The sequence below is a fragment of the Tamandua tetradactyla genome, chromosome 2 (assembly GCF_023851605.1).
Source record: "Tamandua tetradactyla isolate mTamTet1 chromosome 2, mTamTet1.pri, whole genome shotgun sequence".
NCBI lineage: Eukaryota > Metazoa > Chordata > Mammalia > Pilosa > Myrmecophagidae > Tamandua > Tamandua tetradactyla.
In genome coordinates, this window is record NC_135328.1 from 39,471,738 (window position 1) to 39,615,916 (window position 144,179).

General features: G+C 37.7%; 1 long non-coding RNA gene across 1 annotated transcript; it reads right to left on the reverse strand.

Annotated features, from left to right (window-relative positions):
- Positions 1-22,297: 22,297 nt before the first annotated feature.
- On the reverse strand, positions 22,298-98,882 carry LOC143668970 (uncharacterized). Its single transcript, XR_013168641.1, has 2 exons — positions 98,649-98,882; positions 22,298-22,653 (listed from the first exon to the last, which is right to left on the reverse strand). It is a non-coding gene; the product is annotated as an uncharacterized LOC143668970 (long non-coding RNA).
- Positions 98,883-144,179: the final 45,297 nt, after the last annotated feature.

Genomic DNA, 144,179 nt, shown 5'->3' on the forward strand with positions numbered 1-144,179 from the left:
ATATTACAGGCAGCATCTGTGGCATATGTTTGCATAAGTGATATATTAGTCCCTACTCTTCTCATGCAGATTCAATAAACAGCAGTGCCCATTGACTTAAAATGCAAAGAGATAAGATCTAGAAGACAAAAGATAAATTGAGATTAAGGACTAAAAAAAGGCTGATAGGAATGAGGTATTTTTTAGCAGAATTTGCATATGTTAGTTTATCAAGAAAAGGAAAGGCAGAATTAGAGAAAAGCTCCAGAAAGCGTAAGTGTTCTTAGTCAGCTTGAGAGGCATCCTCATGTCTTGGAGGCATGGAGGTGGTCCAAAGGAAGAAAGAGTGAGATGTCCTGAACACTGCCCTTTCTCCCCACCCCCCCAAAATGATCACAGAAAAATTCTGGGGCAAGATGTCCAACAGGAGATTATAAATACGGCTGTGAAAAGCAGATTCCCTTTGAGGCATCTCTGGATTCCAGGTTATGAAATCATGGGAAGACTTCCTTGGGATTTCAAAAGCACTGGAGCATGGAAGATAGAACATTGGACTTAAAATCTTAGAATATTAGTCTCTAGTCCCAATTTTGCCACTAGTTTCCACTGTGGCTTGACTTGTAACTATACTTCCTTATCTCTTCAACAAAGATATCACATGGAGAATTTTGTTAAGTTCCTTACTAGAAAATTTGATTTTCATCTGTGATTTCCCATACAACTCTACAGTTGCATTTCTCTATTTTGTATGAAAGGACCAGCCTATTGGATATAGAAATTATTTTTAGGATGAAAACTGTGTAAACTAATTCCAATTCTATTCATTTAAAACTTGACAATGTTCTTTTATAAATAGGTGGCATCTGTTTTCAAGATCATGATGGAGAATTGGCAGAGTTGGATTATGATTTTTGTATTCCCCAAAGATCTCTAACCTCATTCATAAGTTTCAAAAGGTTGGAACATTTCCTCAGGAATGAACTGTTTTAAAACATTCTTTGCCAGAAGGGACAATTTATCTGTGGCCTGTGGTACTGTGTATAGGCTCTTGAATAAGAATCTACTCACAGTTATCTTCTCAGGAAGTAGGCATGGCTGACTCCTCATTTAGAGTACTGTATTGACTGAAAGAACTCTGATTTATTAGTTTACCATTTTCTAGAGAATTAAGTACAGTGAAAATTGTTTTATATTAAAACATAATCCTGTATTGATAAAACATGTTTAAGCAATACAAAAATATATACAAAAAGAATATGGCATTTAAGTATAAGGAAATAATCATTGTCCTGTCCTGTCACTGTCAGATTGTTATTATATCATTATGTCTAGCTTTTAATGACTGCATCCTTAGAAGGATGAGGACTAATAGGAGAAGGTCAGAGGAGTGTATGTGACCTGAAGAATGGGAAAGAAATTGTATAAAAAGAGCTGAAGAGATTTTAGGTGTCTGCCTACAAGAGAGACTTAGGAATGATTTGTCTCTGGATTCCATGAATAAGAAAAACATAAGAAAAAAATAAAAGCATAAGAGAAGAATATATTTGTATGTGTGTATATATGTGTAGGTATATATATGAATGAGATGGAAGTAATACTTTAGGTCTTTGAGGAAACAATAAGAGGGCTCTAAACATTTATTTAATATATACTAAGCAAAGTTGTTTTGTTTTGTTTTGTTTTTAGTTGAAAAGAAGCAATACAAGACCCAACTTCAAGTCACTCATTATTTTGAGAGAGAGAGAGAAGCTCATAAATTTAGTAGTCATATCTTTAAGCTCCAATGAAGAAATAGGCTTAAAAACCTTTTTTTTAAATGAAGATTTATTTTAAGGTTATGAAAAGAAAGAAAACAAATCAAATGAGATATCCTAGATATCATCCCCTTGCAGTATATAAAGACTGGATCCAAGATTAGAATTACAGTAATTCTCATGCGAAGTTTAGGAATAGCTTATTATTTTGGGATAGAGCCTGGACTTGGAGGACCCCTTTTCCTCTGTCTACCTGGTGCGTATCACAACTGCAGAGAGAATCTCATTAGATTAGTTTGCCACATCTCACTGGAAGTGCCATCGTTGGGCACAGTTTCATAACATGTCATCCCAAGTGCATTTTTCCTCTTTTATGTGCAGTCTATATTTCATTAGGATGGTGATTTCTTCGACAGTTAAGTTGTGAGCAGGACAACAGAGTTGATTTCATTAGACACAACAGGCTGCTTCCACATAATTCAAGGATATCCTGTGTCCATTATCAAGAGGGAGAATAGTTTGCCTCCTCTTCCAATGGCAGGCCCGCGTCCTCTCACTTCTTTCTTATACTCATGTAAGGGAAGAGACATTGTCCATTCTTCTTAGTATGAGTCTAGGTTATCTATTGAACTATCCTTTATTTTCAGGCAGATTTGTTCTTCCTTAAATGAAAAGTCCCTGTTTCCCTTTATTATATATATCTCTGTCTAGGACTTTGGCATGGTCTGGTTCTGGGCGAGGTTGCTTATCTCACATCTTTCCCTTTCCTGGCAATGATCTGCTGGTTTAAGTGGGCTAAGAGGTTCTGTCTTCTCACAGGCATTAATGAGCAAGGTATTCCTAAGGTTTAGATTTTGAGGGTAGAGCAAAGGACCTGATTTGATCTTGGGCATAACTAGAACTGCTCTAAGGATTACTGAGCCCTAACAGAACAATTAATGAAGAAATTTCTTTGTTAATTTTTGTATTGTATCTTCTGTCTGTGGCATCTTCCAGAACCCTTTGGGGAGGGTAAGACCTGAGAATTTGAGTCCCCTATAACATCACCATTATAGGATCTTACCTATATATCTCTCCTCAAAGAACAAATTTGACATATTTTGATAAGTCTTAGAACAGAGTACAAAGTATATTTTGCAGGAAAACTAGGGGAGACATGTTGATTCATATTAGATGTATCTGAGATAAGATTTGGGCATGCCTCATTAAGTTTGTCTGGTAACAAGGTCTTTTTTGTGGAGCAAACCTGATAAGGGTTTAATAAATCTTTTAATATAATCTTGACTACGATTTACTATCTTTTCTTTAATATCAAACTTAATACTATGGTCACTACTACTACTACTACTAATAGTTTTGCTAGCTACAAATGTTAAGAACTATTAGCTAGGTGGTTGTGCTGGTTTGAAACTGTAATGTGCCCCAGAAAAGCCATGTTCTTTTAATCCAGTCATGTGGGGTCAGACCTCTTGTGGGGTGTGACATTTCGATTTGGGTTGTTTCCATGGAGATGTGACCCATTCAAGGTGGGTCTTAGTTTACTGGAGTCCTTAACAGAGCTCTTCTTAAAAGAGCTCACAGAGAGAGAAAGAGAACTCAGAGCCAAAACAGAGGACAGAGATATGAAACCAGAAGACAGAGACATTTGGAGATGCAGCAATAGGATGGCTTGGGAGATGCCAGAACCTGAGAGAGACATTTGAAACCAGAAGTCAGAGAGAAGGACATCAGACTTCACCATGTGCCTTCCCAGGTAACAGAGAAACCCTAGACATAATCAGCCTTTCTTGAATGAAGTTATCCACTTATTGATGCCTTAATTGGAACATTTTCATGGCCTTTAAACTATACATGTGCAACCTAATAAATCCCTTTTGTAAAAGCCAATCCATTTCTGGTACATTGCATTCTGGCAGCATTAACAAACTGAAACAGCAGTATTCTTAAAAAATTAATGCATTTTCTCAATTAATACTTATAAAAACCCTCACTGGGTAGATATGATTATAATGAAACTTGAAGCTTAGCTAATTGCCCATGATCACACAGATATAGTACCAGTTATCTTGCTGCATATTCAACCATTCCAAACTCAGTGACATAAAACAAGAACATTCATTAGTATCACTCATAGTGATAGGGGTTGACCGGGCTCAGCCAGAAGGATGTCATCTGAGGTTTTGTATGCAGTTAAAAGTCAGACATTGGCTGACTCTTAGGCCATCTTCACTCATGAGTCAGACCCCTTGGCTGGGAAGATACAATCACGTGGAGACTGGAACAAACGGGACTCCAGGGGCAGTTCTCTCTCTGTTCTTATGTGATCTCTCCAGGATGGTTGCTTCTGTGAGCCATATTTCTGAAATGGGCTCATGGCTTCAGAGGTGCATGCTCTCAGAGAGAGAATTGGGAGGAAACTGCATGACCTTCTGTGACATACCTCAGAAGTCATCCAATGTCAATTTCATCATAATCTCTTTACTGGAAGACAGTAATTAAAACCAGCCCATAAGAAGCAAATTAGACTTCACCTCTTGATGAAAGAAGAGTTAAAGAAGCAAGCATTAAACCTTTCATATGAACTCAGTGATTTTCTGAGTCCAATATCTCTACTCTTAGCTCCACTGGCTATACTTCATAAGTTCCTCTGAGGATTTTCTAAAGAATACTCATCAACTTGACTTGTATGGTTGTTGTGCCAGTTTGAAAGGATTACATGCCCTAGAAAAGCCATGTTTTAATCCTGATCCATCTCATGGAGACAGCCATTTCTTTTCATCTCTATTCAGTACTGTAGTTTGGAAATTTGATTAGATTATCTCCATAGAGCTATGATACACCAAATTGTGGGTATTAACATTTCATTAGAGGGAGGTGTGACTTTACTCATTACAAGTGATTAGTTTACTAGACTCCTTTAAAAAAGGAAACGTTTTGGAAAAGGCTTCAAGCCACAGAAACCACACAGCCAGAGACCTTTGGAGATGAAGAAGTAATGCACCCCCAGGGAGGGTGGGTGCAGGGGACTTCATGAAACAAAAAGCCTGGACACAAAACTAGCAGACATGGCCATGTTCGCCATATGCCTTTCCAGTTGAGAGAGAAACTCTGAACTTCATTGGCCTTCTTGAACCAAGCTATCTTTCCCTGGATCCTTTAGATTGGAAATTTTTTAGTCTTGCTTTAATTTGGATGTTTTCATAGCCTTAGAACATGCAAACTTGCAACTTAATAAATTTCCCTTTTTAAAAGCTATTCCATTTCTGGTATGTCTCATTCCAGCAGCTTGCAAACAAGAACAGTTATACACACTATTTGAAGTTAGAGGTCTAATATTAATGACCTCTTAAGGACTCCAACACTAATTTGAATGCTCAATGAATACTTTTAAATCCTAGAATCCCTAGGAATTGCATTTTTGTTGAAAGGCATAAAAATAATTCAACACCAGACACACTGCCTTAGACTGAATGAAAACAAAATGCTCATTTCTTAATACATTCCTTGATTTGATTATTTCTTTCTCTTTTTTCCCTTCCTGCTTTTTTAGCTTTTTCTCCCTCTCTTTCTTTATTCCTCTGTTTTTAATCACACAAAAATTGTGGTTTATCATTGTGACCTACACCTTCTTGAAAGATATAATCAAGACAACTGAAATTAATTTTTCATGTAAAATTCCCAATGGATATAGTTTCTTAGAGGCCAAGACGTATTACATCATCACCACTCCTTCTGACAACTAATCTTCTAATTCTATCAAAATAGCAATCAAGTTTCCCCTGAATGATTTATTCTCTATAGAACCAGACTGCTTATGGCTCATGTTTCTGTGATCACTGAAGCACTAGAAGATTTCCTGATTCTTGATACTTGTTGTGGTACTTTGCTAAATGTGAATTTCTTTTAAAGGTTAAATGGTGATTGGATTTCTTTTGGATTTGGAACTTCTCAGTTTCCATAGCTAGTCTATGGCTTTGCATACATTTCCACAAGTCTCTTCAAATTTCCATCCAAGTAAAAATAAATAAAAACAAAGCAGAACAATAAAACCATAAATTAAATAGATCAGTGCCTTTTGTCTTTTCCATAAGAACTAATAAACTGGATGAATTCTGTCTTTCCCAACTTTCCTAACATCCACAAATGCTCTCCTCTCATGCTGTTTGTACACTGGTACTGTCTAGGTCTCAGTATTTTACATTATTACATTATTTTTCCAGCAAGACTTTCTGTGAAGTCTTCCTAACAGAGTCCATGCCACCCATGCCATAAGTGTGGGGGATTTGGCTTAGAGCCCTGGCTTGGGTAAATTCTCATATGCCACTTAATCTTTGTGCATAGTCATTGCTCTATCAGGAAAAAGGGGAGAATCATTTCTCATAGCCTAATTTTGAATGAATCAATGTTTCCTAAGCTTTGTTACATCCCTTCTTTGATTGGATGAATGTAAGAATTTCATAGGTTCATAAATGTTATTGAAATACTGAAAATATGTTACATAGTATGATATAAAAGAACATGTGTGTACATATGTGTGTGTTTGATATTATTTTCCTCTAGGGATTTTGGTGTACCACTTTCTCTTTAGAATAACAGCTAAAGTTTTCAAAAGTGTGTTTTGGATCAATAAGTGACCTATAAAATACAAGCTTTCAGACTCACCAGACTTCCAGGACAAGATGGTGGCTTAACAATGTGCACATTTTAGCTCGTCCTCCAGAACAACTACTAAATAACCAGACACAGCATAGAACAGCTCCTGGGTCCACGTCAGTGACCAGACACACAGTGTATCCCACTCTGGACCATCTGGACCGGCTGCAAGCCCCCCCAGAACCGTGAGATCCCCAAGCCACGGTGGTTGGTTCCCCTCCCCCACAGGCTGCTTCCCAGAGGGGAAAGGAAAGAGACTTTACCAGCAGCAGGGTCTGAGCCCAACCAAACACCAATTGTGAAATTAATTAACAAATTGTGACTACTAAAAATAGGCCCCCAGCTCAGGTGAACCTGGTCCAAGCGGAGGTCGCTCATTTTTGCTCTGGCACCAAGGGGGCAGGGCTGACAGAAAAGGGAAAGAAAAAGAAGGAAACGGAGGTTTTTGTGGCTGTGTTTCTACAAAGGCTTGACTGCCTTTGGATTCAGTGGCAGGGCTCCTCAGGCTGAACTTCCCAGGCATAGGCAGAAACAAACTCATTTTGAGGGCTTGTCTGGAGCCTGTGCCTTCCCCAGGGGAGGGGTGAAGCCCAACTCAGGTGGAATCCCTCTCTCAAGGAATTCAGACACCAGGGCTTGGCAATTTGAAGCCATTAAAAACAGCCTACAACCTCTCCTCTGTCTCCATCATGCCCCCAGCCAAAGTTAAAGGTACTGCATCATCTTATGCTGGTGGGACCTGCAGGCAGACAAGCACCACATACTGGGCAGGATAAGAAAAACAGAGTCCAGAGACTTCACAAGAAAGTCTTTCAATCTGCTGGGTCTCACCCTTGGAGAAAGCCGATGCAGGTGACTCTTTCCTCCTAATAGGAGGCCAGTTTGGTCCGGGAAAATCAGGCTGTAGTCTATAATACCTACGTAGACCCTCCTAAGGGTGGGGGGAAAAAGGCACCATACAAGCAGGGCAAGAAACAAGAAAACAAGAACTGAAAAATTCCCCTCTGTTAAACAAAACTTAAGCTAGAGGTCCAGATAAAGCTGAACTGAAAGTCAAAGAACAGATAGACAACAAATTCACCCAGCAAGAAAACCCTAGGTAAAAGAAATGCAAGCAATCTTCAGAATAAACTAGTTAAGGTAATTAAATGCCTAGATGCCAGCAAAAAATAACAAATCACACTAGGAAAATCAAAGATATGGCCCAGTCAAAGGAGCAAACCAACAATTCAAATGAGATACAGGAGCTGAAACATTTAATTCAGAATATACGAACAAACATAGAAAACCTCATCAAAAACCAAATCAATGAATTGAGGGAGGATATAAAGAAGGCAAGGAATGAACAAAAAGAAGAAATGGAAAGTCTGAAAAAACAAATCACAGAACTTATGGGAATGAGAGAGGCATGGTAGAAGAGATGAAAAAAAGCAATGGAAACCTACAATGGTAGATTTTGAAAGACAAAACATGGGATTTCTGAACTGGAGGATGGAACATCTGAAATCCAACAAGAAAAAATATATATAGGGAAAAAAATGGAAAAATATGAGTAGAGAGGGACTCAGGGAATTGAAGGAAATATGAAGTGCATGAATATACATATTGTGGATGTTCCAGAAGGAGAAGAGAAGGGAAAAGGAGGAGAAAAACTAATGGAGGAAATTATCACTGAAAATTTCCCAACTCTTATGAAAGACTTGAAATTACAGATCCAAGAAGTGCAGCGTACCCCAAAGAGAACAGATCCAAATAGACATACTCCAAGACACTTACTAATCACAAAGTCAGAGGTCAAAGAGAAAGAGAGAATCTTGAAAGCAACAAGAGAAAAGCAATCCATTACATACAAGGGGAGCCTGATAAGACTATATGTAGATTTCTCAGCAGAAACCATGGAGGCAAGAAGACAGTGGGATGATATATATAAATTATTAAAAGAGAAAAACTACCAACTAAGAATTCTATATTCAGTAAAATTGTCCTTCAAAAATGAGGGAGATATTAAAACATTTTCAGACAAAATATCACTGAGAGAATTTGTGACCAAGAGACCAGCTCTGCAAGAAATACTAAAGGGAGCACTACAGACAGATACAAAGGCAGAAGAGAGAGGTGTGGAGAAGAGTGTAGAAAGGAAGACCATGAGTAAAGGTAAAAAGAAGGAAAATTAGATATGATAGATAAAATCCAAAAGGCAAAATGATAGAAGAAAGTACTACCCATGCAGTAATAACACTAAATGTTAATGGATTAAACTCTCCCATCAAGAGACATAGACTGGCAGAATGGATTAAAAAACAAGACCCATCTATATGCTGTCTCTACTCAAAGGACATGAGACCAAGGACACAAACGGACATTTGCACACCAATGTTTATAGCAGCATTATTTACAATTACCAAGAGATGGAAACAGCCAAAATGTCCATCAACGGACAGGTGGCTAAACAAACTGTGGCGTATACATATGATGGAATATTATGCAGCTCTAAGACAGAATAAAGTTATGAAGTATGTAACAACATGAATGGAACTTAAGAACATTATGCTGAGTGTGATTAATAAAAACCTAAGGACAAATACTGTATGGTCTCACTGATATGAACTGACATTAGGGAATAAACTTGGAATATTTCATTGGTAACAGAGACCATCAGAACATAGAAATAGGGTAAGATATTGGGTAACTAGAGCTGAAGGGATACAGATTATAAAACAGGACTGAATATAAAAACTCAGAAACGGTCAGCACAACACTACCTATCTGTAATACAATTATGTTAGAGCACTGAATGAAGCTGAATGTGAGAATGATAGAGGGAGGAGGGCTGGGGGCATAAATGAAATCACAAAGAAAGATAGATGATAAAAATTGAGATGGCACAATTTAGGAATGCCTAGAGTGTATAATGATAATGACTAAATGTACAAATTTTAAAACATTTTTGCATGAGGAAGAACAAAGGAATGTCATTACTACAGAGTGCTGAAAATAGATGGTAATATTTTAAAATTTCAACTTATGTGTGAGACTAAATAAAAAAAATGTCTATTTGGTACAAAATTTATATTTTGACTAGCGCGTTTCCTAATATAACTTATGTAGATAGTAGGTTGAACAACATAAGTTCATGGAACCTTGGGTAGGACGTTAGACTTTATTGGTTTGTCCAGAGTGAAGCCCTGATGAATTCCAGAGTGATTTGATCGGTGAGTGGAAAAGTATTTGCAAAGTCCCCTTCAGGGAATGGTGAGAGCAGAGGAAAATTCAACCTCCCCAAGTTGAATTGTTGATATTCTCACAAGCAGTGCGGACAACCAAAGCTATAGGCTGAGCCCCCAGTCTTGGGGTTTGTTCACATGAAACTTAACCCCACAAAGGATAGGTCAAGTGTACTTAAAATTAGGCCAAAAAGTCAGCCCCAAGAGAACCTCTTTTGTTGCTCAGATGTGGCCTCTCTCTCCAGCTAACACAACAAGCAAACTCACCACCCTCCCCCACCTACATGGGACATGACTCCCAGGGGTGTGGACCTTCCTGGCAATGTGGGACAGAAATCCTAGAATGAGCTGAGACTCAGCATCAAGGGATTGAGAAAAACTCCTGAATGAGCTGAGACCCAGCATCAAGGGATTGAGAAAACCCTCTCGACCAACAGGGGGAAGAGTGAAATGAGACAAAGTGTCAATGGCTGAGAGATTCCAAACAGAGTTGAGAGGTTATCCTGGAGGTTATTCTTACACATTAAGTGGATATCACTTTGTTATCCAAGATGTAATGGAGAGGCTGGAGGGAAATACCTGAAAATGTAGAGCTGTGTTCCAGTAGCCATATTTCTTGATGATGATTGTATAATGATATAGCTTTCACAATGTGACTGTGTGACTGTGAAAACCTTGTGTCTGATGCTCCTTTTATCTACCTTGTCAACAGATGAGTAAAACATATGGAATAAAAATAAATAATAGGGGGAACAAATGTTAAAATAAATTCAGTTTGAAATGCTAGTGATCAATGAAAAGGAGGGGTAAGGGGTATGGTATATAAAATTCTTTTTTTCTTTTTCTGATTTTGTTTTATTTTTCTGTTGTCTTTTTATTTCTTTTTTGGAATTGATGCAAATATTCTAAGAAATGATCATGATGATAAATATGCAACTATGTGATGATATTGTGAATTACTGATTATATATATAGAACGGAATGAGCATATATTAAGGATGTTTGCATTTCTTTATTGTATTTTTTTAATTAATAAAAAATTATTTAAAAATACAAACTTTCAAATATATAATATAATCATAAAAACTTTGTGAAGCAATTATTACCCCTATTTTATAGTTAGGAAATTCAAGATCACACTATAATAAGTAGTAGAGCTGGTAATCAAACCCACTGTCTTGATCTTAAATTTAATATTATTCCTAGTTCTTCTAAGAATACTTAGCATCATTAGTCTGAACCTACTACACAGAACCTCAAGGCTGATCGTGAATTCCTGATTTGTCTCATCATTTTTTCCTGGAGAGTAAAACTCATCTCCTCAGATTGTAAACTTTTTGAAAGGAGAACACATCTCTGTATTCTTCAGAACTAGTTCCCACTTGGTGCTGAGTAAGGAGTTTTTCTTCAATCTTCCATTTTCTTCTTTAATATGTGTTGGACCTAGTTTCCCTTCCATCACACTCCTATACTCACACTTACCTGCCTGAGTTATCCATCCTTACTGATGTACATTTAGACACATGTACGTCATTTAAAGATAGGCCTATCTTTAAAGGCCAAGTTTCACAGCGTGGACAGGGCAGATAATCAAACTCTGTAGAAAGTCCACACAGACCACAATGATCCTTGAGTAGTGGGTAAGATATTTCAGGCCAAGGCAATGTGGCTTTAAACCCCTAGTGCAGGAAGAAACAACACTTTGGTGTATCTAGAAGATGGGAACTTCATGAGCACTGACAGGTTTGAAAAAAAAAAGAAGAGTTCCATAGAACCATAACGCAATTCTTTTTTTTCACATGGGCAGGCACCTTTTCTGTTTGTTGTTTGTTTGTTTTTTTCATAATGCAATTTTTAGTTCTCTCAGCCTTCATTTCTTGTTCAAACATTAAAGAAGTCATCCATTCTCATCTCTTCCTCACATCTTAAAGCCATTGTGGATATTTCATTCGTTCCTATTTCCCTGGCAAAGTAAGAATGAGGAATAGCTTTCTGCAGCCTTCCAGTGTTATCCCAACATTTTAAAAGGAAAATTTGTGTTGATGAGGTGTAGGTAGCTTTCAAATGATTCTCAAATTAAATTTCAACCAAGAAAAATATAATTATAACACTTTTACCTTTACATTGATGAAGTATTATTCATTTTACAATGTCCTTTCAAATAGATTATTCCTCTTTGATTTTAAGAACTAAATGAATCCAGTGAGGTTAACAAGTACCAATATTCTTATCCTATGGTAAGAATACCAAGTTGTAAATAAATAGAATAGATTGACACAACTCCTGATGTTGTAAATGAGAAATCCAGGGCATAACTCTCAGCAGTGTGGAAGGTAATATTTGACTAGTACATATTTCATGACAAATAACTCTGGATAGATACCTAATATATGTTATTTCATTTAAGTCTATAATTCTGACCCACAATAGCACTGCTCTCTCAAAACTACTCAGTAGCTCCATTTACCTGATACCAATATGACCAAAATATATACATGGCATGTATGAACATTATTTCAGACCACGGATTAATAACAGCAAAAATTGCAAACATTTGAAACAATTGGAAGTTTCCCTAAATGTGGGTATGGGAGTCACCCCAGAAATGGGATGTGCAATGCCTTTGTAATGTGACAGCTTTGTCAGGCTCAATTACATTTCCCATAATTGTCTTAGGTTTTAGGTCAGCGTATACTGCAAGAGACATTTCCACTGGAAATTTGAAGAGCAGAAGAGAAGCAGCAGCATTTTGTCATTTATGCTTTAAAGAGAAAGCACATGCTTTACATGTTGTCACTTATTTAGGGGTTCACCTTATTGGTGTGGGCAACAGCCAGGCCTGCAACTGCTCCACCTTCTCCTGGATCCTCCTTCCCTTCTCCCACTTCGAAGCTAGGTGAGCCTTTAGCTCTGTAACAAAGGGTAACAGCTTCTTTCATAAGACACCCAGGGCATCATGAGGCAGTGGGAATTTTAGTCAAGGGTTGAAGTTCATTCTTGTGGATTACAAGGATTCTGACTTGTCCTTGCTCTCCTCTCCTGCTCCCAAATGATGTCTATTTTCTCAGCCTGAGACAGCCTTACAGACTATTTAACCAGTCCCACAATTGGATAAGGTCAAATCCCTAAAGCAAATATATCTCAGTAGTCTCACTTCTCTGAATGAACCCTAAATGACAGAGAATTTGGTTCCAACAGGTGTGCTAATGGAATAAGTAGCCTAAGGATGGGTTCTTTATACTGGTTCTGGGTTATCTGGTTTGTTCTGATCTGATTAGATTTGAAAGCTCTAATCACTGCATTTCCAGTGGTAAAGAATACACTGGTAATCCATGTTCTGCAAGGGCAAAACAGTTATATAAATTATCATCTGCAGATAACTGTAATAAGATTCTTACAGAAAACAAAGCTCTGGGTTACTGTTTACTGCCATAGAATATTTTAGTCAAAATAAGGAGCATAATTGGGTTGGTTGGTTGCTTCTGTGTTGGAGAATTTAGGGAAAGAAAATGATGAACGCAGGGCTTTAACCTCCCAGCTGAAGTTGGCATAACAGACCTGAAATCTATGTTTGCCCTAAAAGAAACTGTTATTTCTTGTGGCCCTAGGGTTGGCATTTCTAAAAACCAAACCCAAAGTCTAATTCTACGGGTGGCTGAATTACAATGCAAATGGAATGCCTAATATCCTGGAGTCTCCATTATAAAGTCAGGACATTAACTGGGAAGCAATAAGTCCTAGAATTTGTAATGGGGCATATAGGCATATTACAGTGAAGTTGGGGACTTTGAACGCTTAAATTCTGTTCAGGCTTCTCTGGAAATAGAAGCAGTCCTTCCGTTCCTGCTTTAAGAGATTAGTTTCCCCTCGTCTGAAGGGAAATAATGATTTCCCCTTTTCCATAAAAAGAGAGAGAATGATTAACCCTTTTCCATGAAAAGGACCACTGATACCACTCAGGAATTGCCCCTACCACCTCTCCTTGTTCTGAAAGATTTATGACTATGCTAAAGTCCCAGCAGACCCCAGAGAGTGAGATACAAAGTATGACCCTTCGAGAAGGTATGTTATAATAAATCACCGATATTGCCATCAGTGATTCCATTGAACTGGAAGTCGAGGTTATCTTCTGGCCACTTTGGGCTTCTCATGCCAATGAAACAACAGGCAAAGAAAGAGGTAACTGTACTGGATAGAGTGATTGAGCGTGACTTCTGGAGGAGAAATAAGGTTGCTACTATGTATTGCAGGTCTGAGGGAGTATGCTTCCTAAGGAAATATGTAATTGGTAGTGGAAGAAGGTACACAAATACCAATAAGACCATGTAACCAGTTACAAAAATGAGAGCTGTGATAGTCATGAATATCCCTTCCTTACTTTGATATGAATATGGATGTGTATGTGGATATATAAATATTTTATATGAATATATATAAACACACACATATATGTGTATATTATGAGTGTAATATTTTTATTTTCTTTCTCTTTCTCATTCCTCTAAAATCTAATATAGGATATGTTATATCTCATTATTCTCATTATTTGTATTGCAGGATATCAAAGGAAGGGTATGAATCAGTTGAAGAACAATGAACATCACCCAAAGAGTAAGAGTGATTTTGTAACCTCTTTGGGGAAAGTGTTAATATAAGGGATACTTCTCTAATGTTAGACAGCAGCATGACTTTATAATGGTGTTTATTTGGTAGTGTGCATTAAAGAGATTCTTGTAGGTACTGATTTGACAAGGAGTAGACTGTGGTAGTTCTGCAATGTATCAATTTGACTAGGTGTAACTGTTTCCCAGAATTTTCTTCTTTGTATATTTTCAGTTAGGATGAGCCAAAGAGACATTTCATGCAAGGTTTAGAGGGCAGAAATGAAGCAGCTGCCATTTTAATTTTCTAAGATGGTGTTCTAGTTTGCTAGCTGCTGGAATGCAACACACCAGACATGAATTGGCTTTTAATAAAAGGGTATTTATTTCATTAGTTCTTCAGAGGAAAGGCAGCTAGCTTTCATCTGAGGTTCTTTCTTACATGGGAAGTCTCAGGATCATCTCTGCTGGCCTTCTCTTCAGGCCTCTGGGTTCCAACAACTTTCCCCAGGGTGATTCCTTTCTGTAACTCCAAAGGCCTGGGCTGAACTGTGAGTGCTGAGATGAGGTATGCTGAGTTGCTTAGGCTGTGCTATGTTGCGCTCTCTCATTTAAGCACCAGCCAACTGAGTCAAACATCATTCATTGCAGCAAGCACGCCTCCTAGCCGACTGCAGATGTAATTAGCAACAGATGAGGTTCACGTACCAATTGGCTCATGTCGGCAGCAACAAAACTAGGTGCCTTCACCTGACCTAGCTGACAACTGAATCTAACTACCACAGACGGGAAGTTGGGGGCAGATACTTTTAGAGTTCACATACTGTGCTGTTTTATCACTGGCTCACTCCTTTAGCATCTGACAACAACTTCTCCAACTTCCGCTCTAAACTCTTCCAGCTTCTCTGACTCCTAGGTCAGAGGATATTTAGCTCCATGATGAAGGGTGCCAGTTTCTTGTGCAGAACAACCACTTTATCGAGTTTAGAGACTGGGTGAACTGACAGTAGGTTCTAGTATACCCTCGTGGGTCCTAGCTCATGCTTGTGGGCTCCAACTCATATCATGGATTCCAGCTCATTTTTCTATGTTCCAGCTTGAATTTGCTCTCCCTAAATTTATATCTTTTCCTCCCAATTTTCTGTCTTGCAGACTTCAAATGCCTGCATCTGACATGAAGACTATAACTTTGATGGACTATTTAAACTTCTCCCTAAATTATATAAGTTCTCCTCACTATAAAGAAATCCTTAATATTTGTTCTGCTTCACATACTGAACCTTAACTGATGTAGGCCTTCTAGTTGAACTTTATTCATATCCTTTGTTGCTGTGTTCCTCATGTAATACTTTAGCAATAATACTACATTTATTACTAACATTAAAAGATTAGTTAATAGTTATATAATAATTACTCTAATTCCCAGCATCCAATTCTGACAAGTGAAGATAATTTTAATGATTTTAAGCACCCAAAGTCAGCAAGATAAAATTAAATATAAAATTAATTGCACACAATAAGTGCTCAAGGATAGTTGTCATCATTATGAATGACATTAACATCTGTTTAATAATTTAAAATTTTTTAAAGGATCTTACCATATACCTTTTTTTAAATTAAAGAAGATGTAGATTTGCAAAAAAATCATGCAGGAAATACAATTCCTTTATAACCTCCTATTATGAACACCTTGTATTAGTGTGGGACATTTGTTATAATTGATGAAAGAACGTTATTATAATTGTACTATTAATTCTAGACCATGATTTACATTAGGGTTCACTGTTTGTGTTGCACAATCCTATGTTACTGTTTTTTATTTTAATTTTTTAACATATATGCAATCTAAAATATCCCCTTTTAGCCATATTTAAAAATATTCAGTACTGTTTCTATGCACCTTTTTAAAGGTTTCTTTTTTAACACCCGTGAAAACTGTGTGGTATAGGTAAGCGCTATAATTAATATTATTATTACTGTTATTCTCATCTTACACGTATCTATAAAAATATCTTCAAGTGCTTACATGATATTTGCTCAAGGGTCAATGGACTCATAAAGAAAGAGACAAAACTGCTAACTCAAAATCTTGTGGACTATTCTACCTGTACTAAATTCAAATTCTTGTTTATTCTGATGCCAGAAAATGTCAAATGCAGAAACCAATGTGTTGATTCCTCTTTCTTCTGACTGCCTTGCATCCTAATGCTTTCTGCTTTGATGTGTCATTCCTGGTATTATTTAATATAACTGCACAACATCTTTTTTATGTCAAGGCTTTGTTTCAAACACTCTGCTGCCAGTTGAACTTGTCAAAACTTGGGGGGAGGGCTACGTTTTAAGCATTCAGTGAACATTGTTCTGAAGAGAAAACTACTATTTCTAATGAGCATTTTGAGGGAGCAGTGGATTGCAGAAACTGTTTTCTAAGATCTGTCACAAATGATTTAGTTTTATTACTTTTAATGGCCCTCAGCTACAGACATGGAATATAAGTGAAAATTAAGATATTTTTCATGAGATGAAAATAAGATTTCAATCAAAGAGGGTGTTTTCCCCCATCTTTTTCTATTGACTTATTTTATTTTATTTTATTTTATTTTATTTTAGCAGATGATTTTTTTTAAAAAAAGGGAAGCACTGAGAGATGAGAACACAGCAACATTCTTCCATAGAACAAAGTTCTCCCTGTATCAGGAGCTTCTCTGTTAATTGTATGTAAGTTGGTTGACTTGCCAAGCTCATAGACAGGACTGCAGAAAAAGACGCTAATGTGCTAAATTGGAATTTTATCCTTGGTAGGGACAAGGAGTGAATATATTTATTCAGAACTAAAGGGTTGTCTTCCATGCTAGTAAGCACAGCAACAACCATGAAACCTATATATTGCTTCCAATTCATAATACCTTTCACTTTCTGGTTATGCTTTTCTCCACTGTAATTTTTCTTTAAGAGTTTCATTTTTCCTCCTCCTTCCTGTCACTCATCACTCTTTGAGAATAACTATGACCTGAATAAGTTCATATATATTTTTTATTTTTCATAAACAATTTAAGTGCATTTCTTAAATATTTGGATGGTGTTATCAGAACATCCTCATAGTTTATCTGTGTGTATGATGGGTTGGTGTATGAGGGTTGGTGATTGGCATGAGATTGTCTGGTGCAACAGTCCTGTTCTAACATCATCTCCCTCTTCTCTGCCAAGGCAACTGTGTGGTTCAGAAGTTAGCCAACAACAGTCTGAATTAGGAACCTTGGAGTTTGTACTGCTTCTGCTATTAATTCACTACCTTTATAACCTTAGGTAAGCCATTTTAAATCTCTGTGCCACAATTTCTTCATTCACAAAATATAGGTCTTGAGAAAGAACAATTTTAAATATCTGAAACAAAAAAAAGACAAAAAACTGTTGTTTTCATGAAAAGTACAATCAATTTTTGGAAGCCAAAACCATACAATAAATGTAATACATAATTATTATGAAAAAAAGGTTAAGGAGAACAGGGAATGTTGTAGAGGAGATTCAACTTTAGTTGGGAAATTCACAGTAGGCATTACTGAAATGGTGACATCTGCACAAGTTGCAAAGGAACAGAGGGACTGGGCCTTGGAGATAACTGTTGTTTCACCAGAGGAAATGACCAATACAAAGGCCCTGAGGTAGGAAGAACCAGAGATGTCCAAGGGTCAATGGGGTATCTGGAGAAGCAGCAAGAGAGAGTGGAGATGTGGTCAGGGATATGATAGGGTTCATTTAAACACTGAGGACTTTGTGGGCCATTAAAGGACTTGGACTTTTACTCTGAGAGAACTAGAAAGCCATCAGAAGCTCCAAGCAGAGGGATGACCTGCTTACTCACTTTTCAAAGGCTCACAATGTGTGGCTGTGTTGAGAACAGACTATAGGTCAAAGTTTTTCATCGCTGGCACCAGCTACAGTTGAGCTAGGTAATTCTTTGATATGGGGGCTGTTTTGGTTTGCTAATGCTGCTGAAATGCAACATACCAGAAATGGATAGGTTTTTAACAATGGGGATTTATTAGAATTGCTACAAGTTACATAAAAATGTCCAAATTAAGGCACCAATAAGAGGGTACCTTCACTGAGGAAAGGCCGATAACATCTGGGGTTTCTCTGTCACATGGGAAGGCGCATGTGACGTCAGCTGGTCCTTCTCTCCGAAATGTCTCTGGGCTTCAGTGGATCCTTGTTTGTTTCTCTCAGGTAGTTTCTAAGTTCTCTCTCTTGCTGAACTCTCTTCAGGGACTCCAATAAAAGATTAAGACTCCTTTGAATTGGGTGGGTCTCATCTCCATGGAAACAACCTCATCAAAATGTCCACCCACAACACGTCTGCTCCACAAGAATGGATTAAAAGAACATAGTCTTTTCTGGGCTATATAACAGATTCAAACTGCCACAAGGGCCTAAATTGTACCTTGTCAAATATTCAATGGGATTCTTTGCTTCTTCCCACTAGATTACAGTAACCTCCAGCTGCACAGATGTGATACCAAAAATTCTTGTAGACATTGCCAAATATCCTCTTGAGTAGGAAAAATTACTTCCATTTGAGAACCACTGTTGTAAGTAGAACAGAGAGAAAGTGAGAGGAGCAGCTTGGAAAACACTGCAATAATCTAGGCTATATCAGAATAGTAACATTCTGGATATCTTGAAAGAAGAGCCAAACTATTTTGAAAGTTGCCGGTATACTAGATATGTGTTACAAGAGGATTTGAGATGTCCCTGAACTTTATTCTCTGAGCGACTAGAGGAATGAATTTGCTTCTCCCTATAGTGGGGAAAACTGGGTTGGACAGTCTTAGATAGGAACAGGGATTCTTCATACAAGGAACAGGAAGTATTGGAGGTTTTAGGAGAAAAGAAAAGGTGTAGAATACAATTCTAAGAGTGCATGTTTTTATGCAGTGTTCATTCAATGTCATTTTTTTAGGTACAGGTTACAATAACCTCCCCCAAATTATTGAGGGTTATTTTTGATGACAGCTTTATACATTCAAATGAATATTTAACCAATAAGCCCAGACTCGATATGCCATTTAACCTGTCTATTTTCCATTGTTCTGGGCTAAGCACAGACACTTTTTGAAATGGCAAAAAACAAACAAACAAATAAAAACAGCCTCTGTTCTCTGAAAAAATATGATTTTCTTACCGATGGCAAGATTAGGGCCAAGAAGTGTTTTAGACTACTGTCTTAATCTCATGAGTGCTCATAATTAAGGACCGTCTTTAAGGAAGAAATCATCCACTCTAGAGAATTATGCCACTTTCTAACATATCTGTCTTACATCTAATTGTACTTAAGTCAAATTCTTGCCAGTGCTTACCCCACCCCATCACTGAACTCCCATTACGGTTGATTAGAAAAGAGAATTTACTCCATAAGATGCTTCTGAAATCACTACCTGATCCTATGTGCCTTTGACATGAGAATCTGATCCTTCAGGCACAGAAAATCACCTTGCTGCTAGAACCTAGGCAGAAGCCTATACCTGGCCGAGAGGAGAGACCTTGTGTGATTCATCCCTGGCCGCCCTCTCTGAACTCCTCTTAGCACACACTCCCCTTTGGTTACGATTCCACCCAACACCATTCTTCTCTCTACTCCTCAAGCACAGCATGTTCTTTCCCACCTTAGTGCTTTTGTATGATGTGCTTTTTGCTAAGACTCGCTTATTCAAAAGCTTGCATAGCTATCAAAGTGCTTTATTAGTATTAACATATTTAATCCTCATAATAGAGCCATGGGTTAGGTACTATATTATCCCCATTTTGCAGGTGAGGAAACTGAGGTACTCAGAGATTAAGTAACTTGTTTAATGTGACACAGCATAATAGACAGGACTGATGGCCCACCCACATCCCCTCAGGTGGTCCAGTTACAGAATTTAAATTTGCCTGAGGACTTTCTCTCTCTGTAGACACATTTCACCCAAGCACACAGAAGGCCAAAATGCTGGAGAATTAACCCTCTGCTAGATGCCCTCAATAATGGCAGAAGTGGGTATGTTAATACCCCGGATTCCTTGCTCCTCTGGTGGGGTAGCTCCATGGTCGGTGTTTTACGCTGGCTCCTAGATTCCTCAGAGGGATTGAGCTCCATTTAATCACAGCCATAACTGGCTGGAGAACGCATCATTTATTGACTGACATCCTTTCACTGTCTCACTTGCTCTTTTTCCTACTGCTATGTTCCCTGCGATCACTCCCTAAATCCATTGCTTGTGCTCAGGTCCTTGTCTCACTTCTTGCTTTTGTAGGCGCTGAAAGTAAGAGAAGCAGCTTTTGAGTTGCAGTATCAGAATTTGATTCCAGGCAATCTAGCTACAAGATCTGTGCTCTCAATCCATTTCTTCAGAGAAGAAGCCTACCCTATTTTTTAAAGAATTGTATTCCTGCAAAAACTAAAACCTTGACCTTAAAAGTCCAAAACTCTAAACTCTGGAGCCTCAAACTTGCCTGAACAAGAGCCCTCAGTGCCAGCCACACAGCCTCCCCATGGTGCATCTTTCCCACTGCCTATTTCTGATGTGGACATGTGAATTTTCTCAACCCACGAGTTTCCAGAGTATGGAACTGGGCCAACAGGGGCAATAGATACAGCACCAAACAAAATTTGAGTTAGATTCTTATCTATATTACAAAACATTCTGTTTATGGTGATTGGCAATAACCTATAATTTTCATATCTGAATTGTCCATTTCCCTCCTTTTCTTTTACCCCAGCCCATTCACTCAACATCTTTATGATGGAGGTATAGTAGAAAATGAGTTTTGTTAACTGTTAGTAGTCGTCCTATATTGCTCATTGGAAATCTGAGAATCAGTGAAGTGAAAAGACCTGCTGCATAATGACTACAGTTCACCAAACACTTTACATACATTATATTATTTAATAATTGTAGCAACATCCCAGGGAAGTAGATACAGTTGCCCCCAGTTTACAATTAAGGAAACTGAGGTTCAGAAAGTTTAAGTAATATGCCTAAGTTCACCCTTCTATTTACTGATAGAGTAGAGGGTACAAACCAAATTCTGACCCCCAAGGCCAGTGCTCTAAATGTGCATACTAAATTGCCCCCAAAATATTTGCATCCTGACTCACAGCCCTACATCTAGCACAACACTACCTTTTTAAAAATTTCTTTCATGCTATATGACTTTTAATTTTTTATTGTTTTAATTGAAGTGCAATTTTTCCAAAGAGCAATGCATGTCATAAGTGTTATATTAGTGTCATCTGCACCCTATCAAAGTAGAACATTTCCATCACCCCAGAAACTTTCACTTGTACCCTTCCCATTAACTCTGCCCCACCCCCAAAGCCATTGTTTTGATGGAGTTTTAGAGAGTTTCATATAAGATAAAATAATATAGAAAGTATTCTTTTGTGCCTGGTTTCTTTCACACAACAAAAGGTTTCTAAGGTTCATCCATGCTGTCACACATGTCTATATTTAGTTCTTTTTTATTGTTGAGTTACCTCTGTATGCTGAGTTTCATTATATGACTGTATCACAATATGCTTATCCATTTTGTTGAGGAACATGTAGATTATTTAGTTTTTGGCTCCTATTAATAAAGTCACTGGAAACATTTATGTATGGCTATTTGTATGCATATATTTTCCTTTCTTTTGAGTACATAATCTAGGAGTAGAATTAGTGAGTCATATGTTACATGTCACTTTACATTATAAGGAACTGCCAAACAATTTTGTAAAATGCTTTTAACTTTTGACATCATTTCCAACAACAATGTATGAGAGTCTGGTTGTTGCACATCCTCTCCTGTATTTGATACTGTTGTTTTTAAAATTTAAATCACTAGTAGGTGGCAGTGCTAATTTATTGCGATTTTAATTTTTTGTAGTTCATGGCTTGTCTAGTAATTTTTTTAATGGTGTTCCAAGGAGCACAATTTTTACAATTTAATGAAGTATAAGATATCATTTTTTTTCTTTCAGAGCTGTTATGTTCTATGCTCTGTTTGAAATTACTTCTCCCAAGTGTATTAGCTATCTATCATCGGGTAACAAATTACACTACAACTTAGGTCCTTAAAAAGCAAACGTTTATTATCTCATGTTTATATTTACTAAAAGTAATTTGTTATATTTTTGAAAAGCAACTATTTAGTATGCATAGTTTCTGAGGGTCAGGAATCTTGATACAGTTTAGCTAGGTCTTCCTTCCAACTCAATATTTTTAACAAGAATGCAATTGGGATGTCCATCAGGGCTGCACTCATTTCACGACTCAGCTGGAGGACAATTCACTTCCAACTTCATTCGCATGACTAGTGGCAAGATTCAGCTCCTCAAGTGCTGTTGAACTGAATTCCTCTGTGTTCTTTGCTATGGGGCCTCTCCATAAGGCAACTTACAACGTAGCAGCTTGCTTATCAGCAGAGCTAGAAAGCAAGGAAAGCCAAAGAGAAAATGTTACAGCCCTTTATAATCTAATCTTTGGACACGATAACCCATCACTTTTGTTGTACTCTACTTATTAAAAGAGTGTCACTTGGGCGGGCAATGGTGACTCAGTGGCAGAATTCTCGCCTGCCATGCTGGAGACCCGGGTTCCATTCCTGGAGCCTGCCCATGCAGAAAAATGAAAAAAAAGGGTGTCACTAAGTCCAACCCATATCAAAGGGAGGAGATCACAAAAGGGTGGAAAGAATGGAGCTGGGAGTTATTGGAAACTATTATAGAAGCTGTCTTTCATGCCAAATTTGCTAAGTTATTTTACTATTTGATTTTTTTTTTCTGTTATATTCATGCAGTTTTAGCTTTTCTATTCAAGGACATGACTTCTCTAATGAATGTTAGTGTATCACATGAAGTGCATATCAAAGTCAATTTTTCCCATATGGATATAACTTCGCTCTAGTACAATTTGTTAAAAATATTTTCTCCCCATTGAATTGTTTTGGCAACTTTATTAAAATCAACTGGTCATATACATGTGAGTCTATTTCTGGACTATACTGTTTTACAATATCAAGCTGCATCACTTAATAAACATTTACACTAAGATGTGAAAGATGGTAGCATAGATCTTCCAACTTCATTATTTTTCAAAATTGTTTTGGAAATTCTAGGTTCTTGGCATTTTCATATAAATTTTAATATTAACATATTAATTTCCATAAAGAAAAAGCTTGCAAAAAAAGCTTCCTGGGATTTTGATTCTATAGATTATTTTTGGGAAAAAATGTTATCTTTAAAATGTTGAAATCTTTCAAGTTGTAAACATGGTGGAACTCTCCATTTCTTTAATTTAGCTCAATTTTTTTTGTAGTTTTCAGTATGATTTTTTTACATGTATCCTTCATTATCATATAGTTTTTTATGCTATTGTAATTTTTTTTTCTAATTTTCCAGTGGCTCATTGAGCTATATTTTTTGCATTGTGTTTCAGTGATTAAGAAACGTTTAGATATTTAGAGATTATAATATGCATCTTTAAGTTACACCAAATATTTAGAGTTATTTTGAATGAATTCAGGAAAAATAAAGTAAAATAGCCTTAAAACATTATGCATCCAGCTGTCCATGCTCAGCACTACTGCCTAAGAACTTTTGAAACCAAAAATTGTACAATGGTAGCTTAGTGGCAGAATTCTTTCCTGCCATGCCAAAGATGCAGGTTCAATTCCTGGAGCCTGCCCATGCATTAAAAAAAAATTCGGTGTAGGTGACCAGATTGGGGTGGGGGTGGTGGACGCAATATGTCAGAATAGGGAATGTGGAAGTTAGTTTGTCCTCTAGAACAGCTAGTATATAGCCAAGGACTGTCTGAAATAACTATTGGGGGGAAATCCATGAATGGCCACACATTAGGGTGGAATAGGTGGAAGGGCTGACATCACACCAGAGAACTGTGAGTAAAGCCCCCAAATCTGAAGGCTGGTGCTCCACCTCACCCTTTTCCCCACCCCTGCCACTGTCATGACAGGCTCAGCCACAGACTCTTCTCTGTGGGAAAAAGAAGCATTCTATGCTGGGAATAAGGGAAGGCAGCCAGCCAAGCTTTAATTGTAGTTTTAATCAAGACAACTGAATTGTTAATACAAGCCCCAAACACAGACATACAAAGAGCAAACGGGAAAGGAATACTGACTTTTGGAGTGAGCCCTACTCAGAATACTGGAAAATTGCTTTGCTGCCGGACACTTAGAGCCAGGTGCCAACTATAGCTCCTGACAGGCTGGGGACTGGCTCTGGAAAGGGATTATTTTAAAACTATTCTAAATAGTTCATTAGAGAAAGCCTCAGGCATTTTCAGTTGTCACCCCTGATCCAGGCAAGGGCAGAGTTAAGTTTGAGAGACAGAAACCGTTAAGTGAAGGGGATAATTCCCTAAAGGGGATAATTATCTTCCTCAGGAAAGGGAAGGGGCAGGGCCTAGATAAAGTGGTGGCCCTCAATCAGGGAATTCAGAACCCAGGGGATAAGCCTTAAGCCTACCTTCTATCTCAGCCTCCATTCAACCATACCCCTGGCAGCTGCAGGGTCAGTTTATAATTAAAGGCATTGCTCCACCGTATGCCAGTAGAGAGCTGCAGGCTGACAAGCATCACCTACTGGGAAGGATAGAAAAAGCACAGAGTTGAGCAGCTTCGCATGAATCTCCGGCAATCTGCTGGATCTCATCCCCAGAGAAACTTGTTACTAACTACACTCTCCTCCTGATATCTGGGCCAGTCCTGTCTGGTACAATGTGACTGGAGTTGATGATATGTGAAGAGACCACCCTAAAAAAAAAAAAAAAAAACCCATTTATGAAGGGCAAGAACCAGAAAAAAAAGCTGAAAAATTCTGAACAGTTAAATAGAAGCTATGCAACACATCTAAAGTAAGTTGAACTGAACACCAAAAAAGCAGATAGAGAACAAAGCCAACCAGCAAGAAAACCCTAGGTAAAAAAGTGAAAATGATCTCCAGAATAAACTAACAAAGGAAATCAGATACCAAGACCAAACAAAAAATTATGAGTCATATTAGGAAAAGCTAAGATATGACACTGTCAAAGGAGAAAATAACACTTCAAATGAGATACAGGAGTTGAAACAACTAGTTAATCTTCAATCAAGCATGCTAAATAAAGTCCAAAATCAAATCAATGAATTGAGGGAAAATACAGCAAAAGAGATGAAGGATATAAAGAAGAATTCAAAAGCTTGAAGAAACAAATGACAGAACTTATAGAAATGAAAGCCACAATAGTAGAGATGAAAAACAAAATGAAGACTAACAACAGCAGATCTGAAATGGCAGAAGAAAAGATTAATGAACTAGAAGACAGGACATCTGAAAACCTAGACACAAAATAACAGATGGGGAAAAGAATGGAAAAACATTAGCAAGGTCTTAGGGAATTAAATGACAACAGGAAACACATAAATATAAACCTTATGTGTGTCCCAGAAAGAGAAGAGAAGGGAAAATAGGCAGGAATACTAATAGAGAAAATAATCACTGAAAATTTCCTATTTCTTATGAGAAACAAATAATTACAGATCTAAGGAGCACACTGTATTCCAAACACAATAGATCATATAGAGTTACTCCAAGACATTTACTAATCAGATTCTCAAATGTCAAAGACAACGAGAATTCTGAAAGCAGCAAGAGAAAAATGCCCCCCATACAAGGAAAGCTCGATAAGACGATATGTGGATTGTTCAGCAGAAACCAGGAAGGTGAGAAGACACTGGCATGATGTATTTAAGATTCTGAAAGAGAAAAACTGCCAACCAAGAATCCTATACCCAGAAAAATTGCCCTTAAAAAATGAGAGAGGTTTTAAAAATATTCTCAAACAGATCCTGCAAAAATCTGTGACTAAAGGATCACCTCTACAAGAAACACTAAAAAGAGAACTACAGGCAAATAAGAAAAGACAGAGAGAAGTGCCTGGAGAAAAGTGCAGAAATGAAGACTATCAGTAAGGGTAAATAGAGAAAAAATAAGATACGACATATAAAATCCAAAAGACAAAATGGTAGAAGAAAGTACTGCCTGTATAGTAATAACATTAAAAGTTAATAGATTAGACTTCCCAACAAAAGACATAGACTGGCAGAATGGATTAAAAAATAGTACCCATCTATATGTTGTCTACAAGAGACTCACTTTAGATTCACAGATAAAAACAGATAGAAAGTGAAAGGTTGGAAAAAGATATTGCATGCAAACAACAATCAGAAAAGAGCAAGGGTAACTATACTAACATCTGACAAATTAAAATTAAAATGTACAATAATTAAGAGACAGAGAAAGACACTATAAATTAAGAAAAGTAACAATTCATCAATGAGATATAGCAATCATAAATATTTATGCACCAAGTCAGAGTGCCCCTGTTCTAGTTTGCTAGCTGCCAGAATGCAATATACCAGAAACAGAATGGCTTTTAAAAAGGGGAATTTAATAAATTGCAAGCCTACAGTTCTAAGGCCAAGAGAATGTCCCAATTAAAACAAGTCTATAGAAATGTCCAACCAAAAGCATCCAGGGAGAGATACCTTGGTTCAAGAAGGCTAATGAAGTTCAAGGTTTCTCTCTCAAGTGAGAAGTCACATGATGAATACAGGCAGAGTTTCTCTCTCAGCTCGGAGGGCACATGGTGAACACAGCATCATCTGCTAGCCTCTTCTCCTGGCTTCCTGTTTCATGAAACTTCCCAGGAGGTGTTTCCTTCTTCATCTCCAAAGGTCACTGGTTGATGGACTCTCTGCTTCTTATGATTATGCCATTCTTCTCTGCTCTCTCTGAATCTCCCTCTTTCTCCAAAATGTTTCCTCTTTTATAGGATTCCAGTAAACTAATCAAGATCCACCTAGAATGGGTGGAGACATATCTCTACCTAATCCAGTTTAACAACCACTCTTGATTGAGTCACCTCTCCAGGGAGATGATCTAATAAAAGTTTCAAACATAGAGTACTGAATAGGGATTAGAGGAAATGGCTGCTTTCATAAAATGGGATTAAGATTAAAACATGGCTTTTCTAGGGTACATAAATCATTTCAAACCAGCACAGCCCCCAAATTATCTGAGGCACATACTGACAACATGGAAGGGAGAAGTTGACACCTCTATAATAATAATTAGAGACTTCAATACACCACTTTCATCAATGGATAGAACATCTAGACAGTGGATCAATAAAGAAAGTGTGATTTTGAATAATACAGCTGTTAAGCTAGACTAAACAGAACATTACACCCTATAACAGCCGGGTACTATATTTGTTGGCTAATGTTGCTGGAAAGCAATGTACCAGAAATGGAACAGCTTTTAAAAAGGGAATTTGAAAAGTTACAAGTATACAGTTCTGGTGCTGAGAAAAACCCAAACTTAGACATCAAAAAGAAATTACCGGGGCGGGCCGCGGTGGCTCAGCGGGCAAAGTGCTTGCCTGCTATGCCGGAGGACCTCGGTTCGATTCCCGGCCCCAGCCCATGTAACAAAAAACGGAAAAACAAAATACAATAAAACAAGAAAATGTTTAAAGATGTTTCCCTTTCTTCCTTCCTTCCTTCCTTCTATCCTTTCTTCCTTCTCTCTGTCTTTCCTTTAAAAAAAAAAAAAAAAAAAAAAAAGAAATTACCTTCACTCCAGAAAGACTGATGCCATCTGGAGCACCTCTGTCAGCTGGGAAGACATGTGACTGGCGTTTGCCGGTCCCTTACTCCTGGACTCCATTGCTTGCAGCCTCTGTTTTGTGTGGAGTTTCCTCACTTGGCATCTGTAGGCCTTCACTTAGCTTCTCTTGGATACAACTCTGTGTTCTGGCTTGCTTAGCATCTCATGGGATGGCACATGGCAACCTCTGCTGGGCCCTGTATCTCCAAATATCTGAGTCTTATGTTAGCTCTGTGTCATGGTTAGGGACAGGTGTCAACTTGGCCAAGTTGTGGTACCTGTTCATCTGATTGGGCAAGCGCTGGCCTGTCTGTTGCAATGAGGACATTTCATAGGATTAGGTCATGATCACGTTAGCTACATCCACAGCTGATTCCATTTGTAATCAGCCAAAGGGGAGTGTCTTCTGCAATTAGTGATGCTAAATGCAATCATGGGAAGCCTTTTAAGGAGGACTCAGAGGAGACAGGTTGCATTCCTGCTTTGGCTGGTGAGCCTCTCCTGTGGAGTTCATCCAGGCCATCCATTGGAGTCATCGGCTTCGCAGCCTGCCCTGTGGATTTTGGACTCTGCATTCCTACAGTCATGTGAGACACTTTCATAAATTTTATATTTGCAAGTGTTCCCTGTTGATTCCGTTTCTCTAGAGAACCCTAACTAATACATCTTGGTATCAGGAGTGGTTCTTAAGGAACAGAATCTTAAAAATGTTTTTTTATGAATGGTTTTCTACTCTGACTGGGCTCAGAGACACTAAGGACTCTGATTCCTGTAATCAGAATGACACTCCCAATCCATGGACTGAGTTGGCAAAAAGATAGTCAAAATATCATCATTTGATTCTCCTAATGCTTCGCTTGTACGAAGCCAGACTCTGGGGGATAATGTTTTTGACACCTTTACAGAGTTTTGTAGAAATAAGAGTTATAGAGATGTTGGTTGGTTGTTGTTAGATACACTGTCTACATTAAAGGGTGAAAGGGATGGGCTTAAGGCTTCAAACAAGAAGCTTAAGTGCCGTCTGAAAGATGTAGAGGTTTCTATGAGTATCCTGAAGGAAAATTTTATTTCCTGTAGCCGTAGACCTGAGATCTCTGAAAATCAGACTCAGAATCTTATTGTGAGAGTAGCAACTTTACAACATAAACTGAAATCTCAGTCTTGCATGGTGTCTGCCGTTAAAGTGAGGGCATTGATTGGAAAGGAGTGGGACCCTGAAAAATGGGATGGTGACATATGGATTGATAATGATGTTGGGGGTGAGGTTGAAACCCTAGACCATGCTGAGCCTTCTTTAGATAACCCTGTAATAGTCTGCCCTGAGGACATAGCCATCCCACCTCCAGCCTGCCTTGAGGAATTGGCCACCCAACCTCCTCCTGAAGGGATTAGCCCTAGAGTTATTAATCCTGTTTCACCAGATGAAACTGCAAATGAAAGCCCTGAAGCAAATGACTTGGAAGATATTTCTAATTCTTTTCATGACCCACCCCCACCACCCCTCATTTCTTCTAGACCTATAACTAGACTAAAGTCCCAACAGGCCCCTAAAGATGAGGTACAAAGTATCACACATGAGGAGGTACGTTATACTCCAAAAGAACTGTGTGAGCTTTCCAATTTATATAGACAGAAATCAGGGGAATATGTGTGGCAATGGATTTTAAGAGTGTGGGATAATGGTGGGAGGAATATAAGGCTGGATCAGGCTGAATTTATTGATATGGGCCCACTAAGCAGAGATTCTGCATTCAATGTTATAGCTAGAGCAGTTAGAAAAGGTGTTAACAGCTTGTTTGGGTGGTTGGTTGAAACATGGATCAAAAGGTGGCCAACATTACCTGAGGTTGAAATGCCAGAACTGCCCTGGTATAATGTAGATGAGGGGATCCAGAGGCTTAGAGAGATTGGGATGTTAGAGTGGATTTATCATGCAAAGCCTGCTCTTACACCCCAGGAATGTCCAGAAGATGCACCTTTTACCAGAACAGTGAGAAATAAGTTTGTGAGACTAGCACCATCATCCCTCAAGAGCTCTGTGGTTGCACTTCTCTGTAGGTCAGATATTACTGTAGGAACTGCTGTCACTGAGCTGGAATCCTTAAACACAATGGGGATGACAGGATCCCGAGTTGGCAGAAGGCAGGTGGCAGCACTTAATCACCAAAGACAGGGTAGACGCGGGTATTATAATAGACAACAAACTCAAAGGAGGCGTCAAAATTATATGACACGCAGAGATTTGTGGCATTGGCTAGTAAATCATGGGGTGCCTAGAAATACAATAGAAGGGCAGTCTACTAAATTCTTGTTGGAGCTGTATAAACAAAAGAGTTCTAGGTCAAGGGAACAGAAGTCTAACCTGAATTACAAAAACACAGAGTCACGGCCCCTTAATCAATTTCCAGACTTGAAACAGTTTACAGACCCTGAGCCCCTTGAATGAAGGGGAGGCCAGGTCCCTATGGGGAAGAAACCTGTTACACTGCCACAAATTTATACTGTTGACCTTCCTCTAAGTCTTCCCCAAGGAGACCGACGGCCTTTTACCAGGGTAACTGTGCATTGGGGAAAAGGAAATGATCAGATATTTCGGGGATTATTAGACACTGGTTCAGAAGTGACATTAATTCCAGGGGACCCAAAACGTCACTCTGGACCACCAGTCAGAGTGGGGGCTTATGGAGGCCAGGTGATCAATGGAGTTTTAGCTCAGGTCCGTCTCACAGTGGGTCCAGTGGGCCCCTGGACCCATCCTGTAGTTATTTCCCCAGTTCCGGAATGTATAATTGGCATAGACATACTGAGCAACTGGCAGAATCCCCACGTTGGTTCTCTAACTCATGCAGTGAGGGCTATTATGGTGGGAAAGGCCAAGTGGAAGCCACTAGAACTGCCCCTACCAAGCAAAATAGTAAATCAAAAGCAATACCGTATTCCTGGAGGGATTGCAGAGATTACTGCCACTCTTAAGGACTTGAAAGATGCAGGGGTGGTGATTCCCACCACATCCCCATTCAACTCTCCTATTTGGCCTGTGCAAAAAACAGATGGGTCTTGGAGAATGACGGTGGATTATCGTAAACTCAACCAGGTGGTAACTCCAATTGCAGCTGCTGTTCCAGATGTAGTATCATTGCTTGAGCAAATCAATACATCCCCTGGTACCTGGTATGCAGCTATTGATCTGGCAAATGCTTTTTTCTCAATAGCTATTAGTAAGGACCACCAGAAACAGTTTGCTTTCAGCTGGCAAGGTCAGCAATATACTTTCACTGTCCTACCTCAGGGGTATATCAACTCTCCAGCCCTATGTCATAATCTTGTTCACAGAGACCTTGATCGTTTCTGCCTCCCACAAGACATCACACTGGTCCATTATATTGATGATATCATGTTGATTGGAGCTAGTGAGCAAGAAGTAGCAACTACTCTAGATTTACTGGTAAGGCATTTGCGTGTCAGAGGATGGGAGATAAATCCAACAAAAATACAGGGGCCTTCCACCTCAGTAAAATTTCTAGGTGTCCAGTGGTGTGGGGCATGTCAAGATATCCCTTCTAAGGTGAAGGATAAATTGCTGCATCTGGCCCCTCCCACAACCAAAAAAGAGGCACAATGCCTAGTTGGTCTTTTTGGATTTTGGCGACAACATATTCCTCATTTGGGTGTGCTACTCCGGCCCATTTATCGAGTGACCAGAAAAGCTGCTAATTTTGAGTGGGGACCTGAACAAGAGGAGGCTCTGCGACAGGTCCAGGCTGCTGTGCAAGCTGCTCTGCCACTTGGGCCATATGATCCAGCAGATCCAATGGTGCTGGAAGTGTCAGTGGCAAATAGAGATGCTGTCTGGAGCCTTTGGCAGGCCCCAGTAGGAGAATCACAACGCAGACCCTTAGGATTTTGGAGCAAAGCCTTACCATCCGCTGCAGATAACTACTCTCCTTTTGAGAAACAGCTTTTGGCCTGCTACTGGGCCTTAGTAGAGACTGAACGCTTAACCATGGGCCACCAAGTTACCATGAGACCTGAGTTGCCTATCATGAGTTGGGTGTTGTCTGACCCACCAAGCCATAAAGTTGGGCATGCACAGCAGCACTCTATTGTAAAGTGGAAATGGTATATACGAGATAGAGCCAGAGCAGGTCCTGAAGGCACAAGTGAGTTACATGAAGAAGTGGCACAGATGCCCATGGTTTCCACTCCTGCTGCCACATTACCTTCTCTTTCCCAGACCAGAGCTATGGCCTCTTGGGGAGTTCCTTACAGTGAACTGACTGAGGAAGAGAAAACTCGGGCCTGGTTTACAGATAGTTCAGCACGATATGCAGGTACCACCTGAAAGTGGACAGCTGCAGCATTACAACCCCTTTCTGGGGTGTCCTTGAAGGATAGTGGTGAGGGGAAATCCTCCCAGTGGGCAGAACTTCGAGCAGTGCACCTGGTTGTTCATTTTGCTTGGAAGGAAAACTGGCCAGAGGTGCGTTTGTATACTGACTCATGGGCTGTTGCTAATGGTTTGGCTGGATGGTCAGGGACTTGGAAAGACCATAATTGGAAAATTGGTGACAAAGAGGTCTGGGGAAGAAGTATGTGGATAGACCTTTCTGAGTGGGCTAAAAACATGAAGATATTTGTGTCCCATGTGAATGCACGCCAGAGGGTGGCTTCAGCAGAGGAAGATTTTAATAATCAAGTGGATAAGATGACCCCTTCTATGGATACCAGTCAGCCTGTTTCCCCAGCAACTCCTGTTATTGCCCAATGGGCTCATGAACAAAGTGGTCATGGTGGTAGGGATGGAGGTTATGCATGGGCTCAGCAATATGGACTTCCACTCACCAAGGCTGACCTGGCTACAGCCACTGCTGAGTGCCCAATCTGCCAGCAGCAGAGACCCACACTCAGCCCCTGATATGGCACCATTCCCCGAGGTGACCAGCCAGCTACATGGTGGCAGGTTGATTACATTGGACCACTCCCTTCATGGAAGGGGCAGCGATTTGTTCTAACTGGAATAGACACATACTCTGGATATGGGTTTGCTTTCCCTGCATGCAATGCTTCTGCCAAAACTACTATCCGTGGGCTTACAGAATGTCTTATCCATCGTCATAGTATTCCACATAGCATTGCTTCGGATCAAGGAACATACTTCACAGCAAATGAAGTGCGGGAATGGGCACATGCTCATGGAATTCTCTGGTCTTACCATGTTCCCCATCATCCAGAAGCAGCTGGATTGATAGAACGGTGGAATGGCCTTTTGAAAACTCAATTACGGTGCCAACTAGGTGGCAAAAACTTGAAAGGCTGGGGTAATGTTCTCCAGGAAGCTGTGTATGCTCTGAATCAGCGTCCACTGTATGGTGCTGTTTCTCCCATAGCCAGGATCCATGGGTCCAGGAACCAAGGGGTGGAAATGGGTGTGGTGCCACTCACTATTACTCCTAGTGATCCACTAGGAAAATTTTTGCTTCCTGTCCCTGCTACCCTGAGTTCTGCTGGTTTACAGGTTTTAGTTCCAAAACGGGGTGTGCTTTCTCCAGGAGAAACAACAGTGATACCACTGAACTGGAAGTTAAGATTGCCACCTGGCCACTTTGGGCTACTTATGCCTCTGGATCAACACACCAAGAAGGGGATTACATTATTGTCTGGGGTAATTGACCCTGACTATCAGAAGGAAGTAGGACTGCAACTACATAATGGAGGTAAAGAAGAGTTTTCTTGGAATATAGGAGATCCCCTGGGGCGTCTATTAGTACTACCATGCCCTGTGATTAAAATCAATGGAAAACTGAAACAACACAATCCAGGCAGGACCACTAATGGCTCTGAGACTTCAGGAATGAAGGTTTGGGTCACCCCACCAGGCATAGAACCACGGCCAGCTGAAGTGCTTGCTGAGGGGAAAGGGAACATGGAATGGGTAGTGGAAGAAGGTAGTGATAAATATGAACTTCGACCACGTGATCAGTTACAGAAACGAGGACTGTAATGCTGTTTTGTTTGTGTTATACTATTTAAGTTGTAAGATATCAAGTTTAAGAATGAATGTTGCCCAAGGATTTGCACCCTATGCTGGAGAGATTTAATGTCTTTCCAGTTATATGCAGGACAGTTGAGTATTGTCAGGTAAAAGAAAAAATGTGTGCTTATTTGTTTTCATTTGGAAATTAAGTATGGTCTAAGGTGATATATATATATATATATATATATATATATATAGGTGCCAAGTTGACAAGGGGTGGACTGTCATGGTTAGGGACAAGTGTCAACTTGGCCAAGTTGTGGTACCTGTTCATCTGATTGGGCAAGCGCTGGCCTGTCTGTTGCAATGAGGACATTTCATAGGATTAGGTCATGATCACGTTAGCTACATCCACAGCTGATTCCATTTGTAATCAGCCAAAGGGGAGTGTCTTCTGCAATTAGTGATGCTAAATGCAATCATGGGAAGCCTTTTAAGGAGGACTCAGAGGAGACAGGTTGCATTCCTGCTTTGGCTGGTGAGCCTCTCCTGTGGAGTTCATCCAGGCCATCCATTGGAGTCGTCGGCTTCGCAGCCTGCCCTGTGGATTTTGGACTCTGCATTCCTATGGTCATGTGAGACACTTTCATAAATTTTATATTTGCAAGTGTTCCCTGTTGATTCTGTTTCTCTAGAGAACCCTAACTAATACACTCTGTCAGCTCTGAAGCAAGTGTTCTCCAAGTGTCTGCAACTGCTCTGAGCTCTCTCCAAATGTTTCCTCTTTTAAAAGACTCTGGTAAATGAATCAAGACACACAATGAATGTGTGGAGTCACATCTCCATCTAAGCAAAAGGTCACACCCACAATTGGGCCAAGCACATCACTGTGGAAATGATCTAATCAAAAGGGTTTCCATCATACAATACTGAATCAGGATAAAGGACATGATTTTTCTTGGGTACACAACATTTTCAAACCAGCACAGATACACATTTTTCTGGAGTGCTCATGGATCGTTTTCCAGAATACACCACATCTTAGATCACAAAACAAGTATCACTAAATTTTAAAAGGTTGAAATTATACAAAATACTTTCCTGGATCATAATGGAATAATGTTGGAAATTAATTAGACAGAAGACCAAAAAATATACAAATATATGGGAACTAAACAACATACACTTCAACAACCAGTGGGTCAAGGAACAATTAAAAGAGAAATCAGTAAATATCTCAAGGCAAATGAAAATGAAAACACAACATATCAAAATTTATGGTATGCAGCAAAAGGTAGTGTTGAAAGGGAAGTTTATTGCCCTAAATGCCTATATTTAAAAAGAGCAAAAATCAAAGAATTAACTGTTTACCTGGAGGAACTAGAGAAAGAACAGCAAACTAACCCCAAAGTAAACAGAAGGAAAGAAATAACAAAGATTAGAGCACAAATAAATGAAACTGAGAACATGAAAACAATAGAAAGAATCAACAAAACTGGAAATTGGTTATTTGAGAAAATCAATAAAATTGATAGCCCCTCAGTGAAGTTGACAAAACTAAAAAAGAGAGATGCAAATAAATAAAATCAGGAATGAGAGAGGGAACATAACTACTGGCCTCACAGAAATAAAGGACATAAAGAGAGGATTCTATAAGCAACTGTATGCTAATATAGTACATAATGTAGATGAAATTGACAAATTCCTAGAGAAGCATAAACAACCAACATTGACTCTAGAAGTAATAGATGACCTCAGCAAACCAATCACGAGATAGAATCAGTCATAAAGAAGATCCCCCAAAATTGCAACCCATACCAAATTCTGAAATCTGTTCTACAACTAATTGTTGTGATCTTTTTTGAAATGTATTGCTTGTATGTATATATGTTATTTTTCACAAAAAAAGAAAACAGGTGATTGTGATGATAAATGCACAGCTATCTGATGATATTTTGAATCATTGGTTGTGTACTTTGGATTATTACATATTATATATATATATATATATATATATATATATATATATATATATATATATAATATATAATATATAGTAATAAAAAATTTTAAACATTTTTTTAAAAAGGCAAACAACCCAATTGAAAAATGGGCTAAAGACATGGACAGACATTTTTCAGAGGAGGAAATACAAATGGCTTAAAAACATATGAAAATATGCTCAATGACACTAGCTGTTAGGGAAATGCAAATCAAAACCACAATGAGTTATCATCTCATTGTGGAAGGGCCATTATCAGAAAAATGGAAAATGACAAGTGCTGGAGAGGATGTGGAAAAAAAGACACATTATTCACTATTGGTGGGAATGTAGAATGGTGCCACCACTTTGGAAGTTTGATAGTTCCTCAGGAAGCCAAGTACAGAATTGCCATATGACCCAGCAATCCAATTACTAGGTAAATATTCAGAGGAACTGAAGGCAAAGACAAAAACAGACATTTTCACACCAATGTATATAGTGGCATTATTCATAATTGCCAAGAGATAGAAACAGCCCACATGCCCATCAATGCAAACTAGAGTCTAGAACAGTAACATTCTAAAATGCTTCCACTGAATGTAACAAAGGCAATATTCCAAAGCTAAATGTCAATAAACAGGGACTATGGGGTGCAGGGACATGGAATTCTTTGTGGAAGAAATCAAAATGTCCTAATATAGATTGTGGTGATGAAGACCTGGCTATGTGGTTATACTGGGAGCCACTGATTTTTTACTCAGGTTGGATCATATGATGTGTGCATAAAACTGTTTAAAAATGAACAGAGAGGTACAAGTGTGGAAGAAAATGTGGATCTGTATACCTATTTACTGTTAGTAGGGAAGTAGAGTGGTGCAGTACTTCTGGAGGGCAGTTGCAATGGTTTTCCAGGAAATTTGGGAAGTATTTATCCATTATTCCTCCCAATATTTTTTTCTATTTCACTCTTTTCTCAACCTTCTGGAATTTCACATTCACATTTTGGATCACTTTATATTTTTCCACAGACTTGTGGGCTTGTTCATATTCTTTATTTTATCTCTATTATTCCAGGTGGTGCAGTACTTCTGGAGGGCAGTGTGGTGGTCCCACAGGAGGCTAGGAGTGGGGTCGCCATATGATCCTGCAACCTCGTAGTTAGGTGTGAACTTGGAGGACCTGAGAGTGAGGATATAAATGGACATCTACACACTGGTGTTTTGGCAGGAGTGTTTGTGTTTTGCAATGGATGCAGGTGGCGTAAGGGTACATTGAGTGACGAAAGGAAGAGGAAATCACAGTGTATATATACAATGGACTGTTGAGTGGCTGCAAGAATGAATGAAGTTGTGGAGCTTGCAATTAGGCAAATGTACCTTGAGGACAGTGTGTTGAATGAAGTAAGCCAGAAACGAAAAGACAAATATTATAACGCCTCACCAATGTGGACTAACAATAATGTGCAAACTCTGCAAAGTGAATTCAAGAGCATAGGTTATTAGGTGAAGGTCTATTGTAAAGATTCCTAGATTGTAAGCTCTTACAGCACTTACATCTATCCTGGAATTGTAACTGTTATTCCTAAATTCTAAGACACTGAGCTCTTTGCGTATAACCTGGTCATTCTTTGGGATTTCGGGTGCTTGTATAACACCTAGGACTTAGAGTTTACAGATATGAAAATCAGCAACACACCATAAAGCACTGTTAAAACACACAAAAAAATGATCAGACTTTGATTAGAGATTTGAATGAAGCTGATCTGGGTAGGACTAAGGTAAATCAAAATAAAGGGTAAAGGATGATATTGACTGTATTTTAAAACTTCAACTTCTGTGTGAGACCAAAAGAAGATGATTTATTTTTCTGGTGCAAAATTTGTATTTTCAGTAGCACACTTTCTAAGTTAACTTGTATGGTCAGCTTATTTGAATACCATAACTACACGGAACCTCAAATAGGGAGTGAGATCTTGTTTTGTGCAGGATGGTGTGAGTGCCCCAATGTATAACAGAGTAATCTGGGCAAAAGATTAAAATGTATTTACGTATTCTTGAGTGACTTGGGGGAAAGGTAGAAGTATTAAACTTCCATACTTCAGAAGACCTCATGTTTTTGCAGTTCCTGAGGACTATAAACTTGATGGGTCATTCCCCTACCTTGGGGCTTGCCGTTAAGAAACTTGCTCTTGCGAAGGAGACGCTAAGCCTGTTTATGATTATGCCTAAGAGTTACTCCCAGAGAAAATGTGACCTGTCTCTCTAAACCAACTCTGCAGGTGAACTCACTGCCCTTTCAAGAGTGTAAATGTCCTTGGCAATGTGGAACATGACTCCTGGGGATGAGCCTAGCCCTGACATTGTGGGACTGAAAAAAACTTCATGATCAAAAAACTTCTTGAAGAGAAATGAAACAAAATAAAATTTCAGTGTCTGAAAGATTTCAAATAGATTCCAGAGTTCATTCTGGAGATTATTCTTATCAGTATATAGATACCCATTTCCAATTTTTGGTGTACTGTAGTAGCTAGATGGAAATACCCGAAACTGTTGTAATCCATTAACCTTGGCTCTTGAAGATGATCAAACAACCATAGAGCACTTAAGGTGTGACTGTGTGATTGAGAAAACCTTGTGTGGCTAACACTCCCTTTGTCCAGTGTATGGACAGAGGAGTAAGAAAAAAGAGACTAAATGACTAAAAATAAATGAATAGGACAGGCAATGGTGGTTCAGCAGGCACAGCTTTCGCCTGCGATGCCAGAAACCTGGGTTTGATTCCCAATGCCTGCCTATGCAAAAAATAATAACAATAATAATAATAAGGGGAAGGTGGTATGGGATATTTTGGGTGTTTTTTTTTTTTTTACTTTTATTCTTATTTTTATTTTTTGGAGTAATGAAAATGTTCAAAAATTGATTGTGATGATGAATGCACAGCTATATGATGATACTGTGAACCACTGATTGTAAAATTTGTGTAATTATATGATATGAGAATATATATCTCAATAAAATTGCATTAAAAATTCAGTGTAATAAGTTTTTTGCTCTAAATAATCTTACTTTTTTGTTCCTTTAGTCTTACAAAAAAAGGTGTGTGTGTGTGTGTGTGTGTGTTTATTTTTACCATTTCTAGTGTTACTCATTTCTTCCCAAAGTTCTGAACTGCTCTCTGGTGACTTCTCTTCAGCTTGAAGTTCTCTCTTTAATATTTATTGTAGTGAAGATCTGCTGGCAACAAATGTTCTGTTGTTTATCTGAAAATATTCCATATTTCCTTTATTTTTGAAAAATTTCCTGTATGTAAAATTTTTGGTTGCTTGTTTCCTTCCATTCTTTGAATGTGTTATTCCAGTTATTTGAACCTTCATACTTATGTCAGCTATTAGTCATATCATTCTTACTTATATGTAATGCATCTATTTTTCCAGCATTTTCCAGATTTTCTCTATATCTTTGGTTCTCAGAAGTTTGACGAGGATTTGATGCAGAGGTATTTTGTCTGTTTGTTTTATTCTGCTTGATATTTGTTGTGCTACTTGAACCAGATGCAATGGTTTTCCAGGAAATTTGGGAAGTATTTATCCATTATTTCTCCTAATATTTTTTTCTATTTCACTCTTTTCTCACCTTCTGGAACTTCACATTCACCTTTTGGATCACTTTATATTTTTCCACAGTCTTGTGGGCTTGTTCATATTCTTTATTTTATCTCTATTATTCCAAGTGTCTATATTTTATTGACCTCTATTCAAGTTCATGAATCCCCCTGTCTAATATATACAGTAAATTAAAGGACTCATGTAATAGCTATTTAATTTTGGCTATTTTATTTTTTAGCTCTAGAATTTCCTTTTCTCTGTTTCTGTGTTTCTCTTAAGGACCCTTACATGTTCGTCACTGATCCTCTGTCTTTCTTTAGGTCATTGAATAACTTTTAAAGTTCTTTTTTTTTATGTCAATCTAATTTTTAGACTTAGAGTCAATTTCTAGTGACCAATATTTATCCCCCTGAAAATTGCGTCACACATTCCAGGGTCTTTTCATGTCTAATATTTTGCAATTAAAAATGGACACTGTATAAAACACAATATGTTGGCTCTGGATTCTGTTGTGTTCATCTGAAGATGGTTAATGTGTTGTTTTAATTGCTAGCTAATATTTTCCAAAATTAAGCTGAAAATGTAATCTTCCCCACTGTATGCCATGACTGATATCTCTGCTCTGTTTTACAGGCTTTGGCTACAAATTCAATCATCTCTAATATTTCTGACTGTGTTTCTGTTGGATGTTGTACTCTTTAAACAAATTTTTTTGAAGTAGGGATTTAATTTTCTTTCATATATATATTCTTTACATATGTCTAGCAAACTATCTTGGAAGAAAAAGAGAAAATGTATACATAAGACAAGAAATTTGGTATTTCAAGAATTAAAGTGAAGTTAAAATGCATATTTACTACTATTACATGTAGTGTATTTCTGATATATGATGATCTGTGTATACTTGAATTGACTATTGTACAATATCTAAATGAAATGCCCAGTTGGTAGATGTTTTATTTTCCTGGATGCAAAAGCAAATACCATGCAATGGGTTGACTTAAGAAATAGGAATTTATTAGCTCACTGTTTTGTGGCTGGGAAAAGTTCAAAACCAATGTGTAATTGAGGTGGTGCTTTTCCCAGGACACTGTGGCATTCTGGGGCTGGCTGCTGGTGATCCTTGGTCCATGGCTTTCCTATCACATTGCAGTGTGCATGACAGCCTCTCCTGGCTTCTTGGTTCTGTTTACTTCAGTCTTCTGTTGTTACCTGTGTGTTTCTCTCTCTGTTACCTTTCCTACAAAACCTTCAGTAATAGGATTAGACCCATCAAGAGTCAGGAAGGCAATATTTTTACTTAATAGCCTCATCAAAAGTTCCCATTTGTAAGAGTTCACAGCTATAGGAATGGATAGGCTTAACAAAATATGTTTTGCAGGGGGTGCAGATCTTTTAACTACCACAGTAGATGTTTTCTTTCATCAGAAAATAATTATCGATAGTTTGTGAATTCTGTGAATTTGATTTGGGAATAAGTTATTATTTTTATTAGTTATTCTTTTTCAAATCCAACCCTGAAAGCCTATAGGGAAGGAAATATGTTCACATTTTCCAATCATTCTTCAAATCCCTAATTTATCCTCCTCCCCTAATCCAAGGAGAAAGAATCACTAACTTTCCAGATTCCAAGAAAGTGATTTAACCATATTTAATGGAGGGAAGGGTCACTGAAGTTCTTCAAGCTACAGGAATAGGACAGCAGCTAGAAACACAGACTCAAATGAAGGTATTAAGAACACCAAAAATAATTCATATCATGGTAAATATGAAATGATTTTCTCCTTTTTGATACCTTTAAAAGATAATTGAGCATCAAAAGCAAAAATAGTCATAATACATTGTGAGATTTATCATGCATAAATGTTAAATGAATTAAAAATAACACAAAGAATAGGAGGGAGAAAAAACGTCTTTTAAGATGTTCCTATATTAATCATGGTATATTTTTGATGTATAACATCATTTGAAGACAGATTATGATAAAGTAAAAATATACATTGTAAACCCCAGAGCAATCAATGAACATAATTAAACAAATAATTACATCAAGTTATATATTGAATTATTTACACAAAATAAACCAAGAGTATGTAAAAAATATTTAAAGAAAAGCACTCAATAAAACACAAGTCAGGAAAATAGGGGAAGGCAAGCAAAGAACAGTTAAGACAACTAAAAAAACATAGCAAGATAGTAGATTTAAACCCAACAATATGAATAATTGTATGAAATGTAAATACACTAAAACAGTAAATAAAAAGCAGATATTACCAGACACGAAGGATGAGAAATGATCAACTACATGCTTTCTAAATGAACACACTTCAAAAATAATTGCAAGGTAAGTTAAAAGAAACCTGATACAAACACTAATTGAAGGGAAGCTGGAATGGAAAAATTAATATTAGACAAAAGAGATTTCAGATCAGTTAACATTATCAGAAAAAAAGGACACTTTATAATGTTAAAAGGTTCTATTCATCAACAGAACATAAGAACACTCCTAATAAAGGAGTTTCCAAAATCTGAGAGAACTAAAGGTAAAATAAACAAATCACAATATTTTCAGATTTTACACTGTTTGCTCTGTAATTGATAGAATAATAAGCTGAAAATCAGTAAAATATAGATATGTAAATGATACTATGTAACAAATTGACCTATTTGATAATCATGGACCTTACTCAATAATTGCAGAACATACAGTTTTTCACATCCACATGGAACATAAATAGACTACATTCTGACCCATAAAGCAAGTCTTGATACATATTTAGGGGTTAAAGTCATAAGAACATGTTATCTGTCAATAATGGAATTAACTAGCAATAAATAACAAAATGATACGTAGAAAATCTCCCAATAAGATGGCAATCAAGCGCATTATTCTATATAATCCATGGCCAAAGAAGAAAGCACAAAGGAAGATAAAATAGTTAGAACTTAGTGGCAATGAAATCACAGCTTACAAAAATTTATGAGCTGCTGATGAAGAGGTTAAGAGAAGATGTGTAGATCTGAATGCTTATGTTGGAAGAGAAGATTAAAGAAATCATCTAAACAACCCACATAAGAAATTAGAAAAAGAAGAGAGAATTAAATGCAAAGTAAATAGAAGACAGGGAATAAAATATATATAAGTTGAAAATAATAAAATTAAAAGCACAATTACAGAGAAACTCAATATAACAAAAAATGTTTTTTAAATGTCAATAAAATATGAAAATGGCCATGCTAGTTAGACTAATCAAAAATAAAAAGGCTAGGTATATAGATAGATATTTAAATTACCAAAATTGACACAGGAAGAACAAGGAAAATTTGAATAACTATTATCTAAATAAAAAAATTGAACTTATAATTTAAATTAAATCTTTCTCCAAAAGAAAAGTGCATGGCCGTGATGGTTTCACAACTAAGTTTTTCAAATATTTAGGGTATAAATAGTGTAATTCAGAATTACACTATTTCAGAAAACAGAGGAGTCAGAGGCCTTTCCCGTCTCTTGTATGAGTTCAGAAAAAATGCTGATACCAAAAGTATTCAAGGTCATTCTGAGAAAAGGAAACTACAGACCAATTTCACTCATAGAGGTGCCAAAATACTGAACAAAAATTAGTATGTCAAATCCAGCATAATATAAAGATATATAATAAACACATGAAAAGATTAAAGGAACCAATTTTAAAATCTCAGCAAAGTACCACTATATGCCTACTAGAATACTAGAAATTAAAACTGGCAATACCAGGTGTTTATTAGGATCTGCAGCCACTGAAAATATCATACCATGTTAGTAGAATTGAAAATGGTACGTTGGAGAACATTTAGGTAACTTTACACAAAGCTTAACATACTCTTACCACGTGATACAACATATTAAAATTCTAAGTATTTGCTTAAAATAAATGAAAGCATGCATTCACATAAAGAGAGTATAAATGTTTAGGCTCTTTATTCAAAATCTCACAAAGTGGAAACAAAATCCATCATTCATAAATGCTAATTGTGGTGTAAAAAACAACTACTAAAACCCACAACATGTATGAGTTTCAAAATATGCCAGACAATAAAGAGTACACTCAGTATAATTCCATTTACATAAAGTTATGGAAATGTTAAAATTAATAAATAGTGACAGAAATAATAGCACAAGTTTCCCTGGGGTAGATGGTAAGACAAATTGACTGGAAAGGGACATGAGACAACATTTGGGGTGATGGAAATATTTTTTAGTTTTATTGGTATGGTAGCTTTTAGGGTGTAAAATTTTAGCAAATGCTTCAGAGCATGTATTTTAAATGGATGATTTTTATTGCATGCTGAATTAGAAGCTTATATGGGTATATATATGGAAGATAAAGACATCTAAAGTGTTTGTGTCAAATGACAGAATAAGATAACTTAATCTCATCTTGATGTCTTGTAATTTTGAAAATATGGCTTACATATGAAAGTTTCCTCACATTACCATGTAAATATTTTTGGGGGTTCTTTCTTATCCAAAGAACCCCACTTTTTACCATCCTTGCTACATTTAATCCTTTCCAGCAGAGTCAAATAGGAGAGATGTGGAGAGTAATCCAACAAACTATAACACACTGTGTAATTGAAATGGACCATAATCACTAATATTAAAGACGGTGAATCATTCTAATAGAGCTGTGTTCAGCAAACAATGAAAAATTATGTGCCAGAAAAGCTAATGCTGGTTTTAAAATGAACAGAAATGAAACGAAATGGAACCTCACTCATTATTCATAAAGGTCAATGTAACGTAATTATTTTTTCCCAACCCCACAGTTTTGTGATTACTGTTGCATACCTGAGTTCTATTTTATAACTTAATAAGAGCATAAAATAATCAGCTGTTGATGATTTTGTTTAGAACAGCTTAAATAGTCTCCTAAGCAGCATCAAGTTACACATGCTACTATTTGCAAAGCAGTGTTCCAATGTAGTAGAGGGTGCCAAAAGTCTTGGGGAGTATGAGGCCTTCAGCAATTAAATTTTACTTTAGCAATCCAAACAGAGACAGATAAGCATGGATTATTATTAGGGGGAATATTACTTTTTAAAACCAACTGTCACTCATTTACCTCAACCTTTTCTATAATATTTGCATATACTGCAAATATACTTTGTCATCTGGAAGAAGGAGCCCTGAAATCAGACTCTTACTTGACATAGGATGAATGCTGACATTGCAATTTGCTGATAATTTCCAGCAAAGTTTTAATATTGCGGATTTATAAACCTGTATAAAAAGTTAATTAACAAACCCACAACTTATCCAACAAAAAAATTTAATTAAAATATGCCTAAACAATTTCATCATCAATACTATGGGAACTAATATTTGGATAGGAAACTATTTGGTAGAGGAAACTTTCCATTAAATGCGGATTTATCTGGGGTCTCTATAGATTCTATCAACAAGTGTGCTAATTTTTTCTCTAAAATTCATCCTATCTTGTGCTTATTTCATTTTTAATTTTACTACCATCCCAAAGAGACAAATTAGTAAGGTGGCAGAGCCTGGCTGAGTGCCTTCATTAGATCAACAATAATAACTTCTTTCAGCACCACGAATAGTGCCTGACATCACAACTCAAGCTTATCCAAAAGCTAATTATTTTCCCCGTTATAAAACAAAGGTTCTATATCAAAGGCCCATAATACAACACAGTAAACCCTCTAGATGCACCGATTTGTAAAATAAATCAACTGTGTCAGGGAGGAATTTAAGCAGAAATTACAACAAATTGCAATTATACTTGCAATGGTACATTATTTAAGTGCATTTCAGTTGTTCATGGTGAGATGACACCCATGTCATTCTCAGCATTTGGGAGAAAAGGCAGAATTCTCATCTGTCACAGTAATAAAAAATGTACTTCTCTCCTTGCATCAGTCAGGGTTCTCTAGAGAAACAGAACCAACAGGAGATATTTGTTAATATGAGAGATAGAAAAATGTCTCATGAAACCGTGAGGATGCAAGAATCCAAAATGTGTAGGGCAGGCCATGAGCTGGCAGCTGCGATGAAGGTCCTCAATGAACTCCCCAGAAAAGGTTGTCTGGCTGAAACAGAGAGAGAGTTTCTGCCTCCTGAATTCTCCTTAAAAGCCTACAAGTGATTAGATTAAGTGTCACTCATTGCTGAAGACACTCCCCTTAGTGGACTGCAAATGTAATCATCCATGAATGCAGCCAATTTGTTCATGATTTAAGTCCAAGAAATGTCCTCACAGCAACAGAGAGGCCAGTGCTCCCTTGACGAGACAGCTGGGCACTATCACCTGGGCAAGTTGACACATGGACCTAACCATCACACTCCTGTTGCAAATTACAGATTCAATTATACCTTACTTCAGAAATATTTAAATGGTGTCATTGAAAAAAAGACCTAAGAACCTCTGACAGAGTGAATGAAGAAATATTTTAATTACATACACACATGCACCCAAATATCCACCTTTTTGGTTTAGTCAGTTATGTTATTACATATTTTCTCCCTTGAATGGGCAGGGCTTCTCACACAAAGAACAAAATGTATACTTCATGTCACTTAGCAAAACACAGGCAGTTCATTCCCAGAGGCCGTGGTACCTTTCCATCAGATTACACCTCGTCCTCAGAGATTCAGGAGAGAGTTGGAAAACAAACCAGAGTGTACTGAACTGAAAATTACAGTGAGATGCTAACTATCACCCATAGAATTTCCCAGAGGACATAAGTCTACAATATTTCAAAAAATAAAGTAGACTAGAAGAAGAAAATAAGACTTCTACTTCCTCCTATCTTGAAATAGAAGCTGCTAGTTTAGAGCAGTTCTTGTGCGCTTTGGCTACATGGGGCGAGCCCTTTTGGGGTCTCACACCTACAACCCATATTGAAAGGAAAGGCAGAAGGGAAACAAGATGCCTGTAAAATCCATCAGATAAAAGACGTGCAACCTAGAAAGCTCTGAGCCAGCACAGGTAATTAAAAATATTCTCCACACCTGAGTAAATGTGTTTCACTGATTTAAAATGTTTAGTTTCCTCTTCTATTTTCTCTTGATCATGTAATCACAGTTGTCTCTTCTTGCACCATCTTTCAAACACCTATTCTTTTTTGTCCTTGATTTGAAAGAAAACAAAACAATTCAAGTCTATGAACTGTCATGTGTAATTTTGTCCTGTTCCCTCTTTGAACTTGGCCTATGGAACCTCTTTTCCATATTAATATCAGCTGTTTGTTTTACTCACTTACATACTCCCACCCTGCCATTTCCCTTGGTTTGTTTCTGTATTTTTTTTTTAATCTCCAAATCTTTTGTTATGTGCCGGGAAGACATCTGCCCCTTGAGTTCATTTGTTATTCCAGTCTCGTACATCTTATTGAGTTATTTTCTTTGCTGCAATCAGTCTTTAAATACAATCCAGTAAAGATACAGCAATGATTTTTGACAACCTGACCTTTCTCGGCTTTCTTACACTTGTTTAATTAGGTAATACGTGCAGCTGTGACTTGATCTTTACAGTTTTCCACTGGAAAAAAGAGAGATATGTTGTTTAAGGAAGGTCAGATTTGGCAGGTTTTCTAGTTACTTCAGAAACTGACATTGGAGACTTGGAAGCCTGAAGGGCTAGGGGATGCTTTACTGGTTTTTCTTAAACATAATTTAAAAATCCTGATGTAGAAAGATCACTTGGCTCCAAGAGTAAGTTATGAGATGCAGAGTGTTTCTCTTCTGGTTTGACAGCTTGAGGTGATTGCAAGACAGAACTCTGGACGTGATCATTTTTGGTCGCTAATCAATGAGGTGGCAGGCCAAAGCTAAACTTCTAATAAGGAAAAAACATTACACACAAAGTAGTTCAAAAACAAAAATGCTCTACTAATTCCAAGTGAAAGTGTGGCAGACAAGTCCAGTGTGGTTAGATACAGAGTGTCAGTGTACCTGCTTTATAGAAACTAGTGAAGGAAGGGAGTGAAAGAGTGCCCCATCAAAACTTTGGCCTTAGAAAGCAGAATGTGAAATATTGAAGACGTGGTAGAAGGAGAATTTAATCTTGAAGTTCTGAGTTCAAGTTAAAATTAAGTTGAACTTAATCTTGAAGACTGAGTTCAAGTTAAAAAATTGATGTGAACTATTGTATGTTATTTTGTGCAAGAAATTTCACCATTCTTGGTTCTTAGTTTTATCTCTACACTTATAAGTAGCATGAACACAGCCAGTAAACACATTATAATATTTTGTCATATTCATTTTTGTAGCAGGTATATATGAGACTCTTTTTATTACTATGCCTATTTTCTCAATGATGTTTAATGGTTTGTCCAAAGTAGCTTAAGTAACAAGTGATGAAACTGAAATTTAGAGCCATGTCTACAGAACAAAATTCTGATTCTCTTTTGTTATTAGGCACTGATTCTTCTCAATAAGAGAGTTTATGGATGGCCTCTGTATGTTTCCCAGTAACATGTATATACGTCTATTTTGTTATATCACCCATGAAAAGTAGGGCCAACATCTTTAAGTCAGAAGCACAGTGATACCCACTCTTATTGCATTATAGCCCATCTCTGTTTACATACTCATTTTTTTCTTTGTTGGATAAGATACATCTTTAAATCAATTAGAGAAAAGATTTCCCTCTTCTACTCTGCTTTCTTTTATAGATAGCTGTTTGCTCAAAGTAGAATAACTCTATATCATGCCTCAAAAAATAGGGATGATCCAGGAGAATCAATCCAGCTTGATTTAATTCAATTCAGGAGCTACTTTTATTGCATGCTTATCTTGTAATCAATTCAATGATAGAGTCTATGAGAAATATAGAAAAAAAGTGATGATTTCTGCCTTGCAGGGAATGCAACACTTCATTTTAATAATATGATGCTGACATACACCACACCTCAATAAAGCTATAGTATAGTTAAGGATTATGTTTCTAGAGAAGTAATCTTGTTATGCAATTTCAAAGCAGAAAGAATGCAACAACAGATGAATTGGTCAGGGAAAAATATACAGAAAAGTTGGAGTTCAATACGTGTCCTGAATGATGAATAAAATATGACTTGATAGAGGTATGAGAGAAAATAATTTCTGCATGTATTAAAGATTCTAAAATGGGACTTTACATAGAGTTCACACAGAACAGCGAGCAAATATCTTTCCCTGGAAAGGAAAGTGCATTTGAGAATGTATGTGGACAGAAGATTCAGAGTTTCACAATCATTCTTAGCAGCTATGTCAACAATTAAACTGTCAAAATATGAAATGGCATGTGGATATGGCTATTTATAGCATCTTATTTTTTATGTAATTAGAAAGACTGAATGCAATCCAAATGTCCTTCAATTATGGACTGTTTGGATAAAACCAAGATATATATCCACCTGGAATACTTTAAAGGTGTACCAAAAAAAGATTAAATTCTCTATATACAGATTATGAAATGTTCTCCAGAACGAATTGTTAAGTGGGAGGTGGAGATCAATATCTCAAGCGTGCTACCGTCTATGTATCTAAGAGGGAAACACACACAGAGAAATTATGAGAGAATAAACCAAATCTAATAAAAATCATGAACCATAGGGCCAAGGAGGGACAAGGAAGGAAATATATTTTTGGAAATGTGCCTTGATTATAGTTTTTACTTTGGAACTCTGCAAGCATTTTACAAATTTAAAATTAAATTAAATTTTAAGAATAAAATAAAGAAAAAGAAACTTTAACAATTGAACCAAACTGGTATTTCAACAACAAAAAATAAAAGTTAGCTTCAATGATACACAACTCAGAAGTCTGATTAATTTTTTACTCAATGAACATATTCTAAGAACAAAATTATCTACAAATAATCTTTAAACCATTTTCAGCCATCTTATAAGCAGTAATATTTATACTGCTTTTATGAAGTAATTTAGATATGTAAGTAGATAGACTAGATGGGTAAATAGATAAAGTTTTATGCACATAAATATTAACATAAGTGATATAGCTTTTGTGCATCAAAGAACTTCATCAAGAAAGTAGAAAGACAGCCTTCACAATGGGAGACAATATTTGGAAATGATATATCAGATAAAGGTCTAGTATCCAGAATTTATAAAGAGATTGTTCATCTCAACAACAAAAAGACAGCCAACCCAATTACAAAATGGGAAAAAGACTTGAACAGACACCTCTCAGAAGAGGAAATACGGATGGCCAAGAGGCACATGAAGAGATGCTCAATGTCCCTGGCCATTAGAGAAATGCAAATCAAAACCACAATGAGATATCATCTCACACCCACCAGAATGGCCATTATCAACAAAACAGAAAATGACAAGTGCTGGAGAGGATGCGGAGAAAGAGGCACACTTATCCACTGTTGGTGGGAATGTCAAAGGGTGCAACCACTGTGGAAGGCAGTTTGGCGGTTCCTCAAAAAGCTGAATATAGAATTGCCATACGACCCAGCAATACCATTGCTAGGTATCTACTCAAAGGACTTAAGGGCAAAGACACAAACGCACATTTGCACACCAATGTTTATAGCAGCATTATTTACAATTGCAAAGAGATGGAAACAGCCAAAATCTCCATCAACAGAAGAGTGGCTAAACAAACTGTGGTATATACATACGATGGAATATTATGCAGCTTTAAGACAAGATAAACTTATGAACCATGTAATAACATGGATGGACCTAGAGAATATTATGCTGAGTGAATCCAGCCAAAAACTAAAGGACAAATACTGTATGGTCCCACTGATGTGAACGGACATTCGAGAATAAACTTGAAATATGTCATTGGTAACAGAGTTCAGCAGGAGTTAGAAACAGGGTAAGACAATGGGTAATTGAAGCTGAAGGGATACAGACTGTGCAACAGGACTAGATACAAAAACTCAAAAATGGACAGTACAATAATACCTAATTGTAAAGTAATCATGTTAAAACACTGAATGAAGCTGCATCTGAGCTATAGGTTTTTGTTTCGTTTTGTTTTGTTTTGTTTTGATTTTACTATTATTACTTTTATTTTTTTCTCTATATTAACATTCTATATCTTTTTCGGTTATGTTGCTAGTTCTTCTAAACCAATGCAAATGTACTAAGAAATGATGATCATGCATCTATGTGATGATGTTAAGAATTAATGATTGCATGTGTAGAATGGTATGATCTCTAAATGTTGGGTTAATTTCTTTTTTTCCGTTAATTAAAAAAAAAAAAAAAAGAGAAGGGATAATTGGAGATGAAGGGATACAGACTGTACAACGGGACTGGATATAAAAACTCAGAAATGGACAGCACAATACTACCCAATTGTAATGCAATTATGTTAAAACACTGAATGAAGCTGCATGTGAGGTATAGGTTTTTTGTTTTTGTTTTTTTTTTGTTTTTTTTTCTTTCTATTATTGTTTTAATTCTTATTCTGTTGTCTTTTTATTTCTTTTTCTAAATCGATGCAAATGTACTAAGAAATGATGAATATGCAACTATGTGATGTTATTAAGAATTACTGATTGTACATGTAGATTGGAATGATTTCTAATTGTTTTGTTAATTCTTTTTTTAATTAATAAAAATAAAAAAAAAAAAAGAAATAAAATACCAAACCCATCAAAAAAAAAAAAAATATTAACATAAGTGATATAGATTAGGAATTAAGATTTTCACTATAATAAATACATGATAGAAGTTTAAAATCAAAAAAGTTATTAAAAGTTCTGTAATTTAATGGGATATGAGGGTAGTTCAATGGTAGAATTGCATTGCAGGAGACCTGGGTTCAATTCCTGGCCCATGCTCTTCCCAAAACAAACAAAGAAACGAAAAACAAAACAAAACAAAATTCAGCAAATGGTACTGCAATAAAGGGATACTCACATAGACAAAGAATGAAATGTGACCCCCACCATACAGCATACAAAGAAAAAAAAAGTCCTGTAATTTTAAATTTCAATTGAAAATGTCATATGAATTCATCATATGATTAAAAAAATTCCTAGCCATAAAATGCCAAAAGCTTAGGAGCAATGATAACACAGTACAAAGGGAACCAAAATAGATAAAGTAGACAAAGGAAAGATAAGTCGTATTTGGCAGGTGAGATATTATACAGAAAAAATGAATTGGTTTTGTCAGCAAATCAATGGCATTTTAAAAATTGAAAGTCCCATTATGGAATGAAAGAGATTTGAAGGACATAACAAATGCAATATTTGGACCTTATTTACATCGTTATTCAAACATACCAACATTAAATAAATTGAATATCTATTGGGTATTAGATAATTTATGATAATATTAAGAAAATTTTATTAATATTCCTTGTAATTTTGAAAAACATATAACAAAATATTTACAGGTCAAATGACTTGAGATTCAGGATTTGGATTAAAATACTCTAGAAAATAAGTAGTGGAGAGTTTGGATTGCATAAATATTGGCAAAATATTAATATTTGTTGAAGGTGAATTATAGATCATTTTACTACTATTTTTGCTTTTGTGTAGATTTGAAATTTTCCAAAAAGAAAATACAAAAAAGAAAGACTGGGTAGTAAATTCCTATCTTGACTATGGATAATTTCAATGTAGGATAACTTTCTATGAAACGTGGTAGTAACTTTCCAAACATTTCTTAGGAATTCCCTTGTCATGACCATGGGTCAATAAATGAGCTTGTCATAAATTAAGTTCTTATTAAAGCATTTAATCATGCATATGCAATAAATAAATATTTATTAAGGACCTACTTTATATGGTGCTAATAATTTATTGCTGGACTGAAAAAAATCATTTTCTTCCCTCACAGAGCTTGCATTATGGTGGAAGAGAAAAAGATGAAAAAGAAACAAGCAAACAAATAAAATGACTGTGGATTTTGATAATCACTATTAAGAAAATAGCAAGGAGCTGACAGAGAGTATTAGAAAGAGATTTAAGGGTTATGATGAAGAAACTCCATGTTGGCAATACTGAAGCTCTGATCTAAAGAGGGCCTGCCACCCACACACACACCATAAAAAGAAAAAAGAAAAGAAAAGCATTCAAAGAAAAAAGCAATGGATGCTTTGGCAGGCAGAAATCTAAGATAGTCCCCCAAGATTCCAAGCTACCAATATATACACATATTCTCCCAGTTATTCAATTAGCATAACTCCAGGTACTTTGGTGAAGGGATTTTGCAGCTGTAATTAAGGTCCCCTATCAGTTGACTTTTAAATAGAGAGACTATCCAAATAGACTTGATTTAATCACGAGTTCTATGAAAGCAGAGAATGCTCTCTGGTTGATCACAGAAAAGGAAGTCAGCATTTTGAAGCATGAGAATGTAATGCACTATTGTTGGGTTAAAGATGGAGGTGGCCGTGAGACAAGTAACATAGTTAACATTTAAAAGCTGAGAGCAGCTCAAGGGCAGCTAGTAAATATCCAGGAACAGTACAGAACTACTGCTGGGGGAAGATCAGTGACTGGACACACAGCACACACCAGTCTGGACCAGGGGAATGGCTGAGATCCCATGCCGAACTGTAAGTCTCCCAAGCTGTAAAGACAAGCACCCCTCCCCCATGGGCATGGAGGGAAAGGAAATAGACTTTACTAGCAGCAAAGGCTTAACTCAAGCTAACTACAATTGCAGAATTAATTTAAAAATTCTGACTACTGAAAATAGGCACCTAGCATAGATAAACCTCAAATATGTACTAAGGAACTAGGAGTTTTTGCCCCAGCAGAGAGGGGGTGGGGCTGATGGGGAAGAAAAAAGCAGAGGCTTTTTGAGCTGGACAGCACAAAATACTGGAAAAGAGCTGGAACCCAAGAAAAGAGGCACATAGAGCCTGGAGATACATAGAATGATGAATCAACTTAAGCTCTTGATTGACAAATGCAAGGATCAGGGGTCTGGCTCTGGAAAGGCTTATTTGTTCTTTTTTTAACTCCTTTAAAAGCCCATTAGATAGAATTGGAAGTACTCTCAGGCTCCAGCGCTGGTCGAGACAAGGGCGGAAATAAGCTTGTCTGAGAGACAAAGTAGTTAGTCAGGTGAATGGAGTTAATTTGCTAAAGTGTGTATCTACCCCAAGAAAAAGAGGGTGAGGCCCAGCTCAAGTAAAATCCCTCCTTCAAGGAATTTAGGCCCAGTTACCGGAAAACAGAAGCAATTGAAGACTTCCTACTACCTTACCTCTGTCTCAACCATGCCCCTGGCAGGGAAAGTCTGCTGAAATTAAAGGCACTACATCACATTAATCTAGTGGGAAACTATGGGCATGCTGGCAGGATAGTAAAAGCACAGAGTTTACAGGCTTCTTTGGAAAGTCTGACAACCTGTTAGGTCTCATCCTCCGGGAAAACTGATGCTGGCTACACTATCCTCATGAAATGTGGGCCTGTACGATATGGGAAAATCTGACTGGGGTCTGTATCTGAGGAAACACTCATGAAAAAAAAAAGGGGGGCTTCATATAGGCAGGGCAAGAAACAGAAAAACAAGAACTGAAAAATTCTGATCAGTTAAGCAGACCCTATGTGTTAGAGGTCTAGAATAAGTTGAACTGAATATCAAGGAACAGATAGAGAACAAAGCCATCCAGCAAGAAAACCATAGGTAAAAGAGTGAAAACAACCTCCAGAATAAACTAATGATGGAGATCAAATGCCTAGACACCAGCAAAACATAGCAGATCATACTAGGAAAATTGAAGATATCACCCAGTGAAAGGAACAAGTCAATACTCCAAATGAAATAGAGAAGTTGAAACAATTAATTCAGGATGTTCAGACAGACATGCAAAATCTCATCAAAAATCAAATCAATGAGTTGAGGGAGGATATAAAGAAGACATTAGTTGAACAAAAAGAAAAACTTGAAAGTCTGAAACAACAAATCACAGAATTTAATGAAATGAAAGGTGCTATAGAAAAGATGAAAAACAATGGAAACCTACAATAATAGATTGGAAGAGGCAGAAGAAAGAATTAGTGAATAGAGGACTGATCATCTGAAATCCAACCCACACAAAAAAAGGGGAGGTGGGAAAGAATGGAAAAATATGAGCAGGGTCTCAGGGAACTGAATGATAACATGAAGCACACAGATACATGTTGTGGGTGTCTCAGAAGTAAAAGAAAAGGGAAAAGGAAGAGAAAGACAAATGGAGGAAATAATCACTGAAAATTTCACTTCTCTTATGAAAGGCATAAAATTACAGATTCAAGAAGTGCAGTGTATCCCAAACAGAATAGATCCAAATAGACATAATCCAAGAAAGTTACGAATAAGATTGTCAAATGCTATAAACAAAAAGAGAATTTTGAGAGCAATAAGAGAAAAGCAATCCATCACATACAAGGGAATTTTGATAAGACTATGTGTGGATTTCTCAGGGGAACCCATGGACACAAGAAGGAATTGGTTTGATACATCTAAAATTCTGAAAGAGAAAAACTGTCAAACAAGAATTCTGTATTGTTCAAACTTGTCCCTCAAAAATGAGTGAAATTAAAACATTTTCAGACAATCACTGAGAGAATTTGTGACTAAGAGACCAGCTGTGCAAGAAATACTAAAGGAAACATTACTGATAGAAGAAGGAAGGAGTAGACCCTCTACCATAATGGTTGGAAACTTCAATTCCTCACTCTTGTCAATGGATAGAACATCTAGACAGAGAATCAATAAGAAAACAGAACTTTTGAATAATATGATAAATGAACTAGACTCAACAGACATTTGCAGAACATTATATCCCAGAACAGCAGGATACACATTCCTTTCAAGTGCTCATGGATCATTCTCAAGGACAGACTATATGGTGGGTCACAAAGCAAGTCTCAATAAATTTTAAAAGATTGAAAGCATACAAAACACTCTCTTGGATCATAATGAAGTGAAGCTGAAAATCAATAACAGACAGAAGATCAGAAATTCACAAATATATGGAGGCTAAAGAACACTCTTAAACAACCAATAGGTAAGGAAGAAATAAAGGAAATTAGTAAATATCTCAAAGCAAATGAAAATGAAAACACATAAAAAATTGATGGATGCAGCAAAGCCAGTGCTGAGAGGAAAATGTATTGCCTTAAATGCCTATATTAAAAAGAAGAAAGAAGAAATAGAGGAGTTAAGTGTAAACTTGGAAGAACTAGAGAAAGAACAGTAAACCAGCCAACCCCAAAGCAAATAAAAGAAAAGAAATAAGAAGATTACAGTAGAAATAAATAAGCTTGAGACATTAAAATATTCCAGAGGGCAGGCAATGGTGGCACACTGGCAGAGTTCTTGTCTGCCATGCCAGAGACCTGGGTTTGATTCCCAGTGCCTTCCTATGCAAAAAAAAAAAAAAAGAAAAAGAAAAAAAGAAACAAAACAAAACCAGAAGTTGGTTCTTTGAGAAGAATCAATAAAATCGATTGGCCCTTGACTAGACTGACCAAGAAAGAAAAAAGAAAAAAAGCAGAGGTTGAAAATAAATAAAATCAAAACTGGAAAAGGAGACATCACCACTAATTATGCAGAAATAAAATAGGTAATAAGAGGATACTATAAACATCTATATGCTAATAAAATAGACAATGTAGATGAAGCAGACAAATTCCTAGAAAGGCATAAACAACCAACATTGACTCAAGAAGAAAGAGACGACCTCAACAAACCAATCACAATGAAAGAGATTGAATTAGTAGTCAAGAAGCTCCAAAAAGAAAGGGTCAGAACCAGATGGCTTCACATGTGAATTCTACCAAGCATTCAAGAAGGAATTAGTACTAATCTTGTTTCAACGTCTTCAAAAAATTGAAGAGGAAGGAAAGCTACCTAACTCATTCTATGACGCCAACATCAGCCTAATACCAAAGCCATACAAAGATACTATAAGAAAAGAAAATTACAGACCCATCTCTTTAATGAATATACATGTACAAAATCATCAACAAAATACTTGCAAATCAAACCCAGCAGCACATTAAAAGAATTATACACCATGACCAAGTGGAATTTATTCCAGGTCTGTAAGGCTGGTTCACGATAAGAAAATCAATTAATGCAATACACTGTATCAACAAATCAAAGCAGAAAAATTACATGATCATCTTGATTGTTGCAGAAAAGGCACTTGACAAAATTCAACATCCTTTCTTGATGAAAACACTTCAAAGGATAAGAATGGAAGGAAACTTCCACAACATAATAAAGGGAATATATGAAAAACCCACAGCTAACATCATATCAATGGGGAAAGACTGAAAGCTTTCCCTCTAAGATCAGGAACAAGACAAGGATGTCCACTGTCACCATTGTTGTTCAACATTGTGTTGGAAGTTCTAGCCAGAGCAATTAGACAAGAGAAAGAAATAAAATGCATCCAAATTGAAAAGGAAGAAGTGAAACTCTCACTGTTTGCAGATGACATGATACTATATGTCAAAAATCCTGAAAAATCTACAGCCAAACTACTAGAGCTAATAAATTACTACAGCAAAGTGGCACGGTATAAGATCAATGCCACAAAATCAGTAATGTTTCTATCCATTAGTGATGAGCAATCTGAAGAGGAAATCAAGAAAAAAATTCCATTTACAATAGCAACCAAAAAAGTCAAATACTTAGGAAAAATGTAATTAAGTATACAAAACACATATACACAGAAAATTGCAAGAAACTGCTAAAAGAAATCATGGAAGACCTAAATAAATGAAAGGGCATACATGTTCATGGATTAGAAGACTAAATATAGTTAAGATGTCAATTCTACCCAAATTAATGTATAGGTTCAATGCAATACCAATTAAAATCCCATCAACTTAGTTTGCAGAAATAGAAAAACCAATAACCAAATTTATTTGGAAGGGCAGTTGTGCCACAGGTAGCTAAAAATATCTTGAGAAAGAAAAATGAAGTGGGAGGTCTCATACTACCTAATTTTAAAGCTCATTATGAAGTTACAGTAGTCAAAAGTGGTCTGAAGCCAGGAAACCTTGGGCCAGGAGAGTGTGCCAACCTTAAATGCGGAAAGCGTGAATTTGCCCCAGAAGCAGAGGGTGGGTCTTCCACCTCAATGCTCAGGAAGGATTGTGCCACCTCAGGCCTTGGAGAGGGTGGAACACATAAATGGAGATTCAGGGGAGCCTGGCTGACACCTTATTGTTTTGGAGGATTGAGTGTGTGCCCCAGTGATGGCAGAGAGGCTGGATATGGCCCTAACATATGGTGAAGGTGGAGCTGAGGGAAAGGTAGTCCCCTCAATGAGTCCCAGTGTGGCAACTCATCCCAGCATTTGGAGAGAGAGAGCAAGGCCACTGCACAGGCCCTTGAAAAGGGTGGGACTGCTACTTCCTAAAGCCCCAAGGAAAAATTGCTCTCAAACTTTGAAATCCAATGGATTTTGTCCTGCAGGTTTTCAAAACTGTTTGAGTCCTGTGATCCATGTTTTCCTTCCAAATTCTCCCTGTGGAAATGGAAACATGTATCCTATGATTGTCCCTCCTTAGTATATTGTCAGCAGTTAACTTGTTCTGAGTTTTATATGTCCAGAGTGTGAAGAAAATATTTGTCATAGAACAGACCACGACTGTAAATGACTTTGTCTAGATTTTCTACTGTTTTTTAACTTTGTATTGTATTTGTATTATACTGAAATGTTGGCTTTGTGATATTGTGATAGAATGGATGTATGTTGTATATGGAAAAAACATGTCTTTTGGGGGGTCCAGGGGGTGAAACATGCCGGTTTGAAAGGATTAATTACCCCCAGAAAAGCCAAGTTTTAATCCTGATTCAATCTTGTAAGGGTAGTCATTTCTTTTAATCCTAATTCAACACTGTAATTTGGAAACTTCTGATTAGATTATCTCCATGGAGATGTGACACACCCAACTGTAGGCAAGACCTTTGATTAGATGGAGATGTGACACCACCCATTCCAGGTGGGTCTTGATTAGACACTGGAATCCTTTAAAAGAGGAAACATTTTGGAGAGAGTCAGAAATGACAGGGTTGACAGAAACTTCGGAGCAGAGCTGATGCAGACAAGTGGAAATCAGATACGTAGATGTTTAGAGATGCTTGGAGCCCAGCAGACATTGCCATGAGATGTTAAGCAAGCAAGAAGCTGGAAAGAGCCAAGAGAAGCCCAGAGATGAAAGCCAGTCCTGGTGAAATAGTGAGGAACTTCCACAGGAACAGAGGCTGAAAGCAATGGAGCCCAGGAGCACAGGACCAGCAGATGCCAGCCACGTGACTACCCAGCTGACAGAGGTGTTCCTGACCCATCATCCTTTCTAGAGTGAAGGTAACCTCTTTTTGGTGACCTAGTTTGGACACTCGAACTTCCATAGAACTGTAAACTTGTAATTTATTAAATTCCCCTTTATAAAATCCACTCCAATTGTGATATATCGCTTTCCAGCAGCTTGCAAACCAACCCAGTTCCTATGAAACTTGTTCCTGCAAAAGATAGGCTAAGCCTACTTAAAATTATTCCTGAAAGTCACCTCTGGAGAACTTCCTTTGTTGCTCAGGTGTGTCCTCTCTCTAGGCCAATGCGACAAATGAACTCACTGCCCTGGCCACCCAATGGGACATGACTCCCAGGGGTTTAAATCTCCCTGGCAACATGGGACAGAACTCCTGGGATGAGCTAGGACCTGGCATCATGGGATTGAGAAAACCTTCTTGACCAAAAGGGGAAAGACAGAAATGAGACAAAGTAAAATTTCATTGGCTGAGAGATTTCAAAAAAGAATCAAGAGGTTATCCTGGAGGTTATTCTTATGCTTTATAGAGATATAAAGTTTTGGTGTATTGGAGCAGTGGAGGGAAGTACCTGAAACTGTTGAGCTGTGTTCCATCTTGATTCCTGAAGATTATTGTATAATGATATAACTTTTATGATGTGACTGTGTGATTGTGAAAAGCTTGTGTCTGATGTTCCTTTTATCCAGGATATGGACAGATGAGTCAAAATATAAACAAATAATAGGGGGATAAGGGATAAATAAATTGGGTAGATTGAAATACTAGTGGTCAATGAGAGTGAGGGGTAAGGAGAATGGGATGTATGAGTTTTTTTCTTTTTATTTCTTTTTCTGCAGTGATGGAAATGTTCTAAAAATGATCATGGTGAAGAATACACAATTATGTGATGATATCATGAGCCATTGATTTTACACACTGTATGGACTGTATGTGTGTGATTTGTCAATAAAAATATATATTTAAAAAAAAGCTGAGAGCAACCCTAGTTAGCAACTAAGCAGAAGCCTCAATCCTACAACCTCAAGGAACTGAATTCTTTCAACAACAAGTATGAGCTTAGAAGATGATTGCCACCCTAAGGGTCCCAGAAGAGAACTCAGAGTGACAGCTTAATTTTAGCCTTGTCATAACCTGAGCTGAAAACCCAGATACAATGTCAGACTTCTGACCTACAAAAGAGTGTGTCCTTTATATATTTGAAGGGATGCTCTCTGGGAGGTATTTTAGGTATTTTTGCAGTGGAAAATAGAATATTCTTATCTTTAGATAGAGTGGATCATAGTAAGTATAATGGTGCATTTGTTAAACATGTTTGAGACAGGAAACTTTGGTTCCATTTCAGTGATCCAACTAATCTGGGAGTCATAAGTAAAGAAAAGGAGAGTTTGGGTGCAACAGTTAATGTGAGTATAGATTTAAGAGGATTTAAGTACTGACTAGATATGGGGGCAATGAGGGAAAAAAAAGCCAGGGGTGAAGGTTGTGAAGTCTCATCCTTAGTTGATCAGAAATTTGGAGATGCAGAAAATTGCAAATTAGAGGGACAATTTGTTGGGAGAGAACAATGATTTGAGTCACATGGAAACTACGATTTATGATTTAGAGCAGTTAACAGATGGAAATGCTAAACAGAAACTAAACAGAAATGCTTAACTGTAGAAAAATAAGTGTTAGTCATATGAAAAAATTAGTAAGTATGTAAGCGGTAAGTTTGTGAAAAGAGGGAGAAAATGAGAGATCCAGGGACTGAATCTAACGGGGATTGCAGTGGTGTTTTGTTAATAGCTTGAACAGGCTTGCCTAAGGGGATTTTGCACATCTTTTCCCAACCCTGCATTCATTGACTTCTCATTTTGATAGCTTGAACTAAGCCATAGTAGGAATATTTAACCATAGACTTCGCAAAAGTACCAACCAGGGCTTTCCCCACCCCCTGAGAGCCCGTTGTTAAACATTTGCTGGCATACTACTGAGTATAGAATAGTTAAAAAGAAAGAACACCTAAGGCAGTCAAACATAGAGGAAACTGTCATTAAAAATGTGGGTGTCCATTATGTAAATTATTCAGGATGTTCAAAAAGTACAAATGACTTTGGTGACTATGAATCTATCATTAACTCACAAGAGCACTTTCAAATGAGTAGTGGCCAAATGTGAAGGAATTGAATAAAGATTAGGTGCTGAGAAAACAGATCTTAAATAGGATGCTATGATTTGACTCAAATAACTTGGTTTAACAAATCATTTGCTGGGATAAAAACCCCTTATGCTGACATTATCATTTGTCTGTCTTGGCCTCAGTTTCTCATTTCTAAAATAAGGTGTTTGTTTTTTTTAAGACCCATTCCAACTCTATTAGTTCTGGAGTTGGTGTTCCAACATTTAAAAGGAATCAGTTAAAGGAACAGAAATAAAATTCCAGCATACTCACACCCACCTCAGCCTCTTTAGACCAGACTTCTATAAGTATATCGTCTCTTCCATGAGCTTTATATCTGGAGCCTTTTCATCTAGGAATTAAGTACTGCATTGGCCCACATTTTGGTCAAGGTATTATTTAAAGAGAGGAAGAGTGACAGTCAACTGGGGCTGATTAATATGCCATCTCTGGGGTACAGGAGGAAGAGCAAGGATTGCATTCAGCAAAGCTGTCCCTTCTACTCCAACTCCTGGGCTCATATTATTGAGGCAGTGCTGTCAAGCCAACTGAAGTGATACTCTGGGGTTGAAAAAAAAATGACTTTTTTAAAATTTATTTTTAAAGTTAATTTTTAAAACATTTTAAAAATTATTTTTAGTTAACATTCATCTGGGCAAAAGTTTAACCTCTTTCTCTCCTTAAAGGCTTCATAATGACTTAAGAAACTAAATCTTCTTGGGAGCATACTGATTGGCTACGTTTTCTTCCAAGGTCTGACATTCAAAATGTTGCTTTGCTGCTGGTTTTCAGGCTGAAGGCCACCTCAGAGATCTGGCAAAGGGTGTCTGATACCTGTAATTGAAGTTGCAGAGGGGATTAAAAAACAAATAATGTTTTAGCATTCACTGAGAGAGAATAAGGGGTGCAAGGAAATCTATGTCCTCAAGGCAGAGTAGAGAAAATAAACTGAACAGATACTAAAGGAAGTAATTAAGGCTTCTTAGACAACTCCAAGCCTTCTGACTTCAATGTCTCGATGCTAATGCCTAAAAAAAGGAACACATGGTAAGATTAAGATTAATAAACCAGGCAGTGAGACTGAGAGCAATAGGAGTGAGAAAAGGGAAGATATTGAAGCACAGGCTGGAAACGTTCGCTTTCCAATGATCATAGTACATCACTACCAAAGTGACGATGTCTGTGAAGAATTTACTTATGTTGATACAGAGTTAAACAAGATGATCTTGCCAAGAAAGATAGATTCAGCAGTGGTCAGTTCTGTAGCTAATATAATCTCAAGAGATGAGATAACCACGAAAGTACATACAGATTGAGCAAATGGTAAAGATAAAGAAAACCACCAGAGATGACACTATAGTAAATGATGAAAAATAAATTGGGGAGTCATCAAAGGCATGTTATAAGCCTAGTGGTCAGACAGGCCAGAAAAGCACCGATGTGTATAGAGTTAAGAAGAACAAAGTAAGAGAATGTAAAAACACAAGTATCACTTGGATTGGGAATTACATGAAGATACCTTCTCTTTGGATTTGGGAATTACAAGGATATTGTTAAACTCCATAAGAGAAATTGTAGTCAGGTCTGTATTTGGAGGAAGGAGTAGTGATAGTAAAAGGAAATCTTTTTGAAATGGTAAAAGGTGGGTGACAGTCTTTGAAGGGAAGAATTTAAAGCAGACACTAGAGGAAATCATAGGGTGAAGGATGAATAACTGTTTATACATTCATAATTGTATGAGATAATTTTAGACACAGTAGATTGAAAATACAGGAAGGGAAAATTTATTGATTAAATGAGTTATTACTCAGGGGGCATCAATGACTAAAATGAAATCCAATTTTAGAAACTCTTAGAAGTTCTGGGAACAAGTTACTGTAAGCCCTGGATTCAGTGTTAATCCAAATTTCTAAACTGAACAGAGGATGAGGGAAGCAGTTACCATGAAATGGTATTTGAAATCACTCAAGGAACCTCCTTCTTGAGAATTATAACTTTCATACATGGGAAGTCCTATCTCAAGAGGTATGTCTCTTTTTTATTAAAGATGTTCAAGCAGAGAGTATACAATCTTCTTTGGAGGAAGAAAATTGAACAAGATGACTTCTAAGATACTCCAAACTTCTTTATGACTATTTGAAATTAGCCACAATGAAAATCCCCTCTTGATTGGCCAATATAAGTAATTAATTTTAATTAATATTTGTTCATCTCTTCTTTCAGCATAAATTTATTGAGTCTCTACTATGGGGTGGGCACTATTTTACACTTTGAGGATACCACAATACATGAAAGTTACTTCCTTGTTCTCAAAGAGCTTATTTCTACAAGACCCAGAGAAACACACAAATGTGTAGTATTATGTTAGACAGTGAAAACTGCTATAAAAAAATTTAGAGTAGAGGCAAGGAATAGAAAATCATGGAAAGAATGCTACTTAAATAGCAATCATAGAAAAACTCTCAGAGAGGATAATTTTAAATAGATACATAACGTGAGGAAACAATCATTGGAAGACTGGTGGAATAGCATGCCTCAAATCACCACCTTTTGGAACCACCTACTTCATCTTTCAAAAAAGTCAGTGGTAAGCCTTAATAATTTATTGACCTAAGTGGAGATAAGCCTGTTAATTTCATGTCCACCTGTAGCATAAATATTACCTCTTCCAAGCCAATTCGTTCCTAGTAGTTTAGAGAATAGTGAAAAGAAAAAAAAAGAAAAGAAAAAAAAAAAAACAAGAGAAGCCTAAGTCAGATACTTGTTACTTGTTTTAAAGATTAAAATTGTGGGCATGGGGGGTAGCATGGGAGTTGCTTTAAATAACATGTAAAACTGCTTTGAAATTAGTTATTAATTAGCGTGTCATAGCACTTAGCTCTGACCACTCACCTCTCATATATCATTCCTATATTTGGTTAAGTAAGAATTCTCTTCCTCAAGAGTGCAAAGATTAATATCAATACTAATGATTGTAAAAGCAATAATAAAATAAAATGAATGAAGGGAGGGACTTTTGGTTTCAAATCTGACAGGTAAAATCTTGGAAGTCCTCACTCTCATGCTTACAACAACAAAAAAAGCTGGAGAACAGTGAAAAACAGCAGCTCTTCTCAGACCCATAAGAGAACTGAGATTGCAGGGCACACCCTTGAAATCTGGAGAGAAAAAAGCAAATTCACAGAATAGCAAACTACATCTGCTTATGTAGAGCAGGAGCCTCTGGAGCCATTAACTGGTAGGAACAGTAAAATGGCAATTTTGATGAATTGCTGGAGTGTGATTGTGGACTAGCATTAGAGTGAGAAACTCCTTGGGGCCACAGTTGAGGGGGGTGTCTCAGTCCCAAGGTCAACACTTTTATGTGTCGTAACTCCAGGAATCCCAGCCAGCTTCTCACAGTGAGACTCCTGGCTCTGGCAGAGGTAAAAGAGGAATAATCATTGTGAAATATTGGTCAGAAGCTTCTCCATGACAAAGGCCTGCATTCTAAGGGGAAAGACTATATCAGAATCTTGTACCATGGCTGTGAGGGAAATATGTTCCCCTCACTCCAAACCCCTCTAGGCTTTCCTATCTCATCTAAGGAGATGTGGGATTATATACAAGAAGAAACCATTGTGAAAGTCACAGACTAGAGACATAGACCCAATAAAAAATATTATTTAATAGGAAAATTATACAATACCTCCTCTTTCCCACACCTTCTCACAACCACAACAGAACTCCAGTATAACTGGATTACAGCTGAAAAAACTGCAAAGTAGAGACTTTCTCTGAGAACGAGTACCTAAGGAAGCTTAGTGGAGTCAAGTGGAGACAGAACCAAGAACACTGAAGGAATTTCAAGCCTTTGCGATTTGTAGCTACTGCAAAAATCAAACACTGGTCAACTCCTGGCCAGATTAACATAAATCCTTACACTAGAAACCTATTTTCCTGAACATCTATTATATAATACAATATGCCCCATTTTCAACATAAAATTTCAAGGCACATCAAAAGGCAGCAAGCACTCAATCTGAAAAGACAAAGCAAACATCAGACCCACACTCAGACATGGCAAAGATGTTAGAATTTTTAAAAAGCTAAAATTAATATGTAAAGGGCTCCAATAGCAGAAGTAGGAAATGTGCAAAAACAAATGGGTAATGTAATCAGATAGAAGGAAATTCTAAAGTCTCTAAAGTAAATACTAGAAATAAAAAACACTGTTGCATAAATAAATATTATCTTTGATGCAGCAGTAGTCTGAACATAATTGTAAAAAGAATCACTGAGCTCACAGATATGTTAATAGAAGTGCCCCATAATGAAATGCAAAGGGAATAAATAGAATGGAAAAAATACAATGGCATAACATCTATGAAATTTAAGACAATTTCAAAAGGTTTAACTGTGCACACTTGGAATACCAAAGGAAAAAATGAAAGAGAATGAACAAAGCAGAACAAATATTTGAAGTAACAATAGTCAAGAACTTCCCCAGATTGGTAAAGATACCAAACTACAGTTCCAGGAAACTTGAGAAAACACCAGGAATAATAAATACCATTACAACTACATCTAAGCAGATGGTGTCCAAACTTCAGAAAATCAAAGAATGAAAGAAAATATTGAAACAAGCTGGAGCGGATAAAATACCTTACATGTAGAGAATCAAGGGTAAGAATTACAGTGGACTTCTCCTCAGAAGTCATAAAAGCCAGAAAAAAGTGGAATGAAATATCAAATTGCTGGAAAACCAGAGCCCTACCAACCTAGATTGCTATACGCAGCAAATTCATCCTTCCCAAGTGAAGGAGAAACAAATACTTTCCCAAACAAAATTGAAGGAATTCATCACCTGCTGATCTTCCCCACAAGAAAAAAGAAAATATTTCATCAGAAACAGGGAAAATGATATGTCAGCAATTCCTTTACATAAAGAAAGGAATAGTGTCAAGGAAAGAATAAATACAGGTAGAATAATATATTTTATCTTTCTTAATCTTAATTGGTATAAAAGATAACTACTTAAAATAATACTACGTCTTGGGAGATTGTGGAATATGGATAAGTGACATCAGCAGCAGCAATATCACAAGGAACGGAAAGCAATAATTGAGAATACTCTATCTCTTAAGGCCAGCTACCCGTACAGCAGCTTAAAAGGGCATAGTGTTATTTGAAAGTGAACTTAGTTCAAAATGTATGTTGTAAACTTTGAGGCAATGACTAGAAATTTTTAAAGAAGTATAAATTAACAAGGAAAAAGAGGAAATAAAACAAAATCATATTAACTGCTCAATTAGTACCAGAGAAGACAAAAATAGAACCCTCTGGCAAAACATTGCAAAGAGTTACAAACATGCATGATAGGATTACAAACACACAAATAATAATTTAAAATGGGGTGCTCTACATATACCAAATAAAAGATTGATATTGCCAATGAATAAAAACCATAGCTAACATTATGTTATCTACAAGAAACCCACTTTAAATATAAAGACATAAGTAGATTACAGGTAAAATGCTGGAAAAAGAAATGCTGTGTTAATAATCAAAAGGAAGTTGGAGTAGATATATCAATTTCAGACAAAGCAGGTTTCAGAAATAGGAAAATTGTCTGGGATAAAGAGCATATTATATAATGATAAAAGAGTCATTCTTCAAGAAGACATGGCAATCCCAATCATATGTGCACCTAACCACAGAGCATCAAAATACACGAGATAAAAACTGACAGAACTGAAAAGGGAAATAGATGAATGCCCTATATAGTTTGAAACTGCAACAGCCTAATTGATAGGTCAATCAGGCTGAATATCATTAAAGATATAGCTGTACTGCAGGGCTCTCTCAATCTACTTGATCAAATTGACATTTATAAAATAGCCCACCCAATAATAGGAGAATGCATATCCTTCTCAAGCTTACAATGAACATTCACCAAGATAGACCACATTCTGAGCCATAAGCAACACCTAAGAAATTTTTAAATAGTGATTTCATACAAATTACAGTTTCATACCACAAAGGAATTAACTTATCCTGGATAAGAATAACATACACATAGAGGGAAACATCCCCCACCTCCCCAATGTGTGCAAATTCAACAAAGCACAATGAAATTCTGTATAACATAAAGGTCAAAGAAGTATCAATAAAAGTTAGGAAATATTTTAACTAGATAAAAATGAAAATGAAATGTATCAAAATTTCTAGGATACAGTGAAAGTGGTACTTAAGGAGAAAATTATAGCATTAAATGCTTATAATAGAAAATAAGAACTATCTAAAATCAATTATCTAAGATTACATCCTAAAAAACTAGAGAAAAAATCAGAAGTAAAAAAATTAAAGAGGAGAAATCAATGGTTTGCAAAATCAAAGCTGATTCTTTGAAAACATCAATGAAATCATTCAACAACTAGCCATGCCAATCTAGAAAATGAGAGAGAAGACACAAGTTACTTGTATTAAATATGATGAAGCATCATCAATATTGACCTAATGGACATTAAAAGAATAATAAGGGAACACAAAATTAAACACTATGCCCATGGATTTGATAAACTCAGATGAAATGGACCAATTCCTTAAACGACACAAACTACCAAAGTTATACAAGGAGAAATAGATAACCTGAATAGCTCTATAGTTTTTAAAGAACTTGAAGTAGTTATTGATAATCTTTCCAAAAAGAAATCACCAAGCCCACATCATTTCACCAATAAATTCTACCAAACATTAAAAAATAAATGATACCGATTTTCTACAAACTCTTCCAGAAAATAGAAGCAGAGGAAATACTTCCAAACTCATTCTATGTGGACAGCACACCGAAAGACATACAAGCAAGTAAAACTACAGACTGATATTTCTTATGAGCATGCATGCAAAAGTCCTCAACAACACATTAGCAAATAGAATATACAAAATCCGAAAAAGAATTAGCATCATGATAAAGTGGACTTTATTTAAAGTGGGTATGCAATGTCGGTTCAACACTCAGAAATATGTGATATAAGTCATTACATCAACAGGATGCAGAAGAAAAACCATACAATCATTCAATTCATATAGGACAACCTTTTGACAAAAGTCAAACACCTACTCCTGATAAAAAAATAAATAAAATTCAGTAAATTAGGAATAAAGTTATATAATGAACTGCTTCTAAGGTGGTAGAACTTAACTCCTCACTCCTTACATGTATAAAGAGAGAAAAAATAAAAAGAGTAACTTTATATTGGATAAACATGACAAAAATTACTTTGAGCCAAATGGTCAAGATAAAATATATTGGTGGTATGTGTTCTTAATATGATGTACTGAGAATAGCATTTTACTTCTGTGTTCTTCTTCCCAAAACACATTTCCCCAGTCTAATAATGAGAAAAATATCAGAAAAGTACCAATTGAAACACATTCTACAAAATATCTGGCCAATATTCCTCAAAACTGCCAAGTTCCTCAAAAACTAGGAAAATTGGGAGCACTGTCACAACTACGAGGAGCCTAAGGAGATGTGATGACTAAATATAAGTTACATCCTAGATTTAATCTTGGAACAGATAAAGGACATTAAGGAAAATGTGAGGGAGTCTAATTAAAACATGGACTTCCATTAATAATAATTTATCAGCATTGGGCCATTAATTGTGACTGAAGTATAATATTAATATGATATAGTAATAAAAATGAACTTGAGTATGTGTTTTGCAGAACCTCTCCATACTATCTTTCCAATAATTCTGCAAATCTATGACTATTCTAAGATGAAAAGTTTATTTATAAAAAACAAATACAAAAGGATGAAATTTTAAGAAAACATTCAGATATCTAAATAAGAGCTTATCCTAATATTGGCTCATTATCTTTAAATGTGTTTCCCACTTAATCGTATTCCTATAAGATGCCCTAGGAAAAAAATAAGTCATTTATCTCTTCAAATAATTTTGAGACTGGCTTTATGCTGCCAGAATCTTTGGTGATTCACCAAGTACATACAAATACCAAAAATCCTAAAAACTCATACAAAAAAGACACCAATTTAATATGTTTACTAAAACATTTCCTAAACTTATTTTAACCTAAAATTTTTTAATGTATTTTCTTCTTTTTTAAAAAAGTTATTTTATTCACATATGATCTGTGGTGGCTGTCAACTTGGCCAACTGATGGTGTCAACTTGGCCAACTGATGGTGCCCAGTTATATTGTCAGGAAAGCACTGACCTGACTGTTGCTGCAAAGATATTTTGTGACTAGTTGATAAACTGGAAGGCTGGGTGGTTGCAGCTGTGGCAGATTATATCTGCAATCAACTAAGGCATGTCTCCCAGAAATGAGAAAATCCAATCAGTTGAAATCTTTTAAGGAAGAACAAAGACTCTTTCACTGCTTCTTCAGCCAGCGAGCCTGTCCTGTGAAGTTCATCCAGACCCATCATCAGTGTGCCAGCTTCATAGCCTGTCCTATGGATTTTGGGCTCTTCTATTTCCATGGTTGCACGAGACACCTTTATAAATCTCATATTTACAGACATTTCTTGCTGGTTCTGTTTCTCTAGAGAACCCTAACTAATACAACTTGGTACCTGGAGTGGTTCTTGAGAAACAGAATCTTAAAAATGGGTTTATCTACTCTGATTATACTCAACAGCACTAATTGCCCTGTTTCCAATAATCAAGATGGCAGTGACAGTCCATGGGGTGAGCTGGCAAGAGAGAAAAGCAAAATAGCACCATTAGATTGTAAAGTAAAATCTCAAACTTGCAGATGTCTGCTGTTAAAGTAAGGGCTTTGATTGGAAAAGAATGGGGTCCTGAAATGTGGAATAGGGGTATATAGCTTGGTAATGATGGTGATGGAGAGATTGAGTCCTTTGAATCTATTGAGTATTTGCTAGATATAGCTGTAATGGCCTGCCTTGAGAAAATAGCTTCCTGGCCTCCAGTCTGCCCAGACTTCCCAGCCCCAGAGGAATCTGCCATCCAACATCCACCAGAAGAGATTAACCTTTCAATGCCTGCAAAACCTGTAATGACATCCCCTGGGAAACAGCCTTCACTCCTCTATCTGGAGCAACTAATCCTGTTTCACCAGATGAAACTGCAATAAAATGCCCTAAGGTAATTGGCTTGAAAGATACTTCTATTTCTTTTCATGACCAACCCCCATCACCCCTCTTTTCTTCAAGACTTATAACTAGACTAAGTCCCAATAGGCCCCAAAAGGTGAGGTACAACGTGTGACCCATGAGGAAGTACACTATACTCCCAAAGAACTGCATGAGTTTTACAATCTATATAGACAGAGATCAAGGGAATTTAATGGATATTGAAGATGTGGTATGTTAGTAGGAAAATAAAGTTGGATCAAGCTGAAATTATTGGTATGAGCCCACTAGCAGAGATTCTGCATTCTAGGCTATAGCTTGAGGGGTAGAAAGGTTATTAACAGTGGATGGTTGGCTGAAACATGGATCAAAAGATGGTCAACATTACCTGAGGTCAAAATGCCAGAATTCCTCTGGTGTAATATAGATGAGCGGATCCAGAGACCCAGAGAGATGTGAATATTACAGTGGATTTATTATGGAAGACCTGATCACATACCACAGAAATGTCCAAAGGACACATCTTTCACCAGAATCATGAGAAATAAATTTGTGAGGCTAACTCCATAATCCCTGAAGAACTCTGCAGTTGCTGTTCTCCATAGGTCAGACTCTACTATGGGAACTGCTGTCACTGAACTGGAATCCTTAAGCACAATGAGGATGATCTGAGTTGGCAGAAACCACATGGCAACAGTTAATTGCCATAGAAAAGGAGGGCATGGTCACTGAATGGACAGCAGACTCAAAGCAGCAGTCAAAATAATCTGATTCTCAGAGATTTGTGGTATTGGCTAGTAGATTAGGGGATAACTAGAAATAAAATAGAAGGACAGTCTACTACATTCTTGTTTGAGCTGTACAAGCAGAAGAATTTTAGGTCAAGTGAATATAACTTTGAATTGAGCTACAAAAACAGAGAGTCACGACCTCTTAATCAATCCCAGACTTGAGACAGTTTACAGACCCAGAACCCCTTGAATGAGGGGAGGACCAGGTACCATTGGGGAAGGATCGTTTTACACTACCTAAAATTTACACTGCTAACCTTTCTCCCAGCCTTCCCCAAGGAAAGCTATATCTTTCTACCAGGGTGACTGTGCATTGGGAAAATGAAATGATCTGATATTTCAGGTCTCAGAAGTGACATTAATTTCAAAAGATCCAAAACATCACTGTGGTCCACCAGAGTAGAGGCTTGTGGAGATCTGGTGATTGATGGCATTGTAGCTCAGTTCCATCACACAATGGGTCCAGTGGATCTCCAGATCCATTCTGTGGTCATTTCCCCAGTTCCAGAATGCATAATTGGAATCGACATACTCAGAAACAGGCAGAATCCCCACATTGGTTCTCTGACTTATGGAGTAAGGGGTATTATGGTAGAAAAAGCCAACTGAAAGCCACTAGAACTGCTCCTACTTAGCCAAATATTGAATCAAAAGCAATACCTGATTCCTGGTGAAATCGCAGAGATCAGTTATATTCTAAGGATGCAGGAGTGGTGATTCCCACCACATCCCCATTCAGCTCTCTTATTTCGCCTGCACAGAAAACAGATGGGTCTTGGAGGATGACAGTAGATTATCATAAACTTAACCAGGTGGTAACTCCAATTGCAGGTGCTGTTTCAGATGTTGTATCATTGCTTGAGCAAATCAACACTTCACCTGGTACCTGGTTTGCAGCTATTGATCCGGCAAATGTTTTTTTATCAATCACTGTCAGGACTAATAGAAACAGTTTGCATTCAGCTGGCCAAGCCAACAGTACACCTTCATGTCTTGCCTCAGGGAAATATAAACTCTCTAGCCCTATTGTCACAATCTTGTCTGCAGGAAATTTGATTGTTTCTCCCTCCCACAATACTTAACACTGGTCTACTATATTCATGATATCATATTGATTGGACCTAGTGAGCAAGAAGTAGTAACTACTCTAGACTCATTGGCAAGGCATTTCCATGTCAGGGGATGGGAGATAAATCCAACAAAAATGCAGGGGCTGTCCACCTCAGTGAAATTTCTAGGTGGCCAGTGGTGTGTGGCATGTTGAAATATCCTTTCTAAGGTCAAAGATAAGGTACTACATCTGGCCCCTCCTGTGGCCAAAAAGAAAAAATAAAGCACAATACTTAGTTGGCCTCTTTGTATTTTGGAGGCAACATACTCCTCATTTGGGTATGCTACTCCAGCCCACTTACTGAGCCACCAGAAAAGCTGCTAGTTTTGAGTGAGGACTGGAACAAAGGAAGCTCTGCTACAAGTCCAGACTGCTATGCAAGCTGCTCTACCATTTGGGTCATATGATTCAGCAGACCCAGTGGTGCTGGAAGTGTCAGTGGCAAATATGGATGCAGTCTGGAGCCTTTGGAAGGCCCATTACATTGGACCACTTCCATCATGGAAGGGGTAGTGATTTGTATCAACTGGAATAGACCTATACTTCAGATATAGGTTTGCATTCCCTATATGCAATGCTTCCACAAAAACTACCATCATGGACATATGGAATGCCTTATTCACCATCATTGTATTACACATTGATTCTGATTAAGGAACCCACTTCACAGCAAATGGAATGCAGAAATGGGCATGTGTTCATGGAATTCTCTGGTCTTTCCATGAAGCAGCTGGATTGATAGAACAGTAGAATGGCTTTTTGAAGACCCAATTAAGGTGCCAAGTAGGTGGCAATACCTCGCAGGCCTGGGGCAGTGTTCTTCAGGAGGCTGTGTATGCTTTGAATTAGCATCCACTGTATGGTGTTGTTTCTTCCATAGCCAGGTCCAGGAATCAAGGGTTGGAAATAGAAGTGGTACCACTCACTATCATCCCTAGTGGTTCACTAGAAGAATTTTTGTTTCCTGTCTCTGAAACCTAAAGTTCTGCTACTCTATAGGCATTAGTTCCAAAAGGAGGAGTGCTCCTACTAGGAGACAGAACAATGATTCCATTGAACTGGAAGTTAAGACTGCCACTTGGCCACATTGGGCTACTCATGCCACTGAATCAATAGGCATGAAAGGGGATTACTGCTCTGTCTGGGGTGATTGATCCTGACTATCAAGGGGAAATAGGACTATAAGTACACAATGGAAAAAAAAAGAGTTTCCTGGAATATAGGACATCCCCTAGGGTGGCTCTTAGTACTACCCTGCCCTGTGATTAAAGTCAGTGGAAAATTGAAGCAACATATCCAGGCATGACTAACAATGGCTCAGAAACTACAGGAATGAAAGTTTGGGTCACCTCACATGGCAAAAAAAAAACATATCCAGCTGAAGTGTTTGTTGAGAGTAAAGGAACATAGAATGGGTGGTAGAAGAAGGTTGTGATGAATTTGAACTACAATCACATGATCAGTTATAGAAATGAGGACAGTGATTGTATGAATATTTCCTCCCTCTTTTGTTATGAGTATATTTGTATTTGTACATAAGCAAATATCTTGCTTTCCTCTTATCATATGACATAAGTTGTAATATTCATGTTATATTGGTTTAAGTCATAGGATATGAAGTTTAAGACTGAATGTTAGTTCTGAGAAAATGGCAGAATAATATAGGTCAAGTTCACCCTTGCTCCAAGGAACAGCTGGAGAAGTGCTGGGAAGCCAACTGGGATGGGGATACCATGGTGTAAGTGACCTAGGAGGGTCTTTTACACCACATAGGGAGGTCTTGGTTGCAAAAACTGAAAAGTTGGGACACAGAGAACCAGAGACTGTCCAGCCAGTGCAAACAGCCTAAAGCACCCCTTTCTAACTGGAAGCTCAATTCCTCAGGAGAACATGAACAAGGAGAAGGGAATAAGGAAGTAAGCCAAGCTACATTCCTTGAGTGCACTACCCTCACTCTCACTGCCCTTGCCCCGTGACTCCCACCACAGCCCATGCACTGAACCCTGTCACCCACACCCCCACCATGCTCCAAGTGTCTCCACCCCAACCCCATCCCACACATTCCCACCCCATACCCCTACCCTGTGCATGCAGTCATGCAACCCCGCTCCCCTGCCCCAAGCTCTGCGAACATGTACATGAGCGCCTTGGCTCGCCAATCAATGCACGTGGATGCATGCACACTTGCTATGCTGCCCAGCTCTGAGAAAGCACAGACATGCTCATCCTGGCCATACCTGCCCCCAGCACAGGCAGATGCAACCGTCCTCTGCTACCCTGAGCTCTGCGCACATGTAAACCAGTGCTCTTCCCCCTCAGACCCATGCACACCAGGGCCCCACCCCCACACACCCACACAGCCACGTCCACCCCTGCCCATGCATCCATACACCGATCTCTTGATGCCTACACCTCAACCCAGTGACCTGCAGGCATGCATACCCTTACCACACCACCTGGCAGAACATCGTACTCCCATACCTGGCAGGTGCTACATATGCATTGATGCTACATAGCCCCCACCCTACACACACATGCACCCCTGCCCCAATCTCGCCACCCCCACCCTGAACCTGCACATCCGTGCCAGGGTCATGCCTATCCGAAATCACCTGCCTTTGACCTACATCCTGCAACTCTTGGGACCTGTACACCACCTCTGCACCCCAGTCCCCCTAAACCCTTCCCCCTGCGCAAGGACACACCCACGCCCTGCCCTCCTTTTGTCCCGACATCTATGCCTGGTACCCCACACCTTGATAGCCACGACCCACACACTCCACGTGCCCACCCACATCCTGCCTGTGCAACAGCCCATGTGCATCTGTACAGCCCCTCCATCTGCCTCCCACCATGCCCTACCTCTGTGCCCCAAATGCCATACCCTTCTCTTGCACCCAAGGGCTGCCTGAGCTGCACCCCACCCCCCACAGCCCGTGCACAACACCTTCACAAACCAGCACCCCACACCCCACACAAGCCCAGCCCAGGGTCCACAACCCATGCATATACCTGCACCACAACCCATGTTGTGCACTGTTGTGTCCCACCCACCCCCACACCCACCATCCTATTCCACATCCATCTAACAAATACAAAGCTTTATACTACTGAAGGAATTCAACTTCCAAAGTAACCCTATCAAGCTATTTACATGTCTCAAAGGTAGCAAAAGATCACTAAGCATATCAAGATGCAGGCAGATATAACCCAGCATATTGAGCAAATTAAAACTCTGAAAGAGACACAGACTTTGGAACAATTAATAAAAGATGTTCATATAACTCTATGAAATAAAATGAATGAGATGGCTAATGACATAAAGGAGATCAAGAAACCACTAGAAGAGCATAAAGAGAAATTTTAAATAATAAGTAGAAAAATAGCAGATATCACAAAGATTAAAGATGCTGTAGACCAAATGAAAAATATCCTAGAGACACACAGCAGCAGATTTGAAGAGGCAGAAGAAAGAATAAGTGAACTAGAGGACAGGACATCTGATTTTGAATACACAAAAGAGCAAATGGCAAAAAAAGATGGAAAATTTTGAATTGGATCTTGGGGAAGTGATGGTTAAAACAACGCACACAAATATAAGAATCACTGGTGTCCCTGAAGGAGAAGAGAAGAGTAAAGGCTAGGAAGATTAGTGGAGGATATATTGGAGGAAAACATCACAACTCTAATAAAAGACATAAATATGCAAAACAAAGAAACTCAACGAACTCCAAATAGGATGAATTCAAATATATTTTCCCCAAGACACATGGTAATTAGTCTGTCAAATGTTGAAGAGAAGCATAAAATACTGAAAGTGGCAAGAGAAAAGCAATCTACTACATAAAAAGGAAACTTCTAAGACTGAGTTCAACTGCTTAACTGCTTAACTGGCACTATGGAATTGAGAAGTCAATGGAATGATATATTTAAGATGACGAAAGAGAAAGACTTCCAACCAAAAATTTCATACCTGACCAAATTATCTTCAAAACTGAGGGGGATATTAAAATTTTCACAGATAACAAATGCTGAGAGAAATTATCAATAAGAGATCAGCCCTGCAAGAAATAATAAAGGGAGTTCTGCCAGCTGAAAAAAACAGACAGGAGAGGGAGGTCTGGAGAAGGGCACAGAATTGAAGGGTACCACTAAGGGTTTTAAAGAATAAGAAGAGAAAGATGGAAAAGAAGACACAGATCTGACAAATAAAATCCAAAGGATAAGACAGTGGATTCAAGAAATGCCTCTATAGTAATAAATTTGAATGTTAATGGACTAACCTTTGCAAGTAAAATATATAGATTGGGAGAATAGGATTAAGAAATATAATCCAGCTATATGCTGCTTACAAGAGACTCATCTTAGATACAAGGATACAAATAGATTGAAAGTGAAAGGATGGAAAAAGATGTTCAATACAAGCTGTAACTGAAACAAAGCAGAAGTAACTATACTAATATCATATATAATAACTTTAAATGTAAAGACATCATAAGAGACAAAGAAGAACATTGTATATTAACTAAAGGGACAATTCACCAACAAGAAATAGCAATCTTAAATGTTTATGCTCCCAATCAAGGAACTACAAAATACATGAGACAAACATTGGAAAAACTGAAGGGAGTGACAGGCGTTTCAACAATAATAGTAGGAGACTTCAATACACCACTCTCCTCTATAGACAGAAGTATAGCAAGGAAATAGAGAATTTTAAAAATCTGGTAAATTAATTAGACCTAACAGAGACATATAGGTCATTATACCCAAAAACACTAGGATATACCTTCTTCTCTAGTGCTCATGGAACATTCTCCAGCATAGATCATATGCTGGGGTACAAAACAGGTCTTTATAAATTTTAAATTTTAAAACATTGAAATTATTTCAAGCACTTTCTATGACCACAATGGAATGAAGTTGGAAATAAATAACCCCCAAAGAATGAGAACTTTCACAAATATATGGAGATAAAATAACGCATTATTAAATAGTCAGTGGGTCAAAGAAGAAATTGCTAGAATAATCAATAGTTATCTGGAGACAAATGAAAATGAGAATGCAGCATATCAGAACTTGTGGGATGAAGCAAAGACTGTGCTGAGAGGGAAATTTATTGCCTTAAATGCCTATATTAAAAAAAAAAGAAGAAAGAGCAAAAATTGAGGACTTAACTGCTCACCAGGAGGAACTTGAGAAAGAACAGCAAACTAAACCCCAAAACAAATAGGAGAAGAGAAATAGCAAAGATAATGCAGAGTTAAATGAATGACAGATCAATAGAACAATACAGAAAATCGATAAAAACAAAAGTTGGTTCTTTGAGAAAATGATTAAAAGATGGACTGCTAGCAAGGCTGACAAAGAAAAAAGAGAGATGATGCAAATAAAAAGATCAGAAACGTGAGGGGGGTTGTTACCACAGAACCTGAAGAAATTAAAAAAAAATCATAAGAAGATACTATGAACAACCTTGTGCCAACAAACTGGACAACTTAGATGAAATGGACAAATTTCTGGAAACATGTGAACAAGCTCCACTAATTCAAGAAGAAATAGAAGATCTCAACAAACCAATCAGAATTAAAGAGATTCAATCAGTCATCAAAAATATTCCTACAAAGACAAGTCCAGGGCCAGATGGCTTCACAGAAGAATCTTTTCAAACATTCCAAGAAGAACTAACACCAATCCTGCTCAAACATTTCCAAAAAATTGAAGAAAATGAGGAAGTTACCTAATTCATTTTATGAAGCTAATATCAGTTTAATACCAACACCAAGTAAAGATGCTATAAGCAAAGAAAACTATAGGCCAATGTCCCTAATGAACATAGATGCAAAAGTTCTCAAACAAACAAACAAACAAACTCCAAATCAAAAGCAACAACACATAAAAGAATTATACACCATGACCAAATTGGGTTTATGACAGGAATGCAAGGAAAGTTCAACACAAGAAATCAGTTACTGTAACACAGCACATTAACGAATTGAAAGAGTAAATCACAGGATCATCACAATTGAGAGTGAAAAAGCATTTGACAAAACTCAACACCCCTTAAGATAAAACATTCCCAAAGCTAGGAATCAAAGGTAACTTACTCAATATGATAAAATGCACAAATGAGAAACACATAGCCAGCATCATACTCAAGGAGAGGTACAAAAAGCTTTCTCTGTAAGAGCAGTAATGAGGCAAGGATGTACTTTGCCACCACTATTATTCCACATTGTACTAGAAGTTCACACCTTTGAGATAGTTCATGCAATTACTTATTTATATTTGTAGTATTAGTAGGATACATGGGTCTATAAAACCCCTTTCAATCATGCTCACCTTCAATATGATAATATTACTAACAGACCCACTAGTGAATTGCCTTCATATCTATCTACTCCCTTATATTTAAGTTCAACCTCATTAGCTAACTGTTCACTTATCTCCAGCTTCAGGGTAATGCTAGGTCCCTTATATTATGCATATAAGCCTCTGATTTTACCTTTACCATGGTCATGAAAGTGGAATCACACAGTATCTATCCTTTTGTGTCTGGCTTATTTCACTCAGCATTATGTCCTAATAACAAGGCTCATCCATCTTGTCATGTGTTTCAGGATGCCATCTCATCTTAATGCTGCCTAATCATATTCATATACAAAAATTTGTTAATCTACTCATTTGTTGATGGGAACATGGATTGTGTCCATCTTTTGTTGATTTTGAATAATGCTGCTACGAATATTGGTGTGTAAATGTCTGTTTGTGTTACTACTTTCAGCTCTTTTGGATGTATACTGAGTAGTGGTATTTTTGGGTCATAGGGCAACTCGATATTTAGTTTCCTAAAAAACCACCATACTGTCTTCCATTCCCACCAGCAGTGCATAAGTGATCCAATTTCTCCAAATCCTCTCTAACATTTGTAGTTTCCGATTTCTTTAATAGCAGCCATTCTTTTTTTTTTTTTTACATGGACAGGCACTGGGAATCAAACCCGGGTCCTCGGGCATGGCAGGCAAGCACTCTTACCTGCAGAGCCACCATGGCCCATCCAATAGCAGCCATTCTTACAGGTATGAGGTGGTATCAAAATGTAGTTGTTTTTTTTTATTAATTAAAGAAAAAAAAGAAATTAGCACAACATTTAGAAATCATTCCATTCTACATATGCAATCAGTAATTCTTAACATCATCACATAGATGCATGATCATCATTTCTTAGTACATTTGCATCGATTTAGGAAAAAAACTAGCAAAACAACAGAAAAAGATATAGAATGTTAATATAGAGAAAAAATAAAAATAATAGTAATAGTAAAAAAAAAGAAAAGGAAAGAGAAAAAAAAGATACAAACAAACAAACAAACAGACAAAAAAAAAAACCTATAGCTCAGATGCAGCTTCATTCAGTGTTTTAACATGATTACTTTACAATTAGGTATTATTGTGCTGTCCATTTTTGAGTTTTTGTATCTAGTCCTGTTGCACAGTCTGTATCCCTTAGCTCCAATTACCCATCATCTTACCCTGTTTCTAATTCCTGCTGGTTTCTTTTACCAATGACATATTCCAAGTTTATTCTCGAATGTCGGTTCATATCAGTGGGACCATACAGTATTTGTCCTTTAGTTTTTGGCTAGACTCACTCAGCATAATGTTCTATAGGTCCATCCATGTTATTACATGCTTCATAAGTTTATTCTGTCTTAAAGCTGCATAATATTCCATCGTATGTATATACCACAGTTTGTTTAGCAACTTGTCTGTTGATGGACATTTTGGCTGTTTCCATCTCTTTGCAATTGTAAATAATGCTGCTATAAACATTGGTGTGCAAATGTCTGTTTGTGTCTTTGCCCTTAAGTCCTTTGAGTAGACGCTAGCAGTGGTATAGCTGGGTCATATGGCAAATTATATTCAGTTTTTTGAGGAAGCGCCAAACTGCCTTCCACAGTGGTTGCACCATTTGATATTCCCACCAATAGTGGATAAGTGTGCCTCTTTCACCGCATCCTCTCCAGCACTTGTCATTTTCTGTTTTGTTGATAATGGCCATTCTGGTGGGTGTGAGATGATATCTCATTGTGGTTTTGATTTGCATTTCTCTAATGGCCAGGGACATTGAGCATCTCTTCATGTGCCTTTTGGCCATTTGTATTTCCTCTTCTGAGAGGTGTCTGTTCAAGTCTTTTTCCCATTTTGTAATTGGGTTGGCTGTCTTTTTGTGGTTGAATTGGACAATCTCTTTATAAATTCTGGATACTAGACCTTTATCTGATATGTCGTTTCCAAATATTGTCTCCTATTGTGAAGGCTGTCTTTCTACTTTCTTGATGAAGTTCTTTGATGTACAAAAGTGTTTAATTTTGAGGAGCTCCCATTTATTTCTTTCTTTCTTCAGTGCTCTTGCTTTAGGTTTAAGGTCCATAAAACTGCCTCCAATTGTAAGTTTCATAAGATATCTCCCTACATTTTCCTCTAACTGTTTTGTGGTCTTAGACCTAATGTTTACATCTTTGATCCATTTTGAGTTAACTTTTGTATAGGGTGTGAGATACGGGTCTTCTTTCATTCTTTTGCATATGGATATCCAGTTCTCTAGGCATCATTTATTGAAGAGAGTGTTCCGTCCCAGGTGAGTTGGCTTGACTGCCTTATCAAAGATCAAGTGTCCATAGATGAGAGGGTCTATATCTGAGCACTCTATTCGATTCCATTGGTTGATATATCTATCTTTATGCCAATACCATGCTGTTTTGACCACTGTGGCTTCATAATATGCCTTAAAATCCAGCAGCGTGAGACCTCCAGCTTCGGTTTTTTTCCTCAAGATACTTTTAGCAATTCGGGGCACCCTGCCCTTCCAGATAAATTTGCTTATTGGTTTTTCTATTTCTGAAAAATAAGTTGTTGGAATTTTGATTGGTATTTCATTGAATCTGTAAATCAGTTTAGGTAGGATTGACATCTTAACTATATTTAGTCTTCCAATCCATGAACACGGTATGCCCTTCCATCTATTTAGGTCTTCTGTGATTTCTTTTAACAGTTTTTTGTAGTTTTCTTTGTATAGGTTTTTTGTTTCTTTAGTTAAATTTATTCCTAAGTATTTTATTCTTTTAGTTGCAATTGTAAATGGGATTTGTTTCTTGATTTCCCTCTCAGCTTGTTCACTACTAGGGTATAGAAATGCTACAGATTTTTGAATGTTGATTTTGTAACCTGCTACTTCGCTGTACTCATTTATTAGCTCTAGTAGTTTTGTTGTGGATTTTTCCGGGTTTTCGACATATAGTATCATATCGTCTGCAAACAGTGATAGTTTTACTTCTTCCTTTCCAATTTTGATGACTTGTATTTCTTTTTCTTGTCTAATTGCTCTGGTTAGAACCTTCAACATAATGTTGAATAATAGTGGTGATAATGGACATCCTTGTCTTGTTCCTGATCTTAGGGGGAAAGTTTTCAATTTTTCCCCATTGAGGATGATATTAGCTGTGGGTTTTTCATATATTCCCTCTATCATTTTAAGGAAGTTCCCTTGTATTCCTATCTTTTGAAGTGTTTTCAACAGAAAAGGATGTTGAATCTTGTCAAATGCCTTCTCTGCATCAATTGAGATGATCATGTGATTTTTCTGCTTTGATTTGTTGATATGGTGTATAACATTAATTGATTTTCTTATGTTGAACCATCCTTGCATACCTGGGATGAATCCTACTTGGTCATGATGTATAATTCTTTTAATGTGTTGTTGGATACGATTTGCTAGAATTTTATTGAGGATTTTTGCATCTATATTCATTAGAGAGATTGGTCTGCAGTTTTCGTTTTTTGTAATATCTTTGCCTAGTTTTGGTATGAGGGTGATGTTGGCTTCATAGAATGCATTAGGTAGCTTTCCCTCCACTCGATTTTTTTGAAGAGTTTGAGGAGAGTTGGTACTAATTCTTTCTGGAATGTTTGATAGAATTCACATGTGAAGCGGTCTGGTCCTGGACTTTTCTTTTTAGGAAGGTTTTGAATGACTGATTCAATTTCTTTACTTGGATTGGTTTGTTGAGGTCATCTATTTCTTCTTGAGTCAAAGTTGGTTGTTCATGTCTTTCCAGGAACCCGTCCATTTCATCTAAATTGTTGTACTTATTAGCATAAAGTTGTTCATAGTATCCTGTTATTACCTCCTTTATTTCTGTTTGGTCAGTAGTTATGTCTCCTTTTCCATTTCTGATCTTATTTATTTGCATCCTCTCTCTTCTTCTTTTTGTCAATCTTGCTAAGGGCCCATCAATCTTATTGATTTTCTCATAGAACCAACTTCTGGTCTTATTGATTTTCTCTATTGTTTTCATGTTTTCAATTTCATTTATTTCTGCTCTAATCTTTGTTATTTCTTTCCTTCTGCTTGCTTTGGGGTTATTTTGCTGTTCTTTCTCCAGTTTTCCAAGTGGACAGTTAATTCCTGAATTTTTGCCTTTTCTTCTTTTCTGATATAGACATTTAGGGCAATAAATTTCCCTCTTAGCACTGCCTTTGCTGCGTCCCATAGGTTTTGATATGTTGGGTTTTCGTTTTCATTCGCCTCGAGGTATTTACTAATTTCTCTTGAAATTTCTTCTTTGACCCACTCGTTGTTTAGGAGTGTGTTGTTGAGCCTCCACGTATTTGTGAATTTTCTGGCACTCCGCCTATTATTGATTTCCAACTTCATTCCTTTATGATCCGAGAAAGTGTTGTGTATGATTTCAATCTTTTTAAATTTGTTAAGACTTGCTTTGTGACCCAGCATATGGTCTATCTTTGAGAACCATCCATGAGCATTTGAGAAAAAGGTTTATCCTGCTCTTTTGGGATGTAATGTCCTATAAATGTCTGTTAAGGCTAGCTCATTTATAGTAATATTCAAGTTCTCTATTTCTTTACTGATCCTCTGTCTAGATGTTCTGTCCATTGATGAGAGTGGTGAATTGAAGTCTCCAAATATTATGGTAGATGTGTCTATTTCCCTTTTCAGTGTTTGCAGTGTATTCCTCATGTATTTTGGGGCATTCTGGTTCAGTGCGTAAATATTTATGATTGTTATGTCTTCTTGTTTAATTGTTCCTTTTATTAGTATATAGTGTCCTTCTTTGTCTCTTTTAACTGTTTTACATTTGAAGTCTAATTTGTTGGATATTAGTATAGCTACTCCTGCTCTTTTCTGGTTGTTATTTGCATGAAATATCTTTTCCCAACCTCTCACTTTCAACCTATGTTTATCTTTGGGTCTAAGATGTGTTTCCTGTAGACAGCATATAGAAGGATCCTGTTTTTTAATCCATTCTGCCAGTCTATGTCTTTTGATTGGGGAATTCAGTCCATTAACATTTAGTGTTATTACTGTTTGGATAATATTTTCCTCTAACATTTTGCCTTTTGTATTATATATATCATATCTGATTTTACTTCTTTCTACACTCTTCTCCATACCTCTCTCTTCTGTCTTTTCGTATCTGACTCTAGTGCTCCCTTTAGTATTTCTTGCAGAGCTGGTCTCTTGGTCACAAATTCTCTCAGTGACTTTTTGTCTGAAAATGTTTTAATTTCCCCCTCATTTTTGAAGGACAATTTTGCTGGATATAGAAGTCTTGGTTGGCAGTTTTACTCTTTTAGTAATTTAAATATATTATCCCACTGTCTTCTAGCTTCCATGGTTTCTGCTGAGAAATCTACACATAGTCTTATTGGGTTTCCCTTGTATGTGATGGATTGTTTTTCTCTTGCTGCTTTCAAGATCCTCTCTTTCTCTTTCACCTCTGACATTCTAACTAGTAAGTGTCTTGGAGAACGCCTATTTGTGTCTAATCTCTTTGGGGTGTGCTGCACTTCTTGGATCTGTAATTTTAGGTCTTTCATAAGAGTTGGGAAATTTTCAGTGATAATTTCTTCCATTAGTTTTTCTCCTCCTTTTCCCTTCTCTTCTCCTTCTGGGACACCCACAACACATATATTTGTGCGCTTCATGTTGTCATTCAGTTCCCTGATCCCCTGCTCAAATTTTTCCATTCTTTTCCCTATAGTTTCTGTTTCTTTTTGGAATTCAGATATTCCATCCTCCAATTCACTAATTCTATCTTCTGTCTCTTTAAATCTTCCATTGTAGGTATCCATTGTTTTTTCCAGCTTTTCTACTTTGTCCTTCACTCCCATAAGTTCTGTGATTTGTTTTTTCAGTTTTTCTATTTCTTCTTTTTGTTCAGCCCATGTCTTCTTCATGTCCTCCCTCAATTTATCGATTTGGTTTTTGAAGAGGTTTTCCATTTCTGTTCGTATATTCAGCATTAGTTGTCTCAGCTCCTGTATCTCTTTTGAACTATTGGTTTGTTCCTTTGACTGGTCCATATCTTCAATTTTCTGAGCATGATCCGTTATCTTCTGCTGGCATCTGGGCATTTAATCAGATTCCCCTGGGTATGAGACCCAGCAGGTTGAAAGATTTTTCTGTGAAGTCTCTGGGCTCTGTTTTTCTTATCCTGCCCAGTAGGTGGCGCTTGTGGCACTCATCTGTCTGCGGGTCCCACCAGTAAAAGATGCTGTGGTTCCTTCAACTTTGGAAAACCTCGCTGTAGAGGGGGGTTGCCAGCCGAAGCAGCTTGGGCGAGTGCCAACCTGAATCTCTCAGCCCCCGGGGATCTGCGCGCGGGCAGGGTTGCCAGCCTCTGTGGCTTGGGGAGGCGCCTGCCCAAATTTCTCAGCCGGCCCGGGGCGCCAAGCATGGAGGGGGGGCACCACCCGCCATGGCTTGGGGGAGTGCCTATCCACCATTCCCAGCCAGAACGGGAAGCCACGTGTTTGGAAGGGACACCGGTCGCCGTTCTCCACGGCTTGGGGATCTCCGATCCAATTCTCCCAGTTGGTCCGGGGGGCCACGCGTTGGGGGGGCGCCAGCCGCCGCAGCTTGAGGGGACTGCCTGTCCAATTCTCCCAGCTGGCCCGGGAAGGAGGGAGGGAGGGACTCCGGCCGCCTGCCGCCCCGGCCAGGGGAAGCCCACGCCCCTCGGCGATCTCACCGGAGCGGGTTCTCCCAGCCAGTCAGCCATTCCAGAATGGGGTACACTGTCTTCTTGGTCTCTGTCGTGGCTCCGGGAGCTGTTCTGTATCGTTTCTACTTCCCTCTTAGCTGTTCTGGAGGAGGAACTAAGACCTGCGCATCTTACTAAGCCGCCATCTTCTCCGGAAGTCCTCAGTCTCAGGCATGAACAAGAAGCAATTTATTCCCATGCACCTGGCCCAAGTTCTCCACGAACTATCCTGATTTTCGATTTTGATAGCTGCTTATGATCACTGGGGGGTGGGGGTGGATGAGTGGAGAGGGGGCAGGGTACAACAGGGAAGCTGTCTATTGTTCAACTCCAACAGAAAGAATAACATTGTAGCCTCAAAGAGACAATATTTTTGTTCCTTGCTTTTCTGGACCCAGCCACTACCAAGACACTGAGAGACTCACGAGACACAAAATTCCGGGAATGAAGTACTACCCACAACCGCAATGCTATGAGAATGACCACCACCCCTCCCAACGTTCCCCACACTGCTGCCAGACTAAGAGCGCACACCATTCAAGTAAACGTGGTGCACGCTTGCTATTGCCTCCAAAATATAGTTTTTGATCTGCATTTCTTTTATAGCTAATGAAAATGAGCATTTATTCATGTGCTTTTGAGCCATCTGTATTTGCTCTTCAGAAAAATGCCTATTCATATCTTTAGTTCATTTTATAATCGGGTTGTTTGTTCCTTTGTTGATGAGTCCTATGATTTATTTTTGTATACAGGAAATCAAACCTTTATCAGATGTGTGATTTCCAAATATTTTCTCCCATTGAGTTGGCTCACCTTTTTGACAAAGTCTTTTGAGGTGCAAAAGCATTTGATTTTGAGGAGTTCCCATTTATCTATTTTTTCTTTGTTGCTTGTGCTTTCAGTATAAAATTTAGGAAACTACCTCCTATTGCTAGATCATTAAGATATTTCCCTACATGTTTTTCTAGGAGCTTTATGGTACTGGTTCTTATATTAAGGTTTTTTATCCACTTTGGAGTTAATTTTTTTATAGTATATAAGTTAAGGATCCTCTTTCATTCTTTTGGCTATTGATATTCAGTTCTCCCATGGCCACTTATTGAAAAGAATATTTTTTCCCAGTTCATTGGATTTGAGGGCCTTGCCAGGAATCAGTTGCCCATAGATTTGGTGGTCTATTTCTGTGCTCTTGATTCAATTCCATTGGTCAATACTTCTATTTTTGTGCCAGTACCATGCTGTTTTGACCACTGTGGTTTTATAATAAGTTTTAAAATCAGGAAGTGTTAATCCTCCCACTTCGTTCTTCATTTTCAATATACTTTCAGAGACTTGGGGTCTCTTTTCCTTCCTGATTAATTTGGTAGCTAGCTTTTCTGTGTCTTCAAAATAGGTTGTTGGGATTTTTTTTTTTTTTTTTTTTTTTTTTTGGTATTGCAGTGAATCTGTTGATCAATTTGGGTAGAATTGACAACATAACTATATTTTACCTTCCTATCCATTAGCAAGGAATGTCTCTCCATCTATTTAGATATTCTTTGATTTCTTTTAGCAATATTATGTGGTTTTCTGTGTACAAGTCCTTTATGTCCCAAGTTAAGTTCATTCCTAGATACTTGATTATTTTATTTTCTATTTTGAATGGGATTTTTTCCTTAGTTGACTTCACAGTTAGGTTATTGCTTGTTGTTCTAGTTTGCAAGATGCCCGACTGCAATATACCAGAAATGTAATGGCTTTTAAAAGAAAGAATTTATTAAGTTTGCAAGTTTACAATTATAAGGCTGTGAAAAATGTACCAATTGAAACAAGTCTATAAAACTATCCAAATTAAGGCACCAATGAGAGGTTACCTTCACTCAAGAAAGGCTGATGAAGTTCTGTGTTTCTCTCTTAACTAGACAGGTACATGGTAAACAAGGCAACATTTCTCTCCAGGCTTCTTGTTTCATGAAGCTCCACTGGGGCATTTTTCTTCTTCATCTCCAAAGGTTTCTGGCTTCATGGGCTCTTGTGGTTCTTGTGGCTCTTTCCAAAATGCTTCCTCTTTTAAGGGATTCCAGTAAACTAATCAAGACCCATCTGGAGTCACCTCTCCCTCTAATCAAAGGTTAATACCCACAATTGACTGAGTCACATCTCTGTGGAGATAATCTAGTCAAGTTTCCAATGTACAGTACTGAACAGGGATTAAAAGAAATGGCTGCTTCCACAAGATGCATCACAATTAAAACATTCTGATGTTTTTCTAGGTGACATAGTCCTTTCAAACTGCCACAATACCAACTCTGAAATCTGTTCTGCAACTAAGTGTTATATTCATGCAAATGTTATTTTTCACAAAAAGGGAAAAAATTGTCAATTGTGATGATAGGAAAAACATAGGTTAGAATGTGCCTAACCCAAATATCCCTAAAGATTAGGAGAAGGATCAAAGAGAAGGCAGAGTTATAACAGAGAAGTTAGGATTTAACAAATGCTTATGACTACTGAATTATTATATTGATATTTCTTTTTGGGCTCTAGTTGCTTGGAGCAGCTAGAAGGAAAAACTTGAAATTGGGGAACTTTAACCCATACCAAATTTCGAAATTTGTTCTATATCTACTTGTTAAAATGTATTTTGAAATTTATTGCTTTTTTGTATGCATGCTATATTTCACAATAAAAACATTAAATATTAAAAAAAGTGAATTTTTTTTCACTTGCACCTAAGGACTTGCATCCTATTCTGGAAAGTTGTTGTGGGTTTCTGGTTGTATGCAGGATAGTTGAGTATTGTTAGGAAGAACACATGTCTTTTATTGTGTTCTATTTGAAAATTAAGTGAGTTCCAAGGTGATGTGTATAGCTGCCAAGTTGACAAAGGGTGGACTGTGATGGTTAGGTTTTTGTATCAACTTGGCCAAGTGATTATGCCCAGCTGTCTGGTCAGGCAAGCACTGGCCTGGCCATTGCAACAAGGATATTTTGTGGCTTGTTGATAAACTAGAAGGCTAGTGTATTAAAACATCAGTCAGTTGATTGCATCTGTGGCTGATTACATGTGCAATCAACTAAGGCATGTCTCCCAGAAATGAGATAATCCAATCAGTTAAAAATTCCTAAGAAAGAAGAGAGAATTTTTTATTGGTTCTTCAGCCAGTGAGCCCCCCTTTGGAGTTCATCCAGACCCTTCATCAGCGACACCTTTATTAATCTCGTATGTATAGATATCTCTTGTTGGTCCTGCTTCTCTAGAGAGTACTGACTAATAAAATCACACAATCCAACGTGTACATTCAATGGCTCTCAGTATAATCACAGAGCTGTGCTTTCATGACCATAATCAATTTTAGAATATTTTCATTGCTCCTAAAATAAAATAAAAAAAAATACCTTTTAAACCCCTCTATTATTGATGCTTAGCATCGGTATGGTATCTTTGTTACAATTGATAGAGAAATATTAAAGTATTAGCTAACTATAGTCCATAGTTTGCATTAGGTATATTTTTCTCATATGCCACCCTATTATCAGCACCTTCCATTGGTGACATACATTTTCTGGAAGAACATTCTTAAATTTATACTATTAACCACTTTCATCATCCATAAAGGGGTTCATTATATTATACAGTCCCATGTTTCATCCTCTAGTTTTCCTTCTAGTGACATACATGACTCTAAACTTCCCCTTTTAACCACAATCATACCCATTATTCAATGCTGTTATTTAGCCATATCTTATAACATCTGTTGAGATACCTAAGATATACTTGGGGAAATTCCTAGGATATACTTGGGGAAATATTGGTGTTTTCAATATTCAATTCAATAATGGGCCACTATGGAGGGAATATTGGATATTCCTAAGTTGGGTGGCATGTAGAATGAGAAATTTTGAATTTCTTCTAATAAAGGGAAGGCTTTGATGAAACACTTTAAGAAATGTCATGTTCAAGATAATCTGTGACTGAGATAGTAGGCAATCCAAATGGTAATAAGTCACACGTACACATGCAAAATGACTTCAAAATACAGAAAATCTTCTAGCAGTTAGAACAACTCAAGTATATTTTTGGTAAGTATTGAGTTTCCAATCCTAGAGGTGTCCAAGCTGAAGTTGGGTTCCCTTCTATAAGAGAAGATGTGAAGGGACAATTAATGAATAAGGTTGGAGAAGGTGACCTTTAAGGTCTTCCTCAATTTTATGATTCCACTTATATATTCACCTATTCACAAATGGCTAGTAACTATTATATGACCAGCCTTGTGTTAGGTTTTTGGTAAAATGAAAACATTCACTGCCATATTTCCTCCCCTCCTGATTACAGTCTAATGTGAAATGAGAAGAAGATGTATGCTATAGAAATATGAAAGGCATCCTTAAACCATACAGAGGGATTGGGAAATTTCCCAGGAAAACAACATCAGAAAATAAATGCAAAAACTTAGGTAACTATGTTCCAAGCACTGATCATATTTATATATTGGGTTATTTAATTCTCCTAATCATATTATTCTGTCATCACTCTTCTTTGCAGATGAAGATACCATCTGACTCTTTTATAAAAATCATACCTCAATAGAGCTAAAGTCAGTTTCTCCCTTCTTTCACTTACCTAGAATAACCAAGTTTAGCAAAGCAAAATATAAAAATATAAACACTCTGGCTATCAGCTCATTTGTTCCATGTTTTTGTAATGCCAAGGAATTGATGGAGGGCTTGCCTAGGGGGTGTGGTCTGATATTGGTGTAGTACTCTTGGTAAAGTCTGCACAGCCTCCAAGGTCTCTGGCTGCTGAAGCTGCATATTTGAAAATGATTGAGTTACTCCAGCAATTATGAAATTGGATACCATTCAGGCCTGCAAGCCTCTTTATTAGACACAGTGATTCAGAGTTTATAAGGCCATAAATCCCATCTGTAGAGGAATACTCCAAGCCCAGACAGGTTGTTGCTATTAGGAAATGGAGCAAAAGTCCAGAGAGTTGGAATGGGACTGAGGTACTGGGAGGCAGCAGCAGTGGGAAGTGTATTCTGGTCTATAAAATTCAAAGACTCCTTACTTTGTAAAGCCCTTTCACATACTTTACCTTAGTGTATCCTCACATGAGGAAAAAAGAGAGTGGATTTTCAATCTTTATTAAATGAAAGAAATTGAGTCTTTATTAGATGAAGAGACGTTCCTGGATCGAACAACCCCTAAGCAGTAGACCCAGAGCAGGGGAAGAAGCCATAGGCTTTTTTTTTTTTTTTCCATAACCCTGAAGGTAATTATAGGAATGTACAATTCCTGTTCTCCAAAGGAATGGATCAGCTATGGAACCTTAACACTGTGTAACAAACAACTATATAATAGCAATGGTATTCATTAATAAACCTTTGTTTAGCTCATGAGTCTGTGCATCAGCTGGGGGGGTTGCTAATCTGGGGTTTCAAGATCTAGACTAAGGACAGGGAGAAGTTTCTTTCCTTATGCCTTTAGCCTCCTCTTGAGACTGGCAGTCTAGACCTGGCATTTTCTTCCCTTGATGCATGTGTGAGCACAAGAGCAAGAGGAGGAGCCCATAAGTCCTCTTGAGGCAAAGACTCAGAACTGGTACAATGTCATTATTACCACATTTTAACAGCCAAGGTATGTTACATGGCCAAATCCATAGTCAAGGGGTAGAACTGGAAGGATGGATGTGAGGAGGACTGGAAAAGAGATGGGGATTCATGTTTTGCTCTACTTGCCATTTTGCACCATTCCAAAAGTGGAATTTCAGAATCTTTGATTTACTCTTCTGAGCTGGGCACTGAACACTGTGGCTCCTGATTTGAGCTGACTTTATTTTCTATCCAGGCAGCATAAAAAGCAGTATGTAAAAATGAAAAATATCAATTCATACAGAAATAGATTGAAAAGTATAATAATCTTCCACATATCAGGACCTAGCTCCTGCAATTATCGCCTCATGCTCATTCCCATTTTATTTATACCCTCATCCATTTCCCATTCAGATTATTTAAAAATAATTTACAGGCACGATAGCATTTCTTTTTTAAATATTTCAATAGTATTCCTAAAATAAAAGGAATCTTTATAAATATAAATAAAACATTACCTTAGACCTAAAAGAAATTAACAAAAGAAATCCTTAATAATATCAGCTAACATGTCAATGTCCAAAATTCCCTGATTGTACCATACTTTTTATAGGTTTTTAAATTAGGATCTGTACATTGTAATTGACAGATAAATCTCTTAAGTTTCTTTTCTTTTCATCTATAGGTTGCTTTCATTTTTTAATTGGGTGGTTTGTTCTTCAGCTTATTGCTTTTGGTGATGTCATTTAGTTTTTCCTGTGTTTTTTTCTTTTTTTTTTTTTCAGTGTGTGTGTATCATATACATTGGTAGTACGGAATAATCAAGTTCAGATTTGATTTTTTGGCAAGAATAGAAAACAGTACTTAATTGAGGGATTAAATGTGAAAACAGCCCTGTAGGAAGAAGAAAACCCCTACACAAAAGAATTCCTGGCAGCTTTTCATTTTTTCTAGCTTCTGATTCTGGAAAAATTCATTACACCACCTGGCATTTCAGTTATAATGGTAAAAAATAGGAATACTAAATGTTAGACAACTGATATGAGATGAATTGTCCAATGCTTATTTCAGGTTGTACATCAAAATCACCTGAGATTTTTTGGTTTGTTTTAAAAGTTTTGACACTTGAACCCCACTTTAACCATCTGAATTGGAATGTCCAGGATGTGACCCAGGTGTCCATCATTCTAAAATCCTATGTGCTTCAAATATACCAACATTGGTTAAGACCCTGTATACTAGACAATAAGCGCCTCCAAGGCAAAAACTGTGTTGTTCACCAAGCTCTGGCTTATAAACAGCACTCAGTAAATAGTTTTGAGTGAAAGAATGGATGGATAAATGCATAGCTAGTAGGGATGCATAATGGATTGATAACCCTCAGAGTTGGTGTGCTGGTTTCTCCTAATCCAATCTTGTGGGGGCAGACCTATTGTTTAGGGTGGAGACTTTTAGTGGATTGTTTCCATGGAGATGTAACACATCTAATTGTGGCTAAGACCTTTGATTAGATTGTTTCCATGGAGATGTAATCCACTCAGTTGTGGGTATGACCTTTGACTAAATGGAGATGTGACTCTGCTCATTTGAGGTGTGCCTTGATTAGTTTAGCAGAGTCCCTTAAAAAGGGAAATATTTTGGAGAAACTTCAGAAGAGACATAGACACAGACATTTTGGAGATGCCTGGAGTGCCAACAGGAGAAGGCTTAGACACAGGTGTCTGGAAATTCAGAAGCCCCAGGAGATGCCAGGAACTAAGATAGCCAATAGAAACTAGACAGGAACAGAGTTCAGCAGACATCTCCATGTATCTTTCCATGAAATGCTAAGCTAAGAGATTAAACAGAGTTTTGCCACAGAGCAACTGAGTCAGGATGCACAGTCACCTAAAGAGAAATCAGAAACTGGAATCAGAAGCTAAAGGCAATGGAACCAGGACCAAAGATAAACAGACACAAGCTACAACACTTCCCATGTGATAGATATCAGCCTTTCTTAGTCAAGGCATCTTTTTCTGGATGCCTTAGTTTGGACATTTATATGGCCTTAGAACTGTAAACTTGTAACTTAATAAATCCCCTTTATTGAAACCAAAACATTTCTGGTGTATTGCATTCTGGCAGCATTGGCAAACTAAACAGTTATTAATATAGAAATGCTAATTTCAGGTTAAAAACTGTATATTGTCATCCCTAAGAAACAATTAAAATGTTTGTTATGGTGAGCCTCCATAATAAGCACTCTGGAAATAAGTGCATTAAAGGAATGTTGGGTGTAAGGTCAAAGTAGTCCATTTTAAAGGTTTTCAATAAAATGGGACTTGAGAGTTGGCAAATGTGAATGTCAAAATGTCTGTGTAGTAATCTTGGGAGTAAGAGGAATTGCTGAAAGTAACTAAGATTACTTTCTCACCAAGAAAACAATTTGTATGTTTAATAATCAGAGATCTTAACTAAACAAATTCCACTTTTCTTAATATGGTGAAAATTCATGACTACAGCACAATTAAAGACACTCACCATACACATAAACATTCCTAAACTGCTATAAAATTTGAATTTAGGAAAAAGTGTTTTTAAAAATGCTCCATACTCTACCTGGGCCGCAATGAGTACCACATTCCCTAAAAGTTGGCTTGTGCATTTGGCTAGTTCTAATCTAATCACCCCTGGTAAATATAAGATTAGTATTCTAAAAGAATTTATTTTAAAACCAAGAATTACTGAACTAGAGTGAGTGGGTAAGTAGATGGAGTTCTAACGTCTAATAAATCCTTGTAAGAGTCTACTGTGTCTGCAAGTATTTGTCTTAAGACCCCCTCTCACTGGGTGCCCACCCAGCAAATGTTAGCCTTTGTGTATCGCTATTATTCAATTTATTTTTGACATTTAATTGGTGAAGATTGCAAGCATCAATCTTTCTACTTCTCTTACTACATGTTCTATTTGCCTGAGGGGCTTTGTGACAATCAAATGTAAAGCAGTGCATAAAAAGTACATTTAGTTCATCAAAAATGTAAAAATGGGAGGAATTATTAAGACAGGATGACCATTAATCATCATCATCACAGCAGGATTGTAATTGGGGAATAATGGTGAGGGCCTAGAGCAAATCTTTTTTGTAAGAAAAACCAATACAATTTTGCCCCCAACAAACAATTCTCTCTCACACACATGGGGAGGGAACCAGGCTAATTATTTTCTAACTCTCACAAGAGTAAGTCTTGAGAGGTTGCCATGGTGTTCTGTCAGGCAATTGCCCAGGTAGGAAATAAAGCTGAGAAGGAAAAATGGAATCACTGACTTCTCTTTAACTGACCAGCTAAGAACTGAAGGATTCTTTCTTGGAATCTCTTTGAATTGAATGTGTTGCTAGTTCTTTCTTACCCTCTCTCTTCAACACTTGTTATTGCCATTAGAGAGAGTAAGAAGAAGTTCATTCACTATGAAGTATGAGGAATGATCACCCAACTCCCCTGTTCTATGTTTGCTTTGCAACCCGAGGCATTTGTTTCACCAGCTGCACTTGGTAATTAAGGAGGATGTACATTAACTGACCCCTCAGTGGAACCTTTCACTGCTTCTTTCTGCTGCAACATTAGTGTTTAATTCTTCCCCTGTGGATTCTTCTTCTGTGATCTTTTTTTTGTAATCAAGATCTCCAGCAACCCAAGTTGCCATTTTTTGTACCTCTAACTACCAGATGTGTGATCTTTAGCAATTCACTTGAATTCTCTGAACTTATTTTCTTCATTTTAATATAGACACAATTTCCATCCTATAGCATAAGTATCTTAGTGGCTTTAATTTGAAAATATATTTGAGCATGATTTATAAGCTGAACAAGACAAATAATGAGGTGTTCATTATTGTAATTTAGTGTCTGACCTAGTTCCACATCCAAGTTTTAAAATCTCTCATAGATGGCACAATCTTTGAAGGTGGTGACTAATTCTATGTCTCAGATTCTAGATAGATTGCATCTTATACAGCAACTCTGAATGGTTGGTAGTGGCTGTTTGAAGGGCCTTTGGAGAATAATTCTAAGTTCATTTCTAGACTCAGTGGAAAAATAATTCCATGATCAATGAGCAGTCTCTGCCATGGGTTCAGAAAGGTGGAAACGATGTCAAATAGGCTATCATGCTTTAGAATAGTAACACAGAATGGAAGTACATGGATGAAAGACAGCCCCAGGTGTGCTTCATATGCACCAATATTAAAAATTCTGAAGATTTCTTATTTCTTGTAAACCTGGAAGGTTCAGAAAGACCATGCCTGCACTTTTTCCATGACAATAACGAGCAAAATCTAAGTAATGTTTCATTTCTCATTTTAGATGAAGCTCATGCTTTGCAATTACACTTAGCCTCTACCATTCCATATTGCCTTATATGATCTGTTTCACTCATTTGATTCATGTTCTAAGATTTTGAAGGTGTTTATTTGGATTTGTGATTGCTACCTTAGAATTTTCCTATGGAATTTACATCCACAAAGGTAAGACCGCGACAAATGCCATTGAATAGTGTGTATTAAGATGGTTGAAAGCTGAAGACCAAAAACCACAGATGCACAAAAATTCTGTATGGTATATGTTTTCTTCTCAAATCCAGAAGTCTAAGTCCTGAGAACATCAGTGCCATTAAACATTAATGAAACCTTTTAGCAAAAGCTTCATTATTGAGTAATGGCCAACATAATATTTTCAACTCCAAAGCTGGAAAAAAATCCATACGTCTTTCCATCTCCCTATAATCCCTCACCCTTGTCAAGATCCAGCCAAAAGCAAAGAAAAAGCAATATAAAATGAAGCGAGCAATTCACCATTTGTGGAGAGAACATAAATTAGCAACTTGTTATGATGTCGCCTTATTTTTAACTAAAAATCTCCATAGATGTGTTTAATGTGGAGAAGTGCATTTGTTTTCCTTTAATAGGCCATGCTTACCTCCCCTCATCTTCCTACATTCCCTTTCAGATAACCTCTAATTTAACAAAGTGGACTTAATTTGAATTAAACTGTCAAAAGTCTTCCACTTAAATTGATGCATCTACTTCCCCAGATAAAATGGATTCATTTCTGTGGAATACATAGGAAATGTTGATGGATTATATTTTGTGAACTACAAATAGTGTGCATGTATCTCCACGTCATGTAATTCAAGTGTGTAAAGCAAAGGAGACTGGGAATATAGGAAGCCAGTGTATTGAGTTGGGACAAAAGAGATGGGAGAGGGGCAATGGCAGGAGGCTGTGTTTAGATCAAAACAAGAAAATAATAATATCCTTTAGATTTTTTGAAGCAGAGTAATTTTTCAAATTAAATATGCAAATCCTATCTTTTTATCTTGATTCAACTCTTCTTCAGAATCCCCATACCAGGCGTTTTATTGATGACTTCCATTTACCTGTAAAGGACTCTATGTGTGCAACTGGCCATTCACAAGGGAAGAAAACGGAAAGCTGAATTATCTGGGAATTTTGTGAATATAATATAAACTGGTGATTTAAAAAATATTTATCAAGAAGTTTTGGTGGAATTTATTGTAGGTGGTCAACTCCATGTTTGCCTGCTGGGGCACTACAAAAAAAAATTCAAATGTAATTAATAGTTCCGCTTTCATAGATGTTATCATTTAATTAGGGACATAAACTAATTACTGTCATATTTGAGAAAGAAAATGATTCAGCACTTATGCCTATGGTTATGGATTATGTATGCTGGAAAAAAAACAGAAAAAGGAAATCAATGTGAATTTGTGTAAATCAGAAAGCTTTGTCAATGAGATTTACTTGCAGAAGATGGAAAATAATGTTTCATGCTTATTGGGGAAATTGAAGTACTTTTCCCTCTCTGGCTTTTGGCAGCTTTGACCAATGTCATAGATATGAAAGAAGATGAACTAAACAGAAAATTAAAAACCTGCCTATCAATTACTGGTGAGTGTCTGCATCTCTTTTTGTAGAGCTCTGATGAAAAGGGAGGTAAAAGAAAATGACTGGGCCCCCAATTTCCCATTTAAATCTCCATATGGGAATCCATACATTCAGACAAGCCTGCAAAAGAAGAGCGGTCTAGGGCAGTATCTGAAGAGGTGGCACCTAGTGAATTACCCAATTAGCTGCATGGATGAGGTAGGTAGGTTTGCCTTGCTGAATTATCAAAGGCAAAACACAGAGAAAATAGGGCAGACTCCACTAAGGTGCTCATTACAAAGAGAAAGAAAAGGTAAGGAAGGGTAAGGAAGCTTGCCATTTATAAACATTTATGATTTCTATCAGTGCCCATGACCTTCAATTTTGCCTTGGCACCACACGATCATTCCAAGAGTCTCTTTTGACCAAATGTTCCATCTGTTGACCATCAGAAATGTATGTTTTAACACTACTATAACACATCTTGAAATACAATCCCTTTGTGGACTGTACATAAATGGTAGCTAATTTAGAGGGAAATGAGGAGGATATGAAGGGATTTAAATGATCGCGACTTATAAATAAAGGCTGAAGCCAGGAATGCGATGGCTGATGGGAAAGGGGGAGGTATGACAGCTGTCTTCAAATATCTACACTGTGATGGGAAAGAATAATTATGCTAATATCTATGACAAACAAGTAAAAATAAATACAGAAAAACTGAATCTTATACTAAGTCTCTAATCACAGGAAACGTGTAAACATTTACCTTTTAAATCTTTTCAAATCTTTGTTTTTAGATGAACTTTTTATTTTGAAATGATTTCAAACATTTGGTCCAGTTGCAAAACTAGTACGAAACTTATACAGAGACCTCCTAATACCTCCAACCCAATACTCAGATCCACCAACTTTTAACATTTTGCCACATTTAAGTACTAAATGTCTGATAACCAGCCAGAGGTGTTTAGAGTTACTCTTCAAAGGGATAATAATTCTAAATATTTCTTATGCTGCTAACTTTGAAACTCCATGATTCTAAAATCTGAGAATATTCTACACACTTTTAAACTATTCCCAAACTTAAGCTCTATGAATACTGCCTCCGAATCTGTAAGTACTCCCAATATTTTCTCTTAAATTGATGATTTTGGTGTAATTATCCCTGATTGCAAAAGGGATTTGAGACCATTTTAGGAAGTTTAATACTTATTGGACTGGGTTGCGATTGATCTATGTTCAAAAAGGAAGATGGGATTTTTTTAACCCAGAAGTTGGGATTTAAGGAATGAATATAACAACTAAATCATTATACAAATATTCCTTTTGTTCTCTTTTTGGTATATTAAAATAGAGAGAAAAAAATACTTGAAATATCTGAATTTTAATTCAGCTGTCCTGATATCCTGATATCTGATAATGATTTTAAGCCCTTATCTTGTGCCTTTGTAAGAGCTGTTACTCCCTTTATCTGGTCTTTTTCTCAAAGTCACTTGTAAGGGCAAAGGCCCTAACGCTAATAGAAGAACTTAAGTCAGCCATTAACTGGTTCCAGCCCCAAGTTCACTTTTTTTTAAATTTGTAAATTGTTCTTGGTTAGACTTGCTATTGTAATGGCAATTATAGCCTAGTCTCAGCACTATGTATACTTACTATTGAAATGATAACTCTGTCTCCTCTCTTTTTGGCTTACGGTTTGCAACCGAAATGATAACTCTGTCTTCTTGCCTTTTGGTTTGCACTTTTGAAATGATAACTCTGTCTTCTTTTCTGCTAGGACTTGCTATTTGAAATTGTAATGACTTCATCTTCCCTTGTAAAAATCCATAAAAACCTTGAACCCTCTAAACTCCAAAAGAGAGATTTTGGGCTGCCAGGCCATTTGATCTCTTGCTTCATGCCTAGCAATAAACTTTTTCTCTCTTTGAAACCTTGGTGTCTCAGGAATTGGTCATTTGAGCATACTGAGCAAGAATTCACTGCCATTTGTCTGGTAAAATCTTCCTAAGAAGCTGATTTATCCAGTCCCATGGCTTCAGATACCAGCTTCAAGTGAAGTGGTCCGAATTCCTCTCCAGCCCAAAGTTCACCTTGATATTCCAAATTCATAACACCAACCACCAACCAGAAATTTCCATTTTTATGTAATAGGCACCACAGACATATTTCCAAATAAAAAAAGGACAAAGTACTTTGCATACCTGCGGTAGCCAGCCCAATCCGGCCCTGCCGCTTGGGGTCTGTCTCTCAGCGAACGGGGCTGGCGCGAAGACGGAGGGGCGGGAAGGAGGTTGCTAGCCTCCGACGGGGTCTTCTGCTGCCAGCGGTTGAGGGAAGCGTTGGCCTACGCCTCCGGGGGCTCGGCAGGGATTGGAGCGCGTGCGGAAGGCGAAATCAAACCGCGGGACCACGTGGAGTTAGCAAGACTGCACACAAGGACCTTTATTTAGGGAAGTACACTTGTTTATATAGGGATGGTGGAGGGGAGGGAAGGGTGGATTTCCGAGGGCACTGTGATTGGAGGAGAGGGCTGTACAGACGGGGCTCGTGGGGCAACTAGGTAGATTTAAGGTTGCGGAGAAATAGGTGCCACACATACCATGTCCTCCCCATACACACACACACACACACACACACACAAAGACTCTCCCTCCTCCAGTATTGCCAGTAGCAGTAAATGGAATTAATAGCTATTTGTTCTCTCAGGTCAAAAATCTATGAGTCAAATTCCTTTTTGAGCTACCAACTTTTCCCAGACACTTACCTCATCATAAATGGAGCTATATAATCACTCCTGAACAGTTAATAAGAAGAAAATTGGTTTTTTTTTTCTTTTTTGCTTTTGTTTTTGTTTTTTACAATTATTTGACTTTTGACTGTTAGGTGTCCTTTGTAAATTAAAAAGAAAAAACTAGGAGCCAATCTTAACACATTATTTTTCCAATTCTCCACTTCCAAAAGCTCTTTAGGTTTATTTTAGTATTATTTCAAAACTATATTTCAAATTTACCTTCTTTCTGTTTTTCTGATCCTGCCCTAGTCAAGTCTGCCTTCATAAATCCCCTAGACTGCTATAATTTCTAACTAGTTTTCCTGCTTTCCCTCTGGGTCTTTCTAATGCAATGACCACACTATAGGCAGAAAACGGAAAAGAAGGCAAGGACAATGAAAAGGTTGAGACTATTCTGTTTAAAAACAAATAAAAAACACTTTTCATTTATGCAAAAATATTGTTATTGCCTTTTTTCTGCATTTTGCTGGCCAAGCTAATGCTTAACATAGTAGGAACATGTGGCTGGTCTTTGACCTCAGTTCCTGGCAAAGCAACTTCTGAATCTTTGGAATTTCCTGCGTTTCAAGCATCTTTTGTAATTCGTGGTGGGTCCAAGACCACACCTGATAGTTCTTATGCTAATGAGGCAACAGGGAGGCACCGGCCACAGCTGTAGGCTTAGGGTGGGGGCTGGACCCCACCAGAAACAACAACCATGTAATTAGAGGGCTGCTACTTTGAACTATGTCATATTTGGGCTCACCTCCCGGATCTCTGGGAGGGGAAGGGAACTGAGACTGAATACGACCAATTAATATTGGTTCTATCAATCATGCCTACATGATGAGAAATGAGACCCCATAAAAACTAGGGATACCAGAAGCCCCTGTGAGCCTTCAAGATTGAGAAAATACATTGCTGCTGTGTTGAAGGGTGATGCATTCTGACTCCTCATGGAGAGGACACGGAAGCTTTCATTTGCGACGCTCCTGTACTTTGCTTGCTCTGTGTGTCTCTTCTCTTGACTTCTTCTTATGTCTATCCTTTTACTATAATAAAATGGTAATAACAAATATAGCACTTTCAGTGATTTCTGTGGCTTGCTCTAATGAATTATCAAATCCATTGAGGGTGATGGAAAACCCTGGATTTGTAGCCAGTTGGTCAGAAATATGGGCCATCCAGGCCCAGAAACTGGCCACTGGTGCCTGAATGATGACCTGGCAGAGCATCAACCTGTGGGGTCTGGCTTAACTCCAGGGAGTAAGAGTCAGAATTGAATTCTTTGAAAAATTTCTCATAACCTATATGGTTGGAGTCAGAAGCTGTTGTGGAAGTTGTAGAAGTTTTTGATAACCTATATTAAATCATTCAACAAACTCAATTAATAGAAAAGAAGTTTTAGTATCACCCACCTCCCAAAGGAGGAGGGGCAGGTGCAAATTTCTCTTTGATAGGCCACATAAGAATTACGCTTTATCCCAATTAAGCCAAATATTTTTTCATGTTTCTGTCCATGTTCTGTCAAAAACCTTGAGTTCAGAAGATGACAGAAAAAAATCCACTTACTCATTTATTCATTTTATTCATGCATTCATCTATTAAAGCTAAACATACTTTTTGAAAAAGTATGTCAGGTCCTGGACTACAGAACAGTGATAGAGATATAAGCAATTTGGACATGATTCAGGTCCTAATGAGGATTAGAGGATATTGGAGTCAATAAAGAAAAATAGTACAAATAAAGTTCACTCATCCAACATCTTGGAGCAATGTAAAGAGCTAGGGGAAAGAGAGACATACAGAATCAATAATATAAAAGAGGGAAGAACCAAGTGAATACTTTAATTCTTTTTTATTATTTTAATATAGAACATTTAGTCACTACTGAAATTTACCCAGTCAACGTCCTGTTCTCTGGCCATTTAGGTGAGCAGTTTCTTTTCCCATAGCAATTTCTTCTCTGCCTCTCTTCCACTTAGGAGTAACTTTTTTTTTTTTTAACAAAATGGTACTTTCAAGGAGTAGAAATTACATTAAAAGGAAAAAGTAGGAGAACAGTTTTTGAGTACCTAATATTTGTCAAGAGCTATTATATGTTATCCTTTCTTTTTTCTTTGCAAATTCAGTGTGAGGTAGAAATAATTATCAGGTTTGTTCACAGGGGGAAAAAAAGCATTTCAAAGATGGCAAGGAATTTGCTCAATATCTCAAGACACCAATGCATCAAATGTATCTACGGCATTTCTGTCTTCCATGAATCAGGCCAAGTCCCTGGATTTTATATGGAAGAGTATATTACTATCTTGGAAACAAGCCAAAGAATGAAAAAGCTCCGAAGGCTCCCTAACCAAGCTCCTTTTCGGGCATCTGCCAGTTGAGCTCTCTCAAAACTTTTCCATTCAGAGTCTTCTGGGACTTACCATAATTATGCCTAGGCTTTTTGAGCTTCCTCCCTTTACTTTCCTGCCCCCTTGGCCCCTCTCAAATGGGAATTAATCCAGTCTTGAGCAAGCTCTCACTAAATGAAGATTTTATGGTGATTATTGCTTGGGAGAAAGATGTGGCTTTTCCTCTCCCCTCCTCCAAATGCCTTATTTGCAGACTAGAATTCATGGGGCATGTGTCCAATTGATACATTTCCCTTCGAATAGCAAATCCAACACTAAAGTGGGATGCAAATTTAATTATTCCACATATACAGAACAGAATCAGAATCTCATTGTTAAATTTGTTCTCCTATGTCAGAAAGATTAAAAACAGAAGATGTTGAAGTGGTTTGTGTGAGCAGAATACATTTCAGTTCATAAAAATGTGAGGCAGTGAAATAAGAGCAGCAGAGGGCTTATTTCAACCACATGAGATTATCGTTATTTTTAAATGTTTCTTCTCTGAAATCTTTGTTCTTCACCTGTGTATCCAAAAAGAGATTTCAGTCAACCTCCCTGTGGTGATTTTTCCAAATAATCCCCTCGAAGCTTTTTTCCTCCAGCTGTTCACTTTTAAAAATTAATTTTGGAATAAAATGGAGGTGTAATTAATTAATTAGAACATAAATATGTGTCTGTTGGTTAAAAGCATGGCCTCTGTGGCTAAACTACCTAGAATCAAATATTGACTTTTAGCTTAGTGGTTATACAACCTCAGGCAAGCTACTCGACCTCTCTAGGCTTCAATCTTTTACACTATAAAATGGGGACAGTAATAGTACCCAGTTTCTAGGGTTATTGTGAGGATTAAATGAGTTAATACAAATATTCTACACAGAACAGTGCCTGGCACTTGGTAAACTCTCAATAAATTAGCAGCTATTGTCAAAATGCATCTTGTACTTGCCTCCTTTCCTGTTCAGCATATCCTTCAAGGCTCAACACGAAGGCTGTCTATGCTATAAAACAACTCCCCAGCCAATAATTAACTGTCTCATTTCTAAGTCCCATAAACACTGTCTCTGCCTCACTTATCATGTTCTTCCATGGATTGTACATATGCACATAACAAGTTGCACCTCTCCTATCCAACGTCCATAGAGAGGAGAGTAGGGATCATCTTGCTTTTTATAGAGTAGGGTTAAAGTAAGTGGCTGCTAATGGAATGGATAAAAAGACCAGGAGTGTTTTTATTAGGACCCTAAGGCTTAAATCCATACTAGGGCTTCCTGCCAGAAATTTGAATACATTATCTTATTTGTTTTTGTAACATTCTTGGAAGTATGTTTTATTATCTACATTATACAGATAAGGAAATCTAAAATCGGAGAACTTTAATCACTTGCCATGGACACACAGACATAAGAGACAGCATGGGCATTTGGAGTCAGATGTCTTTGCCTGGTCACACCAGAGATCTTATCTGCAAGTACAATTTACTGCCCCATGGACCCCAGTGCTTGGGACAGGCCAACCAGTGGAGAGGTGTTCTGTGAGAGTTAAGAGTTCAATGGATCTTTTGTAGGTGCATTCCTTCTGTTGGTAGGAAGTGCTATAGACCAGAAACTGTGTGACAGTCCTCTTTCATAAATCCTAGTTTGAGATAGAAGGAGGAAAGATAGAAGCATTCTCCACCCATCCCCTCAGGCTTACTTCTATCTCAAGAGTGAATGCTTTCTAGAATGCCTAAGGGTCTCCTCTTCCAATCCTTGGTTCCCTCTCTAATCTGAGATCAAGCTATCCAACTCTTTCCATCTGCTACAGCAATTCTTTGCAAGTACGTCTTTTCCCTTAAACTCCTTTTACCACACTCCTTCCTGTCCTCATCCACTCCAAAATTTGTGCCTAATCAAGTCTTCTCATAACCATCTTTCCTCTAGGGAGAGTTTCCTCAACCATACCACCTTTCTCACTGTATTGCATTTGCCCATTTACTTCTCATTTTCCCACCACAAGCCTGTATTTTTCCTGAGGTCAAGGACCTTGTCTTCCTTATTTACAATTAAATCCCCAATCAGGCAAGGAAATTAATGTGAATTAAGAAAGATAAGGAAAGTCTCATTCTAATCAAGAGGACAGAGTGAGAAGCTTCAAGGCTCTGCCCCCCCCACACACACACACACACAAACAGAAATAGGAACAACCAGCAAGAACTAGCAAAAATATATTTCTCAAAACTCCAGAAAACATTTAAAGATTGCTGTATCAGGGTGAGTGCTGACAGAAAAAGACAACTTAAAAATGGCAGGGTCTCATGGATTCCTAGCTGGCCCCTTCGTCATCCCCTCATGGTCCTGCATTAATTCAGCCCATGCTCCCAGTGCTCGAACCTGGTTGTAGTTTCAGAGGAAGCAGTTAACCTTCATGCAAATACAGGAAGCAGGTATGTCTGGCCCAACATCTTGGTGGTAGCATAAAGGACTAAAGTAGGACACAGGCTTGTCATCACAGACTGTGCTCTGTATGTAAAAGGCAACCCTCAACCTCTCCTACAGAAGGCTGTGGGAGAGTATCCAAGTTGAGGCTGCCTGGGGCAAGGGACTTCTGGCTATAGGACATACACTGCAGTTCCCAGGACCACAAGGAAGCTGTTTCTATAGTAAAGGAGACATTTTATCTGCATAAATGAAGGATTTGGGACACAACTGCATGCCCAAGTCAAGGTACATGTGCCAAAAAGGACCAAGAAGTTCTCAAAGCTTTGGCCTCAAGCTAAACTTGTTGTATAGATAAACTCTGAAGAATAGCACTCTCATAGGTCAATCTGTCAAAATTAGGAAAGGTGTTTTCTTTTCATTTGCAGTTGTTTGCTCCTGGAATTCAAGGAAAGCTTTGACATATCACTAACTTGGAACAAGCTGAAGGAACAGACACATCAGAATCTAAATTCCAGTAATAACAATTATCAAATGTCCAGGGTTCAGCAAAAGCTTACAAAACACACAAAGAAAAAGGAAGCGATGACCCAACTCATGGAGAAGATTAAAGCATTAGAAAACATCCTCAATTTTAAAAAGTGTCCTAAATATATACTCAGATAGCTTAAGGAAAGCATGAACAAAGAAATTAGGAAAATATTAGAAAAATATAAAGGGACTATCAATAGAGAGGTGGAAATTATGGAAAGGAAACAAACTAAAGGAAACAAAGCTGAAGACCATAGTAAAAGAAATTGAAAGTGGCTTAGAAAAGTTCAATGGCAGATTTGAGCTTGTAGAAGAAAAATCAACAAACTTGAAGATAAAACCAATGAATTCACCCATTTTGAGGAGCAGGAAGAAGAAAGAATAAAGGAAAGTGAATGGAGTGTGAAGATCCAATATGTATAACAATTTAAATGTGGGAGTTCCAGAAAAAGAATGAGATACACAGAGAACGCTCAAAGAAATATAATGGATTAAAGCACCTCAAATTTAGTAAAAATATGAATATACAAATCCAAATATTCAATGAATTCCAAACAGAATAAATTCAAATTAACCTATGGCATTATAATCAAACTGTAGAATGACAAAAATAGAGAACTGTGAAAGTCCCAGAGAGAAGCAATGTCATATACAAGGAAGCATCAATTAAAGTAAGTGCTAATTTCTCATTGGGAGCCATAAAAGCAAGAAGGCTATCTGGATTTTGAGAGGCTGTTATATATATATATATAACCTGATATTTAGAGATAAGAACGAAGCCAAACAAGTTGGGGTTAAAGTAATTCAGAACACAGGGGAAAGGAAGACAGTATCTATATTTTAGAACCACACATACTCTTTGAGACTAATGGAAGAAAGGTTTATTTGGCCTGGAACTGAAATTTCCTGTAGTGCCTAATCTAATTCAACCTATCTGTATAACTCATTTGAGCAATTGAAACACAGGGAGCACAGAATGAGAAAGAGGTCCTTAAATCCTGTATAGATTACTGCAGTACCTGAATACATACTGAAGTATATTAAGCAGATAATCAAAAAAGTATTGGCAAAGTCTCTGAGGGATAGGAGAAAAATATGAAACTGTTAAACCTTACTATCAGGGAATCCCCTGATACTGTGTCAAACTTTAGGGACACCCAAATCAATAGTCCATGCCTTGATCATGAGGCTTACTCTTGTGAAACTTATGTAGGTAGTGGAGAAGCTTAGCCTACCTATAGGCATGCCTAAGAGTTACTTCTGGAGGATCTCCTTTGTTGCTCAGATGTGGCCTCAGTCTGTCTAAGCCCAGTTCTGCAAGTGAAATCATTGCCCTCCCCTCTATGTGGGACATGCCATCCAGGGGTGAAAGTCTCCCTGGTGATGTGGAAGATGATTCCCAGAAATGAATCCAGACCTGGCACCATGGGATCAACAATTTCATCATGACCAAATGAGGGAAATGAAGCATAACTAATAAAGTATCAGTGGCAGAGAGAGTTCAAATAGAGTTGAGAGGCTACTCTGGAGGTTGCTGTTATGCAAGCTTCAGTTAGACCTTGCTACCTATCATAACCTGCCAATCCCCAATCAGGACCATTGCAGCCAATCCTAAAGAACACCTAGGGTAATATATAAGATTCCACAAGGGTTCCATGCACTAGACTAACTTTCCAGAAACCTGCAACCTCCAGTTGAGTCCCTGGTCCAGATAAGTCTTGACACATAGCCCAGCCTCTCCAGGACATCAGATATTTCCATCTCCCTAGCCCGTATTAATGACAGACCCTTCTAATATGAAAAATTTAAAATTGCCATAGCCAAACATCTCTAAAAGAGAAGGATGGAAAGATCTAAGGTGACGGTAGAGTTACACAGAGAAGATAGGATTTAACAAATGAATATGAATGCTGAATCATTAAATTGATATCTCTTTTAGTCTCCAGTATCTTAGAGCAGCTAGAAGTAAAAACATAAAATGATGAAATGGCAACCCATCTTAAATTGTGAAATATATTCTACAACTAATTGTGGTGCTGTGCTTGGAAATTTATAGCTTTGCTGTATATATGTTATTTTTCACAAAAAAAGAAGGAAAAGAAGTCAATTGTGATGATAAAAAATATTTTAGCCCTCTAGCCTCCTATAATATAATATGCTATATTATAGAAGAAAAAATATGAGAGAATCGTATGGTAGCCCATGACAAACTCTGGGATCTCTCCTGTAACTACTCGTTGAAGAGTGCTTTGAAAACTATTGCTTATATTTCTTTGCTTTGTATATATGTTATACCATACAATTAAAAAAATTTAAAAAAAAAGAAACCAAGAAGGCTATGGGATGACATATTTAAAAAACTGAAAGTAAAAATCTGGCAATGAAGAATTCTATAACTATCAAAACTGTCTTTCAAAAATAGAAAGTGTCAGACATTCCCAGATAAACAAAAGAGAAGGAATTCGTCATGACCACACCAGCATTACACAAGACATTAAGTAGAGTTCTGCAGGTTGAAAGGAAAAGACAATAGACAATAGATTGAAACCATGTTAAAAAATAAAGATCTCTGGTAAAAGTAATGTCATAGGTAAACATAAATGCCAGTACTACTATATTATTGTTTGTTACTCCACTTTTTTGTTTCTACAGAATCTAGATGGTAAATACACAAAAGGTAATGAGAAATCAGGGGGTGCAAGGGTACTTCAGTGGTAGAATTCTCACCTGTAATATGAGACACCTGGGTTCAATTCCCAGTCCATGCCCTTCCCAAAAAACAAACAAACAAGCAAAACAAGCAAACAAACCAAAAATTCAACAAATGGTGCTGTAATAATGCAATACTCACATGGAAAAATAATGAAATGTGACCCTATCATACAACATACAAAAAAAAGTAATTAAAAATCAGTGATTTTGCACTCATAATGTATAAATATGTAATTTGTGTCAAGAACTACTTAAAGGTAGTGGGTACAGAGGAGTAAAGGAACAAAGTTTGTGTGTATTGTTTATATTAAGTTGGTATCAATGCAAATGAGATTGTTATAGCTTTGAACATTAAATTTAATTTCCAGCATTAGTACAATGAAATATCTGAGAATATGCAAGCTGAAAGAGACTAAAGTTAGAGTGCATGTTGCCAAGGGGAGGGGCAGGGAGCGTGGGGAGCATACTGGTTTGAAACTGTTATGTACCTCAGAGAAGCCATGTTCTTTTAACCCTAATCCAATCTTTAGGGTCAGACCTATTATGGGGTGGGATCTTTTGATTAGGTTATTTCCATGGAAATGTGACCGACCCAAGCATGGATGTGGCCTTTTGATTAGACTATTTTCATGGCATTGTGACCCTTCCCATTCAAGGTGTGTCTTAATTAGTTTACTGGAGTCCTTAAAGGAGCTCATGAAGAAAGAAAGAGTTAAGAACAGACAGGGAGAGAGAGAAAAGAAACCAAGACACAGATATTTGGAAATGCTAAGCTAAGAGATGAAATCCCAGAGTTTTCCTTAGAGAAGCTAACTGAGGGCCTCAAGATGCTTAAAGTGAAATCCACTGGGATCAGAAGCTGAAAGAAATAAATAGGGAGCAAGGACCAGCTGACGCCAGCCACATGCCATCCCAGCTAACAGAGGGGTTCCAGATACTGGTTGTTTTTCCTCTGAGAAGGTATTTTCTTGTTAGTGCCTTCATTTGGACATTTTCATGGCCTTAGAATTGTAACTTACAATATAATAAATGCTCCTTATAAAAGCCAATCCATTTCTAATATATTGCATTCCAGCAGCTTTAGCAAAGTGAAACAGAATGAATGCATAGTTGGAGAAGAGAAAGTTTTACTAATGGGCAGTAGTAAGGATACTGTAACATTGTGAATGTGATTAATCCTACTGAATAGTATGCTTGGAAGCAGTTGATAGGGGAAAGTTTATGTTGTACATACATCCATAAAATTACAAAAAGCAGAGCAACTAAAAAGACAATGACAATTAAAGGCAATATGTGATCCTGGACAGGATCTATCAAGAGAGGAGAAAAGACTCAAAGAACACTATTGGGACATAAAAAAAATGAAATATTGACCATAAGTTTCATACCAATGTTAAATTTGTTGAACTAGACAAATGCACTCATGTGCTTACTTAAGTGGATATCCTTAATTTAAGGAATTATACAAGACAGTATTGAGTGTTCAAGTGAACAGTATATACAGCCTACATTCCAGTGGTCAGAAAATGGATTGATAGACATACTGACAGACAGACAGACAGATAGGTAAGTAGGTAGATGGGTAGATGGGTAGATGAATGGATGGATGGATGGATGAATGGATGGACAGAAAGATGGTGTGCCAGTTTGAAAGTTTTATGTACCCCAGAAAAGCCATGTTTTAATCCTCATTCAATCTTGTAGGGGCAGCCATTTCTTTTAGGCCTAATTCAATACTGTAGGCTGGAAACTTTTGATTAGATATTCTTCATGGAGATGTGACACATCCAATTGTGGGTGTGACCTTTGATAGAGGGAGCTATGACTCCACCCATTCAAGGTGGTACTTGATTAGTTTACTAGAATCCTGTAAAAGAGGAAACATTTTAGAGGGAGACAGAAATGACAAAGTCTACAGAAATGACAGAAGCCTCAGAGCCAACAGAGCAGAGCTGACATAGATGTGGACTGCGGACATGTGGAAAACAGAGACACAGATATTTGGAGAGCTTGGATCCCAGCATACATTGCCCTGAGAAGTGAAGTAAACCAGAACCTGGAGAGAGCCAAGGGATGCCAAAAGATGAAAGCCAGCTCCAGAGAAGCAAAGGCTGAAAGAGGCTAACCTTTTTTGTTGCTCAGTTGTGGCCTCTCTCTCTCTAAGCCCATCTCTGAAAGTAAAACCATTACCATCTCCACTGCATGGTTCATGACATCCAGAGGTGAAATTCTTCCTGGCAATGTGGGATATGAATCCCAGGGACGAGCCTGGCCCTGGCAGGGAAGGATTGACAATACCTTCCTAACCAAATCGGGGGAAAGAATTGGAACAAAATAAGGTATTAGTGGCTGAGAGAGTTCAAATAGAGTTGAGAGGCTATCCTAGAGGCTACTCTTATGCAAACTGCAGGTAGATATTGCTATTTACCATGGTTTGCCAAACCCCAACCAAAACCATTCCTGATACTCTAAAGAACCCCTAGGGCTTTATCAGAGATTCTACAAAAGTTTCACATAATGAGATTACTTTCCAGAAACCTACGACCTCCAGATTGATTCCTTAGCAGATAAGTCTTAAAACTTATATGGGTGAACCTCTCTAATATCAACCAGTCCCATCCCCCTAACCCATATTATCAACAGCCCTTTCCAACATGAAAAATTTAGAATGGGCAGTCCAAATACCCCTAAAGATTAGGAGAATGATCAAAGGAAAAGGAGTAGTTATAACAGAGATGATAGGATTTAACAGATGAGCCTGACTGCTGAATCATTATATAGACATTTCTTTAAGTCTCATTGTGTTGGGGCAACACAACAAGAGAAGGAAAAATCTAAAATTATTGAACTATAACCCATACCAAACTTTGAAAACTGTTCTATAACTACTTATTTCAATGTACTTTGAAATTTGTTGCTTTCTTGTATACATGCTATATTTCACAATGAAATAAAAAAAACTCCTCCAGGTTTTAGGAAGTAGTTAACCATACTTACCCCCCAGGCTATCTCTACCACCACTCTCCTAAATCATCATGTAAAAGGGAAATAATTTAAAGTTGGGATGACCTGGAGAAAAGTACAAGACAGAAACATGGGGAAAATAGATCTTCTCTCCTCTCCTCCAGACAAATTCCTCCTTCCTTCCCAATTGCCCTAAAGATCTTGGTCCAGGCCCAGTGTTTCTCAAACTTTAGCGTGCATAAAAATCACCTGGAGGAACTGGTAAAACCCATTCCTGGTTTTTAACACACTCCAGAGGTGCTAATTCTGTGGGTCTGAGGGGGGGCCCATAATTTGCATTTCTAAAGACTCCTAGGTGGTTCTGATGCTACTAGTCTGCAGACCTTTGGAGCAGCCCTGCCAATGCATCACCATGTCACCAGACATTGTCATAAAGAAAGGGTGAGCTGTGAGCCAATCTTAATGTTTTTGTGTCTTAGAGATTTCTATTAATTTTTTTGAGTTTTGGGGGACACTGACTGCTTTAAAGGAGGTTTAGTTACATAGTTCTGAGAAAAGAATGGCAGCATTTGATTTAAAGGGATTTTTCTGTAGAACACGATCACTTTGAAGGGTCTAAACTACAGTGTGTAGGCACAGCATGGGGTTCAAAGCACACAGGGCTCCACATCAGAGAATTGTGCTTGAATTTCATCTCTGCTCCATTCTAGCCATGTTCTCATTATTTTCAGCTTTCTCTCTTACAAAATAGGATTATTAATAGTACTACCTCATAGGTACTTTGCTGAGCCAACATTCTATAAATGTAGTTTACCATTGCTAATAATCACTAGAAACGACTTCATGAAGTACATACAATTATATTTCCCTCTTATTGACAAAGGTGCTGAAGTTTAGAAGCTCACCTTCTAAAGCTAAAATGAGGACTTATCCATGGGTCAGCCTAATTCCAGTTTCTTTGCTCTTAATCACTGAGTCATAGTAAATGGACTCTTTGGAGCTTAACTGATGGGATATTAGGAATATCTAAAAATAAACAGTTCTGTGAAGGTAACCATATAATTCAACCCAGACAGAAAATCACAATCTTATACTTGGGCATGACTTTGAAGCCTACCAGCCAGAACTTGGTTTTCTGAGGCTCCATGACCTGACTTTCTTCTTACTTCTTCATGGCACCTCTGCACCAGAGCAGAGAAGGCAGCTGAAAATCATGTATCAATTATATATAATCATATTTCCATTTAGTGCAGCCAAATGATTCCTCATTGTCTCTGTCAAATAAATCCAGCATTTAGCTCAGCAGCTTCCTTCAGAAACCACAGTTTACTTCTTCCCACCCTGAGCTCAGTTAGATTAACATTAATGATCTCACATTCAGATGAGTCCCCAAGCTTTGGACCATCCCAAGCCATTTTCCACTCAGAATGATTCTTGCTCTGGCCCCTTGTTTGCAACATGGCCCTATCTCAAGTTGGAAGTAGCAGCTGATTAACAGATGCTCACCAACTTCAATTTGGAATGGATACCTTGAAAGTATAGAGAGAGGATCTGGTAGTCCAACAGAAGAGAGGAGAGCATTTCAGATACATGATGAATTTTTGAAGTTGGGAGTGTAGATACAGCTTGGCGAAGACATCATAGGGCTAGAGAATTGACTCAGAGATGAAGAAAGTTGTTACTATGCCTTTTTCAGGACTGTGTACCAGTATTTAAAATGTTTAATTCCTTTTTTCTCTTATTTATAAATGAAACACAATTCAAAGAGTAAAAAAAAAAAAAAAAAAAATTAAAAAAGTCTACATGCCAGATTTCCTTTCTCTATACCAGAGATAGTCATTGATTTTAGTTTCTTCTGTATCCTAGAAAATTTGTACAAATATCCAAACATTTAATACAAATATTTACATTTTTAAAATCAAAGTGGTATTGCATGTAATAATTTATGCCTTGATTTTTAAAAGCGATTTTATTGATAAATTCCCATACCACACAAATAAAGGGCTCAGTCATTATTGTCTAGTATATTCACAGAGTTGTGCACGCATCACAACAATCAATTCCAGAACATTTTCACCCTGAGGAGGATTAACTCTATTATGTAGTGTTGTAAGCTGCAGGAACGCGATATAACAGAAACAGAATCACTTTTAAAAGAGGGAATTTATTAAATTGCAAGTCTACAGTTCTAAGTCCATGAAAATGTCCCAACTAAAGCAAAACTATAGAAATGTCCAATTGAAGGCATCCAGGGAAAGATATTGTATTATTTAGGGTTCTCTAGAGAAACAGAATCAACAGGGAACACTCACATATAAAATTTATAAAGGTGTCTCACGTGACCGTGAGAATGCAGAGTCCAAAATCCACAGGGCAGGTTGTGAAGCCAATGATTCCAATGGAGGGTCTGGATGAACTCCACAGGAGATGTTCACCAGCCAAAACAGGAAGAGCCTGTTTCTTCTGAATCCCACTTAAAAGGCTTCCAGTGATCATATTACACATTACTCATTGCAGAAGACACTCCCTTATGGCTGATTACAAATGGAATCAGCTGTGGATGTAGCTGACATGATCATGATTTAATTCTATGAAATGTCCTCATCACACCAGGCAGGCCAGCACTTGCCCAACCAGACAAACAGGTACCACCACTTGGCCAAGTTGACACATGAAACTGATCATGACGGTCCACCCCTTGTCAACTTGGTAGCTATACATACCACCTTAAACCATACCTAATTTCTAAATAAAAAAACAATAAAACACACATTTTTTCTTTCACCTAACAATACTCAACTGTCCTGCATATAAATGGAAACACATTAAATCTCTCCAGAATAGGGTGCAAATCCTTGGGTAATATTCATTCCTAAACTTCATATCTCACAACTTAAATAGTATAATACGAACAAAACAGCATTACAGTCCTCATTTCTGTAACTGATCACGTGGTCAAAGTTTATATTTATCCCTACCTTCTTCCACTACCCATTCCATGTTCCCTGTACCCTCAGCAAGCACTTCAGCTGGCCGTGGTTCTTTTCCTGGTGGGGTGACCCAAACCTTCATTCCTGAAGTTTCAGAGCCATTGGTAGCCCTGCCTGGATTGGGTTGTTGCAGTTTTCCAATGATTTTAATCACAGGGCATGGTAGTACTAAAAAGATGCCCTAGGGGATCTCCTATATTCCAAGAAAACTCTTCTTTACCTCCATTATGCAGTTGCAGTCCTACTTCCCCCTGATAGTCAGGGTCAATCACCCTAGACAATAATGTAATCCCCTTGGCTTGTTGATCCAGTGGCATAAGTAGCCCAAAATGACCAGGTGGCAGTCTTAGATTCCAGTTCAAGGGAATCATTGTTGTTTCTCCTGGTGGAAGCACTCCCTGTTTTGGAATTAAAACCTGTAGACCAACAGCGCTCAGGGTCACAGGGACAGGAAGCAAAAATTTTCCTAGTGAGTGGTACCACTCCCATTTCCACCCCTTGGTTCCTGGACCCATGGATCCTGTCTATGGGAGAAACAGCACCATACAGCGGACGCTGATTCAGAGCATATACAGCTTCCTGGAGAACATTACCCCAGTCTTTCAAGGTATTGCTACCTAATTGGCACCATAATTGAGTTTTCAAAAGGCCATCCCACCATTCTATCAATCCAGCTGCTTCTGGATGATGGAGAACATGGTAAGACCAGAGAATTCCATGAGCATGTGCCCATTCCCGCACTTGATTTGCTGTAAAATGTGTTCCTTGATCAGAAGCAATGCTATGTGGAATACCATGATGATGGATAAGGCATTCTATAAGCCCACAGATGGTAGTTTTGGCAGAAGCATTGTGTGCAGGGAAAGCAAACCCATATCCAGAGTATGTGTCTATTCCAGTTAGAACAAATCACTGCCCCTTCCACAAAGGGAGTGGTCCAATGTAATCAATCTGTCACCATGTAGCTGGCTGGTCACCTCGGGGAATGGTGCCATATTGGGGGCTGAGTATAGGTCTCTGCTGCTGGCAGATTGGACACTTAGCAGTGGCTTTAGCCAAGTCAGCCTTGGTAAGTGGAAGTCTATGTTGCTGAGCCCATGCATAACCTCCATCCCTACCACCATGACCACTTTGTTCATGAGCCCATTGGTCAATGACAAGAGTTGATGGGGAAAGAGACTGACTGGTATCCACAGAATGGGTCATCTTATCAGAGGGCTGATGAAGTTCAGGATTTCTCTCCCAGCTGGAAAGGCACATGGTATATAGGATGACATCTGCTAGCTTTCTCTCCTGGCCTCAAAAAGATTCCCTAAGGGCATTTTCCTTCATGTCCAAAGGTCCCTGGCTGCGTGGGATCTCCTTGTGGTTCTCATCATTCGGAAGCTTTCTCCAAAATGCTTGCTCTTTTAAGGGATTCCAATAAACTAATCAAGACTTACCTGAAATGCTGGAGTCACATCTCCATCTAATGACAAGTTAATACCCACAATTTGGTGAGCTATATCTCTGTAGATATAATCTAATCAAGTTTCCAGCCTACTGGATAGGGATTAAAAGAAACAGCTGGTTCCACAAGACTGGATCAGGATTAAAATATAGCTTTTCTAGGGTACATGATCCTTTCAAGCTAGCACATATGCTCTCATGTTTCATCCTCTGGCTTTCCCTCTAGTGACATACATGATACTAAACTTTCCCTTCAACCACAATCACACCCACATATCATCACTGTTACTTATACTCACTATAATGTGCTTCTCCATCCATTTCCAACATTTACAGTTGACTTTATTATGTATTATTTGGCCTTGATTTTTATTGACTGTTTTCATTGAGGTATAATGTACATAAGCAAAAATGAATGTATTTTAGGTGTATATATAGTTTATTGGATCATTATAAACTGAAGCAATTGCACCCAAATAAGGAATAGAAAACAAACAAGCCCAGAATCCTTGAAGTCCCCTTTTGTACAAGTTTTTTCATTTAATAAAATATATTTGTATATGTGTGTATATAATTACATCCTTCCTTCTTTCTATCAGCACACACAGATCTATACTTTCTTTTAGCAGTTATAGGTTATTCTTCTGTGTGGAAGAGTCATTACTTAAAAAATTGTCTATTGATGGACATGTAGGCTATTACTAGTTTTTGCTTTTTAAGTACTTCCATAAGTATTCTTATAAATGTATCTCTGCAAACTGCTGAAAAACATTCTTTGGAATATATTCTTGAAAAGAATTGCCATAACAGAGTATATGCATTTTAATTTTTAAGTATATTTTAAAATTGCCCTCTGTATTAGGGTTCTCTAGAGAAACAGAACTGACTAGATAGATAGATAGATAGATAGATAGATAGATAGATAGATAGATAGATAGATAGATAGATAGATAGATAGAGTGGTAGTTAGATTCAGTTGTCAACTTGGCCAGGTGAAGATGCCTAGTTAAATTGCTGTGGACATGAGCCGATGGCATGTGAAACTCATCTGTTCCTGATTACATCCACTGCCAGCTAAGAGGCGTGCCTGCCGCAATGAATGGTGTTTGAGTTAATTGACTGGTGCTTAAATGAGAGAGCTCAACATACCACAGCCCAAGCAGCTCAGCATACCTCATCTCAGCACTCCCAGCTCAGCCCAGGCTTTTGGAGGTGCAGAAAGAAATCACCCCGGGGAAAGTTGTTGGAACCCAGAGGCCTGGAGAGAAGGCCAGCAGAGACCACCTTGTGCCTTCCCACGTAAGAAAGAACCTCAGTCGAAAGCTGCTTTTCCTCTGAAGAACTAATGAAATAAATTCCCTTTTATTAAAAGCCAACCTGTCTCTGGTGTGCTGCATTCCCACAGCTAGAAAACTAGAACAGATAGCTAGCTAGCTAGCTAGATAATAGGATTTATTTTAGGAATAAATACTCACACAACCACAGGGATTGGCAAGTCTAGATTCTGTAGGGCAGGCCTCAAATTGGCTACTTCCATGAAGATTTTGATAAATTCTCCAGAAGAAGCTGATGGCTCAAGCAGAGATAGAAATGATGTTTCTAACTGTTGAAATCTTCAGTTCTCCCCATAAGACCTTCAAGTGATTGGATGAGACTTCTTTCATTGCTGAAGGCAATCACCTTTGTTGATTGTAGTGGTCTCCAGGTGATAAGGCTGCTGGCAATTTTTACTTCTTTTTTGCTTATCAGTATATTCTAAGTGATATATTTTCAGCAGGTAATATGTCTCTTACAAAAAAGAGGTATATTTTAAAGAATCTGTTACAATCTTGGAATACAGATCAGTGAATCCTCTGTGGAGGGTGTGATGGTTAAGCTCATGTGTCACCCTGGCTAGTTTATGGTCAACTATACATGCAATCAACTGATGATTTAAATAGATGAAATAACCCTCATAGTAACAAGTCCAGTGATTGACTAAACAATAGACACCATAACCTAGCCAGGGTGACACATGAGCTTAACCATCACACCCTCCACAGAGGATTCACTGATCTGTATTCCAAGATTGTAACAGATTCTTTAAAATGTACCTCTTTTTTGTAAGAGACATATTACCTGCTGAAAATATATCACTTAGAATATACTGATAAGCAAAAAAGAAGTAAAAATTGCCAGCAGCCTTATCACCTGGAGACAACTTATTGTTTATTTTTGTAAATATGTGAAATATTTTTCTGAAGTCCAAATGAAGAGAAAGGGGACTGATTTTAAAGGGCATCATGAAGAGACAGACTAGCCTAAGGATCCAAGTTCACTGATGTTCTAGAAAAGAAAGCTGCTCTATATCAGTTTAGCACCCAAACTTTCCCACTTCATCACTTTGGAAGCTTTTGAGATTCCTTTTTATCTTGCTTTGATCTAACCACTTATAGCTTAGGAGTAAAGGGCAGAAGAGGGTTCACTCATCTAGAAGACAGGGGGCACCTGGGCAGAGGGGTATGCGAAACAAACACCCTTAAAGCCAGCTAACCGAACAGTGGGGTTGGTCGTGCTTCCCACGCAGGTGATGGATGGGCTTCATGGGATCGATTCATTACAGCCCAGATTCTCTGATAGAGGAAATAGATCCTTACGTTACACACTGTCACCCAGAGGAAAACTCCTTTCTTTATCTCTTCATGCGTTTCTCACTACTGGCAATCATTTAATAATATCTCTACTACATATATATGGGGAAAATGTCCATGAAAATATCCTCTGTGAGGGATGAGCTATCATCAGATAGAACAACAGGTGGAGTAGAAAAGCTCTTGGCATATCTATCTCCTTCCTTTCCTTGCTGTTGTTTCTAGTTTTACCCATGGCATCATATGTCTAAGCAAAAAACTTGAAAATTTCTTCTGAGGATATTTTCTCCTAACTCTCTACCTTCGGCCTTTGCATTCCTAGTAAAAGAATTCAGTGAAGTTTTCAGAACCTAATGGGGTCTTAGAGAACATGCAGTATGCAAGTTTCCTAAAACCACAGAATCTTCTGCAGACTGTGTTTCAATAATTGTTTCTGAAGACCCAGTATCTGCAGAGATTCTAATTTAGAAGATCAGAATAGGTGTCTAGAAATATGTGTTTTTAACAAGGTGATTCTGATGCAGAAAGACCTCCAGGCTCTTTGGAACTATTTTGAGTTAATGCTCCTGTTTTGGTTTGCGAAAGCTGCCAGAATGTAATACACCAGAAATGAGTTGGCTTTTTCAATGGTGTTTTATTAGGTTACAAAATACAGTTCTAAGGCTATGAGAATGACCAATTAAGGCATCAAGAGAAAGATACCTTCTCTGAGGAAAGGCTGCTGGCATCCAGAGTTCCTTTGTTACATGGGAAGGTGCATGACAATGTCTTCTGGTCCTTTTCTCCTGGCTTCTGGTTTCAATGGCTGTCTCCAAATGTCTCTGGACATTTCCTATCAAAAGGTCCCAAGCAAGGGAATTAAGACCCACCTTGAATGGGATGGGTCACATCTCCATGGAAATAGTCTTACTAAAAGGTCCCACCAATAACAGGTCTGCCCACCACAAGGATGAATTAAGGTTTCATGGCCTATTACGGAGTTCATAACAGCTTCAAGCCAGCAGACTCCCTAATTTATAGATGAAGAAACTGAGACCCAGGTCTTATGAGTTCACATCCAGTAAGGATCCCACTACATGATACCAAAGACATACTTTGCTATTCACCCTTCAAAAGTCAGACCTCTGTTTGCCTGATCTCAAAGTATCTTTCCATAAGATACTTATTCATTTACAAAGCATATATAGTCACTTAACAGTGGACAAAACTAGCTGACACGTCCCTAACCAAGTGACCAAAGTTAACACCGTCAATAATGGGATACGTGGGTAAATAGCACAAATGGGACAGCAACATGACACACTGAGAACAGATCCCTTCTACGGGATTCTTGCCAAAAAGAAAAAAGTGCATGATCTAAATTTAATCATGAGGAAATATCCAGCAAATGCAATTGAGGAGAATTTGGCAAAATAATTGGGCACTAAGTTTTGCAAATGAAAGATCTTGAAAGACAAAGGCTGAGGAACCATGGCAGATTAGACTAAGGAGAAGTGACAGTTAAAAGTATCATGTGATTCTGGATTGGATCCTGAATCAGAAAAGGACATATGTGGGACAAGTGTGATAATCTAATAAATTCTGTAAATGAAATAATAATATTTTGTTAATGTTAATTTCTTGGTTTTGATAATTGTATAATTGTTAGATGTTACCATTTTGGGAATTGAGGTGAAGGGTATGAGGGAATTATTTGTACTAGTTTTGCAATTTTTTTATAACTCAAGAGATTTCAAAGATGAAAATTTAAAAATAATAGAAAAAATAAAAAGTAAGAACTACATTGTCTTCTCAGACCCCCTAAAATCCTTATATTCAGGAAACAGGGAGCAAGGGTAGTTCAGTGGTAGAATTCTTACCTGCCATGCAGGAGACCCAGGTTCGATTCCCAGGCCATGCACTTTCAAAACAAGCAAATCAAACAACAAAAATTCAACAAATGGTGCTGCAATAAGGGGCTATTCACATGGAAAAAGAATGAAATGTGACCCCCACCATACAGAATCCAAAAAAAAATTAAAAGAATTCTTATATTCAGTGATAAAGAAATAAGCAAGAAATTGACTTATAAAACTGATTTCTGGCTCTGATATCTGAAGAATAAAAATATATGCTGGTACATAATAGAAGTTTACATTTTTACTGAGTATCTTTGGGCAAATCCCTTAAAGAAAATCAGTAGTGAAGACTATCAACTATTACATTCTACTTTATAATAGTTAATAAAATTAACTATATCATGCTTTTAATAAGTAGAAGTCTTGAAATAGGCTGCAAACAGAAAGGGAAAGAGTATGCTAGGCATTATAATGCTTACTAGTCACACGAAAATAGTCAAACAATTCTAGGTAACAATTTCAATCTTAGAATTTCCTTCTCCTCTAGATTAGAAGCGCTATGTAAATTTATCTTGTTCAAGGCCAAATTCCCTGAACGGAGAATAATTTCATGCTCATGGTAGATATACTACAAAGTTCTGCTGATAAAATAGATGAAAGAATGAACATAACCTTACCTCTCTGTTGGGACATACCAAAATTCATTCCTTCTTCAGATTCCCAAATATTATGAATTGCCAAAACCTACATGATTTACTGATCTTTATTCCCTGTTTGATATTTGGCCACTCTTTTCTCAGGCAGTATATAGCTATGCCTGTGGTTCTTCATAAATGTTATAAAAACAGCTTTTCAGAAATGCAGTGATCAAGCCTGACCAGGTGTTCTAGTTTGCTAGCTGCTGGAATGCAGTATACTAGAAACAGAATGGCTTTTAAAAAGGGGAATTTAATAAATTGCTAGTTTACAGTTCTAAGACCAAGAAAATGTCCCAATTACAACAAGTCTATAGAAACGTCCAATCAAAGGCATCCAGGAAAAGATACCTTGGTTCAACAAGCCCGATGAAGTTCGTCGGGCTTTTTCTTGAGATTTCTCTCTCAAGTGAGAAGGCACATGGTGAACACGGTCAGGGTTCCTCTCTCATCTAGAAGGGCATATGGTGAACATGACATCATCTGCTAGCTTCTTCTCCTGGCTTCTGGTTTCATGAAGCTCCCCGGGAGGCAATTTCCTTCTTCATCTCCAAAAGTCGCTGGCTTGTGGACTCTGCTTCTCATGATTATGTTGTTCTGCTCTGCTCTCTCTGAATCTCTTTCATTCTCCAAAACGTTTCCTCTTTTATAGGGCTCCAGGAACTTATCAAGACCCACCCAAATGGGTGGAGGCATATCGTCACCTAATCCAGTTTAACAACCACTCTTGACTAAATTACATCTCCAGGGAGATGATCTGATTACAGTTTCAAACATACTGTATCGAATAGGGATTATTCTGCCTTTATGAAATGGGATTTTGATTTAAAACATGGCTTTTCTAGGGGATATACATCCTTTCAAACCAGCACACCAGTCAAGTAAACAGAGACTGGATCTGCTTTTCAGAAGGACCTTAGAGTTGGATTCATCTGAAAGTGATGGAGGCAAAAACAGGCAAGAAGGTAGAGCAAGGCATGAAGCTAAGCCTGTGAGTAGTCATGTCTGACATGTGGATGGCTCAGCAGGGATTAACAGGTGAACAGAATGCAGGGTAAGGGAGGTAAAGGTTAGTGGTGATAAATGGAGAACCTGCTAAGCTGGCAGGTAATCATCAGACAGAGATGAAAAACAGTAAGTTCCTAGGCTCAACTCCATTATGTCCATAAATAGAGAGACAGAGTCCTGGTCAATAGAAGATTATGAAAACTTGAGAAGTTTTCTAGTTTGGGACTCAAACACAGAATCAATAAAGTGTTGGGCTTGCTCATTGGTAAAGGCAGAATTCTAGTGACTAGGGTGGACGTTTGAGGCACAAGTTTAAATCCTAGACCCCAGATGGAGCTGTTGATATAGTAAGAATAAAACCTCCCCAGCTGGGGATATTAGAAAGTGAAGACCCTATGAAACCAGGCAGAACCTCAAAGGGAAATTTGGCAGCCATTCTTACACTGTCACTTTTCTTCTATTCTCTTTAGAAGTGTTTCAGTGGCTGAAAGGATACAATCATAACTACAACTTCATGAGATTTTCTCTCCAATTGTCTTTCCAAGGACTTAAGAAAGTGAAATAAACTTCAGTGTGAGTGATGGAACTCTTCTTTTATCAATTATTTCTCTGCTTTTAATCTCCCTGAAACAGAGAAATGTAGTAGTAGTCCACAAGGTCAATTTCAAGTGATTAGCCCTAACACTCAGACTTGCACAGAGAGGTATGTGGTGAAACATTCTATAACTAAGCATCAGTCACTCAAAATAGGTAGAGTGGCACATTCATGAGAGAAATGGTCCTGGGGAAATGTTATAGCTAAAGGTAAGCATGGGAATGATGCAGTTTTCTTATCGTTTTTAAAATTTAATAACCTAACTCATTGCAACCCACACTGACATGTAATATCAAGCAATGCTAAGAACAGCAGATATTTTGTTGCTACTCACAGTTAATGTCAGCATGCCTTCCTAGCCTACTAAAATTTGAGTAAGACAGTGTATATTTTGTATGAGCTGATCAAAGAATATGTGCCCTGGGTTTGGTTTGAGTGGTAGCTTTCCAGTTATGCACCAGCCATAAATCTGAACCAAAAAAACTGTTGGAGTCCATACAATGAGCAATCATATATCTGAATGTCGCCGTCAGAACAATAGCCTCTGAATTCCTTTATTTGGCTATATTCCAAGGCTGCCATACTCTCCAAAATGATAGTGAAACTTTTCTGGAAACCTCTTCAACATTAGCTGCTTCTTCTTCTCTCTCTGATGTGGACTCCATTTGGGTCTTGCAATCTATTTATTTAGTTAGGGATAATTTGACCCCATTCATCAGCCTTAGGACATGAACCGGTGATAGCATTAAATTGTGACTATTTCTAATCACATATTTTTTCTTACATTCTCTTCTAAAATTATTTTAGTTTTAAGTGTTGCATTTAGATCCATGATTCATTTTGGGTTCATTTTTGTACATGATTTAAGGGATGAATCTAATTCATTTTTCCATATATGGACTTTAAATTTTCTAGTATCAGTTGCTAGAAAGACAATCCTTTTTCTACTCAATTGCCTTTGCACCTTTGTCAACAAATATATTCCTGAATATATGTGGTTCTATTTCTGGATTCTCTATTTGATTCCATTTATCTATTAATCTATCTTTATTCTAAAACCACAATTTTAATTACTTTAATAAGTCTTGAAATCAGACAGCTTAAGTCCTCCAAATTTGTTTTTCATTTTCAAAGTGATTTTGGCTATTCTAGGTCCTTTGCATTTCCATATGAATTTTAGAATCAGTTTGTCAATTTTTACCAACAAGCTTGCTAGGATTTTGATTGGGATTATATTGGATCTCTGGATTAATTTGGGGAGAACTGGCATCTTAACAACATTGAACCTCACAATATGCCCATTTCACCAGGCAGTAAAGTGGAGGTAGGTTTCAGTAAGATACTGTGTTCTGAATAAATAAGTACATCTGTTTGGTTCATTCCTTTCTAGCCTAAACTATGGTGGAAGAAGTTACATTGGAGGATGCAAATGTTATAGAATACAAAATGGTAACTGACAGTTCTGAAATACTAAATAACTTGGAGGAGTTTCACACAATAGAATGGCTAGATCCAGTAGCCTGAAAATGTCTCCCGATTCTGTTAGTGCAAAGACTTCATATATATACTATACACAGGACTAGCAAGGCATTTCATGTTCCTGTCCATGGTCCTCTCTCCATCCTCATCACCAAGCACCTCTCTCATCCAACCAAAAACTACAATTAGAATATATATATATATTATTTATATATAAATTCTGTACCTTGATAAATGTGTCATAAACTCTCTTTGTACATACTCCTCCCCGTCCATGAAATGTTTCTCCATTCTCTCCTTGTCTGACTAACTTATGCTCATACTATAAGCCTCTGGTTAGAATACACTGCACTAGGAAGCCTTAATTGTCTTCCAAGCTAGGCTAAGATACTCCTTTTTGCGTGGTCCCGAAACTTGCTACCCTTGCTTTTAAGTAACACCATTCCCTGGAATGGTAATTTTCTGTTTACTCCTCTTTCCCTCCCCACTAAACTGACCACTATTTGACAACAGGCACAATGCCTACCCTAGTAATCCCTGAACGTCCAGCATCCAGCACTTTTCTTTTTATGTGTAGTTACTGTCCAATAACTATTTGTTCAATAGCTGAATGAATGTCATATACGTCTGTTTTCATTAATTCATTTTAATAAGGTATAGTAAATGCTTCTCAGCCACGCTGATATTTTTATTATAAATTATGATTGGTATTTACCTTGTTTATTTTAGACTAAGAATAAGCCAAACTCTCAGGAAAGAATTTTTGGGGAGATTGTTACTTTATTATGTGGACTCCAATCTTAAATCAGTACTTTAGTGTGGTTTAGAAAAAGAAGTTCTGGACTGGAAGTGAGATGACTCAACTTTACAGGATAGATCTATCAGTCCATCTCTAGGAATCAATGACTATAGTATAAGATTGTTCTTTCTACCTTGTGAGCATCAAGTAGACTTAACCATTAGCAATCTCACCAACCAGGCCTGAAATCAGGTAGTCTGATCTTGGAAGACCAGGGAAGTTTATTTACTTGGCCAGTGGGGAATAGGTTCCAGAAGTTATACCCACTTCCAGTGTTGTGTGGACTGAATTCTGTGTAGTGACTCTCCTTTTCTCTATTCATTCTCCCCTTATCTATGAAGACATTCATAGATTCTTTTTTTCTTACTGTGCTTTCCTCTCTTCCACTTGTCTGCCCCAACCCTCGGCACCTCCACTGCATTATTAACTGAGGCTAGTCCAATTAAAGGGCTCCTGGACCTTCATATTTCACAGTTGCTCATCATCAATGAAGTTGGCAGGCCCAAGAGAAACCACAGTCCCTGAAATACTGGCTGCATGAGCTAACAGGAAGAGATGAGCAATGAAAGGAGATTGTGAGAGAAATCAATAGGTTCATGCTGGCCGCACATGTCCACCAGCATCATTGCTGTTGGAGAATCACTTCTCTGATTGTAGCCATCACTATGGCAGTATTTCTCCCTCTCCTGCTCATTCATCAAATACCTGGCTAGAGTAGGGATGCTATTTTGGCTCTGGCATTAAAAGCTTTCTTAATGCACTCCAGTCTCTTCTCCTTCTATTTCCTCATTACAAGCCAGAGGCTGCTCTTTCTTTAACTGTCTGACCAAAGATCTGAAGTATTGCATACGTGTATATCAGGGCATGAGAGAATGGGGATTGGGGGGCAGGGGGTAGCCATTGCAGCACCCATAAAAGATTGATCTTAATGATGTAAAAATTGCTTCCAGTTCTGAGTTTCCAAGAGTCCATGTATGGCTAAATGAATGCTTTGTCTCTCTACTCTAAGACTGAAAAGTTTGTTGTCCTCATAAGCAAATTGTCCTCAAATTCAACAAATATTTATTGAGCAGGTAATGTCAGGTGTTTATGTACTGGGTTTTCGTGACCAAGGTTGCCTCTCATGGTAATTTTAGATAGATCCTGCCTATGATATTTCCCTGGCACCACACCTCCCTATGGCAGCCACAGTCCCCAACCTCTTAAGACATTTATTTATCTCTGTGTTTCTCAAAGTATGGTGCAAAAGCAACCTAACTCAGAAAAGCCACTAGAATATAGGAGTTAGTAACAGGGCCTCTAGAGCCGATATGTTGGCCACCTACAAGCCATGAATAGGCAAATCGCTTAACCATTTAGAGCACATAGCCTGATAGAGTCAGTCCTGAATAAATGTTAACTATTAGAATCATGCAGAGTTTCTGTGAAAATGTAGATTTAGAGATGATGAAGTAGTGGGCTGAGTATCTGCATTTATCTCAAGAAGATTCTTATTTGTCAAAACTTGTAAAGCACTTTAGGTTATATTCTCCCCTTCATTTTCCACATTCTCCTTTCCCTCACCCCTATCAATGACTGGGTTCAAATCCTGTTCTTATGCTTTACAAGGTATAATTTAAGCAGGTTATTTGAGCTTTCTGAACCTCAAGTTTTTCACATGACTAGAATGGGACAATAATTCCAATGTCTCTTTGACAATGAGACAAGCATTCAATAATACAGTAAACACAATGAAATGATAGTGGTCACTTACCACCATTGCCTTATATAATTTACCTCTCTTTGTCGCCTTGTAAACTAGGGAGGTATCATCCTGCCTTTTACAGATGAGTAAACAAGGATCAGAGTTGTTAAACCATTGAGCACAATTGCACAAATACTAAGTGGCAGAGCTAGGATTTAAAAAAGAAAGACTGTAAAGGTTATCTTCTACAGTTTCTACCACAGCCTCTGATGCCAATTGTATTGGTACCAGAAATTTCAGTCAGCAATTGCAAATAGCTACCAGTATAATCCTTACTCAAATTAACCAGAATTAGGCCAGACTCAACCGATTAAAGGTAACCCTCTGCAAGATTGACATTCAGATGCCAGTTGCAAGTTCCGGGACCCAGGACCCCCACTATTCCAACTGGCTGCAAATTTACGTGGTTCCCATCACCCATTTGGGTCTGAAGATTTGCTAGAATAACTCAAAGAACTCACTGAGAGTACTATATTTACAATTATAGCTTTATTATAGAAAAAGGCTACAAATAAGAAGAAACCAAAAGAAGAGATGCGTGGGGCAAGGTCAGGGAGAGTCTCAAATGCAAACTTCCATGTTGTCTCCACCCTCTGACCCATTTTTCTCAATCATGGAAACTCACTGAGTTGCATCTTCTCAATGATGGAAACTCCCTGAGGCTTCCAGTACCCAAAATTTATATAGACTCTCTTTCCATAGGCATGACTGAGGGAATCAGTGCCTGCATGGTTGAGCTCAATCCACAAATCCACAGCCTTAATTTCTCTCCCAGAGAACAGGGAGGTGGGGATGATTTCAGGTGTCTCAGATCCCCTATCCATTAATCACTTAGTTGGTCTTTCTGGTGGGGCCAGCTCCTACCCTAAAACTGAAAGTGTGGTTGGCTCCTCCCTGTCATCTAGTTAGTATATGAACTATCAGGTATGGTTTTGTGTCCACCAAGAAGAACAAAAGACACTCTTATGATGGGAAATTCCAAGGATTCACAGGTTGCTCCTCCAGGAACTGAGGACAAAGACCAGCCAAATTGTTCATTGTATCTCATTATTATTTCCAAAATCTTGCCACTTTACCAATAGGTTAGTGTGCTGGTTTGAAACTGTTGTATATCCCAAAAAAAGCCATGTTCTTTAATCCTGATTCAATATTGTTGGGTAGGATCTTTTTTAACTAAGTTGTTTCCATGGAGATGTGACCCACCCAACTGTGCATAGGACATTTTGATTCGTTGGTTTCCATGAAGATGTGTCTCCACCCATTCAAGGTAGGTCACTTAGTGAAGTCCTTTAAGAGGGAACCATTTTGGAAAAAGCTTTGAGCTGACATATACAGAGATGTTTGGAGATGCAGAAAGAAAATGCCATGGGGAAGTGATTTGAAACAAGAAGCTAGGAGAGAAAGCTAGCAGATGTCACCATGTAACTTCTCAGCTGACAGAGAAACCCCAAACGTCATCAGCTTTTTCTTGTGTCAAGGTATTTCTCTCTGGATGCCTCAGTTTGGACACTTTTATGGCCATAGGACTGTAAACTAGTAAATTAATAAATTCTCTTTATAAAAGCCAACCCATTTCTGGTATATTGCATTCCTGGCAGCACTAACAAACTAAAATAGTTTGCCTTCCATTTTGCATACTATATTCTCTTATTGTTTTACTTTTAACTGAAAAAGATGGAGGTAATGTCCCCAGGAGAAGATTTTCTGAAATTAGGCAGCAGGTAGAGAATTCTTTTTTTTTAATTTAATTTTTTAATATTTTTACAAATATGCTCCCTTCCCCATCCCTCCATCACACACTCCCCCAATAATCCGGAATCTGCTAATTCATAGAAATTCATAGAGGTAGAGAATTCTCAATATTATATTCTTTTTCAGTAAGTTTTATACTTATTTTCCATTTTCTAAAACAATGCAGATAATTTTGGAAAGAATACCACTATAAACCCATAACAAACAAAGTTGCCAGAGTAGAATGGTCTGTATGCATACATAGCCCAATAATATGTCTTTGGCAACAGAATGTTTCAGATCATCTTATGTGGATAATGTAGTCCCATTGGGCTTGTATTAACTTATCAATTTTTTTTTCCTCAACCACATTTCTTAAACCCTACTTTCTTACTATTCAATTGGTGTCTATGTACTAAAATAATTGATAAACAAGACAATAGGGCTCCTATCATTATTTTTTTCTGACATTTATTTTTAATGGGAAATACAGACAAACATTAGTTAAAGAAAAAAAAAGGTAAAGCAAAATAAATGAGTCAATCATAAAAGATTTTCATAGTTGCCATGAAAGAAATAAAGAAGGTGCATTTAATGACGTAGAATGTAGTTGAAGCACTAAGAGATAACATGATAATATGAATTTATGCAGAGATTTTTGACTCTACCTCTAATTGCTAAACATTTATGGTGGTATTCAAATGCTTACTGCTATACATTCAGTGTCTTCATGAATTTCCAATATACATCCAGGCCGTTAGAACTTAGGTTAGGAACATCTCATCTAAAGCAATGGCAGGAGCTTTGAAATCATTATCTCTTCAAAGACAAGTATCCATAATAGCCAAAGCATGCAGTTTGCCTCTGAATTAGAAGTGTTTTACTCTGGTTTTGATATCCTCAACATTTTCTTAAAAAAAAAAAATAATAATTTCCCTTCCACAGTAGTCATCAGGTAAATAACCCACAGAATAGTTCTTGCACTGGAGAAACCATTAGCCCCAACCCCAGGCTACATTTGGCTGACAGTAGACAATGTCCCTTGGTACTTGAGTTGGGCACTTGTCCCTCAAAATAGCCAATTCACAGACTGGTCCAGGTCTCATGTAGTGGTCTGACACAGAAGATAAGCTTGGCTACTCGGATTTCTCTTCTATGAAACCTGAATCAGCAAACACTTAGAAGATAGTGTAGATAGCTATGGGGAAGCTGTGATGAAAGTGTTCATAGAGTCCATGAAGTAGCATGGGATGGCCCTTGGAGATTCTGAGCAAGTCATGTGATGAAGACATCACTGCTATGAGTAAGAAAATTCTATGAGGAAAAAATATATAAAGGATAATGAAACCCATTTTTAGTGAGCTAATTAAAAAAAGAAAACAGGAAAGAGATGTTGAGACACAGAGAACATCTGAATCATATTAATTGCAGAAACCTGGAGTTTCTAACCTTTCAAACAAAATATTCACCAACCCTGAACTACTATATCCAAATCCTTCCCCAATTCTAATTAAACTTCTGTTATCAAAAAACTCTAAATCTCATAAATATTCTAACTTTATCTTCCTCACACCAAGATGTCACTAAGACTTTGTTTAGGAAGTACAGTACCTTACCACAGTAAGAAGGAACTCAGATTTCTTTTATCAGCAGGTTGCTTTCCCTTTCAATTTCCTGCTTCAATGCATATGAGACTGGTTCAGGGAAAAAAAATCCCCATGTAAATTTCAGAATCTAAGTCATCTTATATTTTTGTTTACTCACATTATACAAAGGTTCTATCAAATGACCTTAAGTGGGACTTTTTTTTTTTTTTTTGCATGGGCAGTCACTGGAAACCGAACCTGGGTCTTCAGCATGGCAGATGATAACTCTGCCTGCTGAGCCACCATGGCCCATCCTAGTTTTTTTTTTTTTTTTTTTGCATGGGCAGGCACTGGGAATCGAACCCAGGTCCCCGGCATGGCAGGCAAGAACTTTGGACCACTGTGGCCCACTCTAAGTGGGACTTTTAATCCTTACCCAAACCCCATTTATCATTTTTCTATAATTCTTATGTCATGTCACTTTTCTCACTAGTCTTTTTAAATGGACATTCTCTTGCTCCCATTTTATTTTCTATGGTTTCTGGACTGTTTCAGGGTAGACCTCTTTCTTCTTCAGCTCTGTAAATATATGTCTATTTTATTTTTGTTCCAAATTGCAAGTATTTGAAATCTATAATAGGTCAAACCTTTGTTAAAATTCCTTTCAAGTAGTGTTAACATTAGGCTGAGATGCCAGAGAAAAAAGATGATGTGCTTTATCTTTATGTGTGTGTGTGTGCAATGCCAAAAGAGAAACTAACACACAAAATGTCTACCAATATCAACCCTTTCACCAACTAGCAAAGAAATTGAAAAAAGGAAACCAAAGATAAAGTCAGGTCCATATTTTAGAAGAAGTGAATGAGGACCTCTTTATTTCCAATGCGACAGAAATGCAAAGAGGAGGAAATCAATGCAAACCAGTATGTCTTGGATCAGCACATTTTAAAACAAAATGTACCTTTGTATCTAAAAATCTGAGACCCATGAATATTTAACAGAGAGAGAAAAGAATGATTTTGTCAGCATGTAAAGCAAGTCCCAGGGAAGCTTAAATTCTGCTGCCTTCTATTAGCTTCTCTGCTCAGTAAACAAAATGAGTCATTCAGAGGGAAGGAGAGGAAGGAGGCAAGAACTGGGGGAGGCCGAACCAGAGGGGACTTCTGAGACTCGGGAAGGTGCAGAATCTGGAATGGTAGCGGAGGGGAGACAGTGATGAAGTTTAATGCCAGCCGGTGGTCATGAGCTCTCTGGCTGGGGATAGAGCAGCTGGAGACAGTCCGTGAAGAGAATTTTCAAAATCCTGCCTATCTGGAAGGTAAAAGAATCAGGGAGTGGCTATTATAGTAAAGGGATCTAAGGATTGATTTGGCTACTCCTGGATGCAGGCCTTGTCCAATTTATCTCTCCAAGGCTCTCTTTCCTCAGCTCTTAAAAGGGAGCATTACCAGCTCCCTGCTTTAGAGGAATATCTTGGGGATAAGTGGGGCACATTAGCCAAAATCCATGCTAAATATTTGATGGTTGTATCTGAAGCCACTCTAGGGAATATTTGAGCAGCTTACCAGCTTCATGGGGAGAAGATTCTTAAAGTGGCATAATTCAGAACTTTTATTACAGCCCTACCCCTGTCATTATGACTCAGATAATGCACCCAGGAGCTCACCTGGCACCCAGAAAACAACATCCTGCAGGCTAATGATGTATTGATGCTTTGCCCATGAAGTCTGTACCAAAGGGAAATGCTGATCAGTGGGCTGGGATGGTATATGTGGGTGTGTAGGTGCATTAAGCAATACTAATCAACAGGTTCAGCTACTCCTCCAACTTTTTCCCCCAACTCCCTCTAATCTTCAGACTGGGATTTTATTTCCTTAATTTTTTTTTTTTGGATCCTGTATGGTAGGGACATATTTCATTCTTTTTCCATGTGACTATCTCCTTATTGCAGCACCATTTGTTGAATTTGTTTGTTTTTTCATTTGTTTGTTTGTTTGGAAAGTGCATGGACTGGGAATCGAACCTGGGTCCCCTGCATTGCAAGTGAGAATTTTACCACTGAACTACCCTTGAACCCCCTATTTCCTTAATTTTTAACAGATGATTTTTGCAGCAGGCAGTATAGTACATGGAATAAACACTGGACCTGGAGTCAAAAGCCTGGGTTCTAGTTCTAACTCTACAGTAAATACTGCTCATGAATTTGAAGAAGCCACTTACAATTTCTTTATTTTCTGAGCATCAGTTTCTCAATCCATAGGAAAAAGTACTCTCTGCAGTTCTTCGTGTGATAGAAGGAGGAGGAGGGAAGACACTTTGACCATGAATAATATATATGCATTATTTCTTCCCTCTTGTTTATTATTTTTCCCCCAACCACTCTGAGTTTAGAGCCTATATTTCAAGGCTATAAGCCTTGGGTATAAACTACAAGCCCTGCTGGAGGCTGTTACAGCCCTAACCAACCATTAACTAATTAAGAAGGAGGAAATCAAGTTGTCAAATACCTCTAAAACTAATACACCCTAGTAAATCACAACTTGTTTTATTATAATTATTTTTGTGTTAATTTAAATAGCCTCACAGCAATTCTATCACTTCAAGGCCAGGCACACTTAGCACAAGGTATCAGCAGATGACCCTGAAGGGAAGATTTCTCATTAAATCCACTAGCCCTGAGGCCATCACTTCAAAGCTTGTCCTCAGTGACTTAATTTTGGAGGAAAATGCAGATATTCAGAGGTAATAAAAAGAAGTCATCAGAGCTTTTTTCCTAGGAGTCTCTCTAACCCTCAGGCAATTAGTCTAGAAGCAAAAGCCTTTTATACAAAGAGACACTTGACACCCATCAGTTATCTGCCTGAACTGACTAATTCCTCCTTATGGCTTCTTGGTGACCAAACCAGAGCAAAGGTGCCGTCTTTAGGAAGGTTGATTTTGAACCAGCTGAAATATGGGAACCACCCAGTAGTCAATGAATAATGGATGTTCAGGGATCGTCGTATTACAGATAGAGATGAATGGCATAAGAGCATCTTACTGGGAGCATATCTGTAGGTAAAAGGCACCAACTGTAGTAGTAATATGAATAGAATCATACAGCAAATAGCTACAGAGCTCCTCTTCTGGGATCATATTTGTATTTGAGCATAGGGGACCAAGAGTTGAAATAACAAGCTCTCCCTCTACTCAAGTACCTAAGCATCTGGAGCATGAGGATCAAGACTTATGGGGGAAGGCAACCAGAGGGAAGGCCATGTCAGTCATGCAGCATGTGCAAAGGCAGGAAGGTCAGCAGGATAATCTTTCCTCTCTTTTTAAAGCAGTTTGGTGTGAAGAGGCGCTGTCCAGATAGATGCTTGTCAGGCCGACAAAAACATTCAAGAATTTATGGCCCAGTTGAGGGGAGCCATGATCAAGTGTTGAGCAGGTGAGTGTGTTGACTTGTTGCAAATAATAGAAATGTCATTCTGGAAATTTTGGAGACACTATGTAAAAATGCTATTCATGGGGGGTAAGAGTGGGGAGACAATAGAGGTTGGAAATGATTGATTAAGGATGTTATTTTAATAGCATAAGGTGGAAGGTAAAATCTTAAACCAGGGTGGTGACAGGTGGGATAAATATGTAAGATATTTTTAGATAGTGGGATTGAGACAGTTTGTGATTGATATGACACAATGGAAGAGAAAGAGCAAGAGATATTTTATCTTTATTTTAGCTGTTATTGGAACTTCCTCATTCAAATAAAGTGATTTTCCTATTTTAGCAGTTTTTTTTTTCTGGTGCCAATACATATGTTAATCTAGCTGATAGTGCCATAAAACTATATGACAGTCTTTCGTGTTTGCAAATTAGCAGCTTAAAAAAGTAAGCTTTTTCCTTAGCTTTTCTAATCAACATCCATTGAACTTCACTGGACATTCTAAGCAAACATATGTGTTTAGGAAGAAAATGGTAAAAGGATACATGATTCCATCCAACCTCTGCAATGGATCCTGTCACCCTATTGTGGCCTGGTACTCTTATCAAGTGAGTATATTAAGAATGGAATGCCAACTTTGGAAACAGTGTTTTCAGGGTCCACAATATAGCTCAAGAAGAGGCCAAATGGATATTTTAATAATCATTTTGATTGTATAAAGTTCTCTTTGGATTTCTTTGTGTTTTCTTGAATGTGCACTAAAGATCTGAAGTTGCTGGGCAGGTAATGCCAGGGTACATGAAATTATTCTTGTGTTCAGGAGAACGAGTAGCTCTGCCAGTCAAAATGTGTAACATGTAATAAAAGTAATTAATGGCTTATTTATTTGTTCATTAATTAGATACTATTTACTTATTTAAGCTTTAAGCATTATAAAAGGTGAAGTGGTTATAGAATTAAGAGAGTCTAGAAGTAAATATCAATACAAGGTAATGAGTATTATGATAGGAAGGAGTGGATATCAGATGTGTCAGCCATGAATTAAGTTCCCTATTAAATTAGAGCTAACTGCTTCATTAGTAAAGGGACAAGGTAGGAAATGCATAACAGAAATTCATTTTTCAACTAACATTAATTATTTACTTGTGATTCAGACATTGAGCTAAGTTTGTGGAAGATTTAAGATGAATCAGACACTGAATCTCCTCTGTAGGGATTTTGCAGACTAGTCATGGTAAATTATGGACACAAATAACTTTGAAATTAATGTAACTATGCTAAATTCCATGACAGAGGAATTGCTATGTGACTTGACCAGAAAGTGAGGTAGATCCCAGCTGAGTAATCCATCAGGAAAGGCTTCAATTAATGGGGTGGCATTTGAGCTGCATATTCAGGAAAACATATAAAGGGGGTTAAAGACAGGGAGGGGAAATGGGAAGTTATTGCTTAATGGGCACAGAGTTTTTGTTTGGGGTAATGAAAACATTCAGTAATGGATGATATTGATGGTAGCACAACATTGTGAATGTAATTAATACTACTGAGTTGTAAACTGGAAAGTGGTTAAAAGGGAACATTTTCTGTTGTATATATGTTCCCGCAATAAAAAGTTAAAAAAATAAATAAAAATAAGTTTGGGAACATAATTGAGGAATAAGTTTTATAGGGCCTTGCTGTGAGAAGGCTAGCTAACTCATGTCCACATCTGTTTGTCAGGCTCCGAAGCACCTGACCTTGACTGTGTACCCATCACACTGCCTTAGCTTAGGCCCGCCATGTCCCTGTACTGGAGTGCCCGCAGAGCTTCTAACCACTCTTCTTATTTCTTCTCTTAGTTCTGCCATACTTCTTGTACACTGCGTGGTCATCTCTCTGTGAAACAGGCTTCTGTGTGCATTTTCTGACTAGGTATTTCTCGTGCTTCCTTTAACTAAAGAATAAAGCCCATTTTTAGGAAATATACAGGGAAGTATCACATGTTCAAGAGGCATGATGTATGCAATCTGCTTTTAAATGCTTAAGGATAGATAGATAGATAGATAGATGGAAAGATAGATAGACAGACAGATAGATAGAGATAGGTAATAAGTAGGTAGGTAGATAGGTTAGGTAGGTAGGAGGTAGGTAGGTGATAGGTAGATATTAAAGGGTGATACTGAGACTATGACAAAATGTTAGAACTGATGGATCTGGATATATGAGTGGGGGTATGTTGGAATTCTCTGTATGTATTATTTTTGCAACTGTCCTGTAAGCTTGAAACTATTTCAACATAAAAAAATTAAGGAAAAAAAAAAAAAGCCCAGGTGAGATAATCTGGTTTCAATGAACTGATCACCTACCATTTAACCCTTACAACCCTGGTGCAGCTAACCGGAAACTTAATCTTTATTTTTCTCTAAATTTCTTTTTCAACTAAATGAATTGTTAATACGCTGACACTCTGCCTAAAGTAGTCTCTTCACTTTTTATGGACTGAAAAATTTCTAGTCACCCTTGCAAGACCTAGTTTAGTTGTTACCTTTTCTGTTACATTTTCTCTGAATCTTGGATGTCCGTTCATTTATAGTACTGTTATAGTACTTATAACATTGTTTTGGAATTATCTCTTTCTAGACCCCCATAGTACAATAAGTTCTTGGAAAGAGGAAAGTTACCTGATTTTTATATATCATTCAGAATCTTTTAAATTTTAGTTATTTAATTTTTGATATTCCAATAATCTATATATTATTCATAAAATAATGATTTGTAAGTTTTTCAGGCTTTCCAATTGTAGCCTGGTTGTAATGGTACTCAATAAAAGGTTGCTGAATGACTAATAAGGGAAAGTATATGTTAGGCAAGAATAGCTTCATCCCCCAGTTCCATTACATATTCTTTGCATAATATTACACAGGATTTTTTACTTATTCAAGGTTCAGTTTCATTATCTGTAAAATAAGGATAATAATACTAGCTCATTGTGAGGATTAAGTGAAATAATGATTGTAAAGTACTTGGCTCAATTCCTGGCATATAGTAAGCTCTTAATAAATTATTTATATTAAAACGATTCCTATTAATTACTGTTTTAACCTGAGCAAATCTCAACCTCCATAAACTTTATTTTCTCTATTTTTAAAAATAAAAAAATGTTAATAAAAATTTCCATCTTGCTCTCTTTATATGACTTTAGTGGTTATTAAAGTAAACATTATATGTTAAAGTACTTTAAAAAATATAACAAACCATACAATTGTTAATATTAATTATTAGACATCTCAGAACCTTGGGTCACTGGGAAGGTATGGGGATGTGGCTTACACACTTTGTGAATCACTCAAATTTAAAAATTATAGGTGAGAGTAATACAATCAAAAGATTCCTCTCAATCATGACTCACATTATAAATCAGTTATTTTGTTTTCTCCTGTCCCAATAAACTGCCTAATATATGTGGAATTATTAGCTGTAGTTCTGTCTCAACGTACACAGTTGTACCACCATAATTTGTCTGGCTTAAAGTCACCTGATATGATGATTAATGGAGTTTTCAATTCAAGATTTAAAAACAGCTAGTTCTTAAAATCTTGCCCAAGTCATTGTAAAATCTTCAGTAATACTGGAGTAGACAGTGGAAACTGATTTTTTCTTTACCAATAATTATTCAGGGCACCCAAACATTTAGCAATAATTCTAATTGTTAAAGTAGCAAACCATACACAAATATCTACTCAAAAGCTACATCTCCAGAGATACATAAGCAGATGGTGAAATAATAGAACCTTCATCCATGAAGGCATTGCTAATTACTCAAGTCTACAGCATTTCTCTCTATTCTTATTAAACCTATAGTGCCTTCTACTTGATTTCTCTTGCATTGCCTTACAATGCAACTGAAACTGCTCCAAGTGTGTGTTTGACTGGATGATTTACTAGCCAAAACAACTTAAAAATTACAAGTCTCAATTTCTTTCTCTGTGAAATGAGGATAATAATATTTTCCTGACTACTCAAAGAGGCTTGTGTGGTACAAATGATTTATTTAATATGAAAGTAATTTATAAAATGAAGATAGTTTTTCAGTTGTTTCATAAATATAGGCATTCAACAGATTAAAAATATCTTAAGCCCTTCTTTTCTAGTTTTATGCACTCTCCCTAACCAGACATGCTACTTCCCATAGTCCTTTTTTTATTGTGAAAAATAACATATATTCAAAAAAGCATTACATTTCAAAGCACGCCACAACAATTAATTGTAGAACAGATTCCAGAGTTTGGTATGGGTTATAATTCCACAACTTTAGGTTTTTACTTCTAGCTGCTCCAAGACACTAGAAACTAAAAGAAATGTCAATATAATGATTTAGCAGTCATACTCATTCGTTAAATCCAATCTTGTCTGTTAGAATGTCACCTCCTTTGATCTTTCTCTCAAACGTTAGGGTGTTTGAGCTATGCCCATTCCAACTTTTTCATGTGGGAAAGGGCTGTTGATAATGTGCGATAGGGGGATGGAACTAGCTGATATTCTGGAGAGGCTGGCCCCTTGGCATTTCAGGCTTATCTGGCCTAGAATCCCAACTGGAGGTTGTAAGTTTCTGGAAAGCAATCATAGGGCATAGGCCATTTATAGAATCTCAGATAAAGCCTTAGGTGTTCTTTAGGGTTGACAAGAATGTGGTTGGGGTTGGCAAACCATGATAAGTAGCAATGTCTAGCTGAAGCACATGTGAGAGTAGCCTTCAGAATAAGCCTCTGGACTCTATTTGAACTCTCTCAGTCAATGATACCTTATTTGTCACAATTCTCTTCCCTCTTTTGGTCAGGAAGACATTGCCAATCCCATGGTGCCAGGGCCAGGCTCAGCCCTGAGAGTCATATTCCTTGTTGCCAAAGAGACTTTCACCCTGGATGTTATGTCCCATATAGTTGGGAGGGTAATGATTTCACTTGCAAAATTGGGGGCTTAGAGAGAGAGAGAGGGAGGTTACATCTGAGTAACAAAGAGGTCCTCTGGAGGTAACTCTTAGGCAGAACTATAGATAGGCTAAACTTCTATACTATGTAAGTAAGCTTTACAAAAGTAAGTCTTTGATACAGTATCAGGGGTTTCCCCAGTGGTAAAATTTAATAGTTCCATATCTTTTCTCCTGTCCTTCAAGGGACTTTGCCAATATTTTTTAATTATCTGAACATACTCTGGGGTGTGTCCAGGCATTATATTATGCTATATAGGATTACAAGCCTTCATTCGCTCTCTGGGCTCACTGTGTTTGGGTTGTTTTATATGATCTATCCAGAGAGGTTGAGTAAGATTAGGTGCTACAGAGAGTTTAGGTTCTGGGCAAAATAAAGCCTCTCTTCCTTTGGTTTCATAGAATAGGGGAGGTTCTAATATATGTCTTCCTTACCCCTATATTCTGATTTACCTTCATCCCGAATTGATTGACTTCATTTTTATCTCTAATTGAAGCCTGATCTCTTTTTGAATTTCTTTAGCAGCTGTTGTTTATTTGGCAATGTTGACTTTCAGTACTGCAGAACTCCTACTCTGAGTCTTAGGTGTCGCACAGATTAAGTTCCAGGGAAATACTAGGTGATACATATATAGCACAGCCTTTCAAAATCCTGCAAATAACAATTACTGCTCTGGACTAAATGTGACTGCTATAAAAAGCTTGCAATCTAGGCCCAATTTTCTTATAAGTAACCTCTCATGGTCTTTAAATTACCATTTAGAGTCTGACGGTAATGAAATGCATGTCTGTACCCCACCTCTCTTCATGAGCTGGACATCTATATATAATATTGGATAATCTAAAAATATATCAAATTTTAATAATGCCATGTTTTAGCACATCATTTTTTTCCCTTTTTTGAAGCAGTTTTGTTCACACACCATACAATTCATCCAATGTGTATGACAATGGTTCTCAGTATAATGACAAAGTTGTGCTTTTATCACCACAATCAATTTTAGAACATTTTCATTCTTCCAAAAAAGAAGAACCCCTACCCTTTATACCTCTCTAATATTAACATTTAACATTGGTCTGGTATCCTTGTTACAACTGATGGAAGAATATTATAATACTATTAATGATTGTCCATAGTTTTCATTAAGTGTCTTTTTCCCATATACTACCCTGTTATTAGCACCTGTAATAGTGACATACATTTGCTCAAGTTCATGGAAGACCATTCTTATATTTGTACTATTATCCACCTTCATCATCTACAACAGAGTTCACTAAATTATACCATTCCATGTTTCATCCTCTCGTTTTCTTTCTAAGGACATAAATGACCTGAAACTTCCCCTTTCAATCACAATCACATGCACAATTTAGCATTGTTATTTATACTCAGGTAATGTGTTATCATCACCTCTATCCACTCCCAAACATTTACAATCAACCTTATTAAAAATTCTGTACAGATTAAGCATCAGCTCCCCACTCTCTGTGTTCATTCTATTTTCTAGTAACCTGTATTCTAGATATTAGCTCCATGAGTTTGCTCATTATACTGAATTTGTAATAGTGAACCCATAGGTTATTTGTCCTTTGTCTTTGGCTTATTTCACTCAATATAATGTTCTCAGGGTTCATCCACATTGTCGCATACATTGGGACTTCATTCCTATTTATAGCTGAATAATATTCCATTGTGTGTATATAACACATGTTGCTTAGCCATTCATCAGTTGATGGGTTGTTTCCATCTTTTGGCCACTGTGAATAATGCCAGTTTAAGTATCAGTGTGCGAATAACTGTTCATGTCTCTGTTTTCCGTTCTTCTGGGTATGTATACCTAGTATCAAGATTGCTGGATCATATGGCAGTTCTATACTTATTCGTGCTGGTTTGAAAAGATTTGTGTACCCTAGAAAAGTCATGTCTTAATCCTAATCCCATTTTGTAAAGACAGCCATTTCTTCTAATCTCTACTCAGTACTGTATGTTGGAAACTTTTATCTCCATGGAGATGTGACTCAATCAGTGTGGGTATTAAACTGGATTAGGTGGAGACGTCTCTCCATGCATACCAGGTATGTCTTGATTACTTTCCTGTAACCCTATAAAAGAGGAAAGTTTGGAGAAAGTAGGAGATTCAGAGAGATTAGAGAAGAACCACATAGCCATGAGAAACAGAGAGTCCACCAGCCAGTGACCTTTGGATATAAAGAAGGAGAACACCTCCTGGGGAGCTTCATGAAACAGGAAGCCAGGAGAGAAAGTAGGCAGATGATGCCATGTTCACCATGTGCCATTCCAAATGAAAGAGAAACCCTGCTGTGCCACGTGCCTTCTCACTGGAGAGAGAAATCCTGAATTTCATTGGCCTTCTTGAACTGAGGTGTCTTTCCCTGGATGCCTTAGATTGAACATTTCTATAGACTTGTTTTAATTGGGACATTTTCTCAGCCTTAGTTAAATTCCTCTTTTAAAAAGCCATTCCATTTCTGGTATATTGCATTCCAGCAGCTAGCAAACTAGAACATTATTAGATCATTTTTTATCCATGGGTGTTCTTTTTTCTGGGTTCCCTACCTCAATGGGTTATGTATGCCCAACCACCTGGTTAGTGTAGGTATAGAGTCAGGTGTTTTCCATTTCTTCTTCATCCTTACTCTATACTTTGCACCATTGTTTGCATCTGGTCAAACACCCCTCATTTCAGACTACTGCTCCAATTCTGGATTGTTTGACAATTTCCGTATTAGCTTCTCTAGCTCCTGACATGACCCTCTACAGTAAGTTCTTCCACAAAGACAGCTCTATGGATCAATCAGCTTTATCTGCTCTATCTCCTGCTTAGAGCATATAAATAACAACCATTGTTCCCAATATAATTTTCAAACTTGAGTATGTCTTACAAACCCTTTAAAGAAGTTCTCAAATTTAATATGCATATACATCACCTGGGGATATCTTGTTAAAATATAGTTTTTTATTCAAATAGTTCTGAGGTTAGATCCAGAACTAGGGGAAAGTAAGTGAGGCAACTCAGGTGAAAAATTTATGGAGGCACTCAACTCTGGGAGATGCCAGTAGTGACCCTATACTTGGATGAGCCTGAGAGTGAATGCCTCCTTAAATTCATTGTGGTAGGCTCAATATATCCACTATTATACTGCAAAAATGTCCATGTTCTAATCCCCAGAATGATAAAAAGGTGTTTGAAGATGTGATTAAGTTAAGGATCTTAGGATGGGGAGATTACTTTGGAATATCTGAGTGGAACCAATGTAATTACAAGGGTCTTTAAGAGAAGGAGGCAGGAGGGTCATAATGAGGGAAGATGTGATGACAAAAACAGAGGTCAGAGTGATGCAAGACCATGAGCCAAGGAAGTGGAGCAGCCTCTAGTGGCTGGAAAAAGCAAAGAAATGGATTGCTCCCTAGAGTCTCCGGAAGGAGTGTAGCCCTGCAGCACTTTTGACCCATTTTAGACTATGAACTACAGCACCGTTAGATAATCTGTGTGTGTGTGTGTGTGTGTGTGTGTGTTTGGGAAAACAACTTTATTTCTCTTGAGGTTGGGGGTGGGCAGCATCCAGTCTCAGTACATCTGAAACTGCTTCTTGGTGCCGACAACCTTGGTGACTTTGAGCACATAGAAGCCAGGACTTGCTTAGGGACTGGCACTTGCCTACATGACGACTTGCTGATCTGGACATCCCTGAGACAGGTGCATGGACATGTACTTATGATGCTTCTTGAAGCAATTGTACTTGTGCCTATGGTGGAGGTAGTTCTGGCAGATGACGATAGTCTTCTGCATCTTCACTTTGGTCACCACACCAGGTAGGATTCGCCCTCAGATGGACATGTTACTGGTGAAGGGACATTTCTTATCAACATAGGTTCTCTCATTGGGTATCTTAAACTTCCCCTTGCCAGTTTCTCTAAGCAGGGCCCTCTTCTTGTTTTGGAAGATAGCCAGCTGCTTTTGGTAGGCACGTTTTGGTCTGAATGTCTACTATCTTCCAGGCCACTTAAACAAAAGAGAAATTTGTGATGTTTTAAGCCATTAGGTTTTTGGTACTTTGTTAGAGGAGCAAAAGGAAAGTAATATACTTGACCAATCCCATGTGATTTTGGTGCTGTTGGTTCTAGGATCACATCTTGAGAAGCATGTCTTGCATGACCATGACTTATATGCCTAGCTTCATATGCCAGGATCTGTCCCCTTGAACTCTACCTTTTACACATACTAAATTATTCCCCCCCATACCCCCCAGGTTTTCTTTTCCCATTTGGGGGCACATATTGTTCCTTCTTCCAGAAGTGATCTAAACCCCTAAAGTCGTTTGTCTCTCTGACTTTTATTTACCCTTATACACCACTTTCTTCAGGATGCCCCCCTCAACTTTGAAACAATTAATTGGTGTATTACACAGGGCTCTCTAGAGAAACAGAACCAATAGGAGATATCTATAAATCTGAGATTTATAAAAGTGTCTCACATAACCACTGGAATGGGAGAGTCCAAAATCTGTAGGGCAGGCTGTGAAGCTGGCAGCTCCAGGGAAGGGTCCGGATGAACTCTGCAGGAAAGGCTCACTGGTTGAAGGAGCATTGAAAAAGTATTCCCTCTCCCTTAAAAGCCTTCAGCTGACTGGATTGTCTCATTGGTAGGATACATGCCTTAGTTGATCATAGATGTAATCAGCCAAAGATGCAATCAGTTGACTGATGATTTGATACACCAGCCTTCAAGTTTATCAAAGAGTCATGAAAAATCCTTGCAGCAATGGTCAAGCCAGCACTTGCCTGACCAGACAACTGGGCATCATAACTTGGCCAAGCTGACACCAGAACCCAACCATCAAAATTGGGTAACACTGTCTCCTCTTCCATAGCCCCAAAAGACCTTCTTTAGCATTTTATCAATTGTTAGAAATATTTTGTTTAGCTGTGTATCTACACAACCATAATTTGTAGGTTAAAATAAAACAGATTTGTTTATTATTTCAGGTCAAGCAACAAATACATTTCCTATCCTTGAGTAGATGTTTAATTAAACATTGAATGAATTTTGAAATTTGCATTCACCAGCCTTCTTAAATCAACTTTAAAACCCTTAAAACGATGTCTCCTACTTCACCTGTAACTCTGACTTTACCTTGTAGTGCACTATACTCAATAAATATGATTTAATATCAATAAAAACAGACAGTTTGATTTCACTTTAGTGATTTAACAAATAATTGTTAATTATGCTCCTGCTAGGTGCTATGAATTTAGTTGTGAACCATAATAAAATCCCTGCCTTCACAGCATTTATAGTTTAGATATTTTTAGTATTAAACAAATACAATCACAAGAAGTTTGAAAATGTGGCAAAGGGAAAAAACAAGTGTGGGAAAGAGCAAGGGTCTATGAGAGCCAAACTCAAGGACATCTGTTGATTTTAATTGGTAGAAAAATAGAAGTAATGGTAAAAGGAGAAAATAACAGACATCATAGGCATGAAACAAAAGGGAATTTGAAGTGGAAAAAAAAGCTGCATCTCAGGAAAATACACCAAACTTGGGTTTGAATCCTGGTTCTGGCCAGTTGTGTGACCATAGGTAAATTACCTTTAGCACTGCCCAACTCTCCAAGCCCTGTGTGGATTGCCTGACCTAAACTCACTCAAGCTGTAGGCTCCAGGTGAAGCTGGTTGGATGTAAGAGTGCCACAGAAGGCAGTTCTTCTTGGCCCTTTCTGCTGTGACAACATTCCCCTCTCCCCATAATGAAAGCTTTGTGACACAGTAGCATGGATGAGTGCCTTTGGAGTCAGTGCTCCGGAGGTAACTCAGGTAAGAGTGGTGCCTTGTAAAAAGCTGAGAGGAGCAGGCAGGAATTTGTGAGTAGCACCAGGTCACAGAAGAGAAGGCTACCCTCTCACAGTCCAATGCATATGGACAGGGGTATGATACGGGGGCAAATGGGATCTGTCTTCAGTGTTAATTAACCTTTATCACCTTACATTGCAACAGACAGTACCAGTTCTCTAATTCCCAAGAAAGGGACATCATTAGAACAGACAGAGAAAATATAGATGAAAAGAAATAGAACACTCATTCACCTCCAGGGGTGGCTCGTGTCAAGGAATTGGGCTTGATGAAGAAGGGAGCATTTTTAAACTTTTTCTGTTTCTTTCAAACCCTTGGGGTAAGTCAGACATTAAGAAGTACCTTTGTACTCCTAACACCTAGCAGATTTTAGAATATAGTAGATGCTCAATCCTGAATCCATGCATAACTTCATCATTCAAGACTGTTTAAGTTTGTAAAAGCTGCCACAATGAAATATACCAGAAACAGAATGACTTTCACAAAGAGGAATTTATTAAGTTGCAAGTTTACTGTTTTAAGGCCATTGATAATATCCAAACTAAGGCATCCAGGGAAAGATACCTCGATTCAAGAAAGACTGATAGGTCCAGAACAGCTCTGTCAGCTGGAAAGGCAATATCTGCTAGCTTTCTCTTCTCATTTCATAATGCTTCCTTAGGGGTGTTTTCTTTCCACATCTACAATGGTCTCTGGCTTTGGGCTCTGTCAGTTCTGGTGGCTCTAAAGCTTTTTCCAAAATAGTTCCCTCTTAAAGGGCTCCAGTAAGCAACCCCATCTTGAATGGGTAGAAACTCATCTCCATGGAAACCACCTATGGTAGTTAGGTTCAGGTGTCAACTTGGCCAGGTGACTGTGCCTAGTTCTGTTGCTGTGGACATGAGCCAATGGTACGTGAATCTCTTCTTTTGCTCATTACATCTGCAGTCAGCTAGGAGGCGTGCCTGCTGCAATGAATGATGTTTGACTTAATTGACTGGTGCCTAAAAGAGGGAGCTCAATGTAGCACAGCCAAAGCAGCTCAGCATACCTCATCTCAGCACTCGCAGCTCAGCCCAGGCCTTTGGAGATGCAGAAAGGAATCGCCCTGGGGAAAGTTGTTGGAACCCAGAGGCCTGGAGAGAAGGCCAGCGGAGATCCC